The sequence below is a fragment of the Mauremys reevesii genome, linkage group 3 (assembly GCF_016161935.1).
Source record: "Mauremys reevesii isolate NIE-2019 linkage group 3, ASM1616193v1, whole genome shotgun sequence".
NCBI classification, from domain to species: domain Eukaryota; kingdom Metazoa; phylum Chordata; order Testudines; family Geoemydidae; genus Mauremys; species Mauremys reevesii.
This window is the reverse complement of record NC_052625.1, coordinates 59177920-59322098: the sequence shown is the minus strand read 5'-3', so window position 1 is coordinate 59322098 and position 144179 is coordinate 59177920. Positions and strand designations below refer to the sequence as shown.

At 44.3% G+C, this 144179-nt stretch overlaps 2 protein-coding genes and 2 long non-coding RNA genes across 8 annotated transcripts; 2 read left to right on the top strand and 2 right to left on the bottom strand.

Moving 5' to 3' along the window:
- Window positions 1-67865: 67865 nt before the first annotated feature.
- Window positions 67866-77165, top strand: LOC120400240. Its single transcript, XR_005595636.1, has 3 exons — window positions 67866-68178; window positions 68451-68731; window positions 77009-77165. It is a non-coding gene; the product is annotated as an uncharacterized LOC120400240 (long non-coding RNA).
- Window positions 77166-81811: 4646 nt separating this feature from the next.
- LOC120400239 lies at window positions 81812-85353 on the bottom strand. The gene is made up of 2 exons (XR_005595635.1): window positions 84841-85353; window positions 81812-83891 (listed from the first exon to the last, which is right to left on the bottom strand). It is a non-coding gene; the product is annotated as an uncharacterized LOC120400239 (long non-coding RNA).
- Window positions 85354-98994: 13641 nt separating this feature from the next.
- On the bottom strand, window positions 98995-114887 carry SUPT7L (SPT7 like, STAGA complex subunit gamma). 4 transcript variants are annotated; one of them, XM_039528677.1, is made up of 5 exons: window positions 114748-114887; window positions 113431-113867; window positions 106922-107246; window positions 104162-104399; window positions 98995-99737 (listed from the first exon to the last, which is right to left on the bottom strand). In XM_039528677.1, exons 2-5 carry the CDS (start codon window positions 113841-113843, stop codon window positions 99475-99477), a joined length of 1239 nt encoding a protein of 412 aa, XP_039384611.1. In that variant the 5' UTR covers window positions 113844-113867; window positions 114748-114887; the 3' UTR covers window positions 98995-99474. The 4 variants fall into 4 exon arrangements, with proteins under 4 accessions (XP_039384611.1, XP_039384606.1, XP_039384608.1 ...); XM_039528672.1 differs by having other exon boundaries at window positions 113431-114054; window positions 114748-114884; XM_039528674.1 differs by lacking the exon at window positions 114748-114887 and adding an exon at window positions 114320-114487.
- A 90-nt stretch (window positions 114888-114977) lies between these two features.
- Window positions 114978-142751, top strand: LOC120400236 (solute carrier family 4 member 1 adaptor protein). 2 transcript variants are annotated; one of them, XM_039528671.1, is made up of 14 exons: window positions 114978-115595; window positions 121929-122121; window positions 122934-123056; window positions 124425-124485; window positions 125388-125527; window positions 125811-125971; window positions 127131-127200; window positions 131740-131929; window positions 132382-132493; window positions 132918-133113; window positions 134002-134091; window positions 135369-135439; window positions 138823-138895; window positions 140110-142751. In XM_039528671.1, exons 1-14 carry the CDS (start codon window positions 115035-115037, stop codon window positions 140157-140159), a joined length of 2091 nt encoding a protein of 696 aa, XP_039384605.1. In that variant the 5' UTR covers window positions 114978-115034; the 3' UTR covers window positions 140160-142751. The 2 variants fall into 2 exon arrangements, with proteins under 2 accessions (XP_039384605.1, XP_039384604.1); XM_039528670.1 differs by having other exon boundaries at window positions 132918-133137.
- The last annotated feature ends 1428 nt before the right edge of the window (window positions 142752-144179 follow it).

Genomic DNA, 144179 nt, shown 5'->3' with positions numbered 1-144179 from the left:
CGCGGCGAAGCCATCTATGATGACCTGGACATTTCCGACAGTCACTACCTTTGAGAGCAGTTGCTCAACGATTGCGTGGGCTACTTGAATGACAGCAATCCCCACGGTAGATTTGCCCACGCCAAAGTGGTTCGCTACTGACCGGTAGCTGTCTGGCGTGGCAAGTTTCCAGAGGGCTATGGCCACTCGCTTCTGCACAGTCAGGGCTGCTCGCATCCTTGTGTCCTGGCGCCTCAGGGCAGGGGACAGCAAGTCACACAGTTCAAGGAAAGTGTCCTTACGCATCCTGAAGTTTCGCAGCCACTCTGTGTCATCCCAGACCTGCAGCACTATGCGGTCCCACCAGTCTGTGCTTGTTTCCCAGGCCCAGAATCGCCGTTCCACACCATGAACTTGACCCATTGCCACCATGATCTCCACTGCCCGGCGTACCCTGCTTTGTGAGAGGTCTGCGCCACTCTCCTCACCGTGCTGCCGGAGCCTCCTCGCCCGGTTTCTCAGCATCTGACTGTGGAAGAGGTGGACGATAACGTGCGAGGAGTTGACAACAGCCATAAGTGCAGCGATGATCGCAGCGGGCTCCATGCTCGCAGTGCTGTGGCGTCCGCGCTGTAACCGACCAGAGAAGGGCGCGAACAGATTTCCCGCCGGCGCTTTCAAGGAAGAGAGGGAGGGCGGGATTGACGGTTCAATGACGACACATTTTTCCCCCCAGCATGCATTGGGGGGAAATCCCACAATTCCAATGGGCAGCGGGGAGTGCGGGAACTGTGGGATAGCTTCCCACAGTGCACCGCTTCCAAAGTCGAAGCTGGCCCCGTGAATGTGGACTCAGAAGTTCGAATTTGTGTATTTAGTATGGATACACAAATTCGACTTATTAAGGTCGAATCCACAAATTCGACTTAAGTAGATTCGAAATAGTCCTGTAGTGTAGACAAGCCCTAACCCTCTCAAAATGACGGGGACTTAAATTGAATGGAAGTGCCTGCTAACCATTAGCTGTTTAATTACATGCTGTGCCCTGCTTAGAGAGAGGTTGATGGCTGAGCTCATCTACACCAAGTTCAGTGGAGTCACTCCTGATTTACATCAGGGTATGTGAGAGAAGAACCAGACTCTCTGCCTCTCTGCTTATATTTTCATCTGATAAAGAAGGTATCAAAATGCACCAAGAATCTGTTCTTATGATATTTCAGACACTTCCAAAAATAAGGCCCAAGGAAATTTGTTCCCCCAACATCAATTTCCAAATAAAGGAGTTTGGAAGAAGAATCTGAACTTTTAGCTGTTTGACTGACCTTTTGGGGGGGGGTCATCTCTGCAGCCACTAGCACTAACACCAGGTAAGGACAGTACAAAGTAAATACTTTCTCTCTGTTCCATGGAGCACAGGCTACATAGCAATTATTTTTAGACCCACTAAGTGTAATTACTGAGCCAGCTTCAGCATCTTGCAGTTGCTATGTGCAATAATTACATGCTATTCACCAAGAACCCTTCTGTAGTTGCTATGTGGGTAAGGGATAGTTACATGGTATTTGTGCTTTGCAATTCAAAGGGACACTGTCAAGCCATTTCGGTCCATCATTTAGGTTTTGCAAAAGAAAAGAAAATGAAAAAATTATAAAAGCTAATATACATAATCATATTATTAAAAATATAATAAAGCTCTTTTGGGTTTGTAAGCTAAACATCACACACCTGCACAATGTGTGCCATGACTCCCTTTAATGGCTGGCCCGCAGAGAAGATACTGGTCTACTATTGCTTCCAATTAATGGAATCATATTTTAGCTCAGGTAATAGAGGGTTGTATTTGGGCATTAAAGGTCCTAGGTTCAAATCCTGTTTCTAATCCACCAAGGGGTCCCCTACATAAACACCGACCCTGTGCATGGAAAACCAGAGGTTGAAATTGACAGAAAGTGAAAAGTAAATAAAAAGGACCAATGATAAAAAGCAGAGCTGGTATTTCCAAATGTGATGAGTCCCAAGGGCAAGCCACGCTTTGTGGGGGTGAGGTGGTAGCAGTTCCTATGCACTGAAACCTCACTTGCTCCAAAGGAGCTACAGAGACCCTCAAAAATAGGCCGCTCTGGCTGAAAAGGGAGCATATAGCCTGGTTGGCCAGAAAGCATGCTGCCTCGGCGCTTCTTCTCGGCAGACCTGGCATAATTCAGTTAAAGCTGTGGAGCAGCAGAATCACTGAACGTAGGTGCTACCACCAATGGGGATCTCTCCACCAGTGCAGGCAGCTTAGCTGGCACAGGCAGGCGTAATTTATATTTCCTTGCTATGGCTTTTCTTAATTTAGTCCTATCTCCATCCCCCTGCAAGGGCGGGAGACAGTGTCCTGATCAAGGATATGTCTGAGACTAACCTGATCTCAGCTTTATCTCATCAGTGCCCTTTTCAAAACATGCAGTGGGCAGGTAAAATGGCTGATGGAAGCCATGAGAGAGGCTGCTTGTTACCTTTTTGCCTTACAGACTATAAAACCAGATGTGGCATCCGCCTGAATAAAAGGCCAAGCGTGGACAACTGAGCTATGTGAAATCCAAGAACTGAGTCTCCCTTTCTGTGAGATGCTTTCTCACTCTGCCTCAGTACATCCAGTTTAAAAGATGATAGTCTCTAAGTTACAAATTATCACAGATCCACAGGATCAGTGCGACACCCCCAGTTTTGGAACAGTCTCGAGGAGGAGCCCTGTCAGTGTGCCAGATTCCAAAGGGTCTCACTCATCCTTCAGAATATGCCGCATGGCCTCACTGCCTCCTGAGACAGAACCTCTGGGGCTTCTGTCCTCCTGCTTCACATCGTGAGCTCCATTCAGCAAGTCCAACTGAGACAGACTCCTGGCAGAGACTTGTACACTCTTCAGGGATTGAAGCACCTCACCAAATATTTACAGTGACGCTTCCTCAGTGTTGTCAAAACAGTCAGGTTTATTAGTCAGCTGGAGCATAGCCTAGGAAGTCCAGAGGTTAGCATAGAGAAAGGAAGCTTAAAACAGTCCATTCTGCTCCACTCAGAGCCCCAGACAAGCAGTAGTGAACTCCATTTTCAGGTTCTATGTGTCTCTCCCAGTCTGACCTCCTTAGTCAGTTCCCAGAGGAGAGACCTCCCAAGCTTTTTTCCATCCTCAGACTTAACCGCCCACCTTACACCTCTCAGTCTTTTTTTTTTCTTAAGATGGGGTCTTTGCTCCACTTCCCTGCTGAGAGGCAGGGAAATCCATGACTCACTGGTGCTTGTATCGTCCCTCTGACCCTGTTGTTGATCTGGGTCACATTCAACCAATTCCTTACCAACTTTCATTCCACCAAGACAGGAAGGTGCCCACACACACAGCTATGTCTCTTTGTCGGCCTTGAGAGCAAATGTAATCCCTTTTTTCCCTACTGAGAAGCAATGCACTGTATAGGAGAAACTGAGGCACTCACAGAATTCGTAACAAATATTACAGAAATTCCCACTTCATAATACACATCAAGCCCTGAAAACAGCTTGAGAGCAACATCTCCATTGCTGGAGGATATTGGTAAAGAAAGGCCAATAAGCAACTGGCTGAGATCCTTTAGAGTTCATAGCAGGACTCCAGGGATTTTTTTTTTAACAAAAGCATCTTCAAAGTGGGGGAGTAGTGACTGGTGAATGAGGCCACCTGTACCTAAAACCAGTCTTGGAGGTTCTGAAGGGGTCATTTTTTTTCCCCACTCCTAGTTTGAAGCTGAAACGAGAGACAACATTTGTGAAATAATACAAGGAAAGTTGCCCTTATATGTCTGGCTACTCCCACATGGGATTGCAGATATGAAGCTCAACAGGCTGCCTGATGCACAGAGGAGTCCCTATTCTAGCAGGCAAAGGCATGAAAAGAGCTAATCACTGTGTGATGGGTTGGGTCACAGAAACCCCCTTGGGAACTGCCACCTGATGTGCTGAGACTACTTCTCAGCCCATTTTCCCTCTGGCTTGGGACTCCAGTACCCTGCCTTGTTTGAGCCAGACACGCTAGCCTGCTGCAAACACAGACCCAGGATCTGACCCACGTCCCCCACAAGCTGCAGGCTTAACTGAAAACAGCATAAGAAGTGCTCCTGTCTCCAGCACTCAGATACCCAGCTCCCAATGGGGTCCAAACCCCAAATAAATCCGTTTTACCCTGTATAAAGCTTATACAGGGTAAACTCATAAATTGTTTGCCCTCTATAACTCTGATAGAGAGATATGCACAGCTGTTCCCCCCCCCCGCCCCCCCCAGGTATTAATACTTACTCTGGGTTAATTAATAAGTAAAAAGTGATTTTATTAAATACAAAAAGTAGGATTTAAGTGGTTCCAAATAATAACAGACAGAACAAAGTAAATTACCCAACAAAATAAAATAAAACATGCAAGTCTATGCCTAATACAGTAGGAAACTAAATTCAGGTAAATCTCACCCTCAGAGATGTTTCATAAACTTTTTTGACAGACTAGCCTCCTTCTAGTCTGGGTCCAGCAATCACTCACACCCCTGTAGTTACTGTCCTTTGTTCCAGTTTCTTTCAGGCATCTCATTGGGGTGGAGAGGCTATTTCTTGAGCCAGCTGAAGACAAAATGGAGGGGTTTCCAGGGACTTAAATAGAATTTCTCTTATGGGTGGAAACCTCTTCTCCTCTCCTATGCAGATTCCAGCTACAGAATGGAGTTTTGGACTCCCGTGGGCAAGTCACAGGTCCATGTATGACTCAGTTCTTTACAGACCAACACCACATTCCCAGGAAAGCTCAGATGTGGATTGGCGTCTCTCAAAGTTTGTCATCAGCTTAAGTGTTTCTTGATTGGGTACTTACTGAGAATAGACTTTTCTGAAGCTGACCAAACGCTTCACTGAGGCTACTTAAAATTAAACAAGTACATAACCAATATTCATAACTTCAAATAGAAAAATGATACATGCATACAAATAGGATAAATATATTCAGTAGATCATAATCTTTGCAGAGATTGTTACATGGCATATCTAGCATAAAACATATTCCTGTTATGTCATATTTACACTCATAAGCATATTTCTATAAAGCATTATGGGGTGCAATGTCACACGCTGGAAGCTGAAGTTAGCAACATTCAATCTGAAAAGAAGTGGTACATTTTTAAGTGAGGTTAATTAGTCATTGGAAAGATCAGCAAAAGAGATGGTGGTTTCTGCATCACTGGGAGCCTTAAAATCAAGACTGGATAACTTTCTGGAAAAGATTCTCTAGTTCAAATGCAAGTTGTCAAGCTATATGCAGGAACCACTGGCTGAAATTCTCTGCCCTGTGTTATGAAGAAGGGTCAGACTAGATGATCATAATGGTCATTTCTGGCCATAAAATCTATGAATCAATCATTCAGGGAAAGTAGGGAGCTTGCTGGTAGCCACCTGAAATTGGCAAGAAGGAGCAAGCCTGCCTGACCACCCCACAACTGTTCTGGGGGTAAGCAGACCCACCATCCCAACCGCAAAAGATTTAGGAAAACTTTCCCTTCATCCTCCAACTAGAAAGCATACTTATGGGAGCCTGATTGGGTGAAGACTGGGGGGCCTGTTAAGAGAGGGGAATTGTTGAGGGAATTAAGTTGGTGGGGAACCCTTCCAAAATTTCGGACAAACATCCAATGCATTTTGGACTCTTATCCATGTTCCCTATCAGAGGTTCATCTGCCTCATGGTTAGAAGACCAGGGTGATGCATTCATCACCAGTTCCAAAACCAGAAGTTGGGAGCATTATTCATCACCTTTCCAACAATGTCTGGTAGGAGGAGAAGTCCTCTAGGGCTGCTGCTTTTATTCATTTGGGCAAGTGTCAGGAGAGCATGGCTCTTCCATTCATTATCCAAAGAAGGCATTTTGTGACTCCAAATATCGTTCCAACCACAAATTTACCCAAAGAGTAAAATTCTGGTCTTTCTGTTTCATCCTTTTTGCTTTTTAATCCATTGCAGCAGTAATACCTGGGTAATTAATAGTTCCCCATCGAGGAATCTGTAACAGGGATACTTGTGAGATATCTAGAGATTACTACCAGGGACATGAAGTCATTAACAGAGGAGTCCATCCCACCCTAACCTGTGTGAGCCAAATTCATCCTGGGGATAACTCCAGTGAAGTTAATGGATGGACAAGAAATGTATCTGGCCGTGTGTGTGTGTGTATGATCTCATGAAGGCAATGCAAATTTCGTTGTGATACACAAATAATAAATTGCATAATCACCAAAGCAGGAGATTGTGTAGCTCCTTTTACTTCAGCTGCTGTTGCATTTGTATGATTGGCATATCACAGCATTTATTTACTTTACTGATGGAAACTAATTGGCTATAATTGCTGAAGCATCTTAACTAATTCTAAAGACAGGAATTGATTTGGGGAGTAAATGGAATATGATAATTGCATAATTGAACGAAGTAGCTGGAGTCCTCACCCAGCTAAGTGGATTTTGTGATTGTAGTTGATTGCATCAGAATATAAATCAGTTTGATTTGCATGGCTGACGTTGGCTTTTTTTCCCCTTCCCCTTGGAATTGGTAACAAATGTGTCTTAGCAAGTCTAGTGTCATAGAATGGGCAGTAGGACTAGAGATCTCCTTAACCTGAGCAAACTTGGATTTGTTGGTTCAGTTACTGAAATGCGTAGTTGGGTGATTACTCGGTGGCCTCCATTTAGCAGGAACTAGAATTCCTAGGTGCCCTGATCAGAGACTCTGCAGACTGCAATAGTTAAGTAACTGAACGGCATCCAGTGGATTTCCATGTTGGGAGTAGCAAAGAATCCTGTGGCTACCCCTCTGATACTTGACACCATGTTGGGAGTGTATGTGACAGGTGATCTGTGAGCTGAACTGGCTGCCTGTGGCCTTCCAGCATGAGCTCATGGTGGTGTTCTGGACCTATAAGGCCCTAAATGGTTTGGGACCTGGTTATCTAGGAGACCTGTCTCTCTCCTAGTGTCATAGTGACACAGTGGAGGCAACTGAGCTGGACCAGCCACATTATAAAACATGGAACTGCTTAAGAAGGGAGGGTAATAGTGCCATAAACTGCTGTCCATCACAGCACTGATTGATATTTAGCTGTTATTTTTTGCTTCCCTGTCATAATTTGCAGCCCCTCACCTTTGCCCACCCATCCCCTGGTGCAAGGGTAGCAAGTTCTGACAGATGGCTATTATGTATAAGTATTAGTTAGATGTCTTCAAGTCACCAGGGCCTGATGAAATATATCCTAGAATACTCAAGGAGCTGAGTGAGGAGATAGCTGAGCCATTAGTGATTATCTTTGAAAAGTCATGGAAGACTGGAGAGATTGCAGAGGACTGGAAAAGGGCAAATATAGTGCCAATCTATAAAAAGGGAAATAAGGCCAACCCGGGGAATTACAGACCAGTCAGCTTAACTTCAGTACCCAGAAAGATAATGGAACAAATAATTAAACAATCAATTTGCAAATGGGGAGACAATAATAAGGTGATAAGTAACAGCCAGCATGGATTTGTCAAGAACAAATCATGTCAAACCAACCTAATAGCTTTCTTTAACTGGGTAAGAAGATGGGGGGAAGTGGTAGATGTGATATATCATGACTTTAGTAAGGTTTTTGATACTGTCTCACATGCCATTCTCATAAACAAACTAGGAAAATACAACCTAAATGGAGCTACTATAAGGTGGTTGCATAACTGGTTGGAAAATCATTCCCAGAGAGTACTTATCAGTGGTTCACAGTCACGCTGGAAGGGCATATAAAGTGGGGTCCCACAGGGATCAGTTCTGGGTCCTGTTCTGTTCAATATTTTCATTGATGATTTAGATAATGGCATAGAGAGTACACTTATAAAGTTTGTGGAGGAGGGGTTGCAAGTGCTTTGGAGGATCAAATTAAAATTCAAAATGATCTGGACAAACTGGAGAAATGGTCTGAAGTAAACAGGATGAAATTCAATTAGGACAAATGCAAAGTACTCCACTTAGGAAGGAAAAATCAGTTGCACACATACAAAATGGGAAATGACTGCCTAGGAAGGAGTACTGCAGAAAGGGATCTGGGGGTTATAGTGCATCACAAGCTACAGATGAGTCAACAATGTAACACTATTGCAAAAAAAGCAAACATAATTCCGGGATGTATTAGCAGGAGTATTGTAAGCAAGACATAAGAAGTAATTCTTCTGCTCTACTCTGCACTGATACAGCCTCAACTGGAGTATTGTGTCCAGTTCTGGGCCTCACATTTCAGGAAAGATATGGACAAATTGGAGAAAGTCCAGAGAAGAACTACTAACTGTGGTTTGTAACCTACCATTTAAATCAGCTTCTGTACCAGATGACTGGAGGATAGCTAACGTGACACCAAATTTCAAAAAGGGCTTCAGAGGTGATCCCGGCAATTACAGGCCAGTAAGCCTGACTTCAGTACCAGGCAAGCTGGTTGAAACTATAGTAAAGAACAGAATTGTCAGATACATAGATCAGTGGTTCTCAAACTTTTGTATTGGTGATCCATTTCACATAGCAAGCCTCTGAGTGCGACCCCCTAATACATTAAAAACACTTTTTAATATATTTAACACCATTATAAATGCTGGAGGCAAAGTGGGGGTTGGGGTGGAGGGTGACAGCTCGCGATCTCCCAGGTAATAACCTCACAACCTCCTGAGGGGTCCCAACCCCCAGTTTGAGAACCCCTGACAAAGATGAACGTAATTTGTTGGGGAAGAGTCAACATGGCTTTTGTAAAGGGAAATCATGCCTCACCAGTCTACTAGAATTCTTTGAGGGTGGTCAACAAGCATGTGGACAAGGGATCCAGTGCATATAGTGTACTTAGATTTTCAGAAAGCCTTTGACAAAGTCCCTCACCAAAGTCTCTTAAGCAAAGTAAACTGTCATGGGATAAGATGGAAGGTGATCTCATGGATTTGTAACTGGTTAAAAGATAGAAAAAAAATAGTGGTGTTCCCCAGTGGTCTGTACTGGGACCAGTACTATTAAACATATTCATAAATGATCTGGAAAATGGGGTAAACAGTGAGGTGGCAAAATGTACAGATGATGCAAAACAACTCAAGATGTTTAAGTCCAAAGAGGCTGCGAAGAGCTACAAAGGGTTCTCACAAAACTGGGTGACTGGGCAACAAAATGGCAGATAAAATTCAATGTTGATAAATGCAAAGTAATGCACATTGGAAAATATAATCCCAACTATACATATAAAATGATGGGATCTAAATTAGCTGTTACTACTTAAGAGAGAGATCTTGGAGTCACTGTGGATAGTTTTCTGAAAAAAATCCACTCAATGTGCAGTGGCAGTCAAAAAAGCTAACAGAATGTTGGGAATCATTAAGAAAGGGATAGATAATAAGATGGAAAATAGCATACTGCTGCTATATAAATCCCTGGTATGCCCACATCTTGAATACTGCATGCAGATGTGGTCACCCCATCTTAAAAAAGATATATTGGAATTGGAAAAAGGGCAACAAAAATAATTAGGGGTATAGAACAGCTTCCATATGAGGAGAGATTTATAAGTTTGGGATTTTTCAGCTTGGAAAAGAGATGACTAAGGGGTGATATGATAAAGGTCTATAAAATCATGACTGGTGTGGAGAAAGTAAATAAGGAAGTGTTATTTATTCCTTCTCATAACACAAGAATTAGGGGTCACCATTTGAAATTAATAGTCATCAGGTTTAAAACAAACAAAAGGAAGTATGTCTTCATACAATGCACAGTCAACCTGTGGAACTCTTTGCCAGAGGATGTTGTGAAGGCCAAGACTATAACAGGATTAAAAAAAAAGTACTAGATAAATTCATGGAAGATAAGTCCATTGATGGCTATTAGCCAGGATGGGCAGGGATGGTGTCCCTAGCCCCTGTTTGCCAGAAGCTGGGAATGGGCAACAGGATGAATACCTGTTCTGTTCATTCCCTCTCGGGCACCTGGCATTGGCCACTGTTGGAAGACAGGATACTGGGCTTGATGGACCTTTGGTCTGACCCACTATGGCTGTTCCTGTATTCTTAAGAGTAACAAAAATGATTAAAGGTCTAGAAGACATGACCTATGAGGGAACATTGAAAAAACTGGGTTTGTTTAGTCTGGAAAACAGAAGACTGAGAGGGGCATAACAGTTTTCAAGTACATAAAAGGTTGTTACAAGGAGGAGGGAGAAAAAATGTTCTCCTTAACCTCTGAGGATAGGACAAGAAGCAATGGGCTTAAATTGCAGCAAGGGAGGTTTAGGTTGGACATTAGGAAAAACTTCGTAATTGTCAGGGTAGTTAAGCACTGGAATAAATTGCCTACGGAGGTTGTGGAATCTCCTTCATTGGAGATTTTTAAGAGCAGATTAGATAAACACCTGTCCCGGTAGTCTAGATAATATGTAGTCCTGCCATGAGTGCAGGGGACTGGACTAGATGACCTCTCAAAATCCCTTCCAGTCCAATAATAATTGGAGTTATACCTATCTCCTAGAACTGGAAGGGACCTCAAAAGGTCATTGAGTCCAGCCCCCTGCCTTTACTAGCAGGACCAAGTATTGACTTTTGCCCCAGATCCCTAAGTAGCCCCCTCAAGGATTGAACTCGTAACTCTGGGTTTAGCAGGCCAATGCTCAAACCACCAAGCTAACCCTCCCCCTTCATGTCTGTAACCCTGGGTGGGAGTACACTGTCATCTGTTGTGATGGACATGCACAGTCCAGTCACCAGTAGGAGCTGTGAGGGGACAGATCATGCACAGTGAGGACAAAACTGTTGAAGCTTTTTGTCCATGTTAAAAAGGCCACTGAACAGCTGTCACAAAGTCACTACTGACCAGGGCTGGAGTTCAACTGATGACCAAGAGGTGAAAGGCTCCATATCCTTTTTGTTGGGAAGCTGACTGAGAAAACATACTGGATTTTCTCACTGACACAGCACTCCCGCTGTAGTGAGCTTGAACCAAAACCCAGAAGCCAAGCCATCCCCAACTTTGAGGATATTCAAAATCCAAATTCAGGTCAGGAGCCAACTTTTGCAAATGCCCCAAACTAAAGCCCCAGATATGAATATCCCTGAACATGGGGATTTTAGAAATCTGTATCCCAACTAGTTATGCTTTATATTATAGGTACATTTATAAATAGTTTATAAAGGACTAATCAATGATTAATAGATGTTTTAATAAATAGTTAATCAGTTGCTATAGACTCCAACAGTTCAATAAGTTTCTTATTATGATAGCTTAGACATTAGACCCATCAATGACAGATACTTCTCATGTCTATTTCATGCTTACACCAGCTGCTAATCATTCCTTAACTCTTTATAAGCTACTTATAAATGTAACCTTCGTATAAAGAGTCACCCCACATTTTCTGCATTGTGCCCATCTTTTTTTCACATGCATCCTTATTGATTACCTCTCAGTGAAGCGAGAAGATGTTTAGAGGAAGACGGAAGTCTCTTCTGGACTTGTCACACTTCATACCTCCATCTCTAGGTTGGAGGATAAGCGGTAGGCCAAAAACCTGTCCTTGCAATAAAATCTAGATACAGGACCACAACAAGGCTGTAAGATAGCACATATAATATACTACTCTTGCTATGAATGCAAGGTGAAATCATGGCTCATTTATTCCAAAAGAAGGACCATGATATAAATATAATCTCTTTTTTTCAAAATAGAGATGGACTGAAAGGCAAAGAGGATGGGTTATAGGGCAGGGGAGCCTTCTACCCCAAGGTCACCAATTCCAATCCAGCTTAGTGACAAAAACTTCTTACTGTCTGATGGTTGGCCTTTGTGAAATGCCTTGGTATCTCTGCCATACGAATATGGACTTGCATATAAACTGTGTGTAAGTGAATGAAAGGACACTCTCAGAATCAGTTGCCACAGAGCATCGCAATCTCTTTACTTGCTTGTTTTATGAACTTCAATTTTTTTTGTCCTAATGAATATTTTTTGGTTATGGAACTGATGGGATATCATTTTGTTTCTTGTGTAGCCCATAGGGCTAGCTTGCCTTTATTATATTCACTGCCTTGCCTTCATTATATTCTGCCTTTATTTTATTCAGCAGTAATGCAAGGAACCTACAGCCTGTATCCTGTAAGACATTGGCTTCAGCAGTTAGCATGAGGCTTGAGGCCTATGAACCTTGGCACAGATAAACGGCCCAACGGTCACCCCTGAGTTTTGGGAAACAGGAAATAGAGTATGGAAGGGAAGGGAATTTTGTCCATAATGACACCAGCAACCCACAGAAAAAATGAGCAAACACCAGCTTTTGGCGAGTTTTGGAAAGAACATCCAACCACAAGAGTGCCATGGCAATGAATTGACGTATTTGAGAAGTTGAAATCATTAATATACTAACCTATAGAAGAAGTGTACCTCAACATTAGTAGGGTGAGGAAATACAAATAAGGACGAGGGGAGAAACCCCTACTGAATGTGCATTAGATAGAGTGGCATCTGTGTAACATATTATAAAAGAGAGATGTAGTCCTTGGGAGGTGCCAGAATGATGGTCACTGGCGATGAGGGGGAAGGTGATGGTGATGAAAAAGATGATGGCTAATATTTCAGGTTGTTTTGCAAGGGAGGTGTGAGGATATGGATGTTCAGATGTATATTCTGGAGTGCCTCTATCTACCTTACTAAGTCGGAGTGTTTGTGACTGTACTAAATGTACTAATAAACTTTTTTGTAAATATAGAAGAGTTCCTATAGTGTGTGTTGCAACTGTGCACATTGAGGTTCGCAACTATATAGTAATTGTAATAATACTGGGTCTGATCTTGGGACAAGAACTTGTCAACTCTCAAAGTGATAACTGGGAATTCTTAAGTAATCAGTATAATACATCATCTATAGATCAGGCTACATTTGGATAGTTCGGCATGTCTCCAAATTCCAGCAGGATCAAAAAACCTAAATACACAGAAAGTGCCAGTGAGATACCACTCCTGGTTATGTGCTCATTCTGTATCATTTTCTGTTCTCATTACAACTGTCCCAAGTCTTAGGCTGAGAGGAGCACCTATTCTGAAGAGATCAGGCCTCAAGATTTTCTGACAACTCATTATCTTGACAAAGACAGTAATGAGAACAGAAAATGACACAGCCTTAATCTGTTCCCGTGACAACTTTAAGGGCTATAATGAGAACAGACAGTTGCAGAAAATGTTTTTTTCCCTTGTAAAACTGTGCGCGTGTGTTCCTATTTGGGAGCCCTGCCAACAGAAGCAATGCTGGCAACTGAGACAGAAGATAAAGTGACTGCCAAGCCCCAAGGCATTTATTCTCCTTGCCCCATTGCCAAGTGAGCCACTGGAGCTATTTCATTATTAATTGAGCACCAACAGTGTGCTCGGGGCTGTACATAAAGTAAGTGACAGTACCTGACCTCCGACTTGAGAACCTCAGTTCCACATATAGTGCAGGTTCTATGTTCCTTCTGTCACTGCAGGAGTCTCAACTGAGGTCTAAAGGTATTTGTGCCAAGAAGAACATAGATCATTAAATCATGGAAGTTGGCAGTACTCAAATTTACACCAGTGTAACCAAGATCACAGCTGGCTGCATGTGTGTCCAGTGAGTACTGAGACTACATAAGGAGACAACAGGGAGCCCACCTGGGAAGACAAGCTAATTGTTTACAGTAGATATTATCAGAAAGGATAATGAAACAATGCTACCACAAATGAACCTGAAAGATCCTGTGTGTTCTGTGGAAATAGGCCATCTTGTGAGAAGCAAGAGTGAACCAAGTAAGGTTCTGCTTTGAATCAAACTAATCCTGGAGAGGAGTAGGGGTTTGAGGGTGAACGATTAGGTCTGGGAGAGGAAGACTGATACAGCAGACTGTGATATTGTGTCCATACCGGCACCTGTGGGCTGGTCTACACTAAGGGGAAAAATCGATATAAGATACGCCACGCAGAATACAGCCAAAGAGAAAGATAAATAATCTAATATCGATACTTATCCGCCCTCCACTCGCGGCCTCGATCGATGTCCTCCATCTCGACGCCGCCCGCCGCCGCCCGCCGGGTGTGTGGTTCGGAGATCGATAAGAAGCGTTGGATGATGGATATATCGGTAGATAGATGACGCGATATATCGATCCCTGAAAAATCGATCGCTACCCGCCGATACGGCGGGTAGTGTAGACGTAGCCTGAGATACAAAACATCCCAGCCTTCCATTTGTGATCAGCAGGTTGCCTGGCAGAGAAGTTAAAATTGTATTTGTGTTGTAGCCCTTGTTTTGAGGAGCTGACAGATTCTTCAGGGTAAGGTTATTTAAATGATTGATGGAATGTATGTGTATATATAGTATCTAGCATTTTTAAAGCAGGTTAATTGGGGGGCTTGTCCACCTTCAGCAGTGACCTTTCAATTTCTGGTGATTTTTCACAATTTTTGCACAATTCCATGAGCAGGTCTTGTGATCTGGCCAGGAAGAGCATGTAAAGGTATCATAAAACTCACTGTCACAGGCTGGCTAGCTGAGGCAAGCCAGGCTCAGTCTTGTCTGTGACCTACCAACTAGTCCCTAGTTGATGGTGACATGGCAACTTATACATTTGTTAGTCTCTAAGGTGCCACAAGTACTCCTTGTTCTTTTTAATAGTAATTAGTGACCCCAGCTGCAGCAATCAGGAAGGACTTCTTAAATAGAGCAGGGAATTCAGCGAAGGGGGAGAGACTGCAGAGAAGCTACTGTTCTTGTGTATGTATGAGAACCCCCTGGGTAGCTGGTCAGGCTCCTGTGAGTGGAAGCCCTGAGATAGGGTTTAAATAGACATGAAATCAGGTAGAAGGACCCACAGGGAGCAACATAAGTTCCTGTAGGGGGAGCCCTGAGCTAGGTCCTACAAGAAGCAGGGAGATCCCTAGGGAAAGCTGGCAGGGTCTCTGGTGAAAGGAGGCAGTGAGGGAAACTCTGCTAAAACAAGAAGTAACCAGAAAAGAACTCTGCAAAAGCAGGTTAGGCTCCTGGGGGTGCCCTGCGGTAGGGTCAGTCAAAGCACTCTAGTGGAGCCTGAGAGGGGTGGCAGACTTGTTAGTTCAGCAGTGAAGGAAGATGCCAGAAGCCTAGGAACCAGAGGAGAGGCTGTGTTAAGCGCAGACTGCAGGGAAGCAGCACAAGGGGTCTCAGAGATAGGAATAGGGCAGCCACTCATGCATTCCTGGAATACCAGATGTTCCAGTACTCCTGGGAATGACATGAGCCTGCCCCTGCTGGCGTGGCCTTGCATGTGGGGTCACACTGGTGGGGGAAGGGCGGCGCGCTCTTCAAAATTGCATCCCCTGTCTGATACCGGACAAAACCACATCTGGTTTTGTGTGAGTACTGGATAGGGGCCTAACCCTAGAAAAGCAGGATTGTCTGGTTTAATACTGGAGGAGTGGCCTGCCTAGGTAGGAAGTGGCCCAGGGAAACAGTAATGCAGCTTAAGGAGCAGATGTAGCTGGTTGATACAGGGGCTCTGGGCTGGAATCCAGGCTAGAGGGTAGGCCTGGGTTCCTCTACCAGCCCCTGAGGAAGGGACATGCAAGCCCAGCTACAGGAGCAGATTAGGCTCCTGGGCAGGAGGCCCTGATGGAGGGCCACTAAGAACACTCGAGTGGAGCCCAGGAGGGGTGGAAGAACTTGAAAACAGATAATGTCATTTTTGACAGGGTGCTACTCCCCCTCCCCTTTTGAACACTTGATCCTTCCTAAGTAATAACCATTGATTTTAACATTCCAATCACGTGAATCATCCCACCAGGTTTCAGTAATACCAACTAAATCAAATTTATGCTTATAAATGAGCAATTCCAATTTCTCTTGTTTATTACCAAAGTTCCTAGCATTGGTGTACAGGGATTTCAAGAATTTCTTCTCTTCATGTTCTTTGGTTCCTTGATTAATTTTATTCTCAGGGTCTCGATTGTGTGCTAAATGAGGGCTTATTTCTTCCTTCTTTTTACTCAATTCTTTTATTCATGTAATGCCCTCCTCACTACTCCTAGCCATACTGCCTCAAGAAGAATTGGTCCCTTCCTACTGAAGTGGAGGTCATTCAAACTATACAGCCCTCTCTCCTTATAGAAAGTGGACCAATGTTGTACAAAACCAAAACCTTCTAACTTACACTACTTACCTAGCCTGTGGTTCACTTCCAGAAGCTTCTGCCTTCTATCTTCCCTTGCTTGCAGGACAGGAGTTATTTCCTGTAAGATCTCTGGGACTTCCTTCTCCTTCAGAAACCTTCTGAGTTTCCCCTTCAGAAACCTTCTGAGTTTCTCAAAGTTGTCTATTATCTGTGAGGTATCATGTCAAGCAGTATCATTCGTGCTGATAGACACCATCATCAGTGAATCTCTGCTCACCAGCTTCATAAGCTTATCTAGCCTTTGAGTGACATCTTGTGTCTTGTCTCCGGGAAGGCAGCTAGCTATCCTGTTTTCCATCTGTCCCTTGCAGAACATTCTTTTATTCTTTTTAGTATAGAAGCTCCAACAAGGATTGTCTGTTTTCCTGGATTGTCAGTGATCTCTTCTTGGGCACACTCAGTTGTCTTGCAGGTTGGGCTGAGCAGCCATCCACAGATGTCATATACCATTTTGTGTTCCATTTCACCAGCTGGCTCTTTAGAAATATTTTTTGCAGTTTCCACATTGAACATAACAATTGGATACATCTAGCTGCCTGTACTTCCTTCTGGTTCTCTTCTTTCTTTGGACCCTCAGCGAACCAAAGCTACCCAATTGCTCATGAGTAGTAACTGCGCAATGCTAACAGAGCACAAAGCATGCTCCAAAGGCCCATCTAGAATAGCTTTCTGCCTTCAGCAGGGGCAAATACCTATTGTGTCGCTGGAAGGTAAAATGTTCCAATCACGCACCTAGCTAAATACATCTGGTGTATGGATGTGGTGAGAAGGAAAGGAATGCTGACTGACACCTTACCATTTATGCCCAGGGGCATGAGATTTGATTACCCTTACCATTAGCTTACCCTACCTAATTACCGGTATCACTGAGGGTCCTAGAATTATGCAACGCAGGTCTCCGATTGAAAGCTTGTTTGTTTTTCTTTTGAACTATTTAGCTAGCTTATAGTTTTGCATTACCACTCATCACTGTTATCTGAATGTCCGACGAAGTGGGTATTCACTCATGAAAGCTTATGCTCCAATACTTCTGTTAGTCTATAAGGTGCCACAGGACTCTTTGTCACTTTTTATAGATCCAGAGTAACTCAGCTACCCCTCTGATACTTGTTATCTGAATTCCTCTCATGTTAATCACATTGACATCAGAGAACTCCCTAATAGACTTCGTGGAGTGTCCGGCTCTTCTCCTTTTTGGGTTTACAGAAAGCTCTACAGGGAGGAGCAGCTTTCAGGGGGCTGGGGGAAGGGAGGTTGTTGCCATAAATGTCATGGTACTTGTGGTGGAAGGCATTAAAGAGGCAGCAGAAGACGTCTGAAAGCCAGTGAAGGGACCAGAACCAGACATCATGTGCTCATGGCAGCTTGAACCAAGGTCCATTGTTTTGCACCAGCAGGTACTTGTTCTATTTACAGTGCCAGGTAGCTGTCTCTCTTATAGTCACAAAAGGAAGTGAAGTACCTGGAATTCCATCACTGCTAGTTTCAGCAATCCTAGCAAGGAGACCAAATCTCCAAGAGGCAACAGTGACAGGGAGCGGAGGAGGCTCAGCTCTCCTTCAAACACAGGAAATGTGCCTGTTCGCTTCAAACTGGCAGCCTAGTGCTAAATGAAACAGACAGCACCGATCAAAGGAAAATGACTTCAAACATCTAATTTCCTAAAGATAACAAAACAATGCTTTCATTTTAAAAAAAAATTGCAAGAAAATGCTGGGCAAGTCCCCAGTGGGTCCGACATCTGCTGCAGCAGAGAATTGCACAATTATTCACTCCGCCAAGGTCAGCCGCAGCCATGAGGTACACAAGGCTGCCCATCAGGGCCACACCACTGGGCCGTGGCCTGTATCATGTCGTTATCATCTGTAGCAGGCTTCATTTTCACAGCATTTTACAAATATTCACTCCCCCATGAGGTGAAGAAATGGTATAATCCCTATTTTACACAAGAGAGGTTATGTGATATGCTTAAGGCCTCCAGAGAAGTCGGTTACAGAATACTGGATTTCCTGTCAGGGCCGGCTCCAGGGGTTTTGCCGCCCCAAGCAGCCAAAAAAAAAAAAAGCCCCGATCGCGATCTGCAGCAATTCAGCGGGAGGTCCTTCGCTCCGAGCGGGAGTGAGGGACCCTCCGCCGAATTGCCGCCGAATATCTGAAAGTGCCGCCCCGCTCCAGAGTTTCCACCCCAAGCACCTGCTTGATAAGCTGGTGCCTGGAGCCAGCCCTGTTTCCTGTGTTCCAGTCCTGTGCTGTGCTCAATCCACTGCACCAGTCCCATTTCCTGTATTACACACATTGCTACACTCTGAATTGCAATAACCGGGTGTAGCAGGGCAGGGGTAAACCCCTGGAATGCCCTGCTAAAATGCTGGCTAAGCCCTACTTTCTGGTAGGGAGGCCAGGGGTGGAGGGGGCCCAGGCAGTCAGCAGAGAGCCCAGCTGCAGGCCCTAACAAGGGCTGGCTCACTGCAATGAGTTGAGTTAAGTAGCGACAGCTGGGCTGAGGACAGGCAGGGCTATAAAAGCCCTGGGGAAAGCTCAGTGAAGAGGCTAGCCTGGGAGGGGATAGGAGGGTTGTATCTCTATTGCCTCATGAAAGGAAAGGTGCCTCACAGGCCAGGAGACCTTGGGAAGGGTCTGACTGGGGAGAACTGTTGGGGGAAGAAAGGGGACTATACTGTGGCACTGAAGAAGGCATGGGGACTCTATTTAACCAGCCAGCACAGGCAGGAGAGGGTGGAAACCTGAGCAGACCCTGTGACACAGGGACAGAAACATTCTGTGCTCCTGAGTCTACAGTACTGAATGGGATCAGGCAACATTGAATCTGTACTGAAAAGAAATGAACAGCAACAACTTACTCCTTTTTATATCTAACATGAAATGAAAATAATCAGGAACGGTGCGCCTGGTACTTTACAGACAGATATGAGAAGAAGGTCCCTGCCCTGAGAATTTTACAAACAAGGGACAGAGTTTTAGAAACGTGGCCAAAAGCAGCAGGGCTAAGCAGTGGACTGAGCAAGAGTTACTGGTTTTGGTAGGTGGGTTTCAGTTTGTCCATATTTTAATTAGTGACGTAAATAATTCACTGGATTAGCTAGCCCATCTGGGGGGAGACTGGGGCTTGGGGTTTGTAGGCATTTTGGAAGAGGAGAATTTGAATAAAAGATGTGAAAAGGAAACATTTTGTTCCACAGGCTCCCAAAGGATTTTAAAAGCTGTGGGCCTCAGGCTCAGGCTATGCCAGCTCACACCAGCGGGGAATCTGGCTGTGTGTATATAAGGCTCACGTCTACCACTGAAATGCAGCTGCCTCATCCAATTTGCACCAACACTATACAGTGAGATGAGGGTGTTTTAGGATGGAGATTAAAGAGTTATGTTTCTGCTGGGAACTACAGGTGAAATATTAGGAAGGAAGAGAATTAATTGACCTGCCTTCAATTTGACAAGAAAGGTGAAAATTGATCTTTGATCCCAAGTAATTACAGTCTCACTTTCATTTCATATCTGAAAGATGGTACCTCCAGCCCCTAACAATTTGCTGGTATATCAGATTGGTAGTGGCTCATTGACACCTATTTAACAACCAACACACCACTTCCCACAGCTCCCTATAACAGGGTTCAAAAAAGAACTAGATAAGTTCATGGAGGATAGATCCATTCTAGCTAATAGCCATTCAGGGGCAGTGATGCAAAACCATTCTCTGGAGTGTCCCTAGCCTCTGTGTGCCAAATGCTGGGAATGGATCACTCGATGGTTACCTGTACTGTTCATTCCCTCTGAAGCACCTGGCATTAGCTACTGTCGGAAGACAGGATACTGAGCTAGATGGACCTTGGTCTGACCCAGTATGGCCATTCTTATGTTCCCAGGATTCCTTGGCAGGTCTCCCATTCAAGTAACCAACCCTAACTCTACTTAGCTTGTGAGATCTAGCAAGAGCAGCACTTCAGGAGGGATACTAGAGGCATAAGCAAACCAATTCAGTCTATCCCAGATGCCAATGACTATAGCTGTGGCAGCCATGCATGTGCCAGTTATTACTATCTCAGCCTCCATTCCGCTCCCTTTGCTCCCTAGAAACATGCCCCAAGCCAGTAGGGTGCCAGATGGACCACAACGTGGAGGCAACCATTGTAGGTGCTTCAGCAGCTAGGCCTTCGTAGGGACTAGCCCTGGTGACTCCCAATAACCATTCAGCCACACGCCTAAGGGAAAGGTTACTTTACTAGGGCTGGCAGGAAAGAGGAAGATTGCAAATAGCCTAGGTACAGCAGCCTTAGCAGCTCAAAGTGAACAACCACCAGTGCAGCCCAAACAAGAGTTGAGGCTCTTCAGGTGCAGTGTGTCCTCTCCAGTCTGGTCTATTCAAGCAAATAGGCACTTGCAGGTTTCTAGGCCAGGCTCAGTTAGTGTCTCCCATTGGAGCCTGTCTGCACTGGCTGGTTGCCCAGCTGCCAGGGGCGGCTCCAGGCCCCAGCATGCCAAGCGCGTGCTTGGGGCGGCAAGCCGTGGGGAGCGCTCTGCTGGCACCACAAGGGCGGCAGGCAGGCTGCCCTCCGTGGCTTGCCTGTGGAGGGTCCGCTGGTCCTGCAGCTTCGGCGGACCTCCCGCAGGCGTGCCTGCGGAGGGTCCGCAGACAAGCCGCGGAAGGCAGCCTGCCTGCCATGCTTGGGGTGGCAAAATTCCTAGAGCCGCCCCTGCCAGCTGCTGCTCCCTCATAAGTCCCACACTGACCTGTACTGAGCTGCAACATCCAAGCTATTCCACACGTGGATCTGTCCAGGGTTCCTTGGGCTTTTCTCCAGCTACCTGCTGCCAAATGACTGCTGCTTCAGTTTCCCTGCAGCTCCTCTTTGCCACTTGGCTGCCAATTCCTGGCTCAGGATCTCTCCCCAGACCTGGCCAGGAGGAAGGGGATGTGCAGCAGGGAGGGGGGCTGATGGCAGTGTAGTCCCCTGCTTAGCAGATCCATCACACACACACAGTGTGTGCTCACAATGAAAGATGTGAATAATCGAACTGCCTGAAAACTGCTAGGCCCACAAGTGACAGATCCTGATTGTGACATGGGTATTTCATTCATCCAAGTTCTGAGACTGCCACACCACTGCTCAGCTGCTTCCAATAACTCTCAAGCTGCCTAATACCAACTTTACAAATCCTGTTGTCTGAAGACTTGCCCTGCATATTTATCACCATTACTGTACAAGGGATTCTTCTTTTATAGGACAGTGGATTTTAAATGAAATGTCACATGTAATTTGAGGCATTTAAAGAGCACTCTAGCTAAAGAAACTACAATATCATCCTGTTGTTTCCAAGGCATTTCTGTGATATGTCCATCCTTATTATTGATCCCTTCAGTTCAGCTCATGAGTGATGAGTTTGTATCCCAAAGGAAAGACTAGATACTTCATTGGAGTCTGAGACAGCACTGGATGATAACCTGTCACAGGAACACTCAGAGAAAAAATTATAGACATGTAGCTTGGAGGAAAATGTCAGTCCAGCATCTCCCAACAAATACTTTGATCTTTTATAGCACCATTCATCTAAGGATCTCAGCTCATTTTACAAACATTAACTAAGCCTTACAAGACTCTGTGTGGCTCATAAATTAAGGCAGAGATTAGATGATAAGACATACAGGGAGAGAGGATTTGAACTCAAGTTTCCAGACTCCTGGTTGGTTGCTCTAAATGCTAGGCAATGCTGAGGAGCAGCCCTTTCTAAGAGGTGCAAAGGAGAAATCCCTCAGAAGCCTATTCCAGTTCTTACCTTACAGTTAGAAAGGTTTCCCTAATATCTAACCTAAATCTCCCTTGCTGCAGATTAAAACCATTACTACTTGCCCTGTGTTGTCCACAGCGGGGGGCTAGGCACCAGCGGCGCGGCACGGCTGGGGGGCCTGGGTCCTGGGCATTTGGTTGGCGTGGAGCTGCTCGCATGCCTGCGCGGGTCCACGACGCCCGGGACGCGCGGGACCTGCCCCGCGGCTGTGCCCGCGCGCGCGCCTCCCTCCGCGGGCTCCGCGGAGCTCCGCAGGCGCGCCCCTGTTCCGGGGGCTGGTCGGGCTCCGTGGACCTGCAAGCATGCCGCCGGCAGAGCTCAACCGAGAAAGGGGGGGGAGGGACCCGGACCGGGGAAGGGCGGCGCAGCGCTCCGCGCTGCTTGGGGCAGCGTGATTTGTAGAGCCGCCCCTGGTTGTCCATGTCCACTGAAGACTCTATCACCCTCTCTCTGTAACAGACTTTAACATATTTGAAGACTGTTATAATGTCCCCCTCCCCTGCCCTCGGTCATCTTTTCTCAAAACTAAACCTGCCCAGTTTTTTTAACCTTTCCTTCTTGGTCAGGTGCTCTGAACCTTTTATCATTTTTGTTGCTCTCCTCTGGATTCTCTCTCATTTGTCCACTTCTCTCTTGAATTGTGGCATCCAGAACTCGATACAGTGTTCCTGCTTTCCTCAGCACTGGAGCAGCCTCCAGTCTTACATGCAGCACTCTTATTAATACAACCCAGAATGTTAGCCTTTTCCCAACTGCATCACATTGTTGACTCATTCAATTTGTGACCCACTATAACCCCCGATCCTTTTCTGCAACACTACTGCCTAATCCGTTATTCCCCACTTTGTAGTTGTACACTGATTTTTTTTCCCCTTCCTATGTGTTGTCTTTATTCAATTTCACCTTGTTGATTTCAGATAAATCCTCCAATTTTTGTCAAGGTTGTTTTGAATTCTAACCCTTTCCTCAAGATCTAGCAACCCTGCCCATCATGGTGTCAACCACAAATTTTATAAGCATATTTTGCACTCTATTATCCAAGACATTAATGAAAATATTGGATAGTACTGGACCCAGGACTGATTCCTATGAGACCCCACTAGATATGTCCCCTCAGTTTGACAGCAAACTCATTGATAACCATTTTGTGAATCCTTTCAAGATTTCAGATTTTTCTGAGGCATCTACCACAATGGTAAATGCTCTAAGCATTTTTCTTTTTGTATAATTTGGTGAGCCTGACATTATGTTTTATAAGATTCCCGAAGAGACCTATCTGACAGTAAGGAGAGAATTCTCACACACGCAACCGATGCTTCATCTGATGATGGGAGAGACAGTCTAACGCAAATGTTTCCCCTAGTCTTTGAGTTACAAGGCCAAAGAGTCATATCCTACATTTAAATAGCACCTCTCACCCCAGAGAACTTTACAGCTGCTTCATAAACTAGCTACATACACAGCAGTTGTGAAATGCAGCCACTTTTGTGATGGAGACCAGCAGTCAGTAAATCACAGTGTGGGACTGAGGTTCTCAGGGCAAATCCATATCTTCACAAAAAGTTCCACACAGAGCAGGCAGGAGTGTGGTATTGAGTGTCTCATCCAAAGTTGTGCACACAGTAAATTGCATGCTGGTTCTTCTTTTAAATACCTTGGAAGGATGAAGGGCTGAAGGACTGGTGTTTGAAAAGTTTGGTATTCCAATTGCACAAACTTCTAAGACATCCCCTTAAATGTAGCTATTGGGCTTGTTTCTCCTTTCAGTTACACCAGTTGACTGCACTGAGGTTGAATTCAATGGGCTAACTTACACATTTAAAGTTACACATTTGGTACGTGCTTTGCTGGATTGGGGCCCAGGTGACCTCATGGTGTAGATGTAGTACCCTAATATTTTTGGCCTGCAAGTCCCACGGCGCAAAGACTGTTTTCATATTGTGTCTTATACAGAGCTGACCATATTGTCTCTGTTTAGCAAATCAGTAATAGTACCCAGCTCTTATACAGCACTTTTCATCCGTAGATCTCAAAGCTCTTTACAAAGGAGAGCAGTGTCATTTATCCCCATTTTACAGAGGGGGAAGCTGAGGCATAGAGGTGAAATGACTTGCATGAGGTCAGCTAGCAGGCCAGTGGCAAAACGGGGAATGAGTCTCAGCCCAGTGCTCTATCGACTAGGCCACACTGTTCTGAAGAAAAGCTAGCATATAAATAATAATTAATAGGACCTCACCCAGCATTACTTACTAAGTAATGTGGCATATTTCAAGTTAGTTCTGTGTAAGATGGTGGTTAAACCAGACCTCCCTTAATGAGCTTGATTTTGATCTCACATATCCTAGTGTAACTACTGCTGATTTACATCAGTATCAATGAGAGTAGAATCAAAGCTAAGATGTCTGAGTTAGTATTTAGTGTGATACCTTTAAAGTATAAATCACTTATACCCAATTCTGTAGCTTTGACACACCATTCATATTACCTGCAATTACTTGCAAATGTTTGCACACAATCCTGCCATCAAGAAATCAGCTGGTCAGTATCCAGTCTAGAACTTTTGCCTCTTCTGAAAATCCCACGGGATCAATTAGAAGGTGGCAAAGCTGGCTTTCTCTAAAAGGCTCCAGTTTTCTTCATAAAAGAATTTCTTTGCTTAGGACTACTGAATAAAAAGGGCTGGAGGGATTGTAGTGCAGGCTTAGTACAAGATCCTCAGCTCATGTAAATTGGTAATGCTGCACTAAAGTCAATGGAATCATGCCAGCTTACATCAGCAGGGGACCTGGCCCTAAATTCCTGTTTATCAGCAGGATAGATGCAACCCATAGGAGTAACTTCGCACCCTGACGTGCCAGTGTTCCTCAACTCTTACCTCTGGGCAAGAGAGCACTTCAGTCTCTGTGGGCTCTTGACTATATCTCTGTTGAGAGAGCACCCATATTAGCAATCTATCGCTGCAGCTGAAGACCAGGTTACAACCCACTTGATCACTGATGATACAGCTAAAGTGTGTACTGTAGCCAGGACCTTAGTGATGTTTGATAACTGACCTAAAGCCTTGGGTATAGTGTTAGCCTTGTTTAGGTGGGTCTCGAGCACAGTGACAGAACATAGTTAGTGTCATCTATGCTGCAGTCCATATCCTCCATGGGTGTACATCTGCACAGCTCTATTGACGCCTATGGAGTTATGTGAAAGGAGGACCTGGCCCCAGCATTTTTTGATCATGTTATAAATGGGTCCCCTAATTCTGTTGCTTTTGCAGTGCAAATAGGGTCTTAGAGAGTTTTGTTTTAAAAATTGTAAACAGATACTGTTCGGCTTGGAGCTGGACTGGGCCACCAGCTCCTTTCCAGAGGGCCCACAAGGCTCTGGAAGAGAACCAATGGTCAAGTGGCAAAAAGGTCTTAGCGTTGCCAATCACAAGTGCTCAAAAATCATAAGTCAGGCTCCTAAAATTATGAGACACTTAAAAATAAAAAATGTTGGGAGGTTATTTGTTGGTTGTTTTTTGTTTTCCCTTCTGGTGTATGTGCCTTTCGACTGCACTTGGGTCAGATTTCCAAGCTTTTCACTGCACCATGAGACCTAGATTTTTTTAAAACAACTTGGAGGTTTTACAAAAAACACAAGTTATCACGAGACATCACATGAGCTGGCAACTTTGGGTTTTGTATTCTAACACCAATTTCTTGACCCATCCAGTTCCTGCGAGGTTATCGCTCACCAATTAGGCTGTTTGGGGTTGAGTTTCACAATGATTTTTTTTAATATTAATTCAAACCCAAAACTAAAAGTAAAAAAGAAGGGACACAAGCCACTACAATTTCAGAATATTAGTTTGCATGGAAGCTTGGATTCCTCACATGGCAATTCTAGTGGATAGCCAGGAAAGGGACTCACTAGGCTCTCTGGCAGTCTGTTATTGCAAAACTGGGCTTTTGTGGGGGTTTTACACCTTCCTCTGTAGCATCTGATCTCTGGCTTCCAACAGTACCAAATCATCTGGAGCATTGATCTGAACCAACCTGGCGATTCCTTTGTGCCTATATAGAGGGTGTGACGGTGCACCCCATAAGGCTTTATGGAAATATGCTTATGAATGTATATATGACATAACTGGAATATGTTTTATGCTACATATGCCATGTAACATATCTAAAGGATATGATCTATTGAATATATTCATCCTATTTGTATGCATGTGTCATTATTGTATTCTAAGTTATGAATATTGGCTGTATACTTGTTTGATTTTAAATGACCTCAATAAGGCATTTGGTCAGCTTCTTTAGAAAGGAATTTGCAAGTTAAGTGCCCAATCAAGAAGCACTTAACAGACAATGGATCTTGGAAGGCTCCAATCCACATAGGAAGTCTACATGAGGACGTTCAAGGTAGCATGTGAACCATGGCTGCTACCTGTAAGTTCTGAGTCATGTATGGACATATGACTTGCCCATGTGACTCCAAAACTCCATCTTGTAGCTGGAATTCTATCCAGGGGGAGGGAGGGGTATCCACCCACAAGAGAAAGTCTATTTAAACCCCTGGGTGACCTCTCCATTTTGTCTTCAGCTGGCTCAAGAGAGAGCCTCTCCACCCCCAAGGATACCTGAGAGAACCTGGAACAAGGGACAGTAACTACAGGGGGTGTGAGTGATTGCTGACTAGACTAGAAGGAGACGTCTGTAAAAGGAAACTTACTGGAACTCTTCTGAGGGTGAGGTTTTATCTGTATTCAGTTTTCTTACTGTATCAGGCATAGATTTGCATGTTTTATTTTATTTTGCTTGGTAATTCACTTTGTTCTGTCTGTTACTACTTGGAACCACTTAAATCCTACTTTCTGTATTTAACAAAATCACTTTTTACTTATTAATTAACCCACAGTATGTAGTAATACCTGGGGTGGGAGGCAAGCAGCTGTGCATATCTCTCTATCAGTGTTATAGAGAGCAAACAATTTGTGAGTTTACCCTGTATAAGCTTTATTCAGGGTAAAATGGATTTATTTGGGATTTGGACCCCATTGGGAGTTGGGCAAGTGGGGAAGGACTGGGTGTGGATAGGGAAGAAACTGGGAGTGGGGGGTAGAGATTGACACTTGAACAGTGAGCCCAGAGAGAGACACTGGGACTGGGATGGGTTAGGTAAGGTGACTGGGACAGAGAGTTGGGCAGGTGGAAGAAACATGGACTGGGACAGACAGTCTGGAGGGGATGGGGCAGAAGGGTCAAGCATGGGGGGAACAAGTAAAAGAATCTGTCCTCACTACAGAATACTCCTGTGGAGGAAAAAAAACATTTTATCATGGAACCAAAGACTGTGCCATAATGCATAGACTCAAGGGGGCTGAATTAAGGTTGCTCAGAAAGGAAATGCCAGAATTAATGTTATATTTTGCGTGCTTGACTTTGCAATTTCAATAATGTTCTTTTAACATAGTTTTTTGTGTCTAATGTAACTATATATTAATCTAGAAGGTAAAGCTGCCTTCATGGGATTTCTAAAGTCAGCTGAATGGTATTCATATTTTCCTTTATCTGTTGATCAATCAATTCATAGATTTAAAGACCCTGCGGGACAGTTATGATCATTTAACTGGAATTCCTGCATAACACAGGCCATAGAATTTCACTCAAACAAATTCAACTATGTGCAATTGTAACACCTGCACAAATGTGTTATCAGCTTGAGCGCTGCCGCACAGACTGCTACCAAGTGAACTTTAGGACTCACTACAGAAGCAATGACCCCAGTGTGATTTAAACTTATGATCATCTGATCTGGGTCAGACATGCTACCATTAAGCCACAAGGTCCCTGCCAAATAAAGGCAGTGCAGAGCAGGGTACTGGGAGTCGGATGATCTGGGTTCTACTCCATGCCCCCACTCACTGCATGACCATGAGAATTCCAGAAATAGAACCCCGATTCCCTGGCTCCTGTGGCCTAACCACTAGGCAGTGCTCCCTCCAGATGTTAAAGCCCTCCACTCACTCCCTGCACAATGTGCTTCTCCTGTGCTGATTGCAGCTCTGCAGTTCACATGTGTTCATTGTCCTGACTGAATAATGCAAAAGACTTCCCCTTCTCCTGCTCACCGACTCCTATTACAGTCAGGGAGAAATCAAGGCCATCTTAATGTCAAGGCGAATGTATACAGCAGTAGAATACAGCTGTGATCCATGGCATCTCTTTGGGTTGGTTCTCTAATTAGCTGGCAGAGAAACCAGAAGACTTGACTTGAAAGGGGGTGTTGCACTTGAGGCAGGTATGGGAGGAGGCCAGGAAAGCAGAGACGATGGTGTATTTAGATACAAAATACATACACACCTCTCCACTGGACTGCAAAGAATGGCAATTAATTCATGACTGGCATTAAGGGAGCCACATCCTTTGGAAGCTTAGCTGTAATAAGACAGCTGTATTCTGTTAAATAACATAACAAGTGAAGACTAAATGTAGATCTTGCTACATCTACTACAGCTACGTAGCACTTCTCTATTGGCTTTAATCCACACATCTCAGAGCACTCTGCAAAGATGAGTAAGAATCACTGGCCCTGATTCTTATGTTCTTATGGCACATGCATTCTTAGCAGGGCCTGGACTGAAGTATGAACAATTCTGCAGAGTCTAATGAAAACAGATCTGTCCCTCCCTGTTAACCTGCCCCAGACACTTGGAGAAGTTAAAGCTTCAGTCCCAACAAACAGGAATTAGTTTCCACAGCAGATAGCTTCAGTGATTCACTGTCCCAGTTACTCAGTGAGATGGTGGCTTGGCTTCTAAAAAGGCTAGATGATAATCAGCGCTTTAAGTGGTCTGGAAAAAGTGAGCGGGGGGGATGCCGGGGAGTAGCAGCAGTTTTGGTAAAACAATGTTTAATGTGCGCCGCTCAGTGATCCAGCTTGATTTTTAAATTTGTTTTTTTGCTGGATCTGCAGCCCCTTGTGACACTCCCCTCCCCCCCACACACACACTTTACACACGGATAATGTATTTAACTGGCATTTGCAGCCATGCAAGTGAGGCTTATAAAGGTAATCAAATCTCATGCTTCATTCTACTCCCCTGAAGGGGCCCAGAAGGAATTTTCCCCACTTGAATTATTTTACAATTGGCTAAGTGTATTATGTAGGTGTTGGCCACTATAGGAGGCAAGATAAGTTAGAGCAATGGTCTGATACATTAAGCAAATCCTGTGTTCCTTTGCTGAGCAGACCAGATGCCTCTAGACATCCATCCATTTAAGGTGGAAGCATAAAAGAAAGCAGGAGAGGGATCCGGTGCTGGATGTATTCATTACTCGCTGATATTTAAACGCATACACCAAAGCACCTCAACTCTAACGTGTCTCCGGTAAGAAGTTCAAGGAAAGAGGGACATTTAGAACCTGATTTTTAAAGTCAAGAAATTACACAATGCTGCAGGAAATTAAACATCAGACTCCCATCATTTGTGCCTACAATGACCAGTGTCCATAGTTTCATGGCAGCACAAAATTGCAGGCACAAAATGGGAAGCTGTTTGTCAGAGTTCTGGAGTGAAATCCTTGTCCCACCTAAGTCAGTGGCAAAGGTCCCATTGACTTCAATGGGGTCAGGATTTCACCCTAAGTTTAACATAGTCATACAATCTGGTTCAACCAAAGTCATGATTGGTGGGTGGGCAGATACAGGCCCCATAAGCCAGGCCTTGTCTCAGTTCTTTGACATGAAGTGCCCTCCTGCGTGCATGTATCTCCCTGGCAGATCTCCAAGACAAGCCAGACCCTGAGAGAAAGAAGTGGGGGTTCACCTTTCCTGGGAGATGTCTCCAGAGGGATGATGGGACAGCCCCCAGAGGTGCCTTCTGATTGCCCATATGACTGGTAAGATTTCCGTCCTCCCTTTACGGGACTTGTGTGGCACTCATTTCAGTTAACCACTGCCATGTGTGTCTCAGCCACTCGGTCTGTCTCCTCGCTACACGTTGGACACTAGCTCCCCAGGGAACAACTTTCCTGTGACAGGTACAAGTTGCCTCTTGCTGAGGTGAAATACAAAATGTGCCCACAAAATTCCAGCCCACTGCTAATGAAAGCTGCTGCAAAGGGAAATGTCAGTGGTGCTTTTACTGTCAGTTCTTTCACTTAGCTGCTGGCACCCCTGACCTTTGCTGTGTCCACAGGCAATTTGTTTTCTTAGCCTCTGGAAAGCTGGGAGGCACCAAGGGACAGGATGAAAAATGATGCCCGCCCCTAACCTGTCTCATCATCATTTGCTAGGAGACGGGTCTCTCCCGGACACTTTGCCGGTTATGGTTCTGCAGCTTCCTGCCAGCTCCTGCCAGTGACTCACTGCAGGTAGCTCGAAAAAGACTCCCCCTGTCTCAGCAGCCTGCTTCTGAGGAAGGGTAGGGAGGGTTGTGGGCAGCACGAGCCAACAATAGGGTTTGAACATCTTTGTTTTTTACCATTTATAGAACGTGCCTCTGTGTTAATCTCCAGGTGCATTTGCAATAATGAACTATGAGGCACGGAGCTAAATGTCAGCTAGACTGAAGTTACCTATTGCTGACAAAATAACTCCCCTGTCAAACTAATGCCCCCCAAACCTCCTCAGAGACCCCTTCAGAATCTGCCTGGAAAACAGATGAGCCGTCTAGGTCAACAAACTCAGGCTCTGATAGATTAAGGGGGAAGCAACTTCCAGAGACCCCTCTTCCCCCGGGGCTGCATTCTCAGGAAATGCAGCGCAGTATCTTGCCTCAGATGTTTGTTTCAAGCCTTTTGGCTTTGGGAGGGGATGAGGAAAAGGTCACAAATGTTATGGATTCACACATAACCCAGCTTGGGATGTGCCTTCTGTACTCCAGAGCTTTGATGCAGCTGTTCTAAAGAGCAACTGCTGTGCAAGGGAAGATGCTAGCGCTGCCAAGAAAGGTCTACTTGGTCTCTTTGCAATCTCCTGCAGGTAGGAATGCACTACCACGCAAGCAAACAGATGAGACAGGAGGAAACAGAATGTGAACTAGGAAGCTACCAAGAGATAACACAGCCCAAATAACGGGAGGAATGGGAAAGGGTGCAACTCAAACAAGGAACTCAGCTTCAATCAGTGACAGTTTGATTATATGGGATAATAACCTCGCCTTGGAACTCACAACTCAGCTATCAGCTTTTCCTTTGGGATTTGTCAGCACGTGTTCCCCTTCTCGGTGACTGGCAGGACCACTGTGCATTAGACCAGCCATTCACAGATGTGAAATATACTCTGGCTTTCAAGCGTCTTCATGCTGTGGATATATGAAAAAATAGAGACCCTCCCACAACCCAGCTCTTCTTCTCACCCCCATTCCCCTGCAGTGCTGATGAGAAAAGTATAGTAGGACTTTATTAAGCAGTCAAGGCTAAAATAAACTTGCTTTGATGCAATCAGGGCAATTTTTTACTCCACCTACCCATGAAGTATCTGGGGTTTTTATTTGCTCCTCTTTGGAAACAGCAGGACTCTGTCTTCATTAGGACTGAATCTCCCCTCTGCCTTTCAATGCACCAAGAACCAAGCCATATTCTTCCTGCCTAGATAAATTTTATTTGACAACAGAAAAAACAAATAAGGCTCCAGTCCCACACAGAAAACTGAAAGCCTAAAGTAACAGACATCTCAGTTCTATGCACCATTCACAATTGCTCGTTAAGGGACTGATCCAAAGCCCATTAAAGTTAATGGAAAGACTCTGACTTCAATGGGTTTTGAATCAGGCCCTTAACTAGTGTAGCATTTCCATCTTCTGGATGATAGGACACTGGACTGGGACTCAGGAGACCTGGTTTTATTCCCAGCTCTGTCACTGACCTGCCATATGACTTTGGACAAGTCACTTCCCCTCTAGGTGCCTCTGTTTCCCCTCTTGACTGTTTTTTCAATGTAGACTGTAAGCTCTTTGGGGCAGAGACCGTCTCTTACTAAATTCATGTACCGCACCTAGCACAATGGGGCCATGAGCTCAGTTGAGGCCTGTAAGTGCTACTGTTATATAAATAATGATGATTATCATTATTATTTCATCAGTCAGAAGCGCTGAGCCCCGTTTCATCTTGTATGTGCTTCTCTGCCCTGAAGCAGAGCTCTGAGCTTTTTGAGAGTCACCATAAATCCCTGCTATGGCAGATAAAACCATGCTTTTGATTCCTTTGCCTCCCAGTCCAATGGTTACCCCTGGAACCTGGTGTGTCCTGTTAGCATTACCTAGGCTTCCAGTTTAGTCAGATTCCATTCCTAAGGATACTGGAACAGGATTTCCATTGAAATCATTCACTAATTTAAAGAAACCCTCCTGGGGCAGACCTTCCACTGGTGCAAACCAGCATCATTCCATTGACCTCAGGGAAACTCCATCATTTACATTTAGCAAGGATCTGGGCCCCTAATTTCAAGTGATAGCTTCTACAGTATGGATGTGAGACTGGCTATAATGGTAGGTGCAGAGAGGGTAGCTCTATTCCCAGGCAGATGAATGCTCCAATTGGTGTAATTGAACCTGGAGAATCCCACAGTCAAGGATCTTCTCTCCAGAAGGAATTCCAGGTTGTACTATCCCCCGAGACTCTTTCAAAGTCTTGTTTATCTGTTATTCCAGCTTTGGGTGCTGGTAGATTACACTGGCTGCTCGGATGCCAGCTTTAGCTTATTGAGACATTACATGCTAAGTAAGCTTTTATCCTGGTTGCCAAGAAGAAATATGCCTCTGTTGGCCTGAATTTCCAGAGTGTTTGGTGCTTATGAAAGTGAGAATTAGGCAAGGTGGCACCATACAAATTTCCCCTATGGCTCTGCCAATGCACCTCAAATCTTGACATGTAGCACTATTGCATGTCTTAACTGTCCCCCTCACCTCTGACAATGCATCTCAATCTTAACCCCCTGCTATTCCAGTGTCCTAGGGCTGAGACTACCAGCAGATTTTGAACTCAGGTCTGCAAAGGTAAAAGGCTAGTGCACTGATCCCATACAATACCTGTTTCCCATTTCCTCAGCCCTCAGTTTGAAATTATCCAAAAGGGAGACAGAAAAGAGTTGAGTCCTTCAAAAGGATATTAGCTTTATCCACCTGTGCTCAAGGATTATTCAGATCTATTGGCTGACAGACCATTCTAAACCCTATAATGTAGTTAATAAAGAGGAAGCCACTGTACGATGGGGTTTTTGCATCATGCCTGAATCCTTGAAAGCCAGGCTTGGAGCTGAAGTATGCAAACATGTCCCTGGAATAATAAAGGTAAAGATGTTCAGAGGGAATCATTGTCAATAACCAAGACATGGATGAGGAACTGAAGTTGGCATGAGCATCATCATTCCAAGGTGGACCATCAGATTTCTACTGTGCCTGCCACTGCACACCTATTACCAAGGCCTCATGTACTGCTGCAAGATGGACCTGCATCCTGTGGAAGGCCCACTTGTTTCTGCAGCACGCCAATACAGCAGGCCCAAAATTCTTCAGCAGCTCAAGTACATTGACAAATTGAGGTTTCTACTGCATTAATGAATTCATGAAAATGAATGATACAAACATTTATGGATATTGATTTGATGGTGGGGGGGGATTTATGTGAGCGTGGTAAACACAGGCATCAAATCTGCATATTAGGGCATTTGTGATTTGTATACAATCGTTAGTTTTCCTGACTTATACTCTTAACTCATTGCCACCCATCACAGTCACAATGGACGGCCTTGAGATTCAGGCTTCACTGGGTCTCTGACTTCTTAGCATATGCGCAATGTGTCTCAGGTGGCACATGGCCAGGATTCATCACCGAATTTAGTCCACTAGTTGGATCATTAGCTTCCCCGGCCCAGGCCAAGTACTGATGGGAGTGTATGTGAACTCTAACCCTACCATCCACGGGGCCTCTGAAAGAAGCAAGTTTCAAACTGCGAGCCATTCCCGAGAAAGATCTGCCTGGCCAGCCCCTGAACCATGTGGCTCTGTCCCCCAAAGGGGTTCTGTATTTGTGCCACGTACGTGGCCATGAAACCCATCTTAACTAAGTGAAGCTGCAGAAATCAGGTGGCTCTTTAAGTTAAAGGCAAATAAAGCTGTACTGGAAGGCTGGAGGAAACTCTGGTTGCCTGTTGGAGGTGACTCTCTGTCCAGGCCTCACAGTATGTACTGCTGATAACAATCATTATTATTTATCATTCACCTACCATGGTAGGGTGTGCTGGTGCACTGCAGCCAGGCAGTTGGTCAGCTGAAGAACGTAAGCGCTGCCCTGTGGAGTTTCCAGGCTAAAAACATAAGTGGCTCTAGTACAATACAACGCCATTAATTGCCTGCCAGCCAGTGCATAATATAGTCAATCTCAGAAGGGGTGTGTGTGGTGCATGGAAGGGTTGTTCGGCACGTAAGGAAGGCTCAAATTTGTATTCTGCTCAAGCTTATGCAGACATGACTGTATCCAAGGCCACTGAAAGAGAAAAGCAAAATCTCTCCAGCTCTGTTTTTATTGGAATCCAGTGGAAGGGAATAAATGGACAAGAGGCTTCAGCCAGGAATAACATGCGGGGAGGAGAGAGGGGGGATATTTGATGAGCACTTCAGACTTTTCTGCTACTTCATCATTTTTTCCAGAGAGAAGGTTTTTATGTGGTTAGAAAAATGAGAGTGTCACTGTCGGTTTACTCATGTGCCTCCTCCACTCCAGCCCTCCTGCTAGGGTGACCAGATGTCCCGATTTTATAGAGACAGTCCTGATTTTGGGGTCTTTTTCTTATTATGATAAACTCAGGACAGACAGCTGCAAGGGAGGGGTAGAAATCTGTCTCAGAGGGTTAAAAGGCCCTCCTCCTTATCAACTGGGGGGTAACTACAGCTCAATCAGGTTCAGCTGAGAAAGGGTTACCAAAGTATCAATTAGAATCAGCTGAGCGGGAGCTACCTGAGGTTAATTAGGATCAGCTGATTCCAACTAAGGGCTGCCTGAGACCTTTTTAAACCCTCCCCTGGGGGAAAGGGGGAGGGGAGAGAAGGATCCCTGCTGCCAGTTGGTTAGGAGCAGCAAGACAGCGAGCCTCACCAGGAGGAGAGGCAGTATCCTCTCCCACAAGGGAGAAAAATAGGCTAAAAAGGACTGGTGGAAAGAAGGAACGGACTTCCCCTGTGTCCCGAGGGGGACCATATTACCCAAGCCTGTCTCGCCAGGGCTAAAAGCAGCGGAGGCCAGGGAGACCAAGAAGGTGCCTTGCCACACTTATATAGGCTCCTATTACCTCCCATGCCCTGTCTCAATTTTTCACATTTGCTGTCTGGTCACCCTACCTCCTGCCACTGAGCTTCCCTCCCACTAAACAAGTCATACAGCTCCTGACATCTCTCTTTTATATAACTGTACATGATTCCCCAAGAGCCCATCCCCTTCACTTCCCATTCACCTCCTCATTGGCCCACCTCACTACAACAGCAAGGAGGGCAGGGCGGGGCTTGTTTTGGAGGTCACCAATGCCACGCTCCGTGCTTTGGATGGAGGATGCCAACATCTCTCTGAATGTGCTACCTCTTCATTGGTCCCCTCCCGCCAGAGAGTTAAAGGATCTGAAGCTAGATGCTGTACATGGGGGCACGGCCCTGTGTCACTAACCTTCCCTCTTCAGTATTCCCAGCCTCATGTCATGTCCCCGCCATTCAATTCCATCTTCACCTACAGAGGGCACTAGTGCACCATGTATGTCTGATATATAAGCATGTGTTGCCAGGACCCCTATGGTGCTTAGGCATTGTCCGGGGAAGAATGTGTTTGGTTTGAATAGATGCTCAATTAATGGGAAAATGTTACAGACACATTTTATTTTCTCCTTTTGTTTTGTTTTAAGGAAAGGAGAAAGAGAAAAAGAAAAGTAATTAGCTGGATCTTTGCCAGGTGAAAAGCTTCAATTCAGGCTAATCTCAGTAAATTTACAAAAAATAGAAGCCACTCTAAATCCCCATCTCTACCACTGGCCTTTTCACCCCGGCAGAGCAGGGCAAGCTGATCTGGAATATGTATTGATTTGCCATATGATTAAGTACTCCAGTGCTAAGAACACAAACCGAATGGAGCTGCTTTTTAATTGACTGTAAGGAACAGCGGCGTTTGTCAGGGGGAAGCGGGAGGGAGAGCAACATATTTAAGAAGGCTAAGAAAAGGTTTGTTAAGCAGATATGTGAGGTATGAAGAGAAGGATACAAGGAGGGGTTACTTTATATTAAAAACAATCCAGCGAAACAGGAACTGCAGCGTCTCTGCACAACAGACAACGAATGAATTAAAGCCAGTGGAATGGATCCCTGTGCAAATCCAATAAAAGCCATTTGTTTCCTTTCCAGAATACAGATTTTCTTTTATATGCACTGCATTCAAGCCAGTTCATTGTTTGCCAAGCCTTGGAATAACAAAAACTTATATTTATATCACATGTTTTCTTTCAAGCGAGCTTAAGGTACTCTGCAGACAAAGGGCCTGGTTGCAAGAAGTAGTTTCTCTCTGGAACCTGGACACAAATATTTGCAGGATCAGCTGGCATCCTTTATACATCTAGCTACCTGACTGCACAGAGGGGCTGATCCAAAGCCCAAATGCCTTTGACTTCACTGGGTTTTGGATCAGGGTTGCACATCTCAAGTAGTTATTACTGGCATTAAAGGTTTTGTCAGCTACATCCCAAGTATCCGTGCCCACGTTTTCACAAAGGCAAAGTGGGAGGCCAGTTTGAGGCCCCTTTGAAAACAAAAAATGAGGCTTTCTCTATGCAGAGATTGCTTCACTTGGCACTGATATCCGAGCAACCTTAACTGAAAATGTAAAACCTTCCTCATGCGTCTGCCTAGATTCCAAAGCAGCTACACAAGCTCTTTGTTTTTCTGCAAAAATGAGATTGTCATGCAAACACAACTGCCTCTTGGAAGCTCCCAGAGCTGTGAGGGCACAATCATTCAGCACATAAGCACAAACCTATACACAGCAAGTTTGCATCTATTCAAAAAGAGGCCTGGCTGCTGGTTATCCACATAATGCAATGTTCCTACCGAAGCAAACACTAGTGCTTTTGTGAGATCCAGGAGCCACATGCACTAAATCTGTACAAAATCAGATAGTCAAAAAAAACCATGAAAATTGACTGATGCGGGTGGGGGGGGGGAGGGCTGAAACAGAAATGTGACAAATATAAACACACCTAAATTTTTGTTTCAGAGTAGCAGCCGTGTTAGTCTGTATCCGCAAAAAGAACAGGAGTACTTGTGGCACCTTATGCTAAAATAAATTTGTTAGTCTTTAAGGTGCCACAAGTACTCCTGTTCTTCTTGCTAAATTTTTGTAGCATTCTTATGGACTCCTTGATGCAGAGCTGAGAATTGCCCATTGGGTCAGCTGTGTCATCCACTACCTGCCTTGCACTAGCATGGGATTGCTTTTGGCGTTAATCTCCTCCAGGTTTGAGCTAGTTTGCTCGGGGATGCCTCTTATCCTGGTGATCCCACTGAGCTCGTGGTATACCTGGCTCCTGGATCTCTCAAAAGTACTAGTGTGCCTGAAACGATGCAGGGGTTTGTTTTGGGCATGAACGCTGCATCATGTAGATGGCCAGCAGCAACCCGGCCTCTTCTTGTATTCCAATGTGTTTTGATTAGCTCAGAGTTTGAAAATTCTCCCTGAAAGGCTCATGGAAGTGAGAACAGGCTACAGAGCTTTTCATTTGATAGATCACTGGTTCCAAAACCGCCCCTCTGCCAGCAGTGACCAAAAGTTGTTCCCCAATGGTCACTGGAAACGTGAAATGAAATTGGTGGATTTCAGTCCCTTTACATATGAACAAATGTCAGCATTGCAAAAACCTGGACACCATTGGTGCATGTGGGTACTCTTAGCAGAGAGGCCAACGATTTAATGGCCATGGAGACCGCTTGCTTCTAAAGGAGATTCCCCCAGGTTAAAGCTGAGGCACGTTGACACAGCAATGTGTGAGAAGTGTGCGTTGTCATAGCTCATGCTGTACCTGGTCTGTTGCCTGGGGATTGGAGTCTCCAGGGTTGTAAATCTGGCAGCTCTCTCCAGTGGTAAATTCACATGATCTTTTCTTCTCTCTTCCTGCTATGTAGGTTAAAGGGTGCCTTCAACCTCATTTAGTTCCAAGAGTTAGTGTTTGTTAATGAAGCTTATTTCAAACAATTACCCATATCTCTGCCAAGCATCTTAGAAGCTCTGAACAAATGGACCATCTTGTAGCAGGAGAACAAAAGGAATAATGTAAAGGGACCCCAAGTTTCTCTCTATCAGGAAATAATCTGTGATATGTCTCTTAAGCACCAAGAATGATCAGCTTGTTTATACATTGGTCTTGAAACCGGAAATGTATTTGAGTGGTATTAAGGGCCACCCAGGGAGGGGGGCAAAAGGGGCAGTTTGCCGTAGGACCCCTGCTGGAGAAGACCTCCCAAAATAGGGTGACCAGACAGCAAATGTGAAAAATCATAACAGGGAGTGAGGGGTAATAGGAGTTTATATAAGAAAAAGGCCAAAAAATCAGGACTGTCCCTATAAAATCAGGACATCAGGTCACCCTACCCCAAAATGCAGAGAGGTGGTTGGGACAAATTTGAGGGAGAGGCGTTGCAACCAGGCATACAGGGCTGCAGCACCACTCAGGTCTGGCGGTCACCACCAATAGCGCAGGGAGCAACATGCACACGCCAGGGCTCAGATCTCACCATTGTCACTGCTAGGCATCATCATGCTGGACCAAGGCAACCCACTAGTCTGAGAGCCCAGAGATAGGAGCAGGGTCAGGGATTTCTCTCCCACTGGCAATGGGACCAGAGCTTAGGGAGAGGCAGGACCAGGAGTGCCTTCCTAGCCATATACAGGGAAGAGCCCCTCAACCCCATGGGGACAACAGTAACTCTCCGAGCCCTCACGTGCCCTCCCCTTTTCTTAAACTCTGTCATCTCCATGGTAATTTTTTTGGAAGGGGAGGAGCCTTAGTTTCAGATTTTGGCCTTGAGTCCCCAAAAATCTCTGAGCAGCCCTGGTGGTTTGTGTGATTGTGTGCAAATGGTAGTGAATGTAGAAGTGTGATTACATCTGAGTGATGTATGATTGGGGTGGTGTAATTGTATGTGGAGTGCATGAATATGCAAGTGTAGGCATGTGGTTGCATGCCTATATCTGGTTCTCTGTGTGTGCCCAGTGCTATGTGATGGTGTGTAGTATGTGCAGTTTGGTGCATGTCTGGTTGTGTATACATTTGTGTGTGTGTAGATAGTTGTGGGTGTGGTGCACGTGTATGAGATTGTAGTCTCTGTGTGTGTGTGTGTGTGTAGGCACACATGCTATACTTTGGACAGTGAGTGGATCCACTGCAACTTCTAAATAAGGAGAAAAGTTGAACTTCAGCTGAAGTATCCACACTACAGATGCATTCAATTAATTTCATTAGACAAGGAATCTCCCTCAGGCTAAAAGGCTTCAAAGTGGCTAAGGAGATAAATTGTCCTTCCAATTCAGATTCATGGCCAACCACCGCTTGGGAGCCTGCTTAGATTATTATTAATTTTTCCCTGCTCAGTAACAGTAGCAGAATTTGGTAAATAGATTCAGAAAGAGGGGACATTTCCAGAATACAAACTTCAAGCTTTCCCTTGGTTGCTTTCAGACTTGAATTTTGCAACACCTCTGAAATTCCACCCCCCTCCCTCCACCCCCAGCTTATCAGAATCCTCTTGAAATTACTGGGGACTTTTTTCAAAGGAATGCCACACATAACACCACCTTATAATTTCCTTCACTAGACAAATTACTTTGGGGGGGCCGGAGAACAGTGATTCTTGCAGACTTTACAAATCGACAGAGACAAATGGCCTTGAAGGGGCAAAAGTTAGCGTTCTGTCATAAGATGATGCCAAAGTACAAATTGATTTAAAGTAGGAGGGCAGCTTGGATGGAGAATGACAACCAAAATCTGCGGGAAGGTACTGTTCCATTTTTCAAGCGACAAAAAAAAAAAATCACCTGTGTTGTTCCATAGGCTGTTTCCAACCATATTTCTCCTGCAGAGGGTTCAGGAGAAGAGGGAAAATCAAGGGAGAGGTATCTCCTCAGAAGCATAATTAACCACCTTCCCCACTTTTTATGATGAAACAGTTAATAAAACCTCTAGGGTGAGATCCTCACCCCAAATGGATCCATTTACAACAGGCAAACGGGCTGGAATGGCATACAGTGGCCCTAACAGCCTGCATCTGACCAAGGGGGGATTCCTCCAATGCATACACTGCAGAAAGCAGTAGTAGACCTGTCCTCAGTACACCCCCTCATAGGAGGCATGCCAGGGGAAGTGGGATGTGCCAGGGTCAGGCCCTCAGTACCGCAGTCCATGGGGCAGCCTGAGGAGGCTGCTGTAACTTAGATAGGTCTCCAGGGCTGTCTAATTATGCTGCAGGCCTCTCCAGTTCCCAGAACAGCCCACAATCAGCAGGTTGCAAATGTGGCTTAACCTCACTGTAGCTATCCCCTCCCCCAGGGCTCTACAACATGCAGCACAGAGTCTTGCCCCAGGCCATTCACTGGCCCCCTCTAGAAGAAGACTATCAGGCTCTCACCCGCTCTGAAATGCTCCACCCCCGGCCAGCCTGAGGCCCAAGCAACACAAATGCCCACTTGAGAGCCCTCTTGTGTTGCACTGTCTTGGCAACACGCATTTTGACCCAGAAAAGGGAGCAGATGAAGATTAAAAACTCATGTCCTGATCCAGCTTCTCCAGCAGCTTTGGCTCTCTCCTATTCTTGCTTAGTGGCCCAAAAGTTGTAAGATCAGCCTTGGCTTTTCTATGATTGGATCCCCTTCTAATCTCCTTCTTCTCGGAGAGCAGGAGGCAGCCAGCTGATGTAGAGAGAAGTGTGTGACAGCAGCCAAGGGGTCTAGCAGTGGCCCTCCACACAGTGGAATTAATCCTAAGGATGGGCAAAATACTGCCAGCTAAAATAATCTCTCTACCACCGCCGCTCTTCAGCAAACCCATTATTGAGCATAGAAGCCAAAATTAATCTTCCTGGAGAGCATTGGCTTCTGGTTTCTGGATGGGATTGGAAGCGGAAGTGCCATAAAATCCTGTTTGTGTGACGTCCATCTCAGTTTCTCAGACTCAAAATGTTCAGATAGTTTGGATGAGCTTCAGGTAATCATCTGCACCTTGGGATGCCTGCACCTAAAGCCAAGCCTTCTGGAGGTCTTCCCTACTCAGAGCTTGTTGGGCCTCTTCTCAGGCAGAGACAACATTAGCTTCCCTGTGGTTTCAATCATATACATTTAATAGGTTTGGCAACAACAAAACATGTAAGTCATGAAATGAGGCCTGTTTATTAAATATGCCACCGAACTTTTCCCATATATATAACACTATCATTCAAGAGGCTCTCAAAGACTAAGCTTCACAATGCCAAACAGGTATATGGTATCACACCCATTGCACTTGTGGGGAAACTGAGGAGGGGGCAGATAAGTGAGTAACCACACAGCAAGTCAGTAGCAGTTTATTGTTGTTATTTATTTGTGTTAGAGGAGCCACCAGAGGCCCCAGTCAGGATTGGAGCGCCATTATGTTAGGCACTGTACACACACATCATAGGAAGCAGTCTGGGTCCAAAAGATCTTGCAATCTAACCAGACAAAGGGAGGAAGAGTAGTATATAAACAAAGGGATCAGGATAATGACAGACACATGTCATTAGTTCCAAATTGCCCCCCTTTTGCTCCAGGCATGTGGGGCAGGGGGAGGTGAATGGTACAAAATGTGTACAGTTTTACACACACCGTGGAGCCACTTTTTATCTAGACATAATGTGTGGGCTTTTCGAAAGTGCACAGCATTGGCCTAACTATGGGGTTATTGACTTCAGTACAGAAAAAGCACTAGTTCACTTGTGCGCTGCTCAAAGACCAGGACAGAAGAGAGGAGGCCGGGAGAAGCAGCTGACTGGGCAAGACACCATGCATAAAACAGAAGGGAATATGGTAATCAGCTTCCCTGATCTCCTATCAGCATGTACTCTGGGTGACCTTTGTCGCAGAGACAGCCCAAGAACTATGCCTCATGAATTATCAAAGATCAGCCTCCCTGTTCCCAGTTTGCTGCTTCTTTCCCCATCTGGCTCCCTGGCGGAAACCAATAGACGAGAGCCCATTACTTAGCCCAGGCGTATTCCCTGTCAGCTTGGTCTCAGCATCAGACAACATGAATTATTGAAAGCAGGGGCTGCTGCATTCAGAACACACAGACTCCTGTTCTATTTGTCCATCCTTCCCCAGCCCTCACCACACACACACAAACACACACACACACGCATGTACACACTATAACGATAAGCTACTAGGCATTAATAGCACTATTAGTAATATGTAATGGAATTGTCAAACCTGCCTGATGCTAACATAATAGGTAATTCTTCTTCATTAACAGAAACTGCCAGAGAAGCAGCTACCAGTGTCCACATGTTTAATTTTCCAAGCGAAGAAATACAGAACTTTCCCCAGACTGCTTAGAAGGGATGTGACCCTATAGCTGGTGTCTCTCAGAGGCAATAAGCAAGTGTCACAGGTAGAGAGATAGGCGAACTGGTATCGATCAAATCAGAACTAACTGTAGGACCCAAAAGTGACATTATTGAGATTGGAAAAAGTTTCACTTACATTTTTTTTTCATTTTCCTTGTTCCAGATACCCTTCTTGGCTCCAACCAGGACTGTGGTCTTTGGATCTCAGATACCCACAGTCACCTCCTTGTAGCCAGTGGGACGGTCACCATCTTGGCCACTGCACCAGGGAGGCAACCTCCAAACATAAAAGCACTGGCTGCTACAGCTTCTGAGAAAGCTCTGTAGCTGGGGGCTGTAACAGACTCATCTCCACTGCAGGTTAGCACAGAGGACCTGGCTGTAACACACACTCACCAGCAGGTTACACTACACACTGTAAACGCATGGAGCAAAAACGCCGGCGTAAAGAGCTTACAATCTTGGTTAGTAATAAGCTGCAAAAGATGAGTGAAACAAACAGGGAAGGTGGGAGGGAAGATGTAACAATAATACTGGGATGTTTTCACAAAGACTAACTGTGGACAGGTGTTGCTCACCACCTGCCTGACGCCCCTTCAGATTCCACCTTAAGACGCTCTTCTGCTGACATTGTTCTGTAGCATCACAGGGTGTCTTAAGGAGGAATTTGAAGGAGGTGGCATGATGGGAGAAAGTGCAGAGACGCTTATGGGAGACGTGGACTAGCAGGCAGTGAAAGCTGGCGACGCTGGCAGAGCAAAGACAGCAGTTGACGACACATCAAGACAACAGAGCTGATGGCCTCCTAAGCTAAACCGCCTGTCATTGGGAAGGCTGCCCCTCACCAGTAATTTAACATTCAAGTAAAGTCCAATAGAGACTTTGCTATCACTGATCCAGTTGAGGTGAATGGTGCTCAGATGCCATGGTGATGGGAGCAGTATGAACTGCAGAGATAGCTGGATAGTAATATTGGAATGTGACTCGGTCACGAGCAGATATATATTTTTTAAAAGGGCCTCTGAAAATTCATCACATAGTCACCACCAATAATTCAAGCCTTTCTGCAGCAGGGTAGCTGAACATGAGAAAATGTTCCCAGCAACCAGCTGGGGCTGAGTCAGTGAGATGCATTGACCTCTCTTGCTTGTCTGAAAACCTTCAGAGTTGCACCCATTAGAAAAGATGAAGGCCCTGCTCTGGACACGCTTTGGCACAGGTGAGGCAGCAGTGGGTGACATTACACTGCAGTCACCGCTCCGCTGTCACGTTCAGGCCCTCAGCATCCTCTTCACCCACCATCCCCACTCTAGCCACCCCCACCAGCTTGGCTGCTGTATCAATATACACTAACCAACCACCTATCAAATCAGATTCAATCCATAGGGGAGACACATCATTCAAAGTACTATGGGAAGAGCAAAGTGAGCTTTAAGTAGCATGGGAAGCAGTTATTGCATCTGCTGTGGCTCTAGTCTGGCTCCACCACTGTCAGAACAAGACTGCAGATCTCATGCCATGTGTTCTGTGATCCTATAACCCTTTTCTAGCAACTGATGCTTTTCCTCCTCGCTGCTTTCCTAGCTCTCTGTTATTGGTTTGTCTTTAGCAGATGTCACTGGAGTGCATCCCTGATGCAATCAGAGACATCCATCTGGGGTTTGCTATTTTCTCTCCTTTCATCCTCCCTTTCTCTCCCCGGTCTCTGGGCCTCCATCAAACACCACTGAGGTTGTGAATCAAAGTCTTTCCATTGCCTTGAATTGGGTTCTTTCTCTGTCTCTCCCCACACTTCCTTGCCCTCTCTCATTCCCTCCTTTTAGCTCCCCTGGTCTCTTTTCCCAATCTCTCTTTTCTTCTTGTCTCACTTTTGCTGCACTGACGTTGCCTCTCCTTCCTTCTGTCTCCCATCTTGCCTTGATTTTTGCCTCCTACTCCTCTTCCCTTTCTCTCATCTAATTTTTCACTCTTTCCATTTTTCTCTCAGCATCTTTCTCAAATCTCTCTCCCTCAGCTTGTTCCATCCCTCTTCCTCTCCCTGTCCTACTTTCCCCCCCACACCCTATTTCTTTCCCTCTTTCTCCCCCATGCCTTAGCGGGTTCTCTATTTTGTAGGTTGGGAGGAGAAATAATACAATTACCACACACATTGTACTGCTTTGTAGGGAGCAGTGGTGTTATTGTTCCATCTCCCTTCCATTTGGGAACACCAGGAACTTCTTCTGCACTGGGTCTGTACCAACATATTGGAGGTGGGAAATGGAAGAGAAGATTATGCTCTGCCTAGCAGTACTTTTTATGTTTTTAAAAAATCAGCCATCAAAACACTGGATAAATGAGCAGGGAAGAGATGCTCAGCACAAGGAAGTACCTCTTAGGGGATTGATTGTACTTCGTAGTGGGACATCACTGCCTAGTAGAACTGGCTGGATAGTTTCCATCAAAAACATTTGACAAAAGAAGGCCTTTTTCCCCTCAAATAAACATTTTCATGGAAATTTTCATTTCTATTGACATTTTTGGGGTCTTTCATTAAAAAAATCCAAAGCTGGGGGGGGAAAAAAATCTCTTTTTCTGTTTTCCTTTTTGCCACTGGCAAAAGGGAGAGGGAAAAATCCCAAAACTTCATTTTTTGCGAACTGCAACATTTCTAGTTTTCACTGAAGGAATAACAAATTTGCATGGGAGATACTGGGGGGGGGGAATGACATTTTTTAAAAATTTTCCATGAAAAGCAATTCACAGATTCGACCAGTTGTTATGCCTTGTAAATATTTACATATTTCTTTATGGGACCTGCTTTCTGATTTGGTAGCAAAATCTTTTTCAACCTGCAAGGGAAACACAAACACCTAGCTCTATTATATGCAGAAATTATAGTTACCCCTTGCCTGGATGATGACTCAGTGCTGCACTCCTGGCCTGGTCTTTCTGAAGGCTATTTTTTAATAGATGGTGTTGTGGCCTGAGCACAGGAGTGGAAACCAGGAGCTTCTGAGTTCTAATCCCACTACTGACACTAACTTGCTGTGAGACCTGGAACAAGTCATTGCACCTCTTTGCTTAATTTTCCACATCTGGAAAATGAGTGCAATCTTTACCTGCCACACAGGGATGCAGTTATGGAGGATTAATGTCCTTTGAACATAATAAGCACTACATATGTGCTAATTAGTGTTGGTACTTTTGGAACAAGGCCTGCTTCAGAGCATTCCTGCAATTGCCCCACAGCAGGGATTGCTACCAAAATGCACTGATCACACTCTGCACTGCTTGGGCAGAACAATCAAAACAGCAAATGGAAGGAGGGTGGAACCCCAGGAATGGGGAAGGAGTGAAGAAATGACACGTTTCTTTTTAAGGAAGAGTGGCTGGAGGCACCAGAGTGGATGGTGAGCTCATTGCGGGTGGCAAGAACTCACAGCCATGTCACCAAGATTTCTGGAAGTGCTCCGTATTAGATATTCCCTGTTACAGATACATGCCATTATTCATCAGCCTCACTGATGGATGGACACACGGCAAAGCAAAGCTATCACCAACCCACTTGCCACTCCCTGAAGCAAAAGCCTGGGATGAGAAAAAGGCCTTCCACCATCTTCTGAATTTAGGGTCTAAATGTCCTAGCCACAGCCCCATTCAAGCCAGCCAGGGCAGTGAATTCCAGCATCAGAGGCTCTCCAGTGTGACAAAGCCCTGACATCAGGTCCCAGATGCCTAAATCAAGATACTCTTACCTCAGCTGACCTCAAATGCCACGGTAGCATATGGAGGAAGAGGTTGTTTCTCAGGTAGCCAGGCCCCAAATCATATAGGAATTCATGGAGCAAAGCTGAATTGCACCAAGAAACCTACAGGAAGTCAATGCAGCTGTTGAAAAATACAGCTGCAATATGTTTCCTGAGGCAAATACCTCCCAGCAGGCAGACAGCCACGTGCTGTGCCAGTGGAGTTACATCAGGGATGAATTTCGTCCAAAGTGCCTCTCAACATATTTTGCACCGAACAAGTCTGTCAGTACCACTTGGGTTGACATCTTTGTTGTTGTTGTTATTTTTGAAAACTCTTTTGCCAAAAAATGGTTTTTGACAGAATCTAAAACTTTCAGCAAAAAAATTCTATCCCATCAACATTTTTATATTTTGATTAAAACATTAAATGAAAAATTTGTATTTAGTTGAAAAAAAAAGTCTGAGTTTTCAAAATCAAAAACAAATACAAATCTTTTTTTTCATTTTTGGATTGTCCCCCTCTCCCCCGTCCCTTCTTTGCTTTCCCTCCCTCCACTGGAAAAGCAGGGGAAAGTAAAAATAAAAAAAAAATTAACAAGTGGGAATAAGGGCGAGGGAGTAAAAAGGGAGAGAAGCATCAACAAAATAGAATGTTGGAAATGAAAATCAAAAACTGAAGTGTTTTCAGTTTTCCAAAATCAAAATTAAACAAAACAATCCCAAAGAAACAATCATTTTCATTTTAGTTCAAAACTTTTTCATAAAAATATCATGAAACAGAATTTTTTACATTTTTCCCCAAACGTTTCATGAAAATGAAATTGGATTTTTTTTTGGACCAAGTTGATCTCTTCAACAGCCTTTAAATCCAGAGGCTCATCCAACTGAACTTTCCTACCATGTTATGTAAGGCGTGAAAGTATCATAGACATGTTTCCATGGCACCCCTTCTGCAAAGCTATCATATTCCCCAGAAGTACAGCATAGGATTGTATCAGTAGTACAGGGATTTCTGATATTATACCAGTAGCCAGCCACCCTATTAGCAACACCATAGTCCCTCATCAAAGCTAATGCATTATCTTTGATCATCTTTCTAGTATACGGTTCTCTTCCATAGACATGTCACTGTCCTCATTATTCAACATATTTCCCAACTTTCATCTCCCAAATGATAGAGAGAAAACAGTGGGGCAGGAGGAATTTAACAAGCGCTGGCACCAAACTTTGATTTATTTAATAAAATAAAAGTGCACCAATAATTTGCAAAGATGTTGAGTCCAAATGAAGCCTGATTGCTAATGATCAGCTGCTTTCTGAAATGCTAATGGCAAAGTGAACCCACCTCATTGCCTCCTCCACTGAGTGAGGAACCAAGCAGATATTCAAGAGCTACAAGGCAGAATAAGAGAAACCAACTCACTTTTGAGTAGGAAGGTTTGCTGATTTTAACAGCACCGCCCAACCGATTGCAGTGCAAGGGAAGCTCTGAATCTTGCAATCAGGTGTAGAACTGGAAAGAGCTCACTGCTTGTTTTTAACAAAGATGGACAACGCTGGAGTGGTTTGGATTTTGCAAGATCTTTGTCCCACCCTAGGATTCATTTTATCCAAATCCCTGGAGTTCAGAGATAAGGAGGTGGAGGGGTGGGATTCAGAAAAGTGACACCAGACGCCATCTTTAATTTAAAGGGAAAACTACAGAGATTAATTACATTAAACAAATTTAGGGCCAGATCCTGCGAGGTGCTGAGTGCCCCAGTCTCTAGCTGGATTCCACAAGAGTTGAGAGCATTGAGCACCTTCAGCATCTCAAAAGATCTGTCACTTGGAGAGTTACTGAACAAGAATGTAGGTTAAGACATACAAATAGTCAAAAGAGAGTGCTTAGAAATACAGGCCACTGGTCCAATACCACTGTAAACAAGCCAGCATGGTCTACTAGCTAGCACAGAAGCCTACTAGCCACAGATCTGGGATCTATTCCTGACTGCCATGCCATTCATTGCATGACCATATGTAATCCGCGCTAGCCCCATGTGCTGTATTTTCGCCAGTGGATAGTGGTTTATGTGCTTCTGCAGCCAGAGCTCAAGTCCCTTGCCTTCTCTGTGCCTCAGTTCTCCCATCTGTACATGTGGCCAATGACGCTGCTTACCTTCCTTTAAAGGACTGAAGTGGATCATTCAGTAAAGAGAAGAGACTAGAAGGAGATCTCACTTCCCTGATCACTGGGCAGCTTCTCTACAAGATTCGGGAGAGGAAGCCAGCAGCATTCCCAAGAGAGATTCTGCTGTCCTCAGAATTGCAAGAGAGACTGGAAAAAGAAACAAATACTCTGTACTGGGACTATAAAGTAGCCTAAGAATGGCAGGGCTGAATCCTGCAGCTTTTACTCAGGCCAGATTCCTGCTGCTTTCAATAGCTGCTTGATCTGAGGTCTGACTTGGCTCCTAGTGATTATGGCTTTGGACACTCTCGTGTACTTCTTGCATAAAGGGGGAGGGGCATTAATGAGGACTTTGTGCTCTGATAAATATATGTATAGCAGAGAGCTGGAAAAGAGGCATAGTGGGGATCATGTCTGTTTGCCTGCATCAGCTGCTACTTAGCTTAGCAGAACTCAGCCCACAGTCCATGTCTGCATATCCTGGGCTCAATTCTCCATTGTGTTCAAGCTTTGCTGAATGGTGGGGACTGACAAGGACTCATTTGTGGCTCCCTGATGTTGCTGTGCCCAACCCCTGCATAAGGTAAAGTTTCAGCCAGGCAGCTTTAAGTTACCCTGCTAATGGAAGACCTCCTCCCAGGAGAGGATCTGGTGTAATGGAGTCTTGCTCTGCCATACCCTCTCCCCTCTTCTCCCTGATACACCCCATCCCTGCCCCCAATATGCTCTGGTAGTGGAGTGGGCATAGGAGGTTCTGGAGCCTCCTTCAGCAGCTTTACATTGGGCAGAGATTCACCCTGTGAGGGGGAAATTCTCTGGGCAATTTCACTTTGCTCTGTGTAAGCAATACAAAGCGTGCTTAATGACCCACAGAACCCAGCCCCTGAGTCTGAATGAGTCCTGGTGCAGTTCTAGCAGCAGTGGAACCCCTGGGGGACCCAATCCCACCCCACAGTGCATCTCAATATGCCACAGTGATATAGGGCTTCTTTCAACTTGGGTCCCAGCCACTCCTCTGAATGCAACCCAGAGCTGCCTCCTCTGCTGTGAGCTTGGCTTGCTAACTGCTGCCTGGGATGAGCCAGACAGGTTTTGCTGTTCCTTGCATCACTCCGTTCAGGTGCCTTCCCACTGCAGGGCTGAGACTGGCTGCTGAAGGCATCGCTCTCTTCCTCAGATGCGATCTAGATCTCTCTCTAGTGAGCATGTTTTGTGCTTGACTCCTGGATCCTGACACGCTTTTCCAGATCCTGCGTCTTTCCTTCTGCTCAGATCCTGGGGACACAGGGTGCAATACCTGTCACTTCTGCCCTCCACCCAGCTGAGCAGCCTAACGTAGGAGTTCTGGGTCTGAGGTGTCAGCCTCCCAGGATGTAGCTAAAGTGCTCTCATGCTGCCTCCAGTGATTTCACCGGACTTCTGTGGCAGGGATCAGGAGATTTCCAGCAGTATGGGAGATTTCCCAGGAACACCTAAATACTGCAGGAAGTGGTATTGGGGAATCAGTAGGTGGCACTCCTCCCTGAGCACTAAAACGATGCCCCAACAGAGTGCCACTCTACAGCTGAATGGTGCCATTTCTGAGATGAGACATAAACTCCCATTCTCCACCCAGCATGTCACCAAACTGGGTAATTCCAAGTCCAAACCCATCCCCATTTTCAACCAAAGACTGGATTCATCTTCACTTCCTGTTGCAAATCGTTGCATGGCTTTGCTGTGCACTGTTACTCAGCTGCCATGTTCCACCACAAAGGTGGTTCCATTTCATTAGTGGATGAAGTGATCCCTTTGAAGGGGTTGGAGGATGAAAGGCGATGTATAAGTGCAAGGTCATGTATACGATGGAAACAGCCATACAGAAACAGTAAGTGAGAAAACATACCTAGGGACAGAGCTGCCTCAGTCAGACATGGTCGTGTGTCCTGCCTTTTGGTTTTCATTTTATTGGATTAGGCAGACGGCAGCAGAACTGTCTAGTGAGGAACACGGATCTGTCAGAACAATGACAGAACCTGGGGGGCATAATGCAGGTAAAGACAAACACGTGTAGTTGCTATTTCTGTCACTGGCTGTTATGGGAAACATTGAAATGAGTCCCCTACTCTTTATGTAGCCCAAGGCACTGTATGTACCTTACACAGCAGCCTGTGTAATGGGCAAACCCCAATCACCTGAGACAGTCCCTACACTCTGGATGTCAGTCAAAGAGAAGCAGATGTTAGGATGCCACGGAAACCTCCCAGCACATGCCTGCTGGTAGGATTCACAGCCTAGAGCTAATGTGCCCCTCCAGCAGGCTGACAGCTCAGTACTGCTTTAAATTAAGGATCCCAAATATGGGTTTCACATGGATATTGTCATCACCCTCGTCAGAGCTGTTATGACAAACCTGTGGTCAGGTAGCAACGTCACTGTTGGGAACCGCCTAGTGACGGCAGGGATCAAGCTCAGATTCTCCTACTGCAAAAGCACAGCTATCTACTTACAAATCAGGGCCGCCCAGAGGGGGGGGGCAAAGGGGGCAATTTGCCCCGGGCCCCGGGCTCCGCAGGGGCCCCCAAGAGAACAGCGGAGGCTCCCGCCTCCGCCCCTCTCCTGGAGCCCTAGCACATCGAGCAGCGTGTCTCAGCCGGGGCCCCTGAGCCCCGCCCCACTCCGAGCCGCGTGGGGAGGGGGCGGGGCTGGGAGCTCCGGCCTGAGCTCTGCTCCCTCCGCTGGGCCCGGAGCTCCCAGCCCCGCCCCCTCACCACGCGGCTCTGAGCGGGACGGAGCGCAGGCCCCGCTGGCCACACGCTGTGGCTGTTCAGTCGAGGCGCTGAGGCTGCGCGTGAGGAGGGAGCCGGGGGTAAGAGGCTGGGGCCGTGGAGGTTGGCTACGGGGCAGGGAGCCCTGTAGACAGTCGGGGCAGAGGTTGGGGGAGGGGGCAGGGAATGGGGGGGGTTGGATTGTGGGTGTTCTGGGGATACGGTCAGGGCCGCCCAGAGGGGGGCGCAAGAGGGCGCTCGGTCTTTGCCAGCGGGGTCCTTCTGCTCCGGGCGAAGGACCCCCACTGGCAAATTACCGCGGCGGGACCCGCCGCCGACGTGCAGCCCGGTTCGGCGGTATTCGGCGGCGGGGGCCCTTCGTTCGGGACCGCCCGCGCCCGAAGACCGCTGGCGGGAGCCCGCCGCCGAATTACCGCCGAAGACCGGGCTGCACGTCGGCGGCGGGTCCCGCTTCGGCGGTAATTCGGCGGCGGGGGGCTCCCGCCGCGGGTTTTCGGGGCACTTCGGGGGCGGGTCCCGGAACGGAAGGGTCCCCCGCCGCCGAAGACCCCGGGCTCCCGGAATCCTCTGGGCGGCCCTGCTTACAAATGGTGAGAGCTCACACCTCAGTAGTCCCCTAGTCCTTACCATCCGTAGATCTCAAAGGGCTAGGCATTAGTGACACAGTTTGCTGATTGTTAACAGGGGCAGAGAGCCCATAGATGTCCTGCCCATGTGACAGTCGGCCTAATTAATCAATGCCTATAAAGTGCCTAAAGATCCCGAGATAAAACATTAAATCAGCGCAAAGTCCTGAGGACTCAGCATGGCGGTAGCTTGCATTACCACTGCCTGCATTGTTCCTTGTCTGTGGATGAACAAAGGACTGTCAATCTAGCATATTGTTCCCGTGCCAGATTTACTGATAAACACACAAATAAAAAGGGTTTCTCAGCATAAGCTGGGCTGTTTTGGCTTGTGGCATTGAAGATGACGGGGATTTGTGTCAGTGGGGCTCCAGATTACATTAATCCTTAATAAATGTGTTTTAAATAATACATGTGCACTGAAAGAACATGCAACAACTGCCTTATTAAATTGAGATCTAAATCTAAATGCGTATTCAGGGAAGGCATCATTTATTAAGCTGTTGCCAACCACTTCCAGTCTCCAAGGAAGCCCGCAGCACAAACATTGCTCTCCTGCTTTGCTTAATCACTTGCAGAGCACAGAGAGCCACATACTAGCATGCCTAAGATGAAGCATAATGTAGTCATCTGTTCACGTAGTGTTTGGGGTGACCTCTAGTGGTAGTTCTAATGACAGTCCTCCTTCGTACAGAAAGTGCTCGTTAGGCGTCACTCCCTGGGAAGTCGGGAGTCCTTGCGATGGAGTGTGAAAAAGATAAAGCATGGGAGATGGCTAGCAGCCAACGTTAAGGTCTCTACTTTCCCTTACAAAAATCCAACGTGTGTACAATATCTCAGTACATAATTTGGTAGACTTGCTGTCTGTCATTTTTGCCTAGGCTCTTATATGTCCCCATCCATTGAGGTATCAGTGGCCCTGATCCAGCAAGGCACTTAAGCACATATTGATCTTTAAGGAGCTGTGCAGTCCCGTTGAAGTCAGTGGGACTACTCTTATGCTTAAAGTTAAGCACAAACTTAAGTGCTTTGCTAGATCAGGGCCTGAGTTTGGAATTCCAATTGGACACATGCCTTATAGCTTGTCTACATGGAAAAAAATTTCAGTTATACCAGTATAATTATCCCAGTATAGTTATACTGGGATAACTACCTGTGTGGACACTCTTATTCTGGAATAAGAGTGTTTTTTTTCAGTTTAGCTTAGACCATTTCCACAGTGACATAAAATAACCTAGAAAAGGGCATGCTTATGCCAGAACAAGTGTCCACATGGAGAGTTATACTGGTATAACTATAGCTATTTAATTTCATACCCTAACCTTTTACCTGTATAATTCCCCATGTAAACAAGCCCCTAGAAACAAAGAGTGAATCTCCAAAACAAGCTGTAGGTTCCCTCTTGGCCCCGAGCTTTGCTGAAAGTTATCAGAATGATTGATTTTTAAATGATTTATTCACTTTGCACCTTACTGGGGAATGCCTCATCATTCATCAGGCAGGAAGAAGTGAGATGCTATGGGCGCTGCTCTGATAGAATGTGTGACAAATTCCTCCGCCAGGTCCTGCCCTGCTCCTTGGAGGAAAGTAGCTCTGGTTCTGCTGCAACAAATGGCTCATGCACACATGGGGTCCAGAGCTGTCACAAGGAACACCTTCCTCAAGAGGGCCGATCTGCTTGCTCCATTCCCCTAGAGTAATATAGCTATTGATTTTAATAAGCATATCACATGTAACAAGTGAACCAGAGTGTGGCTAGTTTCATTTAGTGATTTGTGCAGTCCATAGTGATGGAACAAACAAAAGAAATAGACACTTGGCATTGTCTCACACACATACACGCTCCCGTTTAACAACTGGCGGGTGAATCTGTGATGGCTAGAGCCAGGTATACAACAAGCAGGTGCTGTGCCGGTTTCTCCCACACAGCTCTGACACTGCAGATTCCTCCCCTGGATACCCACAGAGCTCTGTCGGTGCACCTCAGTCCCCTCCTGCTATTCCAGTCCTAGTGTCCCCATGCAGTTCTGCCAATGCACCTCAATCCAGACCAGCAGCAACCTTTGCTCTTCCTCAACCAAGATTCCCACATGGTTCTTTCACTGACACAACTCAGTACTGATTAGAGTGAACACATGTCCCGATTTTATAGGGACAGTCCCAATATTTGGGGCTTTTTCTTATAATAGGCTCCTATTACCCCCCCACCCTCTGTCCCAATTTTTCACACTTGCTGTCTGGTCAACCTAGTCCTGATCCACAACAACCTCTGCTCTTCCAGCACTGAGTTTCTTTCAGGTGTCCTCTCCACCTAGTAAAATATTTACAACAAGCGGTTCCTTCTGTTTATGGCTTAACCCACCCAACTATTATTATTATTAGAGCTTAGGACACCTATGACACTTTCCATCTAAGGAGCTGAAAGCTCTTAACACACTGCAATGGATTCTGCTTCACAACACCCCAGCAAAGTGTTGTCCCCATTTTATTCTCCAAAAGTCACACAGGCAGTTGGTGTCAGTCGTGGGATTAGAACTCCAGAGTGCTGAGTGAGTGGCAGACCTGTGTTCTAATCACTAGGCTGCACTGTCCTTTACATAGTCTCATTACTGTGACACAGATCTCATTTAACCTACTTATCCATAACAGATTTGATGACTTTTAATATTGGGTGAAATAAGCTCATGTTCAAAAAAATAAAAAAAGACAGAAAAAGAGAGAAACTCCTGATATGGCCTAATTTGAGGGCTCACACCAAACAAATCTGTGTTAGATTGGAAATGTTCTTCACACAGCAGAGATCAATGAATGTAATTATTTGGACTTAAATCTCATGAGTTCTGAAGAGACTCTAAGATTACTTGGAGAATAAATGCTATTTTATATGATGTCAAAGCAGATCAGAATAACAACCCTCACAGCAAGGGCCTATTGATGAGAGTGAAGCCTTTCAATATTGGTACTACACTTCTGACTTCTTAAAGGGACACTGCCACAACAAATCACATTTAAAATGTATCGTCTCCTCCCTTGGGTTATTAATAAAGCATATTAGCATCTCAGACCTGACTCTTTTTCAGCCCACATTTCTGACTGTGAGCTAAACCATTCTTTAAATCTCGTTTACTTTTGCTGCTGGTTTAGATGTTGTACTTCACTCAACACAAAAAGCAGCCAAGTCGGACTGAAAATTAACCACTCCAAACGGTCTGATACCTTGCCAAAAGCCCAAATAACAATCAAGGGAGAACAAAGAGAAGAAGTTGAGCACTATGTCTATTTGGGCCAAGAAATTACCATGCGCCACAATCAGGAAGCACTCTCACAGAGAAGGAAAGCAGGTTGGTGCGCATTCAATTCTATCAAGGATGTCCTTCAAGAAAAAATCAACACGGCAACATGCACCAGTCTCTTCAACTCAACAGTACTGCCAGCAATGTTGTATGGCAGCAAAACATGGGCGCTGACGAAGACAGAGGAGCAGCAACTGCCTGTCATGGAGGGGGTGATGGAAAGAATAATTCTGGGAATTTCAATCTGTGACCAAAGTCCCCAGTGAAGTGATCAGATAGCAGATGCGAGTGCAGGATGTCATTGTTGAGAGCAATTATTGTAAAATGTGATGGGCCGGGCATATAGCGAGGCTCACTGACAATTGATGGACTGCAGGTGTCGCCAAGTGGCACCCACGGGAACAGAAACGACCATTTGGCCGACCTCCAAAGAGATGGGAAGATTTTATTGTGAAAAGACATGGCCACACATGGAGAAGGAAGGCCAGGATACGAGAAGAATGGAAGATGTTGTGATCGGTGCCATCTATACGAGGGCTGAAGGACCGATTGATCAAGGTGACTTCACTCAGCTTGGATGGTGAAATTGTGTTGCTCTGCTTAGCAGAGATGGGGCCAAAATCCAAAGGATATCTCCGCATACCTCCCCACCATCCAGGTTTGCCCACATCCAGAACCCAAGCCTCCACTGACTTATGCTGGGATAAATGAGGGGCTCTTCCGCTGATGTCAGTGGAGTAGCTCTGGTGGAAAATTGGCATAAGTGAAAGGAGAATCGCTCCCTTAGTAGTTTGTTTTACTTCCTGGACCTCAGACACTAGCACAGCGCTGCTGCATTTGGGTTCACAGTACTGCCGGAGAAAGCCTGAAATGAAACACTCACAGTGGAGGTGTAAACCTGCATTTTGGAGCCAAAATGACTTCTTTATAACTAGTATTATTAAGGTGGATCATGGTAGCACCTAGAAGACCCAATAAGATCAGGGACCTATTGTGCTAGGCATTGTACAAGCACAGAGTAAGAGACAGATCCTAACCCCAAAAGGTTCATTTAACTCTTTCTAATCAGGAGGCACAAATTGGTATGTACCCAACACAGACAGGAAAGGGTTAATGTAGACCTGAGAAACTTATCATGCTGCCTGGCTGCACCTGGCAGGTGGTCCAGGTTTAAATAAAGATACAATCTAGCTGGGGAAGGAGCTGGGTTGTGGCTAGGAAAATTGGAAGTGCAGATTAGAAGGGGACTTTAACCTGCAGTCTTCCGCCAGATTAAAAGACAACACATTGAAAAGAGGCATGAGCTATTCTGTAGATGCAGAAAACATGATGCTACTGTACTGAATGAAAGATTTTATGTACGGGAACTTGAGAAAGTTATTGACATAAGCAAAACTATGTCCCCAGGTAAAGATAATATATGCCATATAATGTTTAGATATCAGATTGAGGGTTATTTTGGAATTATGTAACACTAGATAGGAACACGGAGTGGTACTAGTAAGGCAGAAACCAAGCAAACTATCCACAAAAGTGGATGCCCATAGACCAATTGCCCTTATGTCCTGTCTGGGTAAAATTATGGAGGGAATGATGAATGAAGGTTGCCTATTTGGAAAACAGTGGTGTTATTGATAAGGTGCAGAGTGGATTTAGGAGAGGAAGATGCATCATCAATCATATTGTTCAATTGGAAACTGAAATACAAAAAAGTATGAGAAACAAAGGTTTCATGATAACTGCCTTTTTAGATATTGAAAAAGCAACTGACGTGCTATGACAAAGTAGATAGAGTAGGAATGTATGGATGGATTAGAGAAGTTTTGAGCAGGGGCGGCTCCAGACGCCAGCACGCCAAGCGCGTGCTTGGGGCGGCAATACCGCAGGGGGCACTCTGCCGGTTGCTGGGAGGGCGTGTCATAGGTTTATTCCCCAGTTTGAACTTTAGCGTTCACAAGATGGGGACCTGCATGGACTCCTCTAAACTAAAATCCTAGTTTAGATCTGGTTCTCGCTGCCACCAGTCAAGTTTTAAGTGTCTGACACACTCCCAGTTACCCCAAAAACTTTTCCTGGGGAACACAGATCCAAACACCTTGAATCTCAGCACAAAGGAAAATAATCCATTTCCCCCACCTTCTTCCCCCTCCCCTTGTCCTTGGGAGAGATACCTTGATTCAAACTCCTTGAATCAAACAAAGAGGGATTCACTTTTCCCCCTTCCCTTCCCCTGAAAATCCAAACAAGGGAAGAAATCAATCAAGTTCTAAAAAATAAAAGAATTTAATAAAGAAAGAAAGAAAGTACACTATCTCTGTAATACCAGGATGGAAAATATCACAGGGTCTGACTTATAAACCTGGAGAGACTTCCCCCTCCCTCCTCCTCAGAATAATCAAAGTAACAGCAAACAGGAATAAAGAATTTATCCAGCAAACACACAATTGCAAATACAGAAAGTAAGTCAAAAGATTAATCCGCCTTTTTAACTAATACTCACTATATTGAATAGAAGAGGCTATTTCAGGAAACTTGGAGAACTTGAAGGATATGACTGGCCTCTCTTAAATCCAAAAAGAGACTCAATCCAAAACAAAGGACACAGACAAAGACTTCCCTCCACAGAGATTTGAAATTATCCTGTCCCTTGATTGGTCCTCTGGTCAGGTGTTCATCAGGTTACTGAGCTTGTTAACCCTTTACAGGTAAAAGAGACCTTAACCCTGATCTGTTTATTTATGACAGGGCGGCAGGCAGGGCTCCGGTGGACCTCCTGCAGGCGTGCCTGCGGAGGGTCCGCTGGTCCCGCGCGGCTTCGGTGGGTGCGCGGGACCAGCGCACCCTCTGCAGGCACGCCTGCGGGAGGTCCACCAGAGCTGCAGGACCAGCGACCGGCAGAGTGCCTCCCGCGGCATGCCGCCCTGCTTGGGGCGGCGAAATGGCTAGAGCTGCCCCTGGTTTTGAGTAAAAGGACCATGCAGGTCAGAGTAGGGAAAGTTATATTGAATATATAATATTGAAAATGGTACACCACAGTGAAATTGTTATCCACCCAACCTTATTTAATATTACAATAAATGCTCTTCCAAAACAAATAAGTGCCGGGGTAGGTATCACTCTATTTGCAGATGATTGTGCTTTATGGGTTAATGAATTCTGAGGCTGCAGAACAGAGAATCAACAAAGCATTACAAGATACTCACACTGGGGAATACATGAGGTTTCAAGTTCTCCATTGCTAAAACCAAAGGATTGATCTTTATGAAAAGGAAAGTTACAAAGGAATATAAACTGTAACTGTATGGAGAACAAATACACTTAGTTAAAAGGTTTAAGGATAATATTTGATACTAAATTACTTTGGAGAGATCATATAGATTATGTTAAAGATAAATGCAAAGGAAGGATCAACCTGCTTAAAAGTATTGCTGAGACTATCTGAGAGGCAGATAAGAAAACACTGCTCATGGTATACAGAGCCTTAATCAGGCCAGTAATTGACTATGACTGCCAAAGTTTTGGGTCAGGATGAAAGTGAGAACTTACAAAATGAGATTTAATACAAACACAGGCACCACAAGCTGTGTAAGGGTGCATTGACTACAACACCAACAAATATGTTATAGATAGCTGTTAGTGAAATGCCAGTTACACTATAGATGGAACGATTGGACCTAACTGTCTGGGCCAAATTTAATGGGAAGTACATTGATGAAAGTACCAAATATATGAGGATAGCTGAAAATTCAACAGGTGACCTATAGTACACATTGTTAGAACTCCTCATGCCATTTGAGTTAAAATGTGGAGGAAGGCGTTGAAAGACAAGCAAAAGCTAAACGAAGTCAAAATCTGTTATCATGAGAAAATTAGCTTTGGAGAGAAAGCCGCATGTCCAAATGTGGATTTTGATTTATTTTATAAACTTAAGGGTAAAAAGGAGACAAGAAGTATAAAAAATGAAGTGTACCAAGATATAGATGAAAAGTGGAGTCGTTTTTGTCAAATATATACAAATGGGTTCAAAAAGAAAAAAACAGGGACAGCATATTGTATACCAAAATTAGGAATTAGTGCATCTAAAAGAATGTCTGATTTTTTAGCTGTCATGAACTAGCAGCAATAACGCTAGCATTCAGCTGGATCTGGGATGTACATCCAGCAGCAGCGGTCATTTTTTCAGACTCATAATCAAGCTTATGACAATAAAAAATGGTGTCTTAGTATGTAGAGGTGATTTAATCAATAAAATGATATTTCTAATAACAGAGTTAGTACAGATGGGCATACATGTAGCATTAGCCAGGATCCCAGGACATATCAGGATAACAGGGAACGAAATGGCTGGACAGAGCAGCTACAAACACTGTAAGAAATGGAAGAACTGACATAGAAATACCCTTGAGTAAACAGGAATTCAAAACCCAGTACATGAAAATTTAAAGAAGGAATGGCAAAAAAAAAAAAATAGATCAACTAAAAAGGAGGAAGTAGATTTTTTAAATTGTGCCCTAGAGTTGAGGACAATGACACACTTCAGCACCCAGACAGGAAACATGAAGTGATTTTGTTTATAGTACTAATTGGCCATTTTGGTTGAAAAAAACAATCTTTTTTGAATGAATAGACACAAAGATGGACTACTTGTGCTCTGTGCGGTAGAAGAAATAATTGATCATCTTTCATGGATATGCCAGGGTTTAATAAAGAAAGGGAAACGCTTTCTGAGCAATTTAAACGGCTTAAGGTAACAAAAGTTTCATTACTTTATTTAGTAATAATATCAGGGAACTGGGATAGCATTAGAAAAACCTTGTTACATGACCTGAAAGACACAGGGCAGAATGAGAGAATATAAACCGCTAGGTATTTAAGAATTATAATTGGTGGCGGCTATAGACTGTCCAGTCAAGTCTGCAGGGCCATAAGAGAAAGATAAAAGAAGGAGATTGCAGGGAGAAAGGGGAGCAAGGTTGCAGTCCCTCTTTGGGACTAGAGACGGTTCATAATTCTGGTCCAGCCTGAATCTCCCATCTTCATCCTGCATCATCCTGTCTCCCCTCATGAGTAGAACCCTGTGCAGATACAAAAATGTGTATCCACATCCGATCTGCAATCTGCAAAACTTGTTTGTGGCTATCCATCCGCATTCACAGATATCCGTGGATTTGCAGGGCTCTCCGGCACACACACGCACACCCCTGCCAAAGCCAGGCGGGGGAGAGCTGTGTGGGCAGCTGTGGGGAGCCGGCACGGAGTCGCAGATCCTACACCTTGACCTGGCACAGAGCCTGGGGGGCAGGGACACAGCCGGGGACTGCTCTTAGCCCCCCACCCCCAGCAAAGGCAGGTGGAGGGTCCACTGTGGCACCCCACAGCTCCCCAGCTGTGCTGCACACTGGCCTGGCCCGAGGGATGAGGGGAGGGCTCGGAGGAGAAGAAGAGGGGAAGGGAGAGGGGTACACTCCTGTGAAGAGTGGACGGGTGAGGTCCCCCACCGTCCTCCCCATTCTGGCATCACTGGTCACTGCTGTGCAGTGACCTGTGGAGCTGCCCCGAGGCTGCTCAGGCCCCCCACCCAGGGCAGGTGGAGGGTCCACCGCGGTTCTCCCCATAGCTGCCTGCCCTGCTCTTACCATGGCCGGGCTGTGGCTCCATGCCCTCTCCCTCCCGTCTCCCCTCCCCATGACTGCCCACATCGGAGCCGGGTCAGGCAGAGCCACGCTGGCAGCTGTGGGAAGCCGCGGTGGACCCTCCCCCTGCCATGGGCAGTGGGCCCAAGTAGCCCCTGGCCCATGTCCCTGCCCCCCAGATTCCCCGCCCAGGGCAGGGGGAGGGTCCACACCATATTTCCTCACAGCTGCCTGCTGGCTCTTACCGTCAGAGCACTGCACAGATACAAAATTTGTATCCACATCCAAGCGGCTATCCGCAAAAATGGTCCATGGATATAAAGCAGATACCCGCGGATTTGCAGGGCTCTACTCATGAGTTCCACCCCACCAGTGATGTCAGCCTTGAGATCCTATTCCTCTTCTTCCCCTTCAGCTTATGTGTCTTTTTCCATGCATCCCTCATTGTACAAAATGCCTTTCCCATCGGGGTCAATCCACCCTCCACCCTCTCCACATTCAAGGACCCCTTGAAAACTCACTGCTGCCACAATGCCCACAAGAACCAAAGCAAAATTAAATAGATAATTTTGAGTTGTTCCTTCATCAGACTTTCCAGTGTGCCCTCTCCACTAACTCCAGACTGCACTTGTTCTGAATTGAGTCTCATGAACAGGGCTTTAACTGTAGCCTAGCAAAACAAAGGCTGAGGGGGGATATTACAGCGGTAAGTACAGTGTGGAGTAGGGAGAAGAGCTATTTAAGCTAAAGGACAATGTGGGCACAAGAATAAATGAAAAACTTTAGGCTGGCGATTAGAAGGTTTCTAACCATCAGAGGAGTGAGGTTCTAGAACAGCTTCCCAGTAAGAGTAGTGGGGGCAAAAAACCTCACTAGTTTTTAGACACAGCTTGATACGTTTAGGAAAGGGACCATATGACATGGTTGCCTGTGATAGCTGGGGCCAAGACTTGATGATCCAGGAGGTTCCTTCCGGTCCTATGTCCCTGTGTCCTTCCACCTATAATGTGAAAACAATTCAGTCTTTGCGCCAGGTTTGTTCATGGTCTAGCCCCCCACACCCTTGAAGCACAGTGCGTCATGTACTGAGTGGCAAAGGGAGCCTGCCAGAGCTGATCACCAAGATCACCTACAATGGAACAGCTGACTGACATGAGACTTAATAGCTGTCAGTGCCTCTGGCCTACAGTGTATGAAATGGATAACAAGGCTCTTCAGTGGGACACTAGGAGTGAGTTGTTTATGCTGCCATGCTTTGTTCCATCATGCTATGGAGCCCCTTGTACATATTCAGCCACCTGCAGGTTTTCAGTGCGTTATAATATATGGAGCTATACCTATCTCACAGAACTGGAAGGGACCTTGAAGGTCATCCAGTCCAGCTCCCTGCCTTCACTAGCAGGACCAAGTACTGATTTTGAGCCAGATCCCTAAATGCTCCCCTCAAGGATTGAACTCACAACCCTCAGTTTAGCAGGACAATGCTCAAACCACTGAGCTATCCCTCCTCCTTTTAACCAAGTGATCTCCTGAACCAAACACGCCTGGATTTCAGATCCACTTTGCTACACTAACCTGGTACCTCAGTGCAACTAGTTGTACCATCCGCCAGTATCCCCGCTATGTTCCAGACCAGGACTTAGGAACACCCAAGGAGAGACAGACCCTGCAATGTACATCATGGGCTTTACAGATGCTGTGACAGTACTATTGGTCAAGAAACCTCATGCCAAGCTGAATGTATTAAACTATGGGTTCTCAATCTGGAGGAAGGGGTCATGACCCTGGCAGGAGGGTCATGAACTGCTTTAAGGAAGTCACAGCCACCTTCGTTTTCTTTGGGGTTAGAACGGAGGGCAAACCCTCCAAGCGGAGATGCAGCTTACACTGGCAAAAGCGTTCTACTTGCTGGAGTAGCCTATGCCAGTTCCTTGAATGAAACAAACACCACCAGCAAAAGGGGGAGGGGTTTGCTGGTACAACTGTGTCCGCACTGGGCTTTTTGCCGGCACTGCTATGTCCGTATGAGGATGTGATTTTCTGTGCTAGCAAAACTTTCAATGTAGGCCAAGCCTCAGTGAGCCAAGGAGTCCTCCAGCCAAAAAAAAAAAAGGAAGAAAAAAAACTTGCCATTGCTGACATTCCAAAAAACATAAAAGAAAAAATGTTTAAAGAAGGAAGAACCTCTCTTGGAGCACCTTTCTACAGGTGAAAGGAGTGAAACTAACTAAGATGAGAGGGGTTCTTCTCCCATCCATTGAGACACCTGTATGCTGCTGCTATCTGCCCCATGCAGGCCACCTTGCCAGCCTGGCATGGAGGATGTGTCCCCATAGCTTACACTGCTATGGAATTCTTGGTTGCTGTAGGCAGCAAAATAACCCGTAGGCAGCCAGGAAGGTGGGAGTTACTTTGTCATGGGCTGTACCGGCCTTCACAGCAGCCCTGAATAAGGAGGGTGCACAGGTAGCTTAAAGCTTCCCCGTGGCTGTACCTGTGCGTGCTGCGCCTCGGAGTTACAGAACACAGTATCACCCAGTGGTCTTAAAGCACTAACTCGCTCACGGCTCATCTTCAACCTTGCTACTTCTCAGCTTCCTCACTAGTGAAACAGGACAAATAACCCCTGTCTTTCTCCAAGGGGTGTTGCAAGAGTTAACTTCTACCTGGGGACAGTGCTGTGGGGCCCTTGGGTGAGAGGCGCTGGATAAGGGCAGCACGTTCTGATGGTGACAGCGATTTCAGCTCCCTGATGCGATGTCTCTGTTAATGCTGCTGACAGTCCCGCTGGTGTTGCGTGGCTGCTATTTATCAGTTTATGTTTAAAGCCTTTCCCCTTTCAGATGCATCTTGCTCCTGGTGCTACAGCATTGCTTTAAAACATTCCTGTTGCCCTGTCATCTCTGGTGCACTAGTGCCAGCTGGAATCATCCAATCGCTCATCTCATCAAGGGGGGCAATGCTGAGCCTCCTACCCAGACTCCCACAGCTTTCTCTTTCCACTGGCTTCCCGCCAAGCCCATGTGCAGAACTGCTGCCCTCATTACAAACAGAAACAACCCTTCTCTGTTAATGCACTGGGGTCAAACATTTTACAGATGACAGCATGCAGGAGGAAAGGTAAAATAGGCTTGATGCTCCAGCAGTGGGGAAAATAGCATCTAAACTGTGTGACAAGCCCAAGGTGTAACTGTTCTGTCTGCTTGTTGTATTAACTTCCCTTGTTATGCTGCAGCATCTACACATGCACTCAATGAGTCAAATGTTTTAAGCTGATCAGTTACACAAGCCCTTGGGAGAAAGGAAAACAGTGGAGGTCAAAAGGGTGTTTGTTTTGGGGGGAATTGGGAGGGGGGGGCAAATCAGGATCAAGAAATATGACCAAAAACCAGACAAGGACCCTCACGGTCTGCACAGCCAGCAAAGTATATTGATTTGATTCCTCCCAGATGCTGGGAAGTGCTTCCCACAGGGAGTTCTGTTCTCTGAGATGGGAGAGCTGGCACACAACCTCACTGCCCCCCTGGGGCCAGATTCTGATCTCGGTTACCCCAATGTCAGTCCAGAGCAACACCCCCAATTTCTCTGGCGGAACTAAGAGCAGAATCAGGCCCAGTGACTCTAGCAAAGTCATTGTCATCAGAGCGCTTTGGAAAAAAAAAAGAGAGGCTGCCAACAGATACATGGCATAAAGCATCCGCTGTCTGAGAGGGCTCCACTTCCTAGAAAGCATGGAAGTGGTGTCAAGGGAGGCAGTATTCCCACCACCACCACCCCACCCACGACTCTGGTTTTTTCATCTGTTTTTTTTCCCCAAAAAAGTAAATTGAGTTTTTCGGCAAATAATGACAGAGGATCTTCGGGGGATAGATGTCAGAAGCATCTGTGCATGTGTGTGTGTCACCTTCTCCTTTCTATTATTCTTCCTCTCTGTCTTCTATTTCAATCTGTCTGCATTACAGACAGATATTGCTTTCTATTCTGTGGAGACCATGACATTTGTAATTGGAAACCTCACCATTTTTTTCTTCCCTTGTTTCCCCTCCGCTAACCCCCCCGCCCCTCTGGACAGCCAATAACTTTGGTGTCAGGCTCAAACTGCGGAAAAGGAGTTACACCCATGAAGGACGTGGAATTTTTTTTCCTTTCTTTTTTCAAGTAAATTTAAGTGCCAGTTAAAGGTCTTGAATAAAGAAACCTGGGTAATGAAGGCTGTGGCATATGTAGCGAGGTAAGTGAAAGAGGCCGTCCCCAAGGAATCCTTTGGGTTTCAGTATACTGCATCTTTAATATACAGAGGAGTCCTCCTTCCTGTCTATAAGGGGCAGCTTGTCTTTTGTGTTTCAGCTCCGATGAAGAATGGGACTCTATGTGTGTGTGTGTGTGTGTGTGTGTGTGTGTTTGGCCCCAATGTGCTGATACCACTCTCTATCATGCTGACCAATATAGTCTCACTGTTTCCTTGTGCTCCCCTATCTGTATCCACCTGTTGTCTAATGTATTATACTTCTGTAAGCTCTGTGGAGCAGGGACCAATCTCTTTGTTCTGTGTATGTACAGCACCTAGCACAATGAAGTTCTGGTCCATGACTGGGGCTCCCAGGTTCTACCACATTACAAATAATAAATAGTAATTATAATGGAGACTTCATATTCATTCTTTCTTTCTTCACTGTTTTCATTAAGCTGACCAAAAAGACATCCAGGCTGGGAGGAAATACAAGGTGGTCTTTTTCCTTTGTGTTTGAGCAAATGGAGAAATCTGGTGACTAGGGTGGGATTGAAAAAGAAGAAAGAGGTCAGAGAAAGTGATGAAGTGGGGTGAAGAGCTCTCCTGGTTAAAAAGAGGGAGACGTAGAATGGAAATATGAAAAGTTTCCAGTCTAATGAAAAGAAGGAAGAATTTGAAGCTTGTGTGGTATTTTTATGCAAATACTACTGAGAACTGAAGCAAGAGATCTCTTTGTTGAGCACTAGCGGGAAAAGTAATAATTGAAGCGCATAAAGACTAATGTTACCATATGGGTGAAATGGAGTATAGGGACTTTACAGAAGTGCTTAAAAAGCATTATGTAACCGAGATGAATTTTTGAGCAGAAAGGTAGGGGAGTTTTGTCTAAGACAGTGGTTCTCAAACTTTTTTTCCACAGGCTACTTGAAAATTGCTGAGGGTCTCGGCGGACCACTAAATGATCTTTCCAAATGTTGTTTGTACTGTTAGCTAACTATTGTAAAGCACTTTGGATAAAAGCACTATATAAAAAAAACTTAGTAATAATTAACATTTTTTGTTCTACAAATAAAAGCACACAACTCATATTTTAATATCAGTAGTCTTACCTTTCTAATGCAATGGATGTGCCCTCTCCCCCCCCCCCCCACTGCAGCAGCCCCGAAGCTGGGGCTGGGAAGGAGCAGGGTATCTCCCCAGCAGCTGCAGCCCTGGAGCTGGAGAAAGTCGCCTCTTTCTCTGGCCGCCATAGCCCTGCATGTCCCAAATCCCCTCCATCCCCTCTTCTCACCCAACTGCCCCCTCTCACCTACCCCCTATTCCCCCCAAGGCCACCAGCTCACCTTACACATGTGTCTTCTCCAGGGTCCAGGCACCTAATTAGTGGAGCAGGTGTGGCTACACTAATTAGGTAGGTGGCCCTTCATTCTCTTGTGTGCCCAGGATGACCTGAATTGAGCTCAGTTTGAGAACCTCTGGTCTAAGAAACCAAATGGAAGCAAATAATCTCTCTGGATTTCTGGTCAACCTCAGAAAGTTCTCGGCTCCCTCTCATTTTGGTAGCTCCCCACAAGAAGCCCCTTGAAAGTCCGGGTGAGGAATCCCCATTTGGGAGTCATGAACACTGGTCATCAAAACTGACCCTAAATAAGAGCAATAGCTGTAATTTTTCATGATTTATTCACAGCCGCCTGGACTATAGGCTAGGTGCTTTCCACATGCTCAGGAAGGCTGCTTCCAAGAGTTTACACTCTAAAGACAAGCAGGCAAGTAGACCGAGATTAGAGGAAAAACTGACAATTTGGCTCTGATTCTTATTTATGTCAAGGCCATGTTTGCCCTTCTGGGAGGGTAAAGTGGTCCTAAAGAGGCCACAAATGAAATTTATGCTTACCTTAAAGCCCCTTTATCCTACCAGAGTGGGGGAAAGGGGTGCTAGGGCACATGTACACTACAAGGTGGGGGATTTGACTCCCAGTGCAAGGAGACAGACTCGAGGGAGCTCTGATGGAGCTAGTGTGCTAAACTTAGAACACAGCTGCAGTAGGGCGGGGTTAGCTGCACCGAGTACGTACCTGTCCAAGACCCTAGGCAGGTACTCAGGGCAGCCTCGCCCACCCCGCCACATGTGCTGCAGGGCTTAACTTTGTTTTTAGGGTCCTCGCTTTATCAGAACTAGCATGGGTATGTCTCCTCGAGCTGGGAAGCACATCCACCGCTCAAAGTGTAGCCAGCCTCTTAGTGTGACTGAATCAGGCCCTTTGTGTATGTCAGGGACTTTAACCCCGACAGCGAAGTTCGTTGTCTGACCGCAGAGAGACAGGCAACACCAGCAAGGTTCAATCAAAAGCTTTTTATTGACAAGTGCACGCATTAATAGAGAGCAGCTCGTTTCCAGAGAGAACCAGCCCCCTCTTTACAGCTTAGTATTAGCCTATATAGACAGTTTTATTACGTTATAGATTATTTACTTGAGCAACCCATCCCCCTTTGTTTAACAACTAGAAATTAGACACCTTTTAATATATACGCATGCCTAGTTTCTACAGCATTAAATTGTTAATAATATTTTAACAAGCACCAAAAGTTAGGAATGTAAGGGAGTTAAAAACACACCGAAAACTAAACCAGGGAGTTAGAGTCAGAACTGTGGGATGCTAGGGTTTCTTATCAGTTCTTTAAACACTGTTCCTAATACAGCACAGCTGGTACTAACCCCTCACTTATTTCACTCTTTCCCAGGGCTTTGTGAGACAATGTTGCTTCTTAGTATTTTCTTAGTATTTTTCCACTCTGGGATTATAAAAGCAGAGCATCAAGCCTATTTTACCTTTCCTCTGTTAGCCTGACTTCAGTCAGGTTGGCATACCTGTTTTGTCTGCTATATCTTTATTCAGGCCTAACATGTATGTGGCAGGGTGTTTACCCCACACTCGTCCTGAAAGGGTTAAGGCAGATTGAGAAGGGGGCTAATTAACCTGACAGGCCACAGCTGAGGAGAATCAAGTGGCTAAGAAATCCCCTGACTGAAGGAGGGAGTCCTGGGCTGAGTAATATAAAGACAGGAAATTAGCAGCTGAGGGAGCTGCTAGGAAAGACTGCAGTCTCCCTGGGAGGAGTGCTTGGGGCTGCAGAGACAGGTAACCTAGTTACTCCCTGGGAGGAGGGAGCTGGGAGTCTGGCAAACCCAGGGAGCAAGGAGTGCCAGATGGTAAGGAAAGGGCTCAGGGAAAGGTAGTAATGTCTAAAAAGGAACAGACCTGGGCTGCTGACTGGAGGGTCGCTGAGCCAGAACCTAGAGTAGAGGGTGTGGGCCCATGTTCCCCTACCAGCCACCGAGGATGTGGCACCATGGGGCAATGAGTGGGAAGACTGACCAAGTTGCTGAAGAAAGACTTTGATATTCTGGAAGGGGGAAATGCATCTGGTGACCTGACTGAAGGACCAAGTCACGAAGAGGCAGCTCCTGCAGCAAGGCAGAGGCTGCAGACCTGGAGAGGAAGGACAGAGCGATGGCCTGCAACCACAGGAAGGGGTATCGGCTTCACAGAGCTACTCCCCAGAGCAGCCAGGAGGAGACACCATCCTAGTAGTGAGCAGAACACCCCGTCACAATGTACAAGTCAATTCAGTTCAGTATAAGCAGGACAGCAGAAGAGGCTCTTTAGGAGGAATCAAAATGTTTCATTTCAGGTGCAGTATGTTCTCTTGCTCATGGTGACCTGATTTATATTTGTTTGTTCTTTGCTTCTTGTTTGACTTAGCCTCAAAGTCACCTAAAAGGGGAAAAGTATGTGCATATGGGGAAAATACAACCACATGCAGACCTCAGTCCACATACCCAGGATGATGTTTGCACTGGCAGTACAAAATCCTCTCCTACACTGTGCCCCTCTTCTAACCTGGGTGGATCATGTCTAAGGCGGGGGACAGAAGCTCAGCCTCCATACCCTGTTGGCATTTTTTCTCTTTGCTTGGCCTGCTAATATGTGTACCAATTCGTTCAAGTGGGCAAATTAGGAGCAGAAGTTATGCCTGTGGCAAGCAGGAGTCGGGTTAGTTTTACATGTTTATGAACTCCCTTCTCTGCCCCAGAAAGAGTGACAAAAGTTGTCATTTTTATAGAAAATCCAGTCTGGAACTGGATCAGTTCTGGGATCTCTTTAATTTATTCTATTCTTCTCTTTTCATTTATTTATTTTCCCCTCGGCAATCAATACTAAATGTGAAGTTTAAAACCTGCTTAATGCCCCAGAGTACTAAGAAAATACACATGTAGACTTAAAAATTAACAGATCATTATTGTTCAGAGCAAAACAACTGGAAAAACATTTCCCCCCCCCTCCAATTAACTGGACAAAGCCTGAGTTTAGGATTCAGTGCATCCATCTGAGACCTATGTGGAGCATCTCAGTGCCTGCCCACACTGTGGGCATCATCTTATAATACCTCCGTCCCCCAGAATGTTATCACACACTTTATCATTTTCTTTATCATTAGAACTGAACGTGGGATAGCCATGTTGCCAAATCACATTGCCCCCTCCCCCTGAAAATATCATGGCTGTATCCATGGTTCAATGACATGTTTAGAGCATGGTTTATAACCGTTATAACGGGATGGTCCTCTGACTCAATCTCCCAACAAAGGGTAAGTGCATATACACAGGTCCTAACTCAGCTTTTCCCTGCACTTACTGCTCTGCTGCATGTGGTTGTTAACACAGACACGTTGACTGGTAACAGAAGAAGGGATTGATTTTTCTATTTGGTTTCACAATGTAGCAATTTGTTATTTTTTTAATTGTTCATCCATTATTAATTATTAATTATCATTCTTTGAGCACTGGCAGTTTGTCTGTGTATGAGACTAAGTTATGGGCATGGTCTCAAAAAGCTACTAGTCTAAATAGACTGTGTTGCCAACTGTGGTGGGGTGGCTGCCCCACCCCATGTGAGAGGGGGCTAGAGTAGGCCAGAGAGGCTTCACAGGCCGGCAGCCAATCAGGAAAGGGCTTACTGAGAGCCAATCAGTGCCAAGATTAGAGCCACCAATGAGGGCTAGGCTAGGTCCTATATAAAGGTTGCCCAGACTAGTAGCAGGGAGTCCGTCCCAGGCCTTTGATAGGGGAAGGTCTGTCTCCAGCACTGGGAGACTAGCACCTGGGACAGAGCAGTGCTGGGCAGGACCCAGGGGAGCAGAAGGGAACTCCAGCCTGGTGTCTGCCAGGCTGCAGGCCCTAAGGGGAAGGGCCTAGCCATTGTGAGGGGCCAAAGGGGAAGTGGCCCAGGAATGTGGAGAGAAGGAGGGCAGGATGGCAGCCACTAGAAGGTCCCTGGGTTGGGACCCAGAGTAGTGGGCGGGCCTGGGTCCCCCTTTTCCCCTTGCCTTACACCTGGCCAATGGGAGTGGCTGTCTAGGGCTGCACCAACACCCTGCCAAGAGGGGTGTGACTTCGGGGGTGCAGTTGCCCACATTGGCTGGAGCGCAGAGAGACAGCTGATTGACATCCCACCACGGAAGGGGGTGAGGATGAACTAAGGGGCCCAGAGGGCAGTGGCTTGAAAAGGACGCCAACTGAGGGTGAGATGATGGATGGGACACCACCAGGTGGGGGCGCTCCACTGGACTAAGTTAATTCCTGGAGTCACCAGTGGGAGGTGCTGTGGTGGTGAGCCCCAACCCCATTACACCAACGCTCATGAGTTTATCAGGAGTCTTCCAAGATTTAGTGTTTGTTATTAAAGACCCAGCTCCTGGAATCATGTGAATACAGTAGTATTTCAGTTTTCATTTTTTTAAAGAAGCTATATTTCTAGCCTGTGTATTTGAAAAAAGAGCTTGAAAAGGTGACCTCTAAAGGCTCAAAAACCAAAGGAATCCCAAATGTTATTGCTGCTTTCTAAAAATCTCCTGAAATAAATCTCATTATTTTTGTACTGGGAGACCCAGTGGAAGCCCACAGTGGTAAAAGTGCAAGGATCCAACATAAAGGGTGAAACTGAAACACACTGGCTTAGTCCATGTTCTCCTGTCTCCCTCTGGTGGCTGATATGAGCTGCTGTAATAACCTGCTACTTACAGATGAAGACCTTACCTCTGGAGCTCAAGGCACTGGGGCTTGTGCAGTGGGGGTGTGGCTGACAGCTCAGGTTTGGTCCCTGTGGTGTCTGTACAGAGTCACGGTTGGTTGTGTGGGAAACAGTTATTCAAGGTTTAATGCAAAGATTGTGGCTAGTAAAGAACACTCTTGCCTGTTCCATTCATGGTCCTTGCATCATGCATTTGGAGTTATTTTGCCAGGATAGGAGGTTCTGTCTTAGAGGTTTATTTTAAATGTAATGAAGGGAGAACTTTTATAGTTGTGAATTGTAGGCATGCAGAAATAGGGAGTTTTGAGGAGGGATTTGAAAGCACTGCCTGCTGCACTGGGAAACCCCTACCAGAAGAGGCAGCTTGGAGTAAGCCTTCTGTGTTTGTCTCATTGGCTTCCACACTGCTCAACCAGGAAGACGTGATGGGGATAACAATACTAACACCACCTCTGTAAAATGCTTGACTCTCTGTGCCAGGGACTATTATAAAAGCTGAGTATTGTCTTACTTTTTTCTTAGTAGCTATGGTGCATTGGACATTAAGAGCCGCATTTTTTGGTCTGCTAAGTACACTTTGTGCCAATCAGGCAATGCATAATGGCTGTATTCTAACCAAAGGTGGTCAACAGAGAATTCCCTTTGCACACAGAACTCTCTGCTGGCATGGAGGAGGTGATTAAGTCATCTTCACCTGCTTCATCAGCCACCCCACAACTCCAGTGTAGAAAACATGTTGGGAGAGGGTACCCGGGGGTAGGCTAGGGCCAGGAAGGAGATGGGGTAGAGTGGAACTCTGCTATACTTAACCTTCACTGGTAAAAGCTTGTTCTTCACCAGGGGGTGCAGGATCAGGGAGCTGCAACCAGCTCCTTGTGGCCCCTGTCGCCTGCATCTGAACGCCGCTTGGATTCAGTTGAGAACTGAGACCTAAATCTTTAACAAAGTTATGCCTTTACGTATGTACATAGTAGATCTATCTTTACATTGCACAGGTTACGTGAAATAAACCACAGTAGCCAAAAGAGAATCCATAAAAGCAGATGCAGCAAACTGAAGCCCTGATTCAGCAAAGCACATCAGCTTCCTATGTTTACCTGCAATGGGACTTCATTGACCACAGTGGGTTTACTCATGTGCATAAACTTAAGCACAAATTCAAGTGTTTTGGTGAATAAGAATGGGATTATTCACTTGCCTAAAATTAAGCATACGCTTAAGTGCTTTGCTGAACCAAGAGTCCTGTGGCACCTTATAGACTAACAGACATATTGGAGCATGAGCTTTCGTGGGTGAATACCCACTTCGTCGGATGCACCCATGAAAGTTCATGCTCAATACGTCTGTTAGTCTATAAGGTGCCACAGGATTCTTTGCTGCTTTTACAGATCCAGACTAACACGGCTACCCCTCTGATACTTGCTGAACCAAAGGTGTAATAATTGCAGGCAGACATTAGCATCCTGGGTGCAACCATTCTGAAGGGCATTAGAAAGAGAAACATAGGGCTTGATTTTTGAGGTGCTGGATATCCACAACTCCAGCTGAAATCAATAGAGGTTGCAGATGCCCCAGAAACTGCACTGAGTTACGTGCGCTCCTAGGGAAGAGAAATCTCTGGAAGGCTGGCTTGGTGGGATCTAGGACTTCACTCAGTTCTTATTAAAATTTACTGATAATGGCCTTGGATATAAATAACAGCTGTGCACCATCCAGGGCTTCTTTCCTGGTCTTTGTCAGATAGTCCCTGATAAGCAGTTGTAAGAATACAATAAAAGGCTTTTATGTGTCATAACACTGAATCCCAAACAGCAGCTTGAAAATAGGATAATCTTTATTCTGGACAGCATCTCTCAGACCAGTTATGGGCCAGATTCAGATTCACTGAAACCTGTCCAGGGAGGTATAAATTACACAAGCGCCCTGTGCGAGCAGTGGAGATTGCATCTGCTCTCACCCCTGGGTGAACCCCTCCCTACCAAAGGACTATGGAATCACTTCATCTAATTATACAGAAGAGTAAATAAGTCTTCTCACCCCCTTCCCTCATGTCTGTGGGGCACCTTTAGCTCCACTGACTTCACTGGGAGCCATGCACCTATATCCAAGGACAGAATTTGGCTTAAAAGTAACCATCTTTTGCTGGTCTGCTGACATCAGGCCAAATCCAGCTCATCTTAAATAGCTTAACTGCAGTCAGGCCCTACTTGAAGTATCCTCCGCTCACACCAACAGCCCCACTGTATGCACTGAGATCTGGAGAGCTACTAACATCAATAAGCTGTGTCTAGAAGGCTTAGCCAGGGTAGCCATCCAGCAAACCGTTTCTAAAGGGGACACAGCTATACTGCAAAACTGTGCTTTTTGCCAGGGCAACTGCTTCTGATAGGGCCTTTTTGCCAGCAGAGTTATGTCAGTAGAAGCCACACTCCCCTAACTAACATAGCTACACCAGTGCAAGCCTTCTAGTGTGGACATAACCTTGCTTGCTTGCCTTAGGCTTGGTCCCTAATTTTTAATCACGGAAGTGTGCTGCTCAGCACCGGAAGAGGATGGAGACTTCCCCGGGTATGCCAAGGAACATTTCCCTCGGTCTTAGTCCCGGTCTACATCAGAGAAACTTGCACTGGTGTAACCACACTTACTTAGTGGATTAAGTTACACAGGCCTTAGCCTTGACTGATATTGGTGCAGTGTATTTTCCCTAGGCATTTGAACAGCTGAAACTTACGCTGGTGGGAGCATCTCTAATATAGACGGGCCTTAGACTGCCTTGTGTCTCTCTAAGGCTGCTTTGATAGAGAGAGCTGCTACGAGAGCAGTTCTCGAGTTATGGCCAGTGGTGCCCTCAAATTAATTCACGAAGACTTTTGGGAGAGGCACAAAGTATTGGGGTGGCACCATTTTTGGTAGATGGAAAAAGGCATTCTCCAACTCCCAAACTTCAGTAGGCTGAGCTGCTAGAAAACCTCATAAAAACTTTCATAGTTCAAAAACTTGGAACTTTTTTGTTCTGTGTATGTACAGCATGTAGCACCAGGTCCAGGTCCATGACTGGGGCTCCTAGGGGCTAGGGGGGTGCTGCTGCTAATAATAATACAACAACATTTATTTTTGATTCCATTAGAATCAAACCGAAACCATTTTTTCCAGTTTTCGGGTGGTTCCCTTCCTTTCTCTCCCTTTTCCAGGGTGAAAAATGGGGGGAGGGAAGGGTTAAAGACAAAATGCCATTTTTATTCTGTTCATTTAATCAAAAATAGGGAAAATTCCACCAAAAAAAATCAATCAAACAAAACCAAAATGCTGTTTTTCACAGAAGAGTTCCTCCTTTTTGACTAACCCTATAAAAGCTCTTCTCAGTACAGTAGCAAGCATTTTAGAAATGCTAATTGAAAAGACAGAACTTAAAAACCAAGCCTGAGCAAGATCCCACTGAAATTGATGGGAATTTTTCAATGGACTTTGGATCCATCCCCAAATAGATAAAATTCTGACAGTCTCATGTTCAAACAGGAACAAAATTCCCCGAGTCCTAATCCACACAATCAGAGTGAACTTCCTCTTGGGGAAACGAGAGAAATGGCAGCTCTGGAACCACCCTTCCTAGCCAGGGAGCTAGGGAAAGAGTGGTGGGGATTTCTAGACAGTGTTTGGAAATTTTGACTTTTGGTATAGCTGCTGCCTCAGTAAATCTTTGTCAGTAAATAAGGACTGCTGCCTTCCTCCAGTGCTCCCCAGTATTGCCTATATTAATATCCACTGCATTTAGTGGTGAAGAGCCTAACATTTCCTCCACTAAGCTATTTGCATATAGCATTGAAATGGGGTTACTTTATGCTCTGGCAGAGACCCAAGATTGCACTGTGTATTTACATCTTTTTTTTAAAAAAAGAGATGGCTAATGCATTTCAATAATAATAATAAAAAATCATCACAGCCATTATAGTAATGGTGCAGTGCTAATTGCTTGCATTTGCACTCCTATATGGTACTTCCCTCTCTGACTTATTGCCATTTGTATGCAAATGAGCTCTAATTAGCTTGTTTGCCAGACTTTTAATTCCCAACTATTTAGGACCTAATTCTGCTCGCCTTACTCGCGCTGAGTAGTATCTTACTCCACTGATTCAATAAGAGCACACATGAAGTAATGTACTACTCAGCTTGGCAGGATCTGGCCCATAAAACAGCCTACAATGGAAGATAACGCATGTGTTCAATGGCTCAAAAAATATGCTATAAACAATGCACCATGCCACCACTGATCTCCCCAGAATACCAGCTCTCTAGCGCACTCAGCCATCACATGGAGCCATTAGAAATCTGAAGTGGAATTCTTCATGACACTCTGACTCGGGGGGGAGGGGCAAGTGGGGCAATTTGCCCCGGGCCCCGCAGGGGCCCCCATGAGAATATAGTATTCTATACTATTGCAACTTTTTTTTATGGAAGGGCCCCCCGAAAGTTCTTTGCCCCAGGCCCCCTGAATCCTCTGGGCGACCCTGCTCTGACTTCATCAGCTCAGCACTTAAGAGTTAGTTAATTTTTAGTTTCTGTAGTAGGAGCCAGATTCTCCAGTGGGGCCCAGGCTACTGTCAGCCCAAGTCAAAAAAAGGGAGCCAAGGTAGCTTGAAATCACCTTTGCACTCTCCAAGTCCTGAGCCTACTGCATCCCTAGAGTGAGTGAAGGCTGGTGCCCCTTGCACTGGCCCACTTACAGCTAAGAAAAACTCTGTTCTCTAAGTGGCTGGATTGAGTCTCCATCATGATGGGGTTTGTTGTAACTAGCAATCCCCCAACAACAACTACTACAGTGAAATTGCTTCACAAGCACTGAAGCAAGCAGAGCTTGGCTCAGAATTGTGTTATGGAGCTGCCAGTGTGCAGCTGGCTGAGGATCCCAGCATCTGTCTGTTTCTGGTCATGGATTGTTGCACTCTCACAAGCAATGTGAGGGTTGGAGGAAGGTGTCTGCTGACTAAACATTGAAAAGCTATCTCTGTTAGGAGCACAGCTACACAGACCTGAGAAAATGAGAATGAAAAGCAATGGATCCTGACCACCTACCGTGAAACCTGTGCAGGAAGCTGGGCTGTCAGAGAGTTTATCATGCTTGAGAGATTCCTCCCTTTCTGCCATGGCCACTCCCCCCTTTCACGTGCACTTCGGCCATCTAGCATTTGAGGGCTAGAAAGTGGTGGCTACCTTGAGGGAGGAAACGTTCTGTGCAACTTCATCATTTCTCTTCTATGTGCCCCCACCACCAGACCCATTTCAGTGGGATTTCTCTGAATTCAGGGACATTGGAAGGAGAAGTGCTGTGGGTGCAGCAGCACCCCCTGACTTGCAGTAAAACTAGCAACTGAATGCTTTAGTTTTTGTTCAATGGCAGATGTCTACTATTTGAACTAAAAGAGTAATTTCAGTAGGTGGTAGCAATAGGAGGCTTTATCCGCCAATGGACCAGCCACTAGACGGGGACATACCACACCCTATGCTGTGGGTTCCATATAGGTATGTTAGATCAGATGTCAGACCTCATCTCCATATTAATGCTCACATTGATCAGTGTGTGCATGGCTTCCACTCACAATAGAGGAGCTGTTGGTTTCCAGACAATTGTCTTATGTTTAGACATTCTTTGTTTAGCCATATCTCTTAGACATTCTATAGCAAAACCTTGAATTCATGAGACCTTTCCAGTATAAAATAAGCCATACCACACTCAGGGATGCGAGGGTGGACAGACTTTCACATCTGCCCAAGGGCATGGGTAACCCGCAGTCAAAGACATGATGATATGGCTGCTATTCTGCATTGGTTTCCCCTGCGCACACACCCTGCTGTAATGTACCTGTCAACGTCTCATCCACAGAAATATTAGATACATGAAACAAGAACTGGGTGAGGTGAAGACTTATTTACACATGAGAAGGTAATTCTATTAATGAAGATACTGCTGTCCATGAGAATCCCCATGTTCCAGCACTTTACAGAAACGACTGCCTTTTATCAACATTGATGATAGTGTTTGGAACAATAGTAAATAAAGCCCTATGTATACTAGAAACTCCTTTCTTGTGGAGAATTGGTGGTTACATCTTGGTCTTTGAGTTAAGGAACTGAGATTCATCAGCAAGGTGCATAAATGAGTTTTACTGACCATGTCTGCACTGCATAAATATCCATGTAGCACTGACCATACACCCACAGCTCTGTCCCAACCTGCACTGGGATCAATGTAAAAGCTAGGAGTGATTTTCTATGAGCTACAATCTCTTCTTTGTAAAAAGCGACAGAGTCCTGTGGCACCTTTATAGACTAACAGCATAAGCTTTTGTGGGTAAATACCCACTTTGTCAGATTAACACGGCTACCCCTCGGGTACAAACTCTTCTCTGGTTGTTCTAAAGTCCTGCTCAGTAGTCTGGACATTCTGTAGGTTACAAAAGTAGCCCTCTGATATGGGTTAAAAGACCTTCTGTTCTTTCCCCTTTCTGCGAGTTTTAATTAGCCTTTCACTCAATGTGGACCTAGTGAAACTAGACCAGTCAGTTTCACTTTCAAGCGAGTGTCACTTTCTGGTTTCCATGTAGCAGTTCACAATCCACCCCACCCATTCTGCTGAATCTGTAGTGCTAAATCTTCCCTTCACAAGAAAATATTTCTATTTGAGTTCGGTTTATACAAAGCCTGCTCCCCTTCCTCCTCCCTTTCATTTATTTATTTGCCAAACCATACAATAAACCCTGCAATCTTTACTCTGGCAAAGCACCCATTGGAGTTCCAGGGAGCTTCTTCAGCAGGCTGCAGTACCTGGCCCCTTAAATGCTGGGCTTACATTACTTGATTGTGTCCTTTTAAAATTAACTTAAGGGTAGTTATCCCTATTACTATGTTATATTGCTATGCAGGCAGGAATGAACGGAGAGTCTTTTTTTTTCATTGGTGTGCCAGCTGGGGGCAAAATTAAATGAATATCTCCCAGATCTGCATTCCCAGCATGGAGTTCACTGCTCCACATCTATCTGTCAGTTTCCATCATAAGCCAGGGCCCTTGCTGGCCCCAACATTTCTAAATTAGCTTCCCTTTTTGGTGCTTAAATGAAAAGAGACATCTAATTTGTGAGTGAAAGCGTTTGTCATTTCTTAGGAGGATCCAGACATGCAGAATACAATTAACATCTCCAAAGAATGTCGTACAGAGGTTCAGCAGCAGCTGACAGGGAAAATTAAATGAAAACAAATAAAATCAGTTGTTCTAATACCGTAACTCAAGTGGCAAGTGTAATCTTCTCTTTTTATCTGAGGTTGGAATTGCTTTCCGACAACAGCTTTCATTATGAAAATGTGGCACTTCTCAGCCCCAGAATATTATGGCAACACATGCCCACAGGGGCCCAGATCATTTTAAGCAAGGAACAAACAATGCAGAATGCAGCGTTTTTTTGTTGTTGTTTTTTCAAGCTAACACCTGCTTTGCAGCAAATGAACAATTGTAATAAGTATTACAACTCACACAAGCCAGTGCAATACATCCCAGCTCAGCTATCTTTTCCTCTTTCTAGCCAGAGAAGGAGTCTTCCTGCCAGCTCTGGCTTTAAGGACCCATAAAACCCATAGGCACCGGTAAATTACAGGGCCTGGTTGTAGGGTATGTCTAGCTCTCAGCATTGTCCTGGATTCTGCATGGGACTGTGGGGGCTGCTTAAGCAGAACTAACAGAGTGGAAAATATATGGACTCCCTGCTGGGCCACTTGGAATAAAGGCCTGATCACATCATGTGTGGGAGGGGACAAGAGAAACAAGACTATCCATGATCTCCTCCTGACCACAGGGAAGGAGACAGTAAGTGGAGGTGCTCAGATATGATGGTGCTGGAGCGTAGTATAAGACACACAGCAGAACAGAGACAAGAAGGAGGGAGTGTAGAGAATGAGGATTTATTGGTGTGGGAAAGAGGAATCAGAGAAATGAGCAATGGAAAGGTTCTGTTAATTATACTTTACCCTTGTCATCTGTATTTCTCAAAGCACTTCACAGACAAAGGGAAGTATCTTTCAGCCCCCATTTTACAGCTAAGGACACTGAGACATAGAGCACTTAAGTGACTTGCCCAGGGTCACACAGTAAGTCAGTGGCGGAGCCAGAAAAATAATGCAGTGCTTCTAATTCCCAGCCTGCCCTACTGGAGCACACTGACTGCCTGTTAGCCCCTCTCTAGAAGCAAGCTGGCTAGTCCTTTGCAGTAATCTCTGTGTTTGGCCAGTCTAGTTTTTACTAGCTACTTGAGACTGAATTAATGGGGTCACTGTGCCAGAAAAATTACTTCATTGGGAGCTCAACTGAGTTCTAAATCCAATCTTCTTCTCAACCCCTTTCCTAGCGGGTAAGCATCTGACATGGTCACTGGGCTTCTATGTGAAAATCTAAGTCTTGGTATGTAACCTCGTTATGAAGATAGACTGTATAACTCCTATTGGAGGTAGTGACATGGTTTTTATATGCCTATGATCCTTTAAGTCAGTGGAGACTGTGCAGAATGGTGACACAGTGGCTCCCCAGATATGAACATCCAGACATACCCTGGAAGACCATAGTAAAAGCTACTAGCTTTAAGGATCCTACCTTCTCTCCAACAAGTTGCCAGCCTTGCCTTGCCAGAGCTGGGAGTTACCAAATCAAATAGCTATAAACAGTTAAAAAGTGACTTGATTCCTGTGAAGGGGGGGTTGTAAGAGGACTGGCCAAGATATAAAAACATGCTTCCCTCCTCCCTCAAAGAAGGGAGGAAGTGTACTGGCTTGAGCGTTATGGGAAGAGATTGTCACCCAGGCAGAACATGACTTTGCATAGTCCATAGGAAGTTATAAAACCAGGGTCCCCCCTGGGAAGATGGTTAGATCGCCGGTAAGCTAGATGAGCAGACAGTCTGTTTTCTTATTTTAAGAGCTGTTTTTCTCTGACTTTTGTTGTAATAAATAACAGTTTGCTTTAGGAAGGCTGTCTGGTCACTGGGTACCACTGTCACGAGTGGTACCCACTGGAGTGTCACTGGTCCCAGAGACAACAAAATCGCAGGGGCAGTCAGACCTGCTGAGGTAATCACAGTCGATACACAGGCCTGTCACCCAGAAAGAGGTAATGTCTCAAGGCCTGAGACCTGAATGTGGGTGGGTGGGTGGGTGAGGAATCTCCTCAATGAGAACAGGAGGAGTCAGAGGTGCAGTTAGCTTGGAAACTGTAACAGCGTCAACATCACTAAAGCACAACTCTCCCTGTGGACCCCTGTTCAGCAGGCTCTGCAGAGAAGCCAAGGACTGAATGTGACACTGACTTATCATCTTCCCTCTAGGTTACGACTGAATCATAGTGCCTAGCATGTTGGCTAAGACAACAGCCATCATTTAAGTGGGGGCCCATCTGGGATTTCAAATGCTATGGAACTCAGATGCTTGGAATTAGCTTCCTCTGTCCAGGGAAAATGTTACCCATGGGCCATTCTGTATTGTGTGTGCCCACCCCCGCCCCCCCCCCTTATGTGCCTCATACTCAGAGAATATGGAGCTGTTACAGAAGCTGGCTCTTTAGCCCAGGTTGTAGAGCCATTCATGCTTTTAGATCTGGAGTGTCCCCCGTTCAAGCCCCACCATTGGCCAAGATGGCATTCATCCCACTTACCTGCTGCTGTCTGTGCAGTACCTGCTCTGGAGATGAACAGAAAAATTCAATTGTAAGAGCTCCCCCTCCAGCAGCATTCCATTCACTTATGAAAACAAAGCTGGAAGGAGACTGCAGTATAAGCTGTAGAGTTCAGTATGGAATATTGATATTGCTTTGTGCTAGATAATAAATCTGTACGCACCTTGCCTGGAAACCAAGCAGAGACCTAAACGGGATGGAAGAGACCAAAGAGGATGTCACAATTCACATACACCCCACGCAGAAAGGAAAAAGGCCTGAAACTGATAAGATCAAAAGGAAATATAGAACCCAGTGCATGGGAACTGACTCTGAAAATATGTGAAATAATTTCTCTGCCTCTTGGGCATTTTTATTTTCTTGAGTAATCCCACTATGGTTGGAGAGAACCAGGGAAACAGCAATACCTTTTTGTCGAGAATTTTCTTTGTGCTTTTCCCTCCACAGCACCCTTGAAATGAAATCAAGACACTGCCACTCCCTCCTCCACAATCTCATTTTCACACTCTTTAAGGATGCACTTCAAGGCATGCACGCTCTGTCTCATATATAAAAAATACTAACAAGTAAGCTAACATAGTGGAATCCAATTTTGCTGGATGAAAGATTATTGGTGTTAACCATGTGTCTTCCTTTCTCCCTTCTCATCTCTCTCATTAAGTTCAGGAACAGGCATTTCCTGTTAGCAAATAAAATAATCTTTCCATGAGACAGAGGGCAACTCTTTTATTTAATTTCTGAAAGTAGCATTGACCCTCACTGAAATTGTGTTTAAAGATCACCTGGTGAAATGCTGAAGAGGGAGAATGCCCATGGGAAATGGCAATCAGAGATTTCTCACTACGAACTCTGAAGTGAGTTTGAATAAAATAAAAACGCTCTTAAAATTAACTTATTAGACTGGTGGCAAGAAGTTGATAACTTTTTCCTTTCCACTCCCTAACATGATGCATAAAAATCACAGGACATCTTAAATGTGAAGTGTTTTCTTTAATAAAAAGCTACTACATATAGACCATCAAACAGGCTTCCACTCAGCTCACATTCCAGCTTTGTCTGTCTTGTTTACCATGGACCATAGTTTGCCTGCTATGCTATACAGTGCACAGAGCCATGTAGTGGCAGAATAATATCACTGCAAGTAAATATTACAAATGCTTAACACTTTTTTTTTTAATGTTTGTGCGTGCAGAGTCTGTGCTGGTGAAAACTAGCCAGACTGATAGCTCTGATTATTGAAACCCTCTCTGTATCCAGAGAAAACAGGCTCAGTATGAACAATGTAAGCTAACCTACACACACTGGCTGCCTCAAGTGTCTCTCAATGCTGCTCTGAGGGGAGAGGGCCATTCAGTCTCCATTCACTCCTTGGCTACTCTAGGAGGCTGCCTGCAAGGGAGCCAATTAATGTTAATGATGGCAGTGAGGGTTCAGTGATGTGGACATCTTGTGTATGAAGAAATGATGCGTGCTGTCAGAGCAGTGACATATAAAAATCATTCAGAAAGCAGTGAAATCCTGCCAAGTTAGAGGCATTCTGGTATCCAGAGACAAGTATTGCAATTCCTGCTATCTAATCAGTCACAATAAGTATTTCTAGTGTACCTATCACTGGGTTATATTGTGCTGATCCAGCAATGTCCTTAAGTGTATGCTTAACTCACAGCATGTGCATAATCTCATTGAAGTAAATAAGACTGCTCACATGCTTATAGTCAAGCATGTATTTAACTGTTCTGCAGGATCAAACCTTATGAGTGCTCAGCACTAACCTTTCCACTGTGGTATCTTTAAGTGCAATGGATACGCCACTTCCTGACAACTCTCCTGGCCAGCCACCCCCTGTAGCAGACATATTGTCAGTCACTCGAAATAGAAGAAAAGGCCTGAGTTCCTCTGGCTGCTGTAAATGATATTTGCATCAATATTTGGCACCAGGATATGATGATGACAGACAGATATTGGTTTCTAATTGTAGTGCCTTCCTAACAGCCTTTCATTGATGTATCAGGATCTGGGGGGAAGAAAAAAGCTGAATTTTGTTTTTCTGTCTCCTAGAATAAACTCTTTTTATTATTTCCCCTTCCTGCGTGCTTTCTCTTTTTAGTCCCTTCCCTACTTTAATAGTAGCTCGAGGTGCAAACACTTCCCAATATATATCAGAGATTAAAGCCTCCCTTAAATATCACCAAAAGAGGGTGCAGAGTAGGGAGGGTAAAGCCAGGAAGTTGCAGGGCTGTTCATTTTACCTTGGCACCACGTAAAACACTAGAAGAAACAATCAGGTTCTTGGCCTAAAGAGTTACATACTCAGCTCCTGGGGCGTACACAAGAATAATAGGTTGCAAACTAATTTGATTTACTTTTTGCAAACAATAACAGGCTCTGGTGACAAGTGGGATGCAGTGGATATAGCAAAATGTACAGAGCATATGGCATGGTTTCATGCAAAACCTAAACACTAGAAAGCATCTGCAATATGTACCTGTGTTAATGGGGCCTTCTTTTCCCTTTGACTTGAATAGAGTTACTTGTAACTTTTGGGGAGGAGGTTAAGCGCCCTGTGTTGATATTCCTTGTGGTGATAGATAACGTGTTTTGTCCTTCATCAGGCCCTCTTAGATCTATTTAGTTCACTGCATGTGCTGTGTTACTGATCATAGATCCAGAGGACAAGCCACTTAGGATACATCTATACTGCAAAACAACAAAAAACACAGCTACAAATCTGAGCTGCAGATCAGTGCTTTGCCCCCGGCTTCGGAGCAGTCTCTAGGAACGTGCCAGACCTCCAAGGGTCTCACTCTTCCTGCACAGGGTAGGCCACACAGCCTCACCACCTCCTTAGCCTGAACTTCTAGGGCTCCACCACTCCTGTTTCAGGCCGTGAGCTCTTTTCAGGGAGTCCAACTGAGCCAGACTCCTGGAAGAGACTTGTATACTCTTCAGGGATTAATGCACCTCAGCAAGCATTTGCAGTAACACCTAAATAGCGTTATCAAAACTGTCGTGTTTATTAGTCAACTGGAACACAGCACTGGAAGTCGTCAGGTTACTGTAGAGAAAGGAAGGTGAAAGCAGGTCATTGTGGTTAGCCCAACCAAGCTGTAGCAAACCCCATTGTTCAAGTCCTGTCTCTGTCGGTCTGACCTCCTTAGTCAGGTCGCACATGAGAGCCGTGACTCCTTCTGACAGCCAACTCTTCTCTCCCTTGTCTTCTCAGATTCTCCACTGATATGAGGTTGGTCCACTTTAACAACTCATTTAGGCTCAGACAGCTAGGCGTCATTCATACCTATGTCTCTTAGCCTGCCCTGACAGCAGTCTTTTCCACCACCAACCCCTGCCTTAGGGAGCCAGGTGAAATATAAGGGAAACTGAGGCACATAGCGGGGTTAAAAATATTACAGAAAATTCTCATTTAATCATACTGGGTCAATTGACTGGGGCTCACAGTATGCGGCTAAAAATAGCTGTGTAGATGCTTGGGCTTGGGCTGGAGCCCTCAGCAGATTTGACAGCCTGGATTCCAGCCCGAGTGGGGAAGATCTACCCTTGTATTTCTAGCCCCATAGCACAAGCCCAAGTCAGTTGACCTGGATTCTGAGACTTGCTGAAGCAGGGGTTTTTTGCTGCATAGATATGCCTTTAGAGGCATGATGGACTAGTGATACAACAACTTGACAGCTTTTGGGGGAATGCAGACACTGTTATGCACAACAGCAACACAAGACGTTTCCTTGCAGGTTTCTGAAGACACACACTTAGGGCTTGTCTACACTTAACTGTGCTGCACTGGTCCAGCTGCACCACTGTAGTGCTTAGTGAAGATGCTACCTACGCTAAAGGGTCAGCTCAATATAACGACATCGCTCAGAGGTGTGGATTTTCCACACCCCTGAGTGACCTACTTCTACCAACAAGTTCCTAGTGCAGACCAAGCCCAAATTCTCCATTAACATTTATGAGAGCCCCAAAATACCTAGATGGAAGTAGAGACTTACTGTTGGACTTATTGGTGCTGACTCAGTTACCCCAGAGGAGGGAGTGGCACTTAACCATTGCTCTTGAAGTGTCTTTTCTTCTGATGGGTGCCCTGGCAATGAAAGTATCGTGCACTTTTAGGTTCTCAAACAACCACTTCTGCAGCTGCCTGCGTCCATGTTTTATTTAATGAGAACCACCTGCAGAGTTGGCAACAAGTTTCCATTGGCAAAGCATGCCAAACTGGAAAACCAGAGCCATCATTTGGGCACCTCCATTCCCCTCCGCGCTAGTGACCAGTAAATAGCTCATCAAAGACCATCTTTGCCACATTATTCCTAGAGTTTGTGGCTGAATTCACCACTTGTGACTGTAAAATGGGATAAGAAGAGTTGATACAGTTATAGTGCTGGCAGGTGCTATATACATTTTCACCATACACAATATACCACATTCCTAACCTCTGCCATCCCTTGTTATTCTAGCTTTGGATATGCTCACACTTCTGTCAGTACCCTTCATAGAATCATAGGAGATTAGGGTTGGAAGAGACCTCAGGAGGTCATCTAGTCCCATCCCCTGCTGAAAGCAGGACCAACCCCAACTAAATCATGCCAGCCAGGGATTTGTCAAGCTGGGCCTTAAAAACCTCTACGGAAGGAGATTCCACCACCTAGCATGGGCGCCGACTTATATGGGCTCCTGGGGCTTCTCTGCTCCAGCAATATTTGGAGCTAGGTTTCTCCAATCAGATTCCCTGATGATTCCTGGCTTGCAGGCAGCCCAGAGCCCTCTGATTCCCGGCCACGGCTGGGATTTAAAGGCTCTGGGCAGGCAGCCCAGAGCCTCTGATAAGCCCAGAGCCCTCTGATTCCCGGGGCTGGGATTTAAAGCTCTGGGGGCCCCCTTTTGCAGGGCAGCCCAGACTTTAAATCCCCAGCCCGCTGGCTTAAAAAAACTCTCGCTCCCAGCGGTTGCAGGCAGCCCAGAGAAATCCCAGCCGCGCTGGGATTTAATGCAGGCAGCCCAGAGCCCTCTGACTCCCAGCCGGGGCTGGGATTTAAAGGGCTCTGGGATCCCGGCTGCCAGCAGCCCAGAGCCCTTTGAATCCCAGCCTCTGTCCGCTGATTGCCCCTCCCCAGACCCCTGCCCCAACTGCCCCCAGAACCTCCACCCCTATCTAAGCCCCACTGGTCCTTGTTCCTCCTGAGACCCCTGCCCCTAACTGCCCCTTGGGACCTCAGCCCCTATCTAAGCCTCCCTTCTCCTTGTCCCCAACTGCCTCCTGAGACCCCAGGACCGCACCCCTATCTGTCCCCTGATACCTCTTAGACTCCCATGCCTATCCAATTGCTGCCTGTCCCCTGACTGCCGAACCTCTGCCCCATCCAACTCCCCTGCTCCTTGTCCCTTGACTGCCCCGAACTCCCTACCTCTTCTCCAACCCCCAAACCGCTTACTGTGCCACTCAGACCAGCATATCTGGCTCCATGCAGCTCCAGACAGTTGCTGCCATGCTCCCCATGGAGCCCACAGCCCTCTCCCACCCCAGCACCTGCCTTCCAGATTTGAACACCTCAAAATTCAGGAGTGCTCAAGCTCGGTTTGGGCAGCTTTACTTCATTTCTCCCAAATCAGTTTCTGCAAGGTGCCAACTGAAGGTGTTGGAAACAGAGAGATCAGGTGGCCTCCTAATGCCTGGAAAAGAGACAAAGGCCGGAGGAGGGGACTTCTGGGAAGTGCACGTGTGGAAGGGAATGCTGTGATGCTTTGGAACATCTCCATACAAAGCCAGTCAGGACTCTGGGGAGCCTCCTCTCGGAGCATACTGTCTCCAGGGCAAGAAGCTTACACCTTCCTGGGTCTGACATTCAGCATGCCCTTCCACGTCATGCACTTTCCAAAGTGAGTCTGCCCAGGCTGGTCCTGGGGCAACCAGAGGTCGCTGCACCCCAACTCTGCAGTCAGATGTGAGACTCAGCCAGACAGTAAAACAGAAGGTTTATTAGATGACGGGAACACAGTTTAAACAGAGCTTGTTGGTACAGAAAACAGAACCCCTCTGTCAGGTCCATCTTGGGGTGGGAGCCCAGAACCAAGTTCTGGGTCTCTCCCCCCCAGCCAGCTCCAAACTGACACTCCCTCATCTGGCCTCTGTGTCTCTTCTGGACAAGGAGGCCACCTGATCTCTTTGTCCCCAACACCTTCAGTTGGCATCTTGCAGGGGAAACTGAGGCACCCACACAGTATTCAGAGAAAATATTAAGAACATTCCCACTTCATCACAACAGATGCAACAAAATATAATACTGTATATTGAAGTAGGCAAGTGCTGCTTCTGACTTTCCACTTTTAATTGACCCTTGTAATCTTGTGGCACTGACGCGTTGTAGCTTCATTTTATATCGGCTTACAGGGCGGGAGCGGGGGGGGCACCACCATTTTGGGCCCCACCAAAAATTATACAAACCTGCCGCCTATGCTCCCTAGGTAACCCATTCCAGTGCTTCACCACCCTCCTAGTGAAATAGTGTTTCCTAATATCCAACCTCGACCTCCCCCATTGCAACTTGAGACCATTGCTTCTTGTTCTGTCATCTGGTACCACTGAGAACAGCCGAGCTCCATCCTCCTAGGAACCCCCCTTCAGGTAGTCGAAGGCTGCTATCAAATCCCCCTCATTCTTCTCTTCTGCAGACTAAATAAGCCCAGTTCCCTCAGCCTCTCCTTGTAAGTGATGTGCCCCAGCCTGCTAATCATTTTCGTTGCCCTCCACTGGACTCTCTCCAATTTGTCCACATCCCTTCTGTAGTAGAGGGACCAAAACTGGATGCAATACTTCAGATGTGGCCTCACCAGTGCTAAATAGAGGGGAATAATCACTTTCCTCGATCTGCTGGCAATGCTCCTACAGCCCAATATGCCATTAGCCTTCTTGGCAACAAGGGTACTGCTGACTCATATCCAGCTTCTTGTCCACTGTAATCCCCAGGTCCTTTTGTGCAGAACTGCTGCTTAGCCAGTCAGTCCCCAGCCTGTAGCGGTGCATGGGATTCTTCAATCCCAACCTGCAGCAGGAGCCTTTCCTATGTCATGCTTGGGCTACCCCAATAGCAGTCCCAGTGCCTATCAATCCTGATACTCAATACCCCCAAACTATTCCCATCTTGCTGCTCTGCCAGTCCCAAGTCATCAAATCTTAAGCATGCTGGGAGGAAAGTTGGCAGTTAGGGTTTTATCATGCCAGTATTCACATTTGGCTTAGTACTAGCTCTGTGACTTCATCTGCTACTATCACCCCACCTCTTTGATATGTATAAGCCATAACCACTGATCTATCCCCATTCCTTCAGATTGTTGCTATGTAAAATATTCCCTGACTTCATAAGAGTAGGTCTTGCTCTAAGGTAACTCTGACCAGATACAGTTCCCACCCTGCTCCAAAGAGTACAGCCCCATTTTATAAAGTCCATATTTACCCTCTTCCTGGGGTAAACTAACTGAAATAACATAACTCATAACCTAACCTTTCTGAAGTGTTGCTGTTTTAGAATTTCCTTACAGGCCCTCACTGTCTTTGCCTCTCAAACCTTCTGCCCTTAAGAGAGGGGGAATTCAGCCCTTCTAAATTCCTAGAGTAGAGCTAATTGGACATCTCATCTACCCTCAGCATGAGTGTAGCAAAAATACCTCCACATCCAAATGCGTGGCCCTAGTACCCCCCATTAGGGATGTGTGAACATTTTTGGGCCTAGGCTGCAAACTTGCCATGGAGCATAGACAATATCAAGATCATGAAGGATTCATGAATCCAGACAGATGGCAGATCCATGCCTACTGGCCGAGTACCAAGTTACAAAACAAATATCCTTCTGATCTGCATCTGAGCAGGCTCACCTCCCATTCATTTCAGGTGGCCACAGCACCTGGCATGCTCAGGCCCTCAGCACGTATCCTTCATACTAGGAATTCTGTACGAGTGGAACCCTCATGGGCGATTTGTCTTGGAAACACATGCTGCATCCACACAGGAAAAAGCAGCTCACCAGTCCTGCAAAATTAAAATGAATGGCAAGGTACTGAAGGGAGAGGCAAAGGAATTACACTGGAATGAGCTGTAGTTACAGCACTGAAGGCACTAAAGAGCCCCTGCTGATCTGTTTCATAAAGCTCATTTTTTAAAAGACACTTGAAGCCAGTGCACAAAAGTCTCTGAGGCTAGAGGAGCAATTTTGTTCTAAACATTTAAAGAAGGGGATCTTTTTTATTCAGGATTTTAATTTCTTCTCCAGTTTCTACAAGTCTCATCCTTTGTTGGGGACTAGGGTTTGTTGAGGTGAACTGGAAAATTCAATCAATGAGTAGACAGCCACAGTTGTATTGTCTCAAATTATTGTCTGAAATGACACTCTATGAACCTGAGAGGTGGCAGCTGAATGGTCAGAACTGGGGCCAGGTTTCCTTGGTTCTACACTTTTGCTGCTGAAAGCTAGGCACCTAAATCTATATTTAGGAATCTAAGCCCAGTAGCCTGGTTTGCAGATGCTGCATACCTATGGTTAGTGGGTGTTGTAAATACTCAGCCCCTCTGAAAATCAGGCCAAAACAAAGATTGAGATGCTGTACTTTCAACATAACCCTCAATGGGGGCATAAAAGGGCACATACCTTTGTTTGGTTCTTTATGGTGCATAAGAATGTCCTGAACATTGTTTTTTGCTTTGTTTTAAGTCACTGACCTTTTATTAAAGATTAACAAAATCAATATGGGTGAGATGTTTTACATAAAGTGTCCAGAGTTACAAGTACATAGATTTCTTTTTTAATTCAAGCCTTAGGGGAAGATTCTATAGTTACTGGAGAATTAGTGAAATGATATCAAAAGAGTCAAGAGATTGAAAACTGACCATCCAGAGGGGAAGATGGGCCATTTTAAATTCTGCTATTTTGTTAACACCCATTGGACTCCATTCACTAATGATTAAGAGAGAGGATGTTTCTGTTAAAGGTCGAACATCACTCTCCCTTCAGTGGAGGGGAAAGAGTTTGCACTACGCATGCTCTGATCACCTCAAGATTTCTTTTAGCAAAGCCAGAGAAGACCAGACTTGACATACCTGTTTCCAAGGTTAAAAAAATAAGACCAAAATCAAAACAAAAGCAGGGTTTATTTTTTTAAAAATTACTTATCCACCATAAAAAAAAAAAAAGGCAGAAAAGGGACAAACCTGATTTTTTAAGGAGTCCTTTCCTGGTCACCTCTAATATGTACCCAGCTTTGCAAATTTTGGCTAATGCACACACAAATTCACTCTTCGCCCCACACAGCATGGTCCTGCTCCCACTGAATGGCAACACTTTCTTTGACACAATAAAAGCAGGACCAGGCCCAAGTAGTGGAACACCCCTAAGGCATTTGAGGGGGATACTAATGGAGCTGTTTGCAAATTAAGATACTTCCTTGATGGCATTTGGAAAGAAAATGGGGTGGAACAGGACTCTCAGACCTTGTCTTCACTGCTAAAATTGTATGTTTTTTTACCTCAGGCAAACACACACAAGCTATCCTGAGGTAAAAGCAAGACACTTCCATTTTATCATGAGACAAACTCACTGAGGTCAGCCCTATACCCCTGCCTGGGGTTGACTTCATGATAAAACTCAAGTGTCTTGTCTTCATGGCAGTTTACCTCAGAATAGCTCATGCACATTAGTTTCCAGGAGGTAAAACACACACCTATTTTAGAAGTGAAGACAAGGCCTCACTCATTAAGTCCACAGTAACACAGCCAAGTTGTTTGGCAAACTTTAACCCTTCCTTCCCCAACCCTCAGGACCAGACAACAGAGGGAGGGCCAGTGGTGCCATAAGATCACTGGGTCCTTGCACTCCTTTTTGATGGCAGTCTGAATGCCAGCTCTAAAGGCTGGATGGTGCTTGTATGCAGGGCTTGCAAAGGGAAGAATTTGCCCATGCCTGCTCCTGATTAAAACAGCAGTAGGCAGAGGAGACCAGGATTTGTTTTGCTGCATTTCCTCCACAAGGGGATGTGTCTCAGAGATTTTCAGTCAGATCTGTAAAGTTGACTGTCCTCAGATCCTGCTTCCTCTTGGATTCCAGCTGTCCTCCAGTTTCACACTGCATGGTATCCTGCGCATCCAATTGAGAGGAGAATTGTTTATTTTCATTCATTACAGAAAAAACAGTCCTTAGGCCCAGCCCAAGGGTACAGTGGTGACCGCCATCTTCCTCACAAGTCTAGCAACAGGCTCCATGCTCTACTCACACAGAGGCACAGAATCCTGCCTGGTGTTCAATCTCTGACGAGTGACATCTGCTCCAGGCCCTTTTTTCAGCTCTGTCCTCCTCTGGGGGCTGAATAACAGATGAATAAGCCTTATATATAAGCCAGGATTTCATTGTCTATTTCTCCTGGGGCATGAGCCTGCCCAGCTGTATGCCTGGTGGGATGTGATCTACAGAGCAGAGCAGATCAGGAGGGAAGTCGGCAGATGAATGGTAGAAGTTCAAAACTCACCTGAGATGCAATCTCCATGTGCCCCTCAGCTGAACATAAGTCATCAGCATATGATCTACACAGACCAGTAAATTAAAGGGAACAGCAAGAGTATCCCCTGGGTGGAAAAACCCCACACTGGGAACTGGAAACTCCATGAGTTTCCCCCACACCAGCCAGTGTGCCACCCAAAGCCCTCTTATAGGAGTCCCATGTAAAGAAGGGACAAATTGACCCAATGGAACTGATCAAATTCCCCTAAATGAAGTGGGGCAGCACTACCAGCATCATAAACCTTAGCCCTTCTATATGGCATCTTTCATTCAAGGGTTTCACAGCACTTCCAAATTTCAGTTTGATGTTTAAGAAAAGTGTTGTTTTTTTAGATGACAATTTTTTAAAAAATGACAATTTTTTCACTAGAAAAAAAATTGCTTCTTAGCCAGGTCTATTTTATTTATCTAAGAGAGAAAAGAGGCAACAGGGTTTAGCGAGAAGCTGAGGTATGGGGAGTCAAATAGGACCCCAAAGCTGAGGTGAGGAGAGAGTGGACTTCTCAACCATGACGAAAAGAAGAGGAAGCAAAGGAGGACTACAGGAAAGGATGGGTAGTTCAGGGTTGGAGATGTTGAGCTGAAGGGGGTCAGCCATTCAGGAGGAGAGGTCAGAAAGAGCTGGGGATATAAGAGAGGTCAAGGGTGGAAAGGTAGATTGGCGAATCATTGGCACGAAGGTCGTAGCAAAGGAAAAACAAGTTGACGGAGAAATGGACAGGCTGGAAACCTAAAGGACACCAACAAAAGGGGAAGACCCTTTAGAATATCAAATCCTCCCTCTTGCTTCCCCCCACCAAGCTGGGCAGGTTCTAGCCCCAGATACCAGGCATCTTGCTTATTTCACCAACACTGCAACTCTGCAAAAACAATTAATCATCAGCCTTGGCATAGAAGTAACTCAAAGCCAGGTCGCTCCCTCAGATGATCTTGCATCAGAAGGGTGGCTCTGTGAAGAGAGGCTGTCTGCGGTCCAGTGAATCTGTGTGTCCTCCAAAAAGGAGAGGACTGAGACAAATGAGAACAAAGCCCTTGCACCAAGGATCCTATCGCACTTCATACCTCACACACTGCTGGGCTCAGAGACAATCAACACTCAAAGGGGTGACTTTCCAGCAGAGAGTCATCCCCTCCACCCCAGCCCCACCAACAGCAGCAACAGGAACACAACACAGAGCAGACCCTAGAGGAGATTTCATCAGTGTGAATAATAATAAGATCGTTTTCTTTCCTTCGGGTGTTTCCATAGCAACAAATGGAGGCGATTCTAATCTCCAGTTTAAAACCCCCACTGAAAATGACAGAGTTTTGCTTTTTTTAAACAAATTCCTGCACTGAAATTTGCCTCCTGTCTATAGGCTTGTCCTAATTCACACATGTGCAGCCAGTGCCACCATGTGGCCAAAGAGGAAAATTTCACCCCAGCTCCAAAAACGTAAAACTCAAGTGCCTCTAACATCAGGTTTTAGAATCACAGTAAAGAGATGGAGAAGACGTAGGAGAGCATTGAGTCCACACTCCTGCATGGTAGAGCATAGTCCCACCACAGAGTTCTCATCAGATATTAAATGCTCTAATTTCTAGCAGGTTGAATAGTTGAGGAAACGACATAGTCTAAGAGGCAGCAGAATCCTGCATTGCAAGGATCCCAGCCACAGATCTGATGCCAGTGTTAGGATTAAAGCACTTGCCTCTAGGAATCTGACTCAGAGTTGCATTTAAAGGCCCCATCTTGATGTTAGCTGGTAACTTCATTTACCTTTGACTCCTTATTAAAACCCAAGGCTGGCCCCAGTTCAGCCCCTGGTATCCCCGAGGGCAGCGTGGGGGAAACGGAGATCTCAAAATGTACATAATGGGAATGTCTCTTTGCTTCCACTCCACCATTCCCAGTCAAGCATCCCACAGACATGATGCACGAAGCAAAACTCCTATTGACTTCAAAGGGAGCACAACTGGGCCCAAATTTTTCATCCATTTTTCCCGATTAAGTGAGAGGGTATTAGGTTTAACTTAAGGGTAAATTGCCATAAATAGCCCATGTCATAACAGATAGTTAAGGGTTAACAAGCTCAGTAACCTGATGAATACCTGACCAGAGGACCAATCAGGGGACAAGATAATTTCAAATCTCTGTGTTCCTTGTTGGGTCTTTGTTCTCTTTTTGGATCTAAGAGAGGCCAGACATATTCTTCAAGTTCTCCAAGTTTCCTGAAGTATTTTCTTCTATTCAGTCTAGTGAGTATTAGAAAGGTGGAGGGTAATCTTATAATTTGATTTCTACATTTGCAATTGTGTGTTTGCTGAAGAAATATCTTTATTTCTGTTTGCTGTTACTTTGATTATTCTGAGAAAGGAGGCGGGGGGGGGAGAGCCTCTCCAGGTTTATAAGTTAGACCCTGTATTTTTCCATTCTGGTATTACAGAGATAGTGTACTTTCTTTTTAATAAAATCTTTTCTTTTTAGAACTTAATTGATTTCTTCCTTGTTTGGATTTTCAGGGGAAAGGGAGGGGGGAAAAGTGGATCCCTCTTTGTTTTGATTCAAATTCCTTGAATCCAGGTATCTCTCCTAAGCACTAGCAGAGGGGAGGGGGGAAATGGGTTGTTTCCCTTTGTGTTGAGATTCAAGTTTGAATCTATGTTCCCCAGGGAAAGTTTTGGGGGAACAGGGAGTGTGTCAGACACTTAAAACTTGACTGGTGGCAGCAAGAACCAGATCTAAACTAGAATTTTAGTTTAGAGGAGTCCATGCAGGTCCCCATCTTGTGAACGCTAAAGTTCAAAGTGGGGAATAAACCTATGACAGCCCAGCATTCAGGGCCTTAGCTACTGGAGTAGAAGGGCGTTAAATCAGAATGTGAGTTAGCTCCTGCTTCGGTGCTACTGCTCAAGCTGGGGCCTTGATCTGATCTGGTGATTATTTTCTTCTTCCTGGGACAGAGTGAGGAGATTGCAAGGCTGGCCCATGAGTGGCTGAGTCAATACAGTGCTACAGTCCCAAGTTTAGGCTTGTGCTGACTGCAGATTTAGCATGATTGACTTGTTTTTTGTGTCTGAGCAATGTTGCCCCCCCTTGTGGTTGGTCCAAAGAGCAGACATGGGACCTATTACTACTGTTGGCTAAAGGAGATCTTCTTTAGGTCAAATGACAGAGCCCTTCACTTTTGTAACCTCCCTGCTTTACTCCACATTCTGTTTTTAACAGTCTGATGAGGTCACCTAGTCTGATCAATAACTCTTCCATCCCTCCATTACTGGGGGATCATCTTCCCCTCCAGTCACTGCAATCCAAGCACTACTTACTCCACGATGGGACAGGAACGTGCTCTCTTCTCTCTCTCAACTGGCAGCACTAGCAGGCTAGCATGTGAGACAGGTGGCAGCCATGCCTGACTGAGGCTCCTTGGTGCTAATACAATAAAGAATAATAATGCTTCTGAGGCACTGAATTGCTTATGCTGCAGAAGCAACAGAGCCCCAGTACAACATCTTAGGCTCACAAGGGCTAATTCTTCTGGCACTAATGTAAATTGGGTGGTACCCCATGGAAATGCACTGGAGTCATAGTCCCAGCCCTCACTCCTTTTTTCTATGGTGTTTCTAATGCGCACATGCCTACTCAGCTCTCAAACAGACAAGTGCTACAAACCACTGGGGCGCTCTGTGCCACAGCACTATTATTATGGCTTACCCAAGTTCAAAAGCTGGAGGGACGTTTACAGGGAAGCTTTCATTTTAACCCAATCCCCATTTCACGTCCCCGCCCCACCCACCCACACCATTCTGAACATTTCAGCTTTGGGACTGAAAATTCCAGAGATGGAATTTTTATTTTCTTGGAACTCCCTTCAATAGAGTAAAAAGAAAAAGATTTGCATTTCAAGCCACCTTTTGCTCCTCTGTAACACAGCCCAAATTGCATATTTCACTTTTATACATTAATTTTTTTTTAAACTAAAATACCCTTCATCACCCACTAGACACATGCCTTCCCTCAGCAGTGAGCCTCCAATCAGATTGGCCCCTCCTCCCTCTCAGTTTTGTTACCCATTCTCTTTGCAACTTTTAAGTTCTTCCAGGTTGGGAAATCTCGATCTTTCTGTAAAGCATCAGGCACATCTAAGGCAGCAAGGCTGGTCTTGAAGTTAAGGTTCAAACTACAGCGGGATTCTGAGCTGCAAACAAAGGCTCCTGTGTAGGTGTTTGCAGGGAACCTTATATTGCCTCAGGCAAACCCCCATCTGACATTGGTATCCAGATGGAAGGATAGGGAGAGCTTTCAAGAGAGAAAAGTTTTGAGACCTCAGCGCATTATTTGTGTGTGTGTGTGTATATATATATATATATATATATATATAAAAATAAAGGGACCCTATCTGAACTGCCCTTCCTCCACCCCTAATCAAAACACCCTACAAATATAGTATGGAGCAGGCTCGCCAAGTCAATAGCAAAATTCACTATTGACTTAGACAGCAGATCCATGCCGAGACCAGAGCTTTGTCAATATTCTGCACTTTGACTAGCCATCCACACTATCACTCGGAGCCAAAAACAGAGGCGAGGAAGAACAGGCAGCCAATGAAACTGGAGGATTCTGAAAAGGTTAACTCAGCACAGCCCCTTCTCAAGAATCAACAAAAATAAACAGTGGAAGAGCTCCTTTTCATGATCAAGTTGTTAATGCACCAATTTTAACTCCTACCATAATCTCGCTATACCCATGGATCTATGGATCCTCAGACACAGCACTAGCTGCTATGAGCCCCAGCATGCATTAATGCATAGTAAAAATCTTGTTTGATTCCGCAAAAGAGCACATTGTCCATATTATGATTTGCCAAGTGAGGCTTGAAATGTCACTATTTTGTGCATGATAAATGTCTTTGTAAATCTATGGATTGTTCTAGGGGAATTACTTGCCCAGAATTTAAAGCTTCCATCTGTAAAAGAGAAATCAGCACCAAGCAGACAAATGTCAGAAGGGACACTTAGTATAAAGGCGGGACAGGGCAAGAAGGTAAAGATTTTAATAGCTCAGTGGTTTGAGCATTGGCCTGCTAAACCCAGGGGGTTGTGAGTTCAATCCTTGAGGGGAGCATTTAGGGATCTGGAGCAAAAATCTGCCAGGGATTGGTCCTGCTTTGAGCAGGGGGTTGGACTAACTGACCTCCTGAGGTCCCTTTCAACCCTGATCCTCTATGAATATACCCTGCCATAATTTTAAAATATACAAGGTACACTGGTGCATTTCTAATCTCTGCATAAACAACCCTCAAAAAAGAGAATCAATAGCACATCTCTGCCACTGCAGAATCAATACAGGGTGAATTTCCACTGTATTTAAATAGACATTTGAAACATGCAGGCCTGACTTGTTACAAAGTGTGTATTATGGGGGAAATGGGTGTGGAAGGGAAGCAAAATACAAAAACATGATTAAAAATGAGAGAAGTATGTGTACTTGGGCAATCTAAAAAAAGCACTTATGACTGAGGTTTAAGAGATTCTTCTAAAGTTCCAGAGAGTGGCAGATACACTATTCTTTCATCCTTAGCCAGTTAAAAGTCTTGAAAACATTCAGTGGCCAGGACTCTCCTTCCCTATTCCATCCAGTTATAATAGTTCCCATAATACATTTCATCAGAGGATCTCAACGTGCCCTATGGATATGAATTAAGCCTCACACCACCACTGGAAGGCAGGTATTACTTGCGCACTCCATATTGTTTATGGAAATATGCTTATGAATGATGTAACTGGAATATGCTTTATGCAAAAGGTCTCTTGTAAGGTATCAAAACAAAGGTTATAACCTACTGAATACATTCCTCCTATTTATATGCATGTATCATTCTTGTAGCTGAAGCTAGAAATATGAAGTATAACTCTGGAGGTCCTATTGTAATTATGCAAAGTGTAGGCCATTAATGGTGGTTTAGAATCTTAATGGCTCCAATTGACTAGGACAATTGGTTGTAAATGGTTTATTTACCTGCAAACCTTCCTGTGTACCTGTGGGCCAACCCAGGAAAAATAGAGAGACTGGGGGTCTTACCGTGACAGGTGATCATGTCACCTATACTGGAATCCATCTTAAATCTCGTACTTTTCCATTTAGAAGGAGAGGTGGGGACCCAGAGAGAGAAAAGATTCCGGCCTTGGGCCAAAGCCATAAAAGAGCGTGGAGCAGGACTAAGAGGGCTGCCAGTCATGAGAAAGCCCCTGCTTACCACCTGAGATGTCTGCTCGAACTATCAAGGATTGTACCGGGGAAAGGATTGGGCCCAGACTAGGAAGGAATCTAGTCTGTGAAAGAAGCTTATTGGAACATCTCTGAGGGTGAGATATTACCTGTAATCAGTTTCTTAATGTACTAGACTTACACTTGCATGTTTTGTTTTATTTTGCTTTATGACTTACTTTGTTCTGTCAGGTATTACTTGAAACCACTTAAATCCTACTTTTTATACTTAATAAAATCACTTTTGTTTATTAAGTGATTAATACCTGGGGGAGCAAACAGCTGTGCATACCTCTCTATCAGTGTTACAGAGGGCGGACAATTCATGAGTTTACCCGGTATACACTTTATACAGAGTAAAACGTATTTATTTGGGGTTTGGACCCCATTGGGAGCTGGGTGTCTGGGTGCTGGAGATTGAAAACAGCTCAGCAGGTTACCTGTTAAGTCTGCAGCTTTGGGGGCATGGACCAGACCCTGGGTCTGTGTTGTAGCAGGCTAGTGTGTCTGGCTCAACAAGACAGGGTTCTGGAAGTCCCAAGCTGGGAGGGGAAATGGGCTCAGAGGTAATTTCAGCAAATCAGGTGACAGTCCAAAGGGGGTCTCTGTGACCAAACCCATTACATTACTTTTCCTTTTTTACAAGTGGGGAAACAAAATCAAGGGGGTTGCATCTTCCTTAGGTTACAGGAGTCACTGATAGAGCTGGGAATAGAACAAAGATCTCCCATTTCCTAAGTCCTCTGTTTAACCAACCATGCTTTAAATATTTGGATAGTTCTTTGACCACTAGACAGTATCTTTAACATTGAGACAACAGTTTTTAACACTGATGTCCATGAAACTCTATGGCCACTGATTCTTATTAGACATGCAGGAGAGTTTTTATCTGTTTGGCTTCTATTTCCATACAATGAACATGAAATACAATCAAGAAAGAGAATTAGGGCCCTGAACAAACAAAAACACCATGTTGTTATTTGAACAAACAAAAACACCATGCCAGGCTTGTTCTTTCAGAAGATTAATGTGCAATTGTAAGGACAAATATGAGGCTCAGTAAACTTCCCTTGAACCTCCCAATGGGTTATAGGTATAGAGCCGGTTTAAGCCAGTGTTCCTACTTGACTCATGATCATTCCAGTTTTTGTTAAGAGAGACACTCAATGAATCAAATTAAAAGCTCTGAGTTGAACATTAGCTGTGGATCCAGAGAACAAAAATAATTATTGCTATCAATCAGCTGTGCCATTAAAAGGAAACAGGAACCAAAACAGAAGCTATTTCAAATGTCAAGATAGCAGCTTCAAACAGGGCAACTCAGCTGGGTTGAAATTGCCACATACAATCCAACAAAATAAAGAAAACTGTTTATTACCAGGGCCAGCGCTAGGTAAGACTAATTGCTCCTGGTTCCACTTTGAGAAGTTCACTGTCAAGATGCAGCCTTGACTCCCCTGGCTCAGTGAGTATAAACAGCCACGGTCAACAAGACCACTAGCCTGCTTTCTCTCCCACACTCCCACCCCGCCAGAGATCTGGTGACACTGCCATGTTTGTAGGATGGGGATGGGTCCCATTTTGAGTTCTCCTGCAATCTCGTGGATGGGGATGCAGAGCAGAGCCCCATGGGAAGAGGAGTCATTGGCAAAATGAAGATGGGTGAGTTGATGTGCACTGCAGATTGAACCTCACATGATCATTTCACAGACTGTCCCCCAAAACCCAGGGCCAACACTGGTTATTATAGTCCCCGTGGTACCAAGGGCCCTACTGGCTCATTTCAAGTCACTGTCACACATTAGCAGGATTCGAAAGAAAAAAAGACCTCTTCCCTTTCACATTTTCTTCATCTTCTTCTTGCAGCGTTGGTTGAAGACAGGTGAGGCTCCCATCAGGCTGTCAGGAGAATGAGAACCATAACTGCTCTCAGAGCCATTGGGGCTCTGCGGCATCCCAGCTTCGCTCATGCCCGACATGGGCTCCTCAAAGACATCGCTGCCCAGGACCCCATGCCCATGAACATTGCCCTCCTCACTTTCCTGAGGCTCCATTTTCACCTGAGCCAAGTTCCAGAGAGGGGAAGCATTGACCTCAGCACCTGGAGAGAGACAAAGTACTCATTAAGCACCAAGCAAAGAGTGCATGGGAACACATGTACGGGTGCAAAGGACAGCAGATGAGTGGAGAAAGAGCAAGAGCAGGCTAACCCCTAAGGCTGGGCTCATGAGGTTGGAGACAGAACGGCTGTGAAACAAAAAGAAAGCATATAAAAGCAGTATTTACTTTGATCACCTTCCTCCTAGGGCAGAGGCTGACTAAGCCTGCACTGCCTCTTGCCTCTCTTCACTGCAGCCCTCTGTGGAATTTCCCAAGAGAATGAGTCAGTTTTAGAAGAGCCAGGCATCCTCCAAGAACTCAACAGCATCAGCTAGTGCCAAGAACACAGGGGTCAGGCCAAGATGCCCAGGCCCTGCATGGAGTCAGTACTTGGAGGACACAGCAGTATCCTTTATGGCCTCCACAGGCCCTATAGTGCCAGCAGTGCCAGACTCCAAGCTTCTGTGAAGAGATGGGAAATGGGGGAATCTTCTCCTCAGTGATTCCCTGAGGCCTGCTGAGGTGGTAATAATTTCTTCCCAAAACTTCAACCAAGAACTCCTTTAGGAGGTCAGTGAAAGCTGGATTAATGGCCCACCAAACCTTTGCCCATTTTTCATTTTTATGCCAGCTCTTCTACTTCATTCCAGACAGGGCCAGAAGAGGACCACTCACACCACATCCCTGGCTTGACCAGAAACAAAAAAGCATCAGATTACAAGCAAGTCTCTTCTCAGAGGCTCAGAAGATTGGCCATGAGATATGGAACCTTTCACTTCTTGGTCACTTGGTTTAAACCCTATTCAGGTAAACAGTGATTAAGCCATCAGTCACCTGATATCTGTTCAGTGGCCCATATGAAAGGAACTGGGTGGTTCTTAGTTCAGTTCATAATGGCTAAATGTCCACATCACAAAGCCCAACACTATTAAAAAGTTAGTTATTTTATTTCTATCATAGGATCGATGTGCCTTTTGTGTAAGATTATATCCAAGTTGTTGGGTTTTTTTCCCAACACAGTGATGGGTGGATTTTGTTTTGTTTTAATGTTGTCCTTAAGAGGAATAATTATAGATTTTTTTATTTCTGCAAATTTATTTTGAAAGAGAAAAAGACAAAAAACCCACTACAACTGATACTAATTGGGCCCCTTGTTGAGAGTCTTAGCATAACAACCAAGGACTGAAGGGAGACTGAAATCTTCTCTCGCTCCTCAAATTTGATCCCTGGAGGTCAAGGTTAAATTCACATGAAAAATAAAATGCAGATGCAAACTAAGAAGCCAGCTTGGGAGATATCCAAACCTAGTCTGCAGACTCAAGAGGCTTACCTCAAGTTTAAATAAGCATCTAAGCTTCTGGGTGCTGAGCCAAACATTTTGTACTTCCCCTGTTACTACTAATTATACAAAGAGAATCCTCCCATTAACATCACAATGGTGTTTGCATTGTAAACCTTTCACAAACTGCTTAGCCCAAACAAGGGCTTAGGGAAGGGGTCGGCAACCTTTCAGGAGTGGTGTGCCGAGTCTTCATTTATTCACTCTAATTTAAGGTTTCGCGTGCCAGTAATACATTTTAACATTTTTAGAAGTTCTCTTTCTATAAGTCTATAATATATAACTAAACTATTGTTGTATGTAAAGTAAATAAGGTTTTTAAAATGCTTAAGAAGCTTCATTTAAAATTAAATTAAAATGCAGAGCCCCCCAGAGCGGTGGCCAGGACCTGGGCAGTGTGAGTGCCACTGAAAATCAGCTCGCGTGCCGCCTTCGTCACCCATGCCATAGGTTGCCTACCCCTGGGCTTAGGGAGACCCTATGTGGTGGGCAGCAGGCAGCACAGGCTGTGTTGGTCTAGGAGCTAGATAGCCAGGAAGAACTACAGGGCCTAGTGGTGTCCAGAAGCCTCACTAAAAATCCCCATTATGTTCATTACAAGTAAATCTATCCTCTTTTCAACCATGAGGATACATCATTAACATGCTATCAGGCTTAAGGCTATAGTCCCAGTCTAAACAATAATCGGAGCGTTTCCTTCTTTCACCAGTTTCACTTCACCATTAAGGCCTATTCCCATTAGCTCCCTTTCTCATTGAGTGTTGTCACCAATGAGTAAAACTACTTAACGCTTACACAGGACATTTCATCTTCAGAGCACTTTAACATCAAAGCACATAACAAATTAACGTATTAATCCTCACAACACTCTCACCACATGACAAAGAAATAGTATCCCAATGTTTGTCTCAGCTCCCCCATCTGCAAAGAGATGAAGTGATTTGCCCATGACCACAACAAAGGACATACTCAGAGGCAGGATTAGAACTCAGGAGCCCCTGGCTCCTAGTTTTGTGCTCAAACCACTGGACATTGCTCTCTCCCTAATAGGCTCATTCCCATTTTGAAGATGCCGATATTCTAATTCCAGTAGCTTCCTCTCCCTCCATCTGATGTTATGCACTCAACATTGCCCAGCTCCACACTGGGACTCCTTTAGAGAGAGATGTGGTTTCCAGCACACACGGGCCCTTGCGCAGTGAACAGGGATCTTCAGAGAGGAACAGAACATTTCTATTCATAATTAGAAAACATCAGTCTGATATCAGAGGAGCACAGGGCATTTAATATACAGCTAGTATGTTATCCTCTGGGTCTCAAGTGGTAGATGCTAATACCAAGCTTTTCAGATGAATCACTCATAATCCCTTATGGCCCAGGAGTAGTTCACCATTCCCTCCCACACAAAATAAGAGCACTTCACATTTCAGAGGCACTGCAGACAACAATTCAAGTTCCCAGCAAAACATCTGAGCGATTTGTGTTTTTTAAAACCCAAGTGTGTTATTCTTTAAACAACTAGTAGACTCTGACATCTAGTCTCCCCTCAGTGCACATGTAACTTGGATTAAGGTTAATAGAAGAGACCTCATCACTTTTAACTGGGTTTCTGAGTGAAACACTTATTTCTGCAGGGAATGGCTGAGTTCAGGTGCTTGTATATACAAATCAAAACACACACTCTTTGAATGTGGGAATTCTTCATAATTTTCCAGAGAACTCAGAGTCGGTGCATGGGCCTGACTTGATAGCCATAGAGAGTGAAACTTGTAAGTAGATACAGAACAGGTACAAACACAGGTGGTAGTGGTACAAGATTCTCCCACACCGTCAACCAATATGCCTCAATTCTGACCTGGAGTGATGACTTCTAGGAGCAAGAGGGGAGTTCAGTCTCCATGGCCCAATCAGTCCTTGCTGTCATTGCTGAAGCTGCTAATTTAGTGGTGGTTTCGTGATGTGAACACTCATCTACTAGAATGGGACAGAGAGCTGCCAGCCCATTTCACATAATCGATCAAATAGCAATCAGAAGGTGATGACAATCAATCACTACCAGCTTGGGCCAAATTCAATCCTGGAGGTAAGCTCTAAGTCCCATCAACCAGTTCCCCCTTCCCTCATTATTTGGTTCTTATTCTTATACCCAGGTCAAAGAATGTGGACCACAATTTTTCGATTACACTGAGTCATGGGCTACCTGGCAAGTTTGATTAGTCTGTTCAGCACTGTAAAACTTCACAGAAAACTAACAAACTAGAAGCTCCCCCAGCAGCCAGCTGCCAGAACTAAACACGCCCAAACTAATCCAGCAACAGGCATCCTCAAACAAGATCCTCATTGCAAGTGAAACTATTTCTGTGCTGATCGTTTCAGGAAATGGTAAACTCCTGGCACCACCTCAGAAACAGAAAATCTACTGGATTCTTTTTGTAACTGTTTATTCATTAGGAATCAGAATAAAAAGCAGCTCTTTTTTTTTTGTTGCTTCATATGCAAAAGGAAAGTCTGTTGGCCCTCCTCTTATACACATTTTACAAGTGTTCAAAAGTATTTTCCCTTTGTTATACTGGATTGGCAGAAGGTTACCCTTATTCAAACATATACTACCATAATTCTATGCTAGTAGCAGCAAACACTTGAGTAATATTATTGTAAGCTGCAGTGCTTGAACCATTACTGTAGAATGGAACACCATAAGGGCTTACATGCTTCCAATGATTGCAGCCATTGCTGTAGAATATTTTCTACTGTATACTTTTTATGCTAGCACAATGGCTGCTATCATTAGAGTAACATTAGTGCAAACTGTGCATCTTGCAGTATTACTGCCGAATACTCCAATCTATTTGTATGGGATAAATCTCTAGCACTTCATTAACTACATTACATTTTGCTCCCTGTTTTGTATCTTGTATTTGTGCAAGGTTTTAAATAAACCTCACTGCTGCTTTTTAATTTAAAATAGAACCCTCCTCCCACAGGACCAAAACCAACCCCCATCAGCTGTAGCTTTGCTAAAGTAAAATACATGAGGCCATTTGGAAAAGCTGAGGGAGTGTTTACAACAGAAGGCTGCCTCTTACCTGTAGCCTGCGGGGACGCCTCTACTTCCAGATTGGCAGAAAAACGCTCACTCTGAGCTCCAAGGACTCCCACAGGCAAAGACTGGTCACCAGATGCCAGATCTCCTTCCAGCTCCTCACTTATGGGAAAGGTGATATCACTGACTGGCTCCTCCTTAATCTTCACAGGTTTTGTGTCTTCTGCTGCCTTTTCAGGGTTGACAATCTTCTCGTACTCTTCGGAGAGCTGTTTGCTAACCTGCCAGTGATCATTGGAGACAAAAAGGCTGGAATTTTCAGACAAAGCAGTAAAAGCAACTGTGTTGAAGTGTTCCCTCCCTCCACCAGATCACAGGTTTCTAATCAAAGGAAACAGGTACTCAAGCAGAAATAAATTATACACATTAATAATAATGATGATGTTTTGTCCTTTCACAACTTCTGATGATTTCAAAGGACTTCAACAGGGTTAATTCATTAAGGCTTCAATAAGGTTAACGCACCCCTGTCTGGTGAATAAGTATCAGCAGCCTTATTTCATAGATGGGGAAATGGGGGCCCAGAAATTAGCAAACTCACTCACCCAAGATCACACAGCAAGTCTGGGGCACAACAAGAAATAGAACCCATGTGTGTCCCGAGTCCCACTCCTAAACTTTAACTACTTAACTTCTGAGCTATCTGTCACCATTTTTAATCACAACCTACAGAGGCTGGCTATCTTTTGTTCAATCAACAACAGAAATGCAGTGAACATTTTCTCCAGCCATTTGATTGAAATGAATATAGGGATGAAATTCAGCAGCAACCCTTTACCTCTAGAAACTTAGGCTCTTATCAACCATACATCATCAATGAAGTAAATTTTGCAGTCTAAGTCTAGCTACTACTAGTGCTTGTCTGTATCACACATTTCTGTAATGTTCAGGAGCCTTTTGCTCGGGATATGCCCAGGTTAGAATTACAGTGACTGTTACAGGTCTAGACTGAGGTGCAGTGGCACAGCTGTTTTAAAACAAAACATACTTCCTTGTCTAGACACACCTTGTCTAGACACACCCCAGAATAGCAGAGGTTACTGCAAGTCAACAGTTAGCTGTAGTGGTACAGCTATGCGGGAAACCCAGACCTCAAAACAGCAAGGGGTGCTGTAGGTGGGGACTGAGATTACTAGCTAGAGTCTGTCTCTTTAATAAATATTCAAATTGAACAAAAAAGTATTCATAATGCAATCTGCATTTTTGAACAAAAAAATCTTTTAGTGAAGAGGAATCCAGATGTAGCTTTTTTAATAAACATCAGAACCACTCACAATTTATATGCCACTGACATTTGCAGGTCTGTGATTTGTGCAAGTCACAGGGTGCCATGCAGGAAGAGTGTGGAAGTGCAACTGAGCTGCTCCAAAAGTCTCTCAAATACCAAGGTAGGGAGCACAGACTAAATCCCTAGGAAGATCAGATGAGGCAGATTTTGCCTCAGGTCATGGACTCTACAGGGGGGTACAATTCTCTTCTCAATGAACATCAATATTATTCTCCTTCACATTCATAGCATTTACATGAGTCCATGAAGGGGAGAATATCTTTATGTCTATGTCACTAAAACAATATATCAGCGTTTAACTCTGTGGAAAAACTAGTTCAAAAGAAACCAGTTCCCTGCAGTGATAACAGAAATTTATATTGCATTTTTCACTCCAAAGAGCTTTATCAAACCCCGAGTTGTTTCACCCTGAACCAGGAGTTGTTTCAGCATTCACTGAAAAATGCAGCCATTTCTGGGAATAGGAGGCAGCAGCTGTTTAACAGCTCACAGAAAGACTACATGGCAGTGTATTCTCAGACTGAACTTTCTGCACAGTTTCAACAAACCACCTCATTTCACGAGCTATATGTTAAAATTAGGTTGGTTTGTGCGCTCACTGCTTTACATTACTAAAATACAGCTAAACATCCCAAAGACCCACAGAAATAGAAATCCAGTTGATAAATCAGTACTGACTTTTTCCTTCTTCTGAATTTTGTTTTCCTTACATGGAAACTGTTTCACTTGTATGTCAAGCTGAACACCGTTTAACTCATTCCATCATTCTGATAAATACCAGGGGCTTTCTAGTACTATGCATATCTCCTCACTCACTGCAGGATTACCATTCTTTTCAACTAGACTCTAGAGAACCTCAGGAAATCAAAGTATCCTGTTTCTGTTATTGGGCGGTTTACACAAATCCATGGAAGATCAGATAAATTATGATGTAATGTAATTACAGTATTTGATGTAATTTAATCACATATTCTCTGGCTGAATAGGCTCTCTCTGTAGATGATCAAACAAGTAAATTCTTCTATTTCCAAACAATAGATCTCTTCAATATTAAACAAGTTGTGGAAGCTTCTGGTGGAGAAAAGAATTTGGGGAAGGTCCCAACAATTTTCCTTTCTTATCTCCTTTGTTGAGCTGACCCACTGTCTGGACAGAAACACAGCTTCCTCCCGGGCCAACCACCCACATATTTCTAGATCGGCAAAAGGGCAGACAGCTAAGGGGTTTCCTCCCTTGGAGGCCAGGCATGCTACTACCACAACACTCCTAGCCCCCTCGCAGCCCACATGGGGAGGTTATCGCCTTCTGTTTTTACTAAAACCCTCCCTGACCCCCCAAAATAAGAGCTCTAGTTGGATGTTAACTCACTGATCCAGACTGTTCTCTATATAGCAACAAGAGATTGCACTGGGAGTGTCTTTCATTAAGCAGCATTTTTTACATCTCTATCCTTACCTGCAGCATGTAGCTGTGATAATCCTTAATGCGGTGCTGCCAGAACTTCTGCAGAGAGAGCACGCTGCCAATGCCCACTTCGTGGAACACCTGTTCCATTACATCTGGGAAAGGCGTCTGCCCAAGCCGAGCTTCTCGATCCACAGTGAAGCGCAGCAGCTTGGTGAACTTCAAGCAGTACTCATGAGCAATGTCTGTTAGGGTCTCCAGGACGCTCTCATTGGCACACTCGAACCCCGCATGAGCCAGGATGGTGGCCATGGACTGGTAGAGAAGCTGCCGGCAGGAGGTCCAGCTCAGCTCAGTTACTGGTTCCCCTTTCCCTCTAAAAGCAGAGAGGACAACATGAGCAGGCCTTCACCCACCTCAGGAAAATAGGGAAGAGGAAAAAACTGTTGACTATTAAAAGATCTGTGCCATTAATTTAGCAGAGGTGACCTGCAAAGGAAAAGCAGTTGGGTTTGGGTCCTTTATGGCATCTCTTATGTATGGAGGAGGCCTAGAAAGTTTATTGGCTGATTATTGGCTGAAATGTAGAGTCTCATCTTTCTTTTTTATGCTGGAAGACTCCTTGAGTGACTCAAATGTGGACTGAGCTTTCTCAGCCCTTAATTAAACCAAGAGCTTTTCTCCCAGAGATCTGAATTAAACAGGTGCTAAACACACACACACAAAAGGAGTTTTAACAACCTGAATGCAAATCTCTTCCCCTCTCAGTTAATCAGGTTTCACTTCCTTGTTATCTCTAATGTCACAGGCCTATTAGCTCTCCAGTCATCCATGGAGGCTTCCAAGACAGACAAGATGTAAATTTGTAATGTAAAAAAAAAAACCAAGCAGAGCACACACACTTTGTTAAATCATAAAGTATACACAAAAAGCTACATGCCCATTTTTTCCAGGTCACCTCTAAGCAATGCACTTGGTGCTATAGAAGAAGCAGGGAGAGACAGTACAATTTGCAATGTAACAAGAAGTCTCCCATCCAGCTACCAACCAAACCTGAGCCTGCTTAACACTTAACCAGTGTCACGTAGCTATGAATGAACAGTAGAATCTTTACCCCTAAGATTTAGTCACCATGGGTTGGCAAGTCCCAGATTTGCAAGTGTGTAATTTCATGGCTTAGATTTCTATCATCTCTGCCTAAGAGGATCTAGGCTATTTTCAGTTACCATAAATACTATGAGATACTGGCCCATTTGACAATAATAGATCCTCATTTACATCATAGATCTACATAAAGATCTATGAACCCCTCTACATTTTTATGGACCATCACTGCGGTAGACGATATGGAGGAAAAACCATCTACCCAACCTAAGACTATATAAACTGAAATGCTGGTTTTTCCCCATCCCCGTCAATGGGCCCATAGTGTACAGAATATCACTTTAGAGCAAATTGACAAATCTGCCAACTCAGATCAATCAAACTTAGCCTTCAGAGTAAACGAGGTTGCCAGCCTCATAAAATGGCACATTTTCTGTGGCAGTTTCTTAACATGACAGCATGCCATCTATCTACTGCCCCCATACGAAGCAATCAGAAGCATTCTTGTGTCCAAGCCGCTCTCTAGCAAGGCCATTTCCTTTAAAGGAAGGAAAATCTGGTGGGCCGTTTCCTGTTTAACTAGCATGTTAAAGTGAAGGTAATTGGGCCAATTCAATATGTGGAACAACAACTGAGGTTCGCTCACATAAAATAATGGAAGGAAGTCATAGGCTGTCGATGGTGAGCACTGAACTAGCAGCAGGTCTAGGGAAAGAAAAGATTGCTTTCTCATGAGCACTTCAATTTTATGAAACATTACACTGCTGAGCTGATTTTTACCAAATGAGGTGCAAAAATTCCCATCACTTGAGAACCATTTCCCGCCCCCCCATGCAAAAGAGCAAAGGATGATGCTGGAAAAACAAGGTTAAATTAGTTACAAAGTGTGCTGGACCAGTGATTCACAACCAGGGGTACACAGAGGTTTTCCGGGGGGGGGTAAGGGGGGGGTGAGGGGGGTGTATCAACTCCTCTAGATATTTGCCTAATTTTACAACAGGCTACATAAAAAGCACAAGCGAAGTTAGTATAAACTAAAGTTTCATACAATGACTTGTTTATACTGCTCTGTATACTATACACTGAAATGTGAGTACAATATTTATATTCCAATTGATTTGTTTTATAATTTTATGGTAAAATTGAAAAAGTCAGCAATGTTTCAGTAATAGTGTGCTGCGACACTTTTGTATTTTTATGTCTGATTTTGTAAGCAAGTAGTTTTTAAATAAGGTGAAACTTGGGGGTACACAAAACAAATCACCTGAAAAGGGCATAGTAGTCTGGAAAGGTTGAGTGCCACAGTGCTGGAGAACACAATGATTACAATAAGGAGAGCTCTGCTGGGCAAGGGGACTCTTAAGAACATAAGAACAGCCATACTGGGTCAGACCAAAGGTCCATCAAGCCCAGTATCCTGTCCTCTGACAGTGGCCAATGCCAGGTGCCCCATGGGGAATGAACAGACAGGTTATCATCAAGTGATCCATGCCCTGTCACCCAATCCCAGCTTCTGGCAAACAGAGGTTAGGGACACCATTCCTGCCCATCCTGGCTAATAGCCATTGATAGACCTATCTTCCATAAATCTATCTAGCTCCCTTTTGAACCCCATTATAGTATTGGCCTTCACAACACCCTCTAGCAAAGAGTGTTGTGAAGGCCAATACTCTTTTTCCTTTCTGAATACACCTCTTTTTAAGTGTCTCCATTGTCTTTCATCTGCCTGCCCCCAGTTGTCCAGGGATAGCCAGGAACTGGTATAATTAGTGCTGATTTCACCCTTGGAAAACTGACTAGTTTCCAGGTGTATTATACCTAAACTGGCTGGGATTTGGGGATAAGATGCTGTACTAGTCCAGAGAAAGAGGGCTGATCTGCTTTGCATCCCCTAGTCTCTACTATCAGAAATCCTGATCCTCAGCACATTCTCCCCATGCAAGTTGCAACCTCATTGGAAAAAAAATCAAACCCTAACCATTAGTGGGTACTTCCTGCCTGCTGCCACTCCCCAACCCGGGAGGGGTGTGGCGCCTGCACCTGAACCAGAAGGTCAGGGAAGCAACTAACAGAGTCAGAGAGAACAGCAATGGAGGCCAGCTAAGAAACCTCTATTGACAAGTGAGAAAAAGCATTTGAGATGCTTTGCGGGGGGAAAGGGTGAGGGAGTAGACTGTCTCTCTTTTGAAGATGGTTCCATGGCCGTTGGAGGCAGACAGAGAGAAAACTAGCAGTCATGTTATGGTAGAAGTCTCCAGCTCAGACAGTAATTATAAATCTGCTGTACATTAAACTTTCAATGCTGAGAACTTAACCCTCTGATTTCAGTTCCTACACCAATGAAAACCTGCTAGTCTTTCTTTTTGTAAGTATATACACACACTGTTTCCTCTAGAATTAGAGTTATTACAGTGAATAAAGGAACTGGAATAGTTTAATCATCCAATTAGTCTGATACTATGTCTCTGGCAGTGGAACACAATAGATGCTTCAGAGGAAAACATAAAAGCCAATCGTATCATAAGGAGGAAATGTCTTCCCTATCTCTGTTTAGGATCTTACACACTGAAGAACGAGCGCTGACAACCTTTGTACTTTTATTCTAGCTAGTGTAACTGCAGCTGCTATTTTTATTCACATAAAATGTCAATTCAACACAGATTTTCTCTGTTCTATCCTAGAACTGAATAAAAGCATACACTACATGGACCTTCAAGTTCCTGTCCTGCAAGACAAGTTCCTGTCCTGCACACAATTAAACCATGTTTTGCATTAAACTCCAAATTCACCACAGCCCATTAAAAACTCCCTCTTTGTAACCCACAAAACATGTCACTCCCAAGTTGCACTGCACCAATTTTTCACAATTCTGTCCCTTAAGCTTTCCTAGGTAGCAAACTGTTATAAATACTGTTTCCCTAGACAAGTGGTTCTCAGACTTTTGTACTGGGGACCCGTTTCAAATAGCAAGCCTCTGAGTGTGACCCCTCTTATAAATTAAAAACACTTTTAAATATATCTAACACCATTATAAATGCTGGAGGCAAAGCGGGTTTGGGGTGGAGGCTGACAGCTCACGACCCCTTTCCCCCCACCCCTCGTAATAGCCTTGCAACCCCCTGAGGGGTCCCGACCCACAATTAGGGAACTCCTGCCCCAGACCATCCTCAATGACTGTAGCAGACAAGGAGAGGGTTGGGGTTCTGTTTTTATCAATAACTATCTTAATTACTCATTCCCTCTAAACATGAAAGGGATTTACAACATTTGTCTAAACCAAAGTGAAATCTGATCAAAAACATTTTGAACCTTTACAATGAAAGCTCAACTAAAAAAAAAAAAGCTTAACCCATCCGTGAAATGAAACAAGTTAGAATGAGTTAGCTATGCAAACTGTATGCAAAGTTAAACAAGATCCAAGTAAGCCTCACTTGACTTCCTATCTTAGGTACCTGACGAGCTCTGAAAAAGGAAGTCAGTAGGGCAAACGCATTAATTGCATCTAATGGTTAAATTACATGACTACAAGTCATGATCTACGCCAGGGATCAGCAACCTTTGGCACACAGCCTGCCAGGGTAAGCCCCCTGGCAGGCTGGGCTGGTTTGTTTACCTGCTGCATCCGCAGGTTCAGCCGATCACGGCTCCCACTGGCTGCAGTTCGCCGCTCCAGGCCAATGGGGGCTGCAGGAAGCGGCGGTCAGCACATCCCTCAGCCCACGCCGCTTCCCACAGCCCCCATTGGCCAGTGGGAGCCACAATCAGCTGAACCTATAGATGCAGCAGGTAAACAAACCGGCCAGCCCGCCAAGGGGGCTTACTCTGGCGGGCCGTGTGCCAAAGGTTGCCAATCCCTGATCTAGGCTCTATGACATGACATGAGTTTTTGAGTGACCTTGGAAAAGCTACTTCACCCATATGCCTCTGTTCTCCATTTGTAAAACAGGGATGATGCCTGTTTTTGCTAGACTTGATTCACTAATATTTATAAACCACTATGAGGTCCTGAGGTATAAGGCACCATACTGAAGTACACATTACTATTATTATTTTAACTTGATGATATAAACAACTAAACCATTTTCTGATGTAGTTGGCATTCCCAATCTTATCTTTATACAGCTGACCTTTTCTTTTTTTACAAGACGATGATGTTCTTTCAAAGTGATTATTGAAACAGTGCCCCAACATGGTATATGGGGGGCACTGCATTACTACAGCTACGACTTTCCAGTTCACTGGCAATTTAAAAAAATTGTTCTGGGTTGAACCGAAAAAAAAAATTTTTTTTTTTTTAATTTTCAGCAAATCCAAGCACCAAAAAGAATTTCAAATTGTTTGGTTTCAACAAAATCAAAATATTTTGTTTTGATTTAGACCATTTTAAACATTGGACTTAGTTTTAATTGTTTCAAATAAAAAAAACCCACAATTTTGTTCTGAAGGTGTCAAAACATTTTGATGTTTTTCTCATTTTTGTATGGGTTTTGTTGGGTTTTTTTTAAACCAAACAGTTTGCCAAAATTGATACAAATTAGCAAAACATTTTGGTGTTGCCAAATCTGCATTTCTCACTGAAAAAGGTTTTGGATGAAAAATGTCACCCTGCTCTACTTTCAAGTGAGACAGAAAGTCAAATTCCTAGCCATTTGTGGTCCTTAAAGATCCCACAGCAGGGGTCCTATCCAAACTCAATTGGTTAATCACCTTCTGTTGACCTAAATTCTCCTTATTTTAATAGAAGTTATTCTTCTCTCCTACAACAGGTATGGAGTGGCTACCTTATTCCACCTAAGAGCATACTGTATTATAATGGTGAGAGATCTCTGTAAATAAAACTATACAGTTGGTAAAGCACCTTGGCATCCTGTAGAAAACGCACTCTCTCTTGTTAATGTAGTGCTGGCAAAATAAAGATTGCTGTTTGAAAACCCCAGAGACTGGACCCCTATTATTTACCCAAAGAACAGGTGGAGCGGAGGCAGAAGCAATGTAAGTTTCCTACAAACTGTCCCACTAGCCCTCAGTTGGAAAAGCCAGTTTTAGGGAGAAGGGAATTCAGTGTCCATAACCATACAATTCTCTAAACTGGATTTGAATCAGCAACTGGATTTAAATGAGGAATCTAAAGATCAAAGACTATCATTGAACTTCTACAGCTCCTTCCATCAGATGTCAAAACACATTGACAAACACTAAGCCTCACCCTGCTGAGAGACAAATCAGAATTGTTAACCACATTTTACAGATAGCAAATGAATACACAGGCAAGAGTAGAATTCAGGATTTCCAACTTTAGTCTCCTTCTCTAAACACTATACCTTAGTCTCCCTCCCTCTTTAATGATCCTCTGAGACAGCCACTCCCCGAAAAGGATTCATCTGACTGCCTCTGTACATATAAAGTTGCCTGACTTCATTGCAGCAGAGACTTAATCTAAAGTGACATCAACACACCTATAAAAGTCACTCTCTGGATCACTGTGCCTTAGCTGAAATGGCATTTTGGGGGTTTTACTATCCAGAGGAAGCAGGTCATCAGGAAGGGGTGGGGAGGCAGGACAGGATGGCAGAGGCTCGTTCTCATCCGTCTTTATGCCCTCCACTTGCTGCTGGTTCTGGGCCTGAGCCATGGCAATGAGGCTGCGCAGCCGTCTGTTGTGTTGGATGAGCTGAATGGTGTGAATGGTGAGGCTACAGGGCTCCGAGGGGATGTCCAGCATGGTAGGTGGCCTGGGCTTGTTTGCAGAGGGCTGATGTAATGGAGGATCTTGAACTTCCACAGTGCGAAACTCACGCTGAAGCAAATCAAAGGAGCTACGGTTGGCCTGACTGGTCGACACTGGAATCTCACCCCAATATCGCAGCATTTTGACACAAATAAGGTATAGTACCTAAAGTAAGAAAGGCTTTGAGAAGACAGTGGGCTTTTGATAGAAGAAACAAAGGAGTTAGGAAACTCCAAGCACCCTTCCAGTTATCAACACCAAAAAATTCTCATTCAAGGACATGCTGAGAAGTACGATCTTCAGAACACTTGCAAGAGGGTGCTGTTCTTAAGAGATTACATGGCTGCTGCCCCTAGAGAAAAAGAAAGACAGCCATAAGGTTGTTTCACATTTATAATGCAGACTTTAGTTCTTCTGTGAATTCTTTCTTTAGGTGAGGGAGAACTGACAACCCAATTTGCCTAGTCTAGGGGAAATTTCAGAAGTTTAGAAGTCCAATGGGTCCACTGTGTGTATGGAATTAGCTCCTGGTGGTGGTCAGTCGTCTGAGCCCTCCACATAGATCTTTCTTCAGTAGATCAGAGCAGTAAGAACTCAGAACAAACCGTATGACTTACTGCTTTACTTTACTCCCCCACTCAGCCGCCGGAGATGGTCTGTGACACCCCCAGGAGATGAACCCCGGCCTGGGTGCAGCGGCACAAAGTACTAGTCCCAGCAGCGCCTTGCACTTGTGCGGCGCTTTCCCCCGCAGGCTCCCACGGGCTCTCCAGACCTTAGGGAAGTCTGGGCCCCTCCTGCGGCTGCACCGTGCTGGAGGCAGCAGCCCCCAGTTGCCGAGAGGGGACGGGCCAGAGCCAGGGCCAGGGCCACGCCACGAGTCAGCGGCGAAGCCGGGAGCAGACCCGGGCGCTGCGGCCCGGCTGGAGGGGAGTCAGGGGGCGGAGCCGACACCGGCTCGGGGGGAAGCGCCCGTAGGTCAGGCTGAGCCCGGCGGGGAGCACGGGGGAAGGGACCGGAGCAGAGGATCCCGCCCCCCCCTTACCAAGCCCCGGCCCGCAACGGACGCCGGCAGCCTCGCGCTGGTGACACCTCGCAACCGGCGGACTGCGATCGCCCCTGAGCCGCTGACCCGGATGTAAACGATGTTCCGTTGGCGGAAATGGTCCCCCGGAGTGGGGGTGTTCGCCGCGCTCCCCCCCCCGGTTTGGTTCCGGGGCTTGGAGCCCTCGCGGCGCTGAGCCGGGGCGGAACCCGAGCCGCCGAGGAGTAGGTTTCTGGGGGGGTTAGTTGCGGGGACCCGCTAGGCTGGTCGCGGCCGAGCCCAGAGGGATGGAGTCGGTGGCCGAGGGACCCGAGTTCGGGGCCTTCAAGCGACCGGCGCTGCCGCCGGCGGCCCCGCTCCGCGGCAAGGAGGTGGGCGCCGCTCCCCGGGACCCCGAGGGGGAAGCAGCGGGTGGGGAGCCGCCGGCGGAGAGCCAGCCCCAGCCCCGGGCCCCAGGCTCGGCCCCCGGACCCCTCCCCGCCGCGGCCCCGCAGCCCCGCTACCAGGAGCCGCCGTGGGGCAGCTCTCCCCCAGCCGAGGCCGGCTACGGCCTGGAGACCCTGAAGGGCGGCGTCATCGTGGGCACCCTGCGCTTGGAGGGCAGGAGCTGGTTCCTGGTGGGGCGGCTGCCGGGCTGCGCCCTGGCCCTGGAGCACCCGTCCGTGTCGCGGCACCACGCCGTGCTGCAGTACCGCGGCCAGGCCCAGCCCGGCTTCTACGTCTACGACCTGGACAGCACCCACGGCACCTTCCTCAACAAGGCCCGGCTCCCGCCCCGCACCTACTGCCGGGTGCGCGTGGGGCACACGCTGCGTTTCGGGGGCAGCTCCCGCCTCTTCCTGCTGCAGGTGGGTGCGGAGCGGCGCTGAGAGCCATTGACCCAAACTGTAAACCTGTGTATGATGGAAACCACTTCAAGCCAGGGGGTGCGGTGCACCCCTAGTTCCAGCCCCCGTGGTAGGGGAGGAGGGACGCCCTGCCTGCAGGTGGTGGCAGCCTGTCTCCAAACGGAGAAATGTGACTGTAAACCCCCCAAACTGTCCAGGGGTAGCACCTGAAAATACCTCTGAAAGTGGGGCTGCACGTGCAGTGATGTGCAGAGTACTGACTCTGTGTGCCCAGTTATCACAGGTATAAACAGCAGTGTAGGTACTGCTTAAGGGAGTAGAGCAAAGTGCCCTAGATAAGTGGCCTGCAGGGCTCTACCCACCCAAACCATGCCTCTCAGGTCTATGCTGCTATTATTGCTGTGTAGCATCCCACTGCCACCCTTGTAACTACACACTAGCTGACAAACATGGATGCAGCAGGGTCCATGCACCTAGCCAGGAAAACTTGATTTAATCATGGATTTCTACAGAAAAGTGCATTCTTGGTTGTTATAACCTTAATACATATTCTTCACAACTCAGAGATAGACGTAGGTTTCATTTTTAGAAGGTACGCAGATAAATTAAGTGATTTATTTTGAAAACTTTTCAGTTTAGTTTTATACCTATATCAGAAAAAGAATGATTATCTGGTTATTTCATTTACCAAAGGTAATTGAAGCAGATATTTATGAAGTTGTTAGGAGGTGAACTATCTCCAGTTCAACGGGTTAATCATTAATATTTCAAGGATTTTCTTGCCATGCTGTATTAGGAGGAGAACATCACCAGACAGACATTTAAATTGTTTTATTTAACTAAAACAACGTTATGTATTCTGGACTTTTTCTTTAACAGCAAGCATATAATATTTTAACAAAACAAGCATATGATTTTTTTAATTTAGTTCAACATTCAAGTTTTTTAAAATCAGGTTTGTTTTTGTTAAAATTGTTTTTAACTAAAATAGTTAAATGAAATACCGGTATTTAAAAAAAAGAAAGCAAAAGTTAAATTGACTATATCAGCCAGGTCAACATGAGAAACTTAAAATATTGGTTTCTGCAGCTAACTCAGTCGTCTTCATTTTCCTGTTTTTTCATAATCTGGAAAAGAAAAACAAGCTTTCCTGCTTTTTCGGGTCCCAAACGATTTCTCAATTTGGAATGAAGTAGTCCAAAAGAAGAAAATATTCTTTCTACACTGGCAGAAGAAGCTACTGCTGTTAAAAGTGAGATTATCAATTCAACAGTCTCTGAATCCAAGTGCTTAAGTGACTTCCACCAGTTCACTGGTGTGACTTCCTTTAAATCATCATCAACAAACATATATTTCTTGAGTGGTTCACCCTTAGCTCAGAAGTTTATTATAGTTGGCATTATGGAGGGATGATTGCTGGTTGTCCATGTCATAGCCAACTCCTCTTCTTCAGCAATTAAGGTTTGACCCTAGTACTGAGTATTGAGAATATTTGCAAGAAAATGAGCTGGAGATAGTGCTTGTCCCATTTGTTTTTTTAATGCTTGTATTTCTGTTTTTAAGATCTCACTCAGTTCCTTCCAAATTTCAACAGTGTAAGCAATAAAACAGCTATTTCTCTGCATTTTGTTCAAGGCTACAGAAATAGGCTTCAGGGTACTTAGCATGTGTTCAACATTTCTCTTAAGCCAGTGTTGAGAACTTTGGCTGTGGCAGTGCCATCTGTTTTTTCACGATTTTGTTCACAAACTGTCATCAGATTAGGCCAATTCTTGATATAGTTCTCAAAACAGTCCACTATGAGTTCCATCGCACGTCTTGTGGGAGAGTTAGCTGGGTTCCTCCCACTTTTTTCAGAGCAGCTGCTGCAAAGTGGTTGTTACAGAAGTATTTTGCAATTTCAACAACATTAGCCTTTATTTCTGGAACACTAAAGTCTTTGGCGAGGAGGTGCATCAAATGAGCACTGCAACCGTATGTTATTAGCTTAGGACTTTCTTCACTCTCTTCTAAATTTCTTCTCATCTTGGATACATTTGCAGCATTGTCTGTGACCAAGCTGTGTACTAGACATTTGAATTTTTTTTCACAGTTTGTTATAGCTGTTACCGCTACTTCTCATAAGTATTCTGCTGTGTGTGCATTTTCTGATGTATCAATTGTTTCTGTAAGGAAGACTTTCCCTTCTTCTGTTGTCACACAAGCATATACAACAGGATCATTGTGGACATTGCTTCACCCATCAAGACTCAGGTTAACAATTTCACCCTCTAGACCTTTTGCACACTGCTCAATTTCTCTTTCATACACTTAATCCAGCAATTTGCCTGCGACATCTGCTCTGTTGGATGGACTGTATCCTGGTCTTAATCACTGAACCACGTTAACAAAGTATGGGTTCTCAATCATAGGAAAGGAGAGTGTTGCATAAACAAACCAGGCAATTTTTTCATCGGTTACCTCTTTTTGTAATCTGTTGGTTCTTATCACAAACTTATCTATTGTTGTTTCTGGATGATGGAGATTTTTTTTTTCTGTATGCCACAGGTGATATACTGTGGCTATGTGACATACATGATGTGACTGAAACACTAGCGTTGGCAAATAACTCTAAAACTATAGCAGATTATAGTGATTTTGAAGGTGGATAATCTTCAGAATCCTGTATGTTGAGGATGTATTCTCCTAAACAAAATAAGTCAATGCAATTATTTAATTATTATTACCATACTGTTCATTTAGTATTACTCATTGAATTCACTTACACTCAGTACTACTTTAAAGGTGAAATTGTAAAAGGAAGATCTGCCTATTTCAGCTATTTATTTTTATCACAACTGCATCTAAAATAATAGTACCATAGAGTAACAACTATATTTTTTGCTCTAATATAAGAATTCAAGAATAGTCAGAAGGAAGACAGGCAGTCCTTAAGAGAGAAGTATGAAATAAAAAGTTTACCAACCTGAAGATCCTGCATGTTCAGACGTGTTCCTTTCATCATCTTCAACGCAGCTTCCTCCTGAGAAGGAACACTTCTCATGATGATGTTCATTTGGGCAACCAGGCCTTGCCTTTCTTTGTTGCACTATTTGTATTTTGCACACATGCCTGTCTTACCCACAGGTAGAGGAACTTCATTAAAAGATTCCCAAACTGGGTCTCTCTTGCAGCCTACTGCCATTATAGGTTTTCCCTTCTAGTGAGAGAATGGTATGGTAGATATCAACTCAATGAAGGCTACACTCAGAAAGACCTCTAGACATCTGGAATATGCTGCTCACACAGTTTCACTTTTGTTTCTACCGCCTGTCCCTCCCTTCTCACATTTATCTCCAGATTTCTTCTCCTTGTCCAGATCTATTCCGCCCCCAACAATCTTCTATTCATTGAACTTTTTGAAATTGCATTTTTAGAGAGAGGTAAGGGATTGATTCTGTGTATACAAATTTGTGAGGGACAATAGGGTTGAGGCCTGTTATTGCTCACCTCTATATATTTATTTATTTAAAACATTTTTGCTGTTAACAAGCATGTTATCTCTGGAGACACAAATCCACAGGTATCTTCTAGACTGAGCACTGAGTCCCATTGGATAGATAGAAAGATTAACCTAAATAATGTATACAGAAGCCCCTGGAACCCTATAAAAGTGGGTCCCTAATCCATGAACTATTGGAACTCATTTACAAAACTTTTCTTAAACATTACATTAGTATATTGTTTCATACTATAGAATTAGAATTTATAATCCCTATTCCATGATGAGATATCTTTGAGCTATAATGTATTTTAATTGAAACTATCTTTAGATAGGTTTTTTCCTCAAAAAGCATTTTATCAAAAAAATCTGATTTTTTTTTTTAAATCATTGATTTTTATCCACCCTGGGATGCAGCCTGCCTTTCACTGTAGTGGGTAGTTGTTCATATGGTTCCTGTGCTCTACATGCTTCCGTACGTGTACACAGAGTCTGACTCTCAGTCTTTGCAGTTATAGCAGTGTCAAACCCATGTGTTCAAATATCATGAGTTAAGCCCTTGAAATTCATGACTTTGCAAAAATATTTAGGAGTCTCTTGGTCTTCTGGCTTCTCAGCCTTTGTGGGTGCACTTGGGTCACATTTTCAAGCATTGCTTCGCAATCATGAAGGCAAGAAACTCACTTTTAAAAAGAGCTGAGAGTCTCACACGTTCACGTGATTCCAGGAGCTGTAGCATTAAGAAATGCACTAGACATTGTAAGAACATAAGAACACCCATACTGGGTCAAACCAAAGGTCCATCTAGCCCAGTAGCCTGTCTTCCGACAGTGGGCAATGCCAGGTGCTTCAAAGGGAATGAACAGAACAGGTAATCATCAAGTGATCCATCCCCTGTCGCCCATTCCCAGCTTCTGACAACAGAGGCTAGGAACACCATCCTTGCCCATCCTGGCTAATAGCCATTGATGGAACCTATCCTCCATGAACTTAACTAGATCTTATTATTGGAACCCAGCTATAGTCTTGGCCTTCACAACATCCTCTGGAAAAGAGTTCCACAGGTTGACTGCGTTCTGTGAAGAAATACTTCCTTTTGTTTGTTTTAAATCTGCTGCCTATTATTTCATTTGGTGACCCCTAGCTCTTGTGTTATGAGGAGTAAATACTTTAATAACTTTTTCCACACACGTCATGATTTTATAGACTTCTATCATATTCCCCCTTAGTCATCTCTTTTCTAAACTGAAAAATCCTAGTCTTATTAATCGCTCCTCATATGATAACTGTTCTATACCCCTATTCATTTTTGTTGCCTTTTTCTGAACCTTTTCCAATTCTAATATATCTTTTTGAGATGGGGTGACCACATATGCATGCAGTATTCAAGATGTGGGTGTACCATGGATTTATATACAAGCAATATGATATTTTCTGCTTATTACCTGTCCCTTTCGTAATGATTTCAAACATTCTGTTCGTTTTTTTTGACTGCCGCTGCATATTGAATGGATGTTTTCAGAGAACTATCCACAATGATTGCAAGATCTTTGTTGAGTGGTAACAGCTAATTTAGACCCCATCATTTTATATGTATAGGTGGGATTATGTTTTCCAATGCACATTACTTTGCATTTATCAACATTCAGTTTCATCTGCCATTTTGTTGCCCAGCCACCCAGTTTTGTGAGATCCTTTTGCAGGTCTTCACAGTCTGCTTGGGACTTAACTATCTTGAGTAGTTTTGTATCATCTGCAAATTTTGCCACCTCACTTTTTACCCTTGTAAAAGCTATGATAAAGTTGCAAGAGTTAGCAACCCTGAAACTGACCAGCTTTCAAATTGACAGCATCCTTTTAAGGACACTATTTCATGTAGCTTAACTTAATTATTCAGCAACTTAAGAAACTAAGTTCATGAGTTATGGGAAATGGGCAGGCATTTGATTCACCACCCGTAAAAATGCTCTATAATTGGCTTGATTGATTATTAACTGGACAAAAAAATCACCCTTTGAAGCATGATGTACCTCTCACTGCTGGTAAACAGCATCAAACTAGATGGAACGTTTTTGTTGTTGTTTTAGTATTTGTTTTTTCCAAAGTGACAAGTTAGCTGTATGGTCCTGTAGTGTAAATTACATGAGGAATGCCTTTCTTGTCTTCATTGTATGTTTAGTTCTTGTAGCATGATTTGCAGTAGAAGAATTGGATGCATATCTTGGAAAGTTGCATTCTTGCAGAAAAGCTTGCATGTGCTCTTTGGCAAATGCAGAGTTTATGAAAGTAATCTAAATTAAGGAATCAAATTTAAGAGTTCAAATCTGTTTTTGTTGGGGTGGGGGGTTGTGCTTTTTTGTTTTAAAGGAAGAAAAAGCAAAAGCAATCATTTTCATTTTGAATTCTAGTTTAGCAGTATCATATTTCTAGGAGTTAAAATACTAACGCCTAACAGCCCAGGAAAAATTGTATTAAAAGTTGTGATAACAAGCTCTTTTGAGGCCCTCAAAGCACTTCATGAGCATTAGTTACTCATACCTAGCCACACCCTTGTGAATTAAATGATGATATATAGGGGTCACCTGTCCTACCATTAAAATACAGCCACATCTGGGATTGAACGCTGCATCTGTATGTTGCTTTTTGGTAGACAGGAAGTGAAAACTACTGTGTCCAGTAGCAGGGGATTTAGGGATGTGGAATACAGTAGGTAAACTGAACTTTTTATTAAAAAAAAAAAAAAACTATAAAGAGAGATTGATGGTATCATATAATAATTTGCTTTTCTATTACAAAATGGTATCTCTTCTAGATGCACTCTTTAAAGGTATTGTCTGTGTCTTGTGCTGCAGGGACCTGAGGAGGATCAGGAGTCTGAGTCGGAACTAACTGTGACTCAGCTGAAGGCTCTGCGCAAGCAGCAACAGGCAAAGTTAGAGAAGACAATGTTAGGTGAGGACTCCGATGAAGATGAACAAGAAGAAAAGGAAGAGAGAAGAAATGAGAACAATCAGAGTAACGATATGAGTTGCTCGTGGGGAATGGGTAAGAGAGATTGTACCTCTGAATGAAGTTGCTAAAATAAGAGCTTAAAGTCTTTTGAGTGAAAACTAGATTGATGAAAACTAAGCATTGAATTCCAGCTGCGGTGGTGTATGATGAGTGAGAGATTTTTTGAAGACAAATATCATTTTCTTTTTTATAAAAAGGTTGCTGGTGTAAGTAAGTTTGTGTGTGGAAAAGACAAAGGGAGATCTATCCCCTTCCCCCCCCCCCCCAAAAAAAAACAAAAAACAAACCAAGTCCCGCAATTTTAAGGGTCTGACTTCAAAACAAAAAGACAAGACAGTAAGAATTGAAATTTACACTCTGTCCTTAACTTTTGCTGTGTTGTGCATATTATTTTAACAAATGTAGTGTATACAATTGCTTGAGACCCCCTACACAGTGGAGTTAGCCCTAACTGAATTTCTTTGCATCTGTGTGTTTGTTTGGCCTTAGGGTTGGGTTTTCTAATTTTTGTGGTTTAATTCTCAAGAAAACCGAACCCCTCAAGTCAGCTTATCAGAGCTGACAAAGTGGACCATAATTTTAATTAGCTAAAGTTCCAATACTTTAAAAGTATGTCTTTAAAATGATAAACTACTGTTATATACTTAACCTTACTAGCAAAAGACAGGTGAATCTGTGAGGATAACTTATCAAAAGAATGTAAAACTTAAGCAAAACTTGTTATACAGGGATTTTTCTGAATTGTGGCTCATATCTTTCACACTGATGAATGCTGAATTTTACTTGCATCTCTTCCCAACCTCCTTTCCTGTTTCATCTGCACTTCTGTGTATGCTTTCCTCCAGGGGAAGATGCTGAGGAAGATGAGGTTGAAGAAAATCCTATTGCCATCGAGTTTCAGGAGGAGCAAGAAGCCTTTTATTTGAAGGACCCTAGGAAGGCGCTTCAGGGTTTCTTTGACAGGGAAGGTATGTGTATTGTCTGTCTTTTGTCAGCTGAGCATTTCCCCATAGTGGTGCATGCGGCGATGCCATACTTGTCACACTCTGCCATGTATTTGGAATGTAGGAACTGAACTTTTCTGTTCTCTTTTAGTGTATTGTATCCGTATGAGGAGAGAGTAATAAGACTGGGACTTTTCAGCTTGGAAAAGAGACAACATAGGGGGGATATGATAGAGGTCTGTTAAAATCATGACCGGGGTGGAGAAAGTAAATAAGGAAGTGTTATTTACTCCTTCTCATAACACAAGAACTAGGGGTCACCAAAAATGAAATTAACAGGCAGCAGATTTAAAACAAACAAAAAGAAGTATTTCTTCACACAACACACAGTCAACCTGTGGAACTCTTTGCCAGATGATGTTGTGAAGGCCAAGACTATAACAAGATTCTAATAAGAACTAGATAAGTTCTTTAAGGATAGGTCCATGAATGGCTATTAGCCAGGATGAGCAAGGATGGTGTTCCTAGCTTCTGTTTGCCAGAAGCTGGGAATGGGCGACAAGGGATGGATTATTTGATGATTACCTGTTCTGTTCATTTCCTCTGAAGCACCTGGCATTGCCCGCTGTTGGAAGACAGGCTACGGGGCTAGATGGACCTTTGTTCTGACCCAGTATGGCTGTTCTTACGTTATTATTGAAACTCTTGTCTCTGGATCCAGGGCCTTAGTTCAGAGTTCAAATTTTGTTTCTGGTTCCCAGGCTGGGAATTGTGTAAGCACCTTGCATCATTCTTGAGTGACACCCCTTCTACAACCAACTCTCAAAAGTAAAGTTTAAGGGGTCCAGAGGTGGCATAGTTCAGACTCATCTGGTTAGGGGATGGTGGTTGTGATATGAGGTTTTATGGGAAAGTATTATAGAGCAGCAGTGACAAGTTGATGTAAATTTGAAATCATTGCTGGTAAAGTTTGCAGATGACTCAAATGTTGGTGGAGTGTTAATGACAGCTTGGTTCTAAAGAGAGATCTGGATCTCATTGTTAGTTTGGCTCACTTTAACAGCATATGTTTTAATACAAGTAAATGCAAGGTCACAAATGATGAACCAATACAGGTTGCTCTTAGGATGGGGTGGGAGGGCAAAGGGGGACTGTGTTTGGGAAAGTCATGACTCAGAAAAAAACTTAAGGTCACAGTGAATAACCAACTGCCCAGGATGATGTGGTGGCTAAGAGCAAATCCAATCTGTTGATGTATAAGTAGGGGAGTATCAAGCAGAAAAGGGGTTATTTTCCTCTTAAACCTCGCTGTCATCCCCTACCACAAGTAATGTTTGCTGGTTATTACAACGTGGGCAGCTGCATCAACTTTTTTCTCTATTTCCTGTACAGGAGAAGAACTAGAGTATGAATATGATGACCATGGACACAATACCTGGCTCTGCAGGGTTAAGTAGGTATATTGTGCATTGACTTTTTGAAATTAGAGGCTTTTCTTTCAGTTTCACAAGCAGAAGCAGAGAGAGTCATTTGCTCGATTGGTACATCTGCAGCTGAGACCAAAATGAGATTAGGCTTAAGCACTGAAATTGAAATAGAAGAATGATGGATGGATGACTATGCAGTTTAGTGTCTGTTCTCTTTCCCCCAGTCTTTCTTGCTTTGCTATTTTACATCCTCCAGGAACATAAAATTGTGACAATGCTTTCAATTGTCCCTGCTGTGAGAAACACAACAATTTGAAATATCTTAGGAAGTATTTAGCTAGCAGTATCTCACAAACCAATGGAGATAGAAATTCATGCTTTATGCTATTTGAAATCTGATTTCTGCCTTTCAGTTGGTATAAAACAGTGGTTTCTAGCTTCAAGGGTTCTTCAGAGAGGCCACTAACATCTTGTTGGTGTTGGGGAGGGGAAAGCAAGATAGTAATTGGAAGGCTGTGACCTTTAAGGTCTGATATCTTATGACCAAATAGAATAGCTTGGAATGGCTTATACCATTTTGAGAAGCTCTGCTCCAGTATGGCATAACATTAATTTCTAGCATTAGTAATTCGCAAGATACAGGAGCTTAAAAGTACTTTGGGGCCTAACGTAGTTCCTTTTGGCTTGTCGGTGCTGTTTTGCTATTGCCTGGGATTGGATATAGGAAGTCCTGTTCCTCAGGCTAGTTAAAGATTTGCCTGAATGTTTTGTGAAAACTAACTGGTTTGACTAATGTTGTAAAAAAATGTAATATGAAAATATTTACCAAAAAAGAGAATAGGGTGGGATGGAAAGAGTGATGTCCAACGTAAAGAACATAGGAGCCTAGTAGTGTCTCAGAGCTGTTGTGTAACTCGGAATTGAACAGGTTGCCTGTGGATGATGCATCAGGGAAGCAGCTGGTGGCAGAGGCTATCCATTCAGGAAAGAAAAAGGAAGCAATGATACAGTGCGCGTTGGAAGCTTGCCGAATACTGGATGCTAGAGGTGTGCTGCGGCAAGAGGCAGGTTGGTAACTGGTCACATTCTTTTATAGCTGTTTAGAAGATGTTCTCTGAGGGAGGGCTTCTGGTTGCTGAGAAAGCTTGAGCCTGCTGCATAAGCCTAGAGTTAATTTAAACAATCTTGCATTCTCCAATGTACATGTTACATATTTGGTCAACTGTGTGATACTAACTAGACTAGGTAGGCTTAAATCAATGATGTAAATGGCTAGCTTCAAACCATTCTCTTTTTCAAGAGTTTTAACTCTTTTTTTGCTTCCTCACCTTTCCCCCCTCACCCTTCTCAGTATCCCGGAAAAGGAAAGCAAAGAACTGGGAAGAGGAGGACTTTTATGACAGTGATGATGACACCTTCCTTGACCGAACTGGGGTTGTTGAAAAGAAACGACTGAACAGAATGAAAAAAGCTGGGAAAATAGAAGAGAAGCCGGAGACTTTTGATTCACTGGTAAGAAGAACCTCGGGTTAACAGCCAGACAGGGCACTGTTGGCTTTAGGCTATAATCAGTCTTGCATACGCGGTTGCTGGAAAGAAAGATCAAAGGGATTTTAAATTGCTCTGTATTAGACAGTGCTCTGATACCATCTCAGGCCTGTAATTACCAAGTGATCAGCCTAGAGTGGAGTCAGTAGGGCTCAGCGTCCATAGAACAAGAGACTTGAAGGGTTGAAGATTGGTGTTGGTGTATGCGTGGAACCTTTTTGACACCAGCACAGGGTGGAAGTGCCAGAAAGCTGCTGCTACCAGCACTTCAGTCGCATGTGTGCACATAGTTGGTGCACACAGAAACTGCCACCACTTTTGGTACAACGTAACTTCTACTAGCAGCCTCAGCAAAAAGGAGCAGGATTGATTTGTGCATAGAGAACAAGCCTTCTCATCCTAGAACTCTTCCTGCTTAAGGTTGAGGCACATAGGGTAGGCAGTACTGCAGAAGTTTGCTCTGCTGTGCCTGCTCTGTGGCTAGAGGACTTCAGTCCCCAGGCCAATCAGTCATCTGGCATGAACCCTATATTCACACACGCAAACTAGGGGAGGCAAGAGGAATTTGCAACTTCATTGATCAGAGCTGTGAAAATAATTTTCATCTAATGAGTTACATTAGGGAAATGTACTGTATTGTACTTGCTTGTGCAGTTTTTTTTCTGCTTGACAGGACAGGGCAGAGAGGTGGGTGAATTGAGTATCAGAACAAAGACACAGAAACAGCTTCAGGCCATCACAAAATAATTTCCAAGTGTCAAAAGTGCACGTGGTACCTCCCAAAACAAGATGATCTGATCCCTGTTTCAAAGACCATACAAACTGGATTGAACCTGATTTGACAAGTTAGGGTCATACTCAGACAAGGAGGGTGAGAAGGAAAGACAAGGGTGACAATAATATAACATGGTTACCCAGGCATGTGCACATCTTGATGCTTCGGGAGGAAAATGAGATGAGAAATTGTTTAGGAGCAGAGTCAGTCCTTTGAGCCAGTAACCTCCTGGCCAAAGATCAGCAGTGTAAAGACAGGATAATGTGGTAGAATATTAGTTTTAAAAATAACTTGTTTTTAAAATATCTTTAAAATGAAAATGTTTTTTAATTGTGTGGCTCTTTGTAGGTTGCAAAGTTAAATGCAGCTGAAAAAGAACTTTCTGAGATAACAGAGAAGTTGAAGGTTTCAGGGAAAGGTAAGGCACCAAGTATCCCTTGTTAAACTCATCCAGCTAGTACACCCTCCACCCCTTACCTTAGATGTTATGTACTGTTAAGATACTCATTACTGTCGGATCCTGTGTACTGGATTAGGTACTCTCTTTGGGACTGGTGTGAAACAATAGCCAGCAGAATGACCTGCAAGTCTGCCTGCTTCTAGACTCCACTCCTCCATTTTCATTTAACAACTATATGTTAAGACATGTATACGAACTCTGCCCTCTCCTGCACAGAGCTCTCTAAAGCTCTTCAATCAGGTAAACTTGTGCTCATCGGTGTTAACCATGTTTGTGAGACCAACCCTATTTGAAGATAATTCTTCCACAACCTCCAAATCATTTTGCAGGAAACAAAAGACCAAAGGCTTCTGCAATTGCAGATGATCTCTATTCAGGTCATCTTTGTCACTGCTGATGTAAAAGTTTAAAGGAAAGAAAAACTGAAAAGTACACAGTGAAAATACTTGAAGTTTAGGACCCTGTGTCTGTCTGGTGAATTTGCAACTTGCTGCCACGTGAGGTCAGAGTTTGGGTTCCAGACTTGCTCTTCTGGAGTGGGTGGGGAGCTTCTTCTGGGTTGGGTGTGTGTAGTGTAGGGAAAAGCTACTGTCAGGTGAGATGGTCATATTCCATAACTTGAGTCAGAGCTAACCTTCCTCGAAGAGAGGAGCACTATCAGGTAAAGCTTTTGAGACTCTGTGGGGAATAGGTTAGGAGATCCTAGAGAACTTTCACCAATCCCCTCATCCCCTGCAAACAGAACTTTTTGTTTCCAAATATGTCTTCAGGGTTCCTTGTGGAATGACCCCTGAATATAGGTGTATGTAAATAATGTTAAATTTGTCTGCCAATAATGTGCTCTTGCATTTCATAGAGGTAGTTAAAAGGATGCTGTCACTCAAAAATCCTACTTCCATCTGCACATTTTATACCTCCTTTTGTTATAGTAGCTGCTATGGTTACTAGAATGAAAGATCAGAGGGGAAAGCATATTTTTGTCTTTTTTTCAGATTTTACTTTGTGCATTTGACAGCACTTGTTGAGTAGTCAGTTACACTGCTTTCTAATGGTCAGTTGCATCACTCTCATGAGATGTTGTAGCTGGGAGGGAGAAGATTATACTGTTCCACAGGCTCTGCAAGCAGGTATTTATTGTTAGCAACAACTTAAAGTGAAGAGGCAGCAGGCAGGTGCATTCCCAAGGACATTTCGTGGCATTGCTCTTGGGCCCAGTCAAAGACCCTGATAATGCAGCAAGGAAATGCAAACTCTCCTCCCCCTTTTTTTTTATCAAAAAGGAATTTAAAAATAAATATCTTCAGTGAACAGCCTTTAAATTGTAAGCTGAATTTCAAAAAAATTCAAATTGACTGTCTCTTGAAACAAAACAAATATTGGGCACATAAAAAGTCCACCAGAAAAAGTTGAGACAAAATGTACTTGTAGGCTGTGTTGTGTGACCAGGTGATATCTGGGGGAAACGTACTTAGGTGTGTGTTTATACATTTTCTACCAGAAATAGTTTGCATAAACAAAGGATGGGGCATCCCTGTGTGAGTAAGATTTCTCAGAGAATAGTAGTGTCTTCCAGGTGGTAATATATTTCAACTTATGGTAGCTGTACTTTTATGTCTGCGTGATATGGTCAGCTATTTCATTTTGGTATACCAACCCAATACCAGTGCTAGTTTGGATCAACAATTTTGTTTCTGGTCATTTGTCCAGGACCATTGCTTGGAAAATCTGTCTGAACCTGATAGCATTTAGTATTGTTAATTCCGGCATGATGACTCACTGAGGTGGATATGAATCCTTTATAGCCCTGGAAAACTGGAAATGGCAGCATTTGTTGCTAGATCTGTCAGACTGCTAGGTATAGGACCTTACTTTGAAACAATAGTGGGGCTACTTTGGTACCTCAGTTTAACAATGCCTTCCCCACATTGGGCCAGGATAGACTATAACTAATCTTACATCACTGGCCAGCCTATTTTAATCCTTATATTGGCTGCTTGTTTTTTTTCCTTTGTAATTTAAATTGGTAGCTCACATTAACCATAGGTGCCAGCCTACAGCTTCTTAGAGCATGTACACTAATGATAGGTGATTTTTTACCATTGTATTGGTAGTTTGTCAATACTGTTACAGCAGGTAAGGTTGTGAAACCTTCTCAAGCTTTGGCTTTCTCTAAGTGATTACATGCCTGGCCTCTAAGAGAAGCACTCCAGAAGGATGGACGAGTGAGTGACAGGCTGAATTACTGCACCTCTTACCCAGCACTTGTCGAGATTAAGTGGTTGTCAGAGAGACATCAGTAGAGGTTTACAGATTGCTTCCTAAACTCATTTTGAACTAACTACTGATGGGGAAGCTTGATAACTCTCTCATACTTCAGTGCAGCTGAATGAAAATCAAATACACAGAGATTTTCAGTTTTATTTTTTGTGAGCAATAATGTTCTTATTCGTGGATCAGCTGATAGTGAAGTAAGTGGCCTTAAGAGCTTTTGTCCCTATAACATAAAATACAATATCTATGATTAATCCTGCTCCTAGTGATGACTAATTTTAGTCTTCCCAGCAATTTCCTGTGCTATTGCAGATATCGCATCCTAAGAAAAAGACTGTGAACTGCATTCAATAGCCTGAGCTTGGGAAATCTAGTCCCTCAAGCAGCAGTGGGGTAGAGATTCCCTTTGTGATGCTGAGGTAATAGACCCTACTGTGGATCTGCTCACCAGAGGACAGACTGGTTTGTCCAAAGCTGACACGGCTGCCCTCTGTCATTGCCACCCAATGCTGAAACTGCCAAATCCACTTACACATTGCTGAGTCTCTATGTTGAAATGGTGGCAGCACTTTAGGCAGAGACAACTAATCCATTCTGCATTGGGGCAGGGTTATTTGTATCCATTTTCTGGGCTGGTCCATTGTGCCCAAGTTCAGGCCCAATTCTGTGAGGTGCTGAGCATCTTATTCCCATGGACTTCAAGGTTTTTCCCAAGTCAGGATCTTTTTGAGTCTGGAGCATGCCTATTCGCTGGCTAACTTTAAAGTTCAGATACTTAATCTGGTGGTATGTTAAACATCTCTCTAGGAATGGACTAATGCATCAGATAGTGCAGAATGTGTATAAGTTTAGTAGTAAAAGTGCTCTGTGTGTGTGTGTACACACCTTTAATTCAAGGTTATTTTGTAGACATCATGATCATAAGAGATATTGTATGTCAATATTCTCCCTATCTTTTAAAAGGTTCAGTCAGTCAGTTTGTGGGTAGCTTTTGTCCTAATTCACACTCAGTGTAAAGTTATTAATTATATAAGAGAGAAATAGACTTAATATGAGAGCTCCTTTGGCTGGACTACTTACAATATAATTTTATTAATGCTGATATATCCTCTTTCTAAGGTACATTAGGGCACGTAGCATACCAAGTAATAATAATTCCTTGCATCTTATTAACTAAGTGATCTTTGAGTAATTACTGTTACATGCTGCTACAGCTTTAGTGTTTGTTTGTTAAACGTGAAACTATATTTTGTTCTATATCAGAAATATCCAGTTTATAAATGGAGGCCTTTTATAAATGTTTGCATAACTAGAAGAAATGCTTAATAGTTCCTTACAATCACTTTCAAAAATGTACTCATCACAAAAAAAATTAAACAAAGCCAAAAAAAGAAATCATCTTTAATTACATTCAACCAATTCTGATTTTTAATTAAGGCTGAGTTAATTAGGGCTGGAATTTTAAAATACTTAGGGCTGTCTTATAATTAGGGTTGGGATTTAAAAATTTGCATATTACATAATTGTGTACAGACACACGTACATATCTGCATGCACACTTAATCATACATTTACAAAGATTTAAATTTGGGTGAATTTTAGCATAGCATATAATAGTTTTTTAAAAAGGGGGGAGGGGCAGAAGTTCTTACCGGACAACAAATGGCTCAGAAATTCTGACAACACAGAATTAGTTCTCTTCATTGTCTGCCTCTGACATAACTCAGAGGATGCAAATTCTGTAGCATTGTCAAAATCCAAGGAAAAAACCCCATACCTTTATTTTCCCAAATATAAATCAGCCTTCCCAATTAGAAAACATTGGCAAACAACAGTATGTAAGGTTGTCTAAACAGGAATCACAGATGAGGTAATTTTTAGGTAAGATAGGACATGCTTACAGACTTCAAGGGGGTGATTACTTGAGTTAACATTCACAAATTCAGAAATGGGTTTACACAGACTAAAATGTATTGAATCAAATTAATCCTTTAGGGAATGCCATTGAATTCATCCCAAGGGACAAATTTGGCCCATTATTTAGCTGAATAGTGAGGGTTTTGCACAGCGGGTGGTGCATTAGCTAGATTTCTGTCTTGGGTACTTATACGGCCCCATCACACACTTCACAATCTTTTAAGGTTAAATTTGGTGGATATGAGACTCATCTTTTTTCTTTTTTTTTCCCCCCTTCTACCATGTGCATTTTGCAATCATCTTGCCCAGCCCAACCCCAGACGGCTTCTCAGGATTCCTTGGATGAGTTCATGACTGAAATAAAATCAGGCTGCTCCTTAGACAGCGTAATGAGGAAGAAGCTTCATTTGCGGTCCTTTGAATTGAGGAAAGAACAGCAGAGATTGAAAGGGTTAATAAAGATTGTTAAACCTGCGGAACTGCCAGAGCTGAAGCCCCAGTGAGTCTACATCAATAATCACTGTATATTGTCCATGTGAAATTGTCCTGGTGAGTGGAATGCTACCAAAATGTAGAAAGAGCAAAATATACAGTGGGTACCACCTCTTATGCTATGTCTGAGATGTCACTTTGGCGTGTCAGTGTGCCATTGACCCATTGCCATGTTAGAGGAATGCTACAGAGAGATGCAGCAACAATGGAGTTAAAGCAGTAAGATCAACACCTGTGTGTGTGTGTGTGCGTGTGCGCGCGCGTGTGCAAGCACACAGTGGTGTTTCTTAATAACCTTTCATGCAGAAGGATCACACAGCACAGGTTTGAGTTCTTGTTCCATAGCATGACCTTTGTTCCGCAAATGTTTCTGTTCTTAAACAGAAGAGGTTGATGCTTAGGTATTTACTGTAGGCTTTGCATGTGCTAATCGCTTTTCTTTCTATCTAATTTTGTTAGGACTGGGAGTCATGGTCTGGAACGAGAGAGCAAGCCTAAAAAGCTAACGTTGCCTCTCTTTGGTGCAATGAAGGGAGGAAGAAAATTCAAACTGAAAACTGGAAACCTAGGGGTAAGTATGATGAAGAAAGCAGTTTTAAGGTATTCTTTGCTTTTCTTTCCTTAGGTCATTGGCTTCCTCTTCGCTTTCTTTTCTATTCTTCTTGGCCTTTTAGTTAAATTCAAATGCATTATTGGTTTAATTCCCAATATGACTATCAAAAAACTATGACCTGCTCTCCTGGGGACAATGACTGTCTCTTTTCACTCTTCATTTTCACCTGCGCTGATACCTTTCCTTAGGACAAAATAGCTCGTCGTCGGTTTGGTGGTACTTTCCTAGTTCTTCCTATGAGTGGAACATGCATGCTGCTTTGTCCTGTCTTGACTGTCTGTGGCCATTCTGTATCAACCTGTCTATATATCTTAGGGTTTTTAATAGCGCTCATCACCAGATTACCTAAGCACTGCTACATCAGTTTGCTTTTACGTCACAGAAGTTGCCTGTTAGACGTCCAGATATCCCTGAAAGCTTGTTAAAAATGAAAGATGATGGGCCTGAAGTGGAGGAGGAAGATGAGGATGAAGATGAGGAGCAGGAAATCAAAGCAGCAAACATCGGGACACAAAAAACTGAGATGAAAATGGCAAGAGAAGAAGAAGAAGAGACTAGTCTTCCTGCCAATTTTCCTAGTAAGAATCTGGAACCTACCCATGGTAAACAGTGACCCCTTTTTTCCTTTTTCCCTGCATTAGGTTATGTGACTATAAACCTATTGGATTTTTCAGAGTTGCACAAAGCTATGGAGATTTGCTTCACAGATGTTCATGTGATACTTTGCAGATTTCCTTTTCACAGCTTTGTGCCTATGAGTTCAGCATTCTGGGCACAAACAGATCCAAGACACAACTGAGTTTCACCTGATTTTGTATTCAAGCTCTGCACAATAGCAAATTTCCCATAGCTTGGGGATTAAAAAAGAGACAAAAGAAATCTTATTGATAAACCAGGGTGTGCAGCACTTGAGTGTCTTACAGTAACAAACTAGAACATGGCATTGTTGTAAGGGAACATAATTAAAAAGAAAACAGATTTCAGAGGAACAATACCTTTGAAGGTTTATAAACTGAGGAGGTAAAATATTGTCACAGTCATAATGGCAGGATCTTGACTGTCTCTATGGAGTTTATATCTAAATTCAAAGCCTTTTGCATTCACCAACTCTGTGCATGTGAAAACTCAGCTATGACATTGCAGTAAGTTATTTTGTTCCCTCCTGTCTGCAACTCTGCCTCCTTGCCTTAATGTATAATATCGTGCAATATGGCCAAGTTGTTGTTGTTAGTTTAAACTGGCTCTATGGGTTAATTAAACTCCTTTCCCAATGTTGCATTGAAATATTCTTTCTACGTTTAATCTTTTTGGGTGTTTATAGAGAATTGTCCCTTTATTTGAATGTCAGTGCTGAAATGAATGCAGCTAAGTTTACTCTAGTGTATTGTGTTTCAGTGATACTAGTGCTCTACTTCTTAGGATGCCTGATAAGTGTATTCTGTTGACTTTTTGGCTGTTTTTCACAGGGATTGGTTTTCAGTCTCAGCCCATCAGCAAGCAGTTAAAGACACCAGAGAATGAATATCAGGTGGACCTATCACAAGAGAAGTCTCAAGGTGAGCAATGCAATGTGGAGCTCAGCAATTGTGCAGGAGATTATGGACTTAATGTATCCAAAGGAGCTATTGTCTATGCAAATTAGCAAAAGGAAACAGCGTTATCTAGTTTCAGAAGCAGGGAACTAGGAATCCAAGGGGTGTAAGGGCTGTTCTCAACTCTGCCACAGCCTAAATATGTGACTTCTGGGCAAGTCACTTCACCTCTGTGTTTCAATTCTCCTCGCCCCTCCAAATCTGTAAGGCGCTTTGAGTTCCTTGGATGAAAGACACTGTATAAATACAAAATTATTTTAATGCAGTAGAGTGACAGCAGGATCTTGTGAGGAAGAACCAAGTGTAAAAAATGATGCACCCTTTTCCTCCTCCTTGTCTTGTCCTGTCTTAAGAGTTGGTCAGAGGGGAAATGCTTGTGAAGCTTTGTACCAGTACAGATCTCAGGTAACATAGGGCTGGCAGTAGCATGCACTCTGAGCTGCTCAAATGTCACCATGCGTTTTACAAAAATCCATCTGATCCTCAAGATCAAGGCCTGACTTGGCATGCAAAACATTTGGAAGAGATCTGTATGAATTCTTTTGCTCTGCTCTCCCACCTGACAGTCTCTGGCAGCCTAAGATCCCTCAGGGAGACTGTCCTCTTATTGTCTCATAGGGGTGAATTTTGATGTCGCATGAGATTGAGATCTTAAGTCACTTAGGTTAAATGACAGGAGATTCAAGGCTATTCATCTCACGTGCTCCCTCACTGTTCTCTTTCACTAACTGATACTCCTGTACACAGTGAAGTGGCATTTTTGTATGTTGGTTCCATGTATTTCCTAAAGTAGCTTTCGGTCTTCGTGGTCCAGTGTATAGACTCTTGATGGCCGAAGTCCAAGACTTCCGTGCCCCAGCTTCAGTATTAAATTCTCTTGTAATCTGCAGGGAGAAGATTGCTTGACTACTAGAATTTATCATTATAGTAACTGTAGATGGAAAAGACCTATTAGATCCTAACCCCTTACAAGTGTGGATATATGGAGTGCCAGCTAGAGGTTCGAATACGTTAAAGTACAGTTGTCACTTAAATGTATTTAATCTCAATACATTAATAACCATAGGATCCTGTTCAACAGATAAAAGAAGTGAATTTTGGTACAGTAAGGTTAATGAATCATTTCCTTTGACAGGTCTGTTTTTAAGTGGGCCTTTTGTAAACTTATTTCTGATAGAGCTACTGGTTCGTGATGTAGGAGCAATACGGTGTGCTATAAAACAGATCTTGTTTCTTCCCAGCATCGGAGAGAGCGTGCAAGACATTTGAGGAGAGCCCCAAGAAAAAGACGAAAGTGGATGGCCCAAGCAGGGTAAGTAATGATACCTGAAGCTCTCTTACACATAGGAAGACAGTCCCTGCCCCAAGAAGTCAACAATCTAATTTAAAAGATTCCCTCTGAGTGAAATGGGCTGGTGACTTGGTTGGAGTATGGCTTTGTGACAGTGATGTCTCTTCCATGGTGTGTGAGACTAGTCTTCTAATGCAGTGGTCTCCAAAGTGGGGTGCGCAAGAGCATCCTTTGGGGTGCGCAGCAGGAGGAGCGCCGCTGGAGCAGTGCCGCTTCGGCAGTTTGGGCAGCCCTTTTTTTTATTATTTATTTTTGCCCTTCGGCAGTTCGGGTGACCCTTTTGGGGGAGGGAGGGGGGCGTTTGGGCAGGAGTCCGAGCTCTTTTTTTTTTTTTTTTTTTTTTGCAGGGGGCAGCAAAAATGGTAGAGCCGGCCCTGTGGCGCAGCAGGGGGTGCATGCTCAAAATTTTGTTTTTACTGATAGGGGTGTGCGATCAAAAAAGTTTGGAGACCACTGTTCTAATGCACTGCTGCTTCAGCAGGCATAGAGAGCTATTGCAAGTCACCAAGGAGTGTGCCTGCTGAGAAACCATGAGCTAGCATTTCAGGAATGACAGAGATTCGTAAAAGCTACAATCAAACTAGACGACCAGTCTATTCATCAAAGCTTCCTTTCCAACTGTATTGATAGCACTTTGTGCTGGGTCACAGTGATGTGATCTCTCATTCGCTTGTATGTGCTCCAGCTTGCCATAAAAACTGGCATGCTTCAAGGCCCAGACCTGTAACTGCAGAGCTTTCTTGTTGATCAGCGTGGGATGTTGCACGCACTGGCTTACACAGCAAAGGTCTTAGTCTGGAAAACTTGGGGACCACCTTTCTAGTCCACATGTCTTGCCTTTAATATAACTTCATCCTTTTGGGGAGTTGTGGAAAGGGGCCATTGTTAGTGTTCTGGAATTCAATGTAACTGGGAGCCAAGGTGTAAGTGGCCTTCAGTGCATTCACAAGGAGGATAGAGTTGTTTCTAGGATAAAAATCTGTAAGGGCTATAAACCCTCCATGTTTTGGGGCATAAAGATAATCACTTCTGCCTGGGATTAGAAAGAACCTTTTCCTGGGGGCATATTACGGCATAATTTAGCATCATGGGGGCTTGTACCTTTCTCTAAACCAGGGGTAGGCAACCTATGGCACGTGTGCCGAAGGCGGCAAGCAAGCTGATTTTCAGTGGCACTCACACTGCCTGGGTCCTGGCCACCGGTCTGGGGGGGCTCTGCATTTTAATTTCATTTTAATTGAAGCGTCTTAAAATATTTTAAAAACCTTATTTACTTTACATACAACAATAGTTTAGTTAAATATTATAGACTTATAGAAAGGGACCTTCTAAAAACGTTAAAATGTATTACTGGCACGCGAAACCTTAAATTAGAGAGAATAAATTAAGACGGCACACCACTTTTGAAAGGTTGCTGACCCCTGCTCTAAACCATCTGGTACTGACCATTGTTGGAGACAGGGTACTGGACTAGATGGACTACAAGTTTATCCAGTGTGGCAATTTCTACGCAGCACATTCTGGTTGTAGGTTTTGTAATTGATGGAATGCTATGCAAATACGCTGCATCATGTAGCAGAGAGACATAATGCCCATCAGCCACTAGCAGGATCTGCTAATCCAAAAAAATACTTCCATTGGCATTAATTGATTCCATTGTTAGCAATCCCAGCAAAGAGGCCAAGGACTGAATGGGAACATTCTTCAGAGGTTGTCTCTCTGTAGCTAGGTTGAAGCATATTAGTGAGGGACGTGTCAGTAAATTTGCACTGCTACAGTCTGTGCTGTACCCCTTCTGTGGATAACTAGAAAGTATCAGTCTCCAGGGCTGTCAAACCCAGCACCTCTAACCAGCACTAATTCACTTCAAGCATTCTAATATTATAGCATTCTCATAATATTAAATACCTTAGATTATCTTCACATTCCCATTACAAATCACTTTTTGCACATGCTACCTTTTAAAAAATCTCCTTTTGGTTGATATTTTCCATATTAGGTTTCAGCCCAAAGGTAGCATTTTTTAAAAAGTTGGAGGAAAAAATCTTTTTATACACATTTGAGTCATGCAAAAAGTCTTTTCTCTTTCTGAGAAGATTTTGACTTTTTTGTGCACAAGAATAAAAATAGCTGAATTTTACATGCTGACACTTTCCAGGAGGCTAGATCTTCCAGAGGTCTCTAATCCAGGTTAATTTTTGAAAATTAAACAGATTTGTGGGACTGAAAAATTGCTTTGATCATGCTGGTAGATCTGTCTTAAGGTTTTATGTTTATAACCAATACATAAATTCAATGCTTAGTAAATAAAATATAGACTCATAGACTTTAAGACCAGACTTTAAGAAGGGACCATCATGATCATCTAGTCTGACCTCCTGCACACTGCAGGCTATAGACCCTCACCCACCCACTCATGTAATAGACCCCTAACCTCTGGTTGAGTTACTGAAGTCCTTGATTCATGATTTAAAGACTTAAATATAGGTGATATTTTTTTAACTGTTTTCAGTATTTCACTATGGACTTGTTAGATTTTGACTACATAATTGTGGAAGTAAAAGATGAAAGCAGTTAAAAGATTACTGCTTCAGCCCTAAATTTTCAACTTGACCTTAACTTGCTATCTCCATATTTAGACCTCGATGAAAACAGCCTGATTTTTGAGGAGCACTTAGCAGTCACAAATTCTACTGAAGTTAATGGGAGCTGGAAGCGTATATCTCCTTGGAAAACCAGGCTACTCTTATTTAACAGCATAACTTCAGACATTCAAGTTTGATACTGTTGGCCTTAATATAACTTTTTTCCAGTGTGAATTGTGCTCCTAAATCACTTAAGTCTCACCTTCATCTTTTGCCTTAAACAGGGACATTCATTGTAAAATTTACATCAATGTAACATTCAGCTTACAAATTTAAACCTTCAAGAATCAGCAAATACAAAAATTAACATTCTCATTGTAACCTTTATTTGCACACACCCTGGACACAATCCTGTGTTTTGTATTATCTGTAATGCTGTTAAGTGCAACAAACAGTTCTGCCCTCATTAGTACACTCAGCTCCTACTGACTTCATTGGGGATTTCATGGCTGTATCGGAGGGTGTCATCCTCCTTCGATCTATGCTCTGAGGCCTGCTCCGTTACCCGCCCCTGCATTCCTGTGGTGTTTCCTCATTGACTCTTCACAGTAGGGAAACTGCTCCCACCTCTCAGTAGCTTTTTTTAATACCACATCACTTCCATGAGCTTAAAACTGACTACTTGAAACACCTGGGAACTTTATGCTAAGAATGCTATATCTTTAAAAAATATCTGCTCAAATTTTTATTTTTTTGCAGCTCCAGCAAGCGCTTTCCTCCTCGCAGTACCCAGAAGATGACCCAGACTACTGTGTATGGATGCCTCCTGCAGGTACCAAGCAATTTCCTCTAACTTCTTATGCCAGTAAATCAGGAATCCATTTGCAAAATAGTCCTGAGGTCGCTGAAGTGTGGCCCAAAAAAAAAAAAAAATCAACCAGTATGGATATTTCACACATGCATGGTATTTGGGATGGGTGTAACACAAACATGTACTTTTTACGCTGTTATATGTGCTGCTATTAGTTCCTGCAGTTCTCTATCGGCTTCATTACACCAAGTATGGTGGTGGTTTTATTATTTGAGAGGGAGATCAAAGCCTGTGAGGTTTTGAGCAGCCTCAACTTTCACTGAAGTCATTGGGACATTCAGCAACCTATGGGATTGGTCCTCTAAAACTTCTTGAAAACTCTTTGGCCAAAATTTTGAAACGCAAATCTTCCTACAATTCGTATCACATGTTTTGGAGAGACAAGTCTTATTAACTTATTGTGGCAGAGATATGGAATGACTTTTAATAGGGGCACAAATCCAATTTGTGTGGAGGGTGAAAGGTAAAGATTAACTTTTTTCTAATTAACCTTCAGATCATTTTGATTTAACCTTCTGTGGTTATTTTTAATGATGCAATGAATTTTCAATTATACTTTTTTAATAGGAGCATGGCTTATGCATATAGCTTTTCATATTAAGTGCATAGATTAGATTTCATATGGTTTCATGATAGTCTTTCTCAAAATTACAGATAATTAGGGGTTTAAAACCTTGCTGAACCTCACAGGGAGGGAGGAAATGGGGAAGGAACTTCACTGAGGAGAGCTCTAACCCAGAGCTAAGTGAACAAAAGGACTGTACTCCATTAGCACTAGTAAAAACTAGAGCAAAATTCCTGGCTCAGCTGACCAGAAGACAGGCTGACCTGGGTGTGTCTAGCCAGATTCCTTTTTTTTTTTTGAGGGAGCTCTCTTTTCCTGTCTCCAGCTGCTAATGGGAGGATTTGTCTCCTGTCTGCGCTGGCATAATGGAGACACTGGAGGAACCAAATAAACAGGAAATATATTATGTAGTCTTGTAAAGGCATATGACTCCCAGCTGTCAGGAATTACGTCTCAAAAGGAGACTAGTATTGTAGTATCCATTGTGTGGGCTAGTATACTTTTTCTGCCTCTTGAACGTATGCTCTGTGTAGACAGTTTCATTCTTTGCTCTGAGTTGATCTTGAAAGAGCAAATATATATATATATTTTTTTGTCTCTTGTCAATCAGGTCAAAGCGGTGATGGCAAGACTCATCTGAATGAAAAATATGGCTATTAAGCTTCACAGACCTCAGAGCCACTGCCTGGGGCCTAAGGGACCGTGTTACGTTGGACAACTTCCTGCACAGAGTTGAGTGAGGGTTGAAAGAGTTGGCTTCTTGGATGTTTTCCAGATTGAATGGCATCAGCACCAGTTCGGACAGTTATCTCAAGCATTGCATTTGTTCTTTGGTTTTAAAACACTTCCAAGGATTCCTGAGCCTTGCATACAAATTTTTCCACCTCTTCCTTCTGCAGTTGGCCTGGTCGTTGTATTCAGCGTGAGAATGTTAGACTTGTAAGGGCTTTATGTTTATTAGCTTGATGAGGTGAGACAAAGCTGGTTTTATCCAATAAAAATGAGAACACAAGTGTTCTCTGCCTCCAAATTATACTTAAAATGGCATTGTCAGGGCAAATGTGACCCAAAGTTCAAGTTTTATAAAAACATTTTATTTCAAAGGAAATATTTTTTAACCAAAAAAAAAAAAAAAAAAAAAAATCCAAATCCTTTGCAACCTTTGGAACTCAAGCATTTCAGCACTGAATAGTGCAAGAAAACCAGAGAATGAAATTGACTGGAAACACTGAGAAAAATGCAATAATTAGAGGCATGGAAATACTCTCATAAGCAATCCAAATATTTTCAAATTTGTCTTCATATCTTTCAGAAGAGACAAATTTGAGGGGACATGATAAAATCCCCTAAAATAATGAATGTTCTAGAAAAGGGAGATCGGAATTTCTGTTCTCCTTGTGTCATAACATAAGAACATTGAGACATTTTGATGAATTTGAAAAATGATACATTCAAAATTGATAAAAGATGATAATTCTCTCAGTGCATAATTAGACTGTGGAACTCATTGCCACAGAATGTTGTTGGAGGCAAGAATTTAGTGAGGACTAAAGAGGGATTTGACCTTTCTATAGATGACAAGAATATCCAGAATTATAAAAATGAATGCTGAAAAAGAGTATTGGAAGGATCCAATACCTAATTTATATATAATACAAAACCTGCTGCTTAAAATAATTCCGAATTATGAGAGATAAGGAAGAGACCTTGAAGGGAGCAGATTACCCTCGTCTGCCAACTGTGCAGTTTCTTCTAAAGCAGTGGTGGGCAACCCGCGGCCCGTGATCTGGTGCCCAGGAACCTGGCAAACTGCGGCCACCAGGAGCTTTGGGGGGCCGCACCTGCGGATAGTCAACTTCAGCAAAATGCCTTGCGGCCCGCTATCAGATTACCCTGATGGGCTGCAGGTTCCCACCACTGTTCTAGAGCATGGATGCTGGCCACTGTCAAGAGACAAGATACTGGATTCAATCAACCATAGGTCTGAGCCAGTCCAACGTTTCCTATGTAAAATAGCTCTATAAAATGGCTACAGTGGTGCTTGCATTATGCATAAGGAAATTCTTCTTTAAAAATATGGATTTTATCCTGACAATGTCTCTTCACCTTCCTCTTTCATCGAACATGTTTCTAGGATGGTCATAATAGTTCAGGCTTTTCTGTCTTTTCAGCGTTGTGTGTTTGGGCAGATGCCTTTCATATTCCCCTATTCAAGCCACCACTTAGTTGAGAGTATTTCTCCCTGGTAACCAAAGTCCACTCACATCAGTGTCCTCTTACCAGTTCTTTCAAAATCATAATTAAGGAGAAAATACCTGCAGATGGAGCTAGCAAAGCACAAACAAATGCTGTGTCATAGGCCCCTTCCATCTATGAGCTGTAGTATGTCCAATTCCTTTCCTCTGGACCTCTGAAGTGTTCCCTTCCTAATTAACCGCGTTCCCCCCCACCTCCCGCCCTTAATAAAGCTGAAAATTCACCCATACTTATGCCGGTGGCTTTAAAATCAAACCCTGGTGTACAAGAGTGATTTCATACCCACCTATTCAGCCACCCAGCTGTTGAGATGGGTCTTTGCTTCTGGAGTAAGCTACAGTATCCACACACTTGTTCTCGCTGTTTGTGCCAACATGTGGCCAGGATACAGTGCTTTCTCCAGCATTCAAGGACCAATTGTCCAAAGCTGCCATTTCCTGTGCAGAGCACATGATTATTGTATTCTCTGCCACATGTTTACCTCATTATCATAATTACTTTCCCTTGCTACAAAACTTCCTGTTACGTATTCACCTGTTAAATACATTTTAATTTATAGGGCATACACAAAGCCCTCTAGGCATGTAATATCTGGCCAGCTGACTTCAAGATCTTTTGGTTTGGAGCTCTGTACGTGAAGCAGTTTGTTTGATAATTTGCATAACACGTTATGTTGTTTCAAGTCAAACAATTGTACATTTAATATAGTTCTATAAATGCCCTAGGTTTTTACAAGCTTTTACATTCTAATTTAAAAGTGTGACATTTAGCATGAGATGCTCTCAGCATCGTGATGAGAGAAATTAAGTGCAATGAAATGTCAAAAGTTCTCTTTTTCTGATACCCCGGTGTGTGTGCTTATATGTATATACATGTGTATGTATACTCTCCACCGTGAATATATTGCATTGTTGCTGGGTTCTGATGACCTGTTAAACCTAGGTTCAGTCTCATGTTTTCACTAGACATACTCAATAAAAGTGCTGCCTAATTGTAGTTCAACGGACTAGTCTTTCACTTGGAGCCTGGCTTCAAATCTAGTCTTTGATTGCAAGTGAAAACAGGGCCGCCCAGAGGATTCAGGGGGCCTGGGGTCTGCCCCCCGCCGCCGAATTGCCACCAAAGACCCGGCACTTCGGCAGCGGATCCTGGGGCAGAAGGACCGCCCTGCCGCGGGTCTTCAGGGCACTTCGGTGGCGGGTCCTGGAGCGGAAGGACCCCCCGCCGCCAAATTGCCGCCGAAGACCCGGAGCGGAAGAAGCTCCGGGGGCCCGGGCCCCGTGAGAATTTTCCGGGGCTCCCAGAGCTAGTGAAGGACCCCACTCCAAGGGTCCCGAAAAACTCTCGTGGGGGCCCCTGCGGGGCCTGGGGCAAATTGCCCCACTTGCCTCCCCCTCTGGGTGTCCCTGAGTGAAAATAAGATTGTTCTCCCAAACTATCATGCACTTTGACCCACTCTGGCACAACTTCTCAAGAATGGCCTAGACTAGAATAGTGGAACTGCAGGTCACACCTGATCTGCACTGGCAGAACTGTATGGAGGGAGCCCGGGACTTCAGCAGTTGTGAAATTCCAGGTCAGGAGAAACTTGCATAGTGCTTATCTGCACTAATCTGACTAGCCCTTCACTTTCATAGGTACCAGGTTCACACTCCTAGAGACAGGTGTAATTGACACATCTCAACCTTTAACACCCTCTATACAGTTATGGATATTGTGTAAATACAGTACAGATGGTTTCTGAAGAGAACATTGCCTGTGTGAACTGTCTTTATTACATTACAGGGAAGATAGTCTTGCCTTTACCCTGCAGTATAGAAGTGGATACCCTCTAGGCACACTAATTGAAAATAGCTTCTCCTGATTTCCTTTGACTCTGCCATCCCAGGCTCCCTGCCACCTCCAGAGCACAGCTACTAGTTTCCCCTCCCTGATCTGCCCTGTCACACCACCACCCCTTGTCTTTAGATCAAGTTCAGGCTTCTCATCCTCTCCTCTGAGGCACAGCACAATTTTACCGTACCAATATCTTTGTGTTTATTTACTCTTGCAGTCTAAACTCCTGAGGTTTCCTCCTTTTATACCCTTCTCCTGCTCCCCCTGTGCGTATTCTTTTTATATCACCCCTTTTCTTTTAGTATATCCTCCCCTTCACTCATCCTCAGGATGCACTTTTCACAAAGCCTTTCATCAGTGATCCTTCAAAGATGCCCACCCTGCTTTGTGATGGTAACCTATCAGCTGATCTGTAGTGTCTGTCTGGTTTAGGGCCTGGTCCTGGAGCTAACTTTGTGTGGGCAGAGCCCTGCAGCTGCCTGGAGTGAGTTGCAGGACTGGAGTCTCAGTGCAAGCTCCTTAAAGGAGGGGCCATGTCTGCCTTTGTACAGAGCTGTGTGCACTGCTCTATAAATAAAATTGTAGGAA

Coding starts and splice junctions, on each gene's coding strand:
- LOC120400236 (XM_039528670.1), top strand. CDS start 115,035: ATGGAGTCGGTGGCCGAGGGACCCGAGTTCGGGGCCTTCAAGCGACCG. Junction 123,057..124,424: donor GGGTTTCTTTGACAGGGAAG/GTATGTGTATTG, acceptor TTTCCTGTACAG/GAGAAGAACTAGAGTATGAA. Junction 132,494..132,917: donor TGAAAACTGGAAACCTAGGG/GTAAGTATGATG, acceptor TTTACGTCACAG/AAGTTGCCTGTTAGACGTCC.
- SUPT7L (XM_039528677.1), bottom strand. CDS start 113,843: ATGCTGCGATATTGGGGTGAGATTCCAGTGTCGACCAGTCAGGCCAAC. Junction 107,247..113,430: donor CCAGAGAGTGACTTTTATAG/GTGTGTTGATGT, acceptor CTCTGCTTTTAG/AGGGAAAGGGGAACCAGTAA. Junction 104,400..106,921: donor ATCACAGCTACATGCTGCAG/GTAAGGATAGAG, acceptor GATCACTGGCAG/GTTAGCAAACAGCTCTCCGA.